Source organism: Manis javanica, chromosome 12 (genome assembly GCF_040802235.1).
Source record: "Manis javanica isolate MJ-LG chromosome 12, MJ_LKY, whole genome shotgun sequence".
NCBI lineage: Eukaryota > Metazoa > Chordata > Mammalia > Pholidota > Manidae > Manis > Manis javanica.
This window is the reverse complement of record NC_133167.1, coordinates 51360965-51505143: the sequence shown is the minus strand read 5'-3', so window position 1 is coordinate 51505143 and position 144179 is coordinate 51360965. Positions and strand designations below refer to the sequence as shown.

At 35.8% G+C, this 144179-nt stretch overlaps 1 protein-coding gene across 2 annotated transcripts; it reads right to left on the bottom strand.

Moving 5' to 3' along the window:
• Positions 1–27881: 27881 nt before the first annotated feature.
• NCKAP1 (NCK associated protein 1) lies at positions 27882–141097 on the bottom strand. Of its 2 annotated transcripts, XM_073218584.1 has the most exons (32): positions 140731–141097; positions 129952–129969; positions 128789–128899; positions 109569–109661; positions 109320–109376; positions 108455–108597; positions 108281–108371; positions 105501–105638; positions 104734–104782; positions 84185–84341; positions 81706–81762; positions 80310–80406; positions 79839–79945; positions 78973–79105; positions 76394–76475; positions 74856–74914; positions 69080–69225; positions 67202–67334; positions 63030–63149; positions 62255–62394; positions 61286–61417; positions 57563–57781; positions 57220–57350; positions 56857–56954; positions 42947–43040; positions 36637–36719; positions 36116–36196; positions 32557–32650; positions 31429–31545; positions 30733–30842; positions 29781–29870; positions 27882–28800 (listed from the first exon to the last, which is right to left on the bottom strand). In XM_073218584.1, the coding sequence occupies exons 1-32, from the start codon at positions 140836–140838 to the stop codon at positions 28684–28686; spliced, it is 3405 nt and encodes a 1134-aa protein (XP_073074685.1). In that variant the 5' UTR covers positions 140839–141097; the 3' UTR covers positions 27882–28683. The 2 variants fall into 2 exon arrangements, with proteins under 2 accessions (XP_073074685.1, XP_073074686.1); XM_073218585.1 differs by lacking the exon at positions 129952–129969 and having other exon boundaries at positions 140731–141096.
• Positions 141098–144179: the final 3082 nt, after the last annotated feature.

Sequence of the window (144179 nt, the reverse complement as noted above, 5' to 3'; positions counted from 1 at the left end):
TCTCCGCCAACACTTAACACCTCTTCTCCCTTTGTGAGAAAGCAAGTGAATTAAACTTTCTATATATCATTTTTAATAATAACTTTCTTCTTTGGAATGAAATATACTCAATATTGTTTAGTCTATTGGCTTCATGGCTGATTTTTTTTCCAAACAAAAGGTCTCATATAGTTATTACTGAACCAATCTATTAGTGCAGAAGCGTAAAGAAAAAAAAAATTTTCCTATTATGTCCAACATGTCTTAATTATGTCCCATTATGTCCATATAGTCCCAATAGAGGCAATTTTTCAACTTGATAGGGTGCAATGTTAGTGACTTTGCTGCAGCATCAACGTGAACCATCAAATGTGGGATTCCTAACCATCAATTAGGGGGAACCTAATTGAGGTTCTTCCCCTCTGTCACCTCTGGGAGCTGTAACTGATTTATTACAAGTTCTCATTTCAGTTCACTGGGGAATGAAATCCTGTTTGTCTCTTGGCCAGAGATCACCTAATCCTGAAAGTCTTATAGGAGACGTGACAAGGAAAGGAGGCAACTGTAGGATGGTGGAGAAAGGGACACAGTCATCAGTTATTTTTTTATTACATCCATCTACATACAAGACTCTGTGTCAAACCGAAATGTATTAGACACAGCCTTGCCATCAAGGAGTGTATACTCTTGTAACAAAGATATAAGAAACACACTATTTGGTCAGTAAGGATATTGGACAGTTAGTAGGTACAGATTATTAAAGACATGAGGATGAATCTGATTTAAATCCAGGATGTATTTTATAATACATTCTTAAATAAATTCACTTCATAAGCTGGAAATATGTAAGTAGGAGGGCAAAATAAACAAGTGAAAAGATTTATCTTAATAGCTGGCAGCAGAATTCTTCTTAGAAAGGAAACCGTCTCTGTGTAGAAAATATTTTCATAAACACCTTGGCTAAATGCCAGAGCTAAAGGTCAGCAGCTGCCAAGACAAGAAACAGGAATGTGGGTGGCAGGAGAGAGAAGGCGCCAAGTCCCATGGTACCAGGCCAGATCACAATAATGTTATAACAGAGGAAAAGTCATGGCTGACCACTTCATGCCAGGCATGGGTTTAAGTGTTTTTCATGGTTTATTTCATTTAACTCTCACAATAACCCTATGATTTAGGTATTATTCATCATTTTACAGAAACTAGACCCCACTTCTCAGAAATAGCCAAGGCACTTTCAAAGTCAAGCAGATTCAACACTTAATCTGTAAATTAATGTATTTGTGATGTAAATCACCTAGCTGAAACTTCAATCAAGTTTTCTACATACAAATAAATACCTTTTGTAATTTTTGCATGTATATGGAAATTAAAATCGCTAGGTGACCTATCAGTGTTGAAGTGACACAGAACATGGACAAATTCATGGGACAGTGAGGTGATCTCTTAAACAATCTGGCAGAAGCAGGAGACTGGAGCCCAAGTGGCCATGACCATGTGCTCCTCAGGAATTCATGGAAATTGGTGGGAAGGCAATGGGTTTTCCCCCATTAATTGAACAGTGTTTGACACTTTTGGGGGCAAACTAACCCCCAGTAACACCTAGTAGAGATGATATGGAGTCCCAAACAGTTGTCTATCCTACCATCTAAAAATTTTTTTTTCAGCATGCCAAGTTCTGTGCTAAACGCTTGAGATACATTTTGATTAATCCCTACCAAGACACTCTGAGTTTTAAGTCAGCCCAATAGCAAAGAGCTAGTAAGTAGTAGAGCTGGATTTGAACCCACGGCTTTCAGACCCCTGACTCAGTCCATTCCATATCACAAACTCCAGGAGTATTCTCCTTTTACCAACTACAGCTGAAGGAGGGTGCTGCAAGCTAAATGGTGCCAAGATTCCCTTCCATTCTATGTTTACCTGTTTTATATTATACACAGTAAGCAATGTTCCATTGGAGATCACTGAGTCGATACAGAGGATCACAATTAGAAGCAGATTCCCTCTTTCTCCTCCACTGGACAAGACCACAGAAGCCTTCATGAAACTAAAATAAAGGGATAGGATAAAATAACAAGAAAAGATTGAAATATATGGAAAGGAGTTAAAAGAAGGAACATAGAGATGAGTGTGAAAGGAGACAAAGTCAATCAAGTGGGCATGCGAGTGTCAGGGGTGAAGACGTTTCTTCTCCCTGAGACTCTTCTGGCTGGTCTAAGACTCAAACTGACATGAGACAGATTAACAGGAGGAAAACATCCAACGTTTAATTGCCATAGACATGGGTTCCAAAGATAGCCAGGGACAATGAGGTATATATGTCATCCTGAACTGGGGTCTGAGATTTCAAAGGAAAAGGGAAGTAATTTACAGGAATACCAAAGAGTGAGTGTTTGATAAACAAGTGTTTGCTGGGCCACACAGAAACAATGAGGAGGCACTGAGAGAAATGTTAACAGACTTAGCCACATCCCTCCCTGTCTACCACACCTAGTTTACATTATAATATAGCTATCTAAGGTGATGCTGTGGCTAAAATTGTAATATTTCCAGAATATCTCACCTGGCTTTAGTACATCTGTATATCAATAGGTGTTCAGAGGTGGAAAGAAATGTGGCTTTAGTGCATTTGCATCATTCCTCAGGGGTGGAGGGAAGTTCATCTCCATATCAATGGTTGATTACCTGGGCAACAGAGGGCTTATCTGTACCTGAAAGGTGAGAGGGAGGGCCGGTTTTGCTTCTGCTGGAGCAGGAAAAAGAGACAGCCTGGGACTGCAGTTTGTAAGCAATTAACAAGTTTTAAACTTTATTTCTCCCTTTGACTGATTTTGGTTTTTAGAGGTATTTTGCCCCTGGATTTCCTCTCCCCAGACTTATACCTGGTGCAGTCAGTAGCATCCCTCTGAACCTGTAATCTGTCATACTGGGTGTGACCTTTGGGAGGACCACCCCTAGAAATGATAGGAACAAGTGGTGCTCGCACGGAGGGATGTGTCTACACTCATGTGGTTGTGGAGACACTACCACCATTGCTGGCCACGCGGACATCAGCCCATGGTCCAAGCCTAAGGCTACTGCTTCTGCCACTGCCGCTGCTTCTGCTGCCAGCTGGAGCCTGGTAACAACTATGGAAAGGAGCAGAGGTCCAGTACATCTTGATAGAGAAGCAACTGGCTGCTGTGTACCACATCTAGTTGGCTATGGAGCCCAAGGCCGGAAAAGCTCTGACCAAGGTAATAACCACCTATCCCATCGCAGAGTGGGTGAGAGACTGGACCCAAAGGCCATGGAGTGGTGTGGCACAGACATCTACCATATATAATGTGACTGACCATTTGCCTTTGGCATCCCCAGGGAATGGTGAAGCAGATGCACTGGCCCAGGTGTGCTGGCTAGAAGGAAAGCCTGCCTCTGATGTAGCCCAATGGTTACATCAGCATTTGTTGCATGCAGGGCAAAAGACAATGTGGGCTGTAGCCTGTTGGTGGGCTTGCCATTGACCTTCTAAGAAGTCAGCCGATCCCAGAAGGAGTGCCCTGCACATTGTGCAGATCAGCAAACATGGCCCATCGCCAGTGATTGAGAGCAATCAAGGCACCCACTTTATTGGACATGTGTTGCAAGGATGGGTGCAGCAATTGGGAATAAAATGGACGTGGCCCTGGACATTTCAACACATGGATCGGTGATGGCTGGCTCTTCTGTCACCTTGGGGAAAAGGCCTGGAAGCTGGCATTCTGTGTATTCCTGGAAAAGCAGCAAAATGCGACCCCAAAATCATGGTTATTTGCTTCTACAGTCCTTGTGTCCTGGATGCACCCTGCTGGCTGCAGCCTCCGTGTGATGGCTGGGATGGACGAGTTTTGGACTTAATCTGCATGGTACTTTGAACCTAGTTGAATCCTCTGGCTTGAAAATTATCATGATTGTGTTGGTGTTGTCAAGAAAAAAAATGCTTAAAGAGAGGCTTGACTTTGTCTAATGTTTGGTAAAAGTTTTGTGAGTAATGTAGCATGGTTGTTAAGAATGAGTAAACAAGTGTAGAAACATATTTTGTGCTTAGTAAGAGATTGTGCTGTAAAGTATATTTACTTAATCTGCATAGAATGAATCCTCTGGCTTGAGGATTAGCACGATTTTATTGCTGTTGCTACTGTATGTCATTAGTTTGGTTGGAAGAGGGGAAACGAGAAAATTGTAAGGCAAGATTTCTGGAGGGGTGACCTGTGGGTAAAACTGTAGTATTTCCAGAATATCTTGCCTTGTTTTAATATATCTGCATAACAATAGCTGTTAAGAGGTAGAAAGAAGTATGGCTTTAGTGCATTTGCATCATCCCTGAGGGGTGGAGAGAAGTTCATCTCTGTATCAGTGGGTAATTGCCTGGGCAACAGAGGGCTTATCTGTACCTGAGAGGTGAGGGGGAGGGCCTGTTTCGCTTCTGCTGGAGCAGGAAAGAGAGACAGCTTAGGACTGCAGTTTGTAAGCAATAAATGGGTTTTAAAACTTTATTTCTCCCTTTGACTGATTTTGGCTTTTAGAGGTATTTTGCCCTGGGATTTCCTCTCCCTGGATTTAGAGATGCTCTCTTTCTGGAGCATGTCCTCCATCTAAATTATTTTTATGCAGTTGTAGGGTCGGAGGTCAAAGTTTATTTCTGAGTCTTTTGGGCCTTTATTGTTTTCAACTCTGAAATAATCTGTGCCCTTGGTTCCTACCCAAGAATGGCAGCCACTACTCAGGGGCAGCAGACCCTTGGGATGCCTACCTCTGCCCAGACCATGTCTGTCTCTATCACTAGCTACTTTCTTTCCATATAGCATTTTCATGTGTTTTGTTGATACTCTACATCACTCCAATGCAGATTATTCCATTTTACAGAAACTCCTGGAGCAAATCTATCCTGAGTGTGCAGCACTGGTGTCATACAGTATACCTACACAGCAGTCTCTTAGTGCAGCTTCCTCTTCATCGCAGGTAGTTTGTGAAGATGCCAATAAATACCACAGGTCATTATTTGAAAATGTAACAAAAATCAGTGTTGAGTAAATTCTGGAATATGGTAGAGTTAGCAGAAACTTCAAACTATTTTTCAAATGTTTTGTGTATAGCAAAGTACATTTTTCAACCAGTACAATTCCCTTAAGTCAATGATTACTGTCAGAAAATTTAATCTATATGTTCTTATTAGTTTTGTTAGGCAGAAAGACAGATATGAGAGGGATGAAAAGAGAGGGGCCCACCAAGAACTCAGGGAGTTAATCAGATAAGGCCAGAGAGTCAGAGATAACTCAGAGGATTAAATGAAGCCACAGTGACTGAGAGTGACGTGAAGGACACAGGCATTTGCCAGATGACAAACATTCCCCAGGTAAAGGTGTCAGTGCACAGCCCATGTCTTCAATCCTCCAACCAGATCAAGCTTCCAAGGCCAAAGAATGTCAGTCAGGGACTTCTCTGCGTGGCCAAAAAATCCCATAAAAAGAACCTCACAGTAAGCATCCTGCCTCTGTCTATCTTGACTCTGGCCCACTCTTCCCTTGCAGTATAATCAAGTAAACCTGCCTTTATCTACCTTGGCTCAAGCCAGCTCCTCCTTTAGAGTGTATTCAAATAAAACTTTCATTCTGCTTCACTACTGTGTCTCTGCTTTTCAATTCATTTTTGCAGTGGGGACAAGACAGAAGAGAACAAACTCTACCCCCAACAGTCTGTACTTGACTCACCAATATATTTAATAGATATTTTGATATCCAGGAATTTTAGTTTCTTTTTACAGGTTCTCTTTAAAACCTATTTTGTCCTGGTGACAGGAAGTTGCCCTTCCCTAAACTCTCATATATTAGAATTTGTTTTGAAACCCTAAACTGAAGAATTTTCTGAATATTACAAAATGAACCATGCAACTCTTAATTAAAATAGCAGCTCTTTTAATTATAGTTAAATGAAATTTTTGCAATATAGCTAAAAGAAACCTAACTGGGAAGTTAACTGGCCAGCAGACTTATTCTTAGTTTTTGCTTAACCTAATCTTAGTTTCCTGTTTTAGCCAAATATTGAATATTCTTCACTAAACCAGGCATAACAATCCTTTTCACTCCCCTGCCTAATGCAGAAGCTATTGTTAAGTGGATGTCTGTGTGGAATGTCGAGCTGTTTAGATAAAGAACAGCCTATGGAAACTTAAAGTAATATTTGGTAATGAGGCAGGGAAGCAGGGCCTCTCAAACCCTCCTGGTGGAAGTGGAAATAGGTACAACACTTGGAAGACTATGTAATTGAATAACAGAAGCCTTACAATTTGGACGCATACTTTCACTTCTGTGAATCTATCCAAATAAACCATGGGGGATTGTAAAAAGTATGCTGTATGAAAACTATTATTAAATCACTAAAAATGATTTTATAGACTACACAGTAGTAGAAGAAAATGACATGGAAAAATGTTCAGATGTTAAGTTTTAAAAAGTTATCAAATGGTACTGCATGATCTCACATAAGTGTACACAGATGTATCAGTAGATCAACAGATCAGTAAATTGATGTCTATAAGTAGATGTAGATATATTTGTAGATGTAAATGTAGACATCAAAAATACACATAACCCTAGAATGCATATATGTATGTGAGCATATCTTTATAACTAGATAAAATGTTAATAAAGATGGGATTTGAGATGATTTAACATTTGTTTTTTCTTCACTATATTTTTCCTTAATAAACATGGAAATTCTTCAATAAATACATGTGTTCCCTTCAATAAACAAGTTTTACTTTATAATATGGAAAAATAAGTGGATGACACTAGGGGAAAAAGACATACAAGCCAATTAATAGACAATACCATACTCACTAAAAAAGAAAAAATTATTGTTCATATTTTTATGTGTTTAGACTTCTCAAGCCGGAATCCTATGAATGTAGTCTCTTGCCCTTTGGCCTTTGTTGCAGGCAGAGCTGTATCTCTGGTGCCATACAGTCCCATGGTCTGGGAATGGAGTTACACCTGCCATCCTAGGCCTCAGGTCGGGAGCAATTGCACTGGCAGCTTCTGATCTCCTTGTACCTCTTGAGGTGTATCTGACTTCCCACACAAATTCTAGCACACTGAGCTACCCATCCTCTGGAACATAATAAAAAGGCATTCAATGGTTTGCTTTAATGTACTCTAAATTCATCTGGGAAACATCTTCAGATTTTTGAAGTGAAGATGAGCCTGATTCCATAAGCAAAATGGCAAGTAAAACGGGAGCCAAGCTGTCAGCCCAATACTCATGCCCAGGTAGCACAGGGAATAGGAAATTTGTTCTGGCATCTGATTCCTTCTTGTTTTATCCATTTAGGACTGCCTCTCCAGTTTAACAACAAAGGAGGAAATGTGGTCACTCCACTAGGGAATATCACCTTAAAGCCATGTATTTCTGATATAATATCCTCTCTGTAGAATGTTAGCTCTCAGGAAGAATGCTTAAAGAAATAAACATGGAAGTGTTCTTTTTCAGTTACAGCAGCATGGGATTCAGCCTGATAATGACAGAAGGCTAAATACTGTGCATGAAAAATATAAGGGCCAATTACTGAATCCATTTTTTTGTGTTATTATTTAGCCTAGAGTATACCCTAAGTTTAGCATAAAGTTCTCATGGAAGGACATTCTTTTTCATTCTTTAATTTTCTTGAATTTGGTTTGTGGGTTTTGTTTCCTACTTTTGAGACTCTCTAACTTAACGCTTGATGCATATAGTCATGAGGCAGCATTTCCTTCTGAACTCAGGAGAAAGCTTAAACCCTTTTGTTAATAGTCCTGCAGTTTCTGATATTTGTTGTCTGTTTACTGTTCACAAACCACCTCACTATGACTGTAGCCACAATCACAACATTCAGAGCATGGAAGACGAATGAAAGTAAATGCAGGCTGTTGAAAGGTTGATTCTGAGTTTCTTCTGCATGTATTTGATACTGAAATCCTGAATTTGTATTTGCACTTCAATTTTTTTTCAGTGTAATGGGCCCCATGATGGAACTAGTCTTCCATTTTTATGAATAAATGTCCCTTTTCCTTCTCAAGAAACAGACTTGTTTGCAGCAAGACTGACGATCACTACTATCACATATCAAAATCTTACACTGGAGATGCACAGAGACCAGGCTTCTCTACAATTTAAAGACATTAAACTGGAATCTTCCATAGTGTCCACATAAGGGATATAGTTTATAAGTCTCATCTTGATAACCATTCACTCTTAATTAGGTCATGGCTCAGCAATGCAAAGGCACAAGTATGAGAGGCAGTACAGGTATCAAGAAACACAACCAAATTTGGCTCTGAGATACATAGACTGACTTAAGCAAAAAGAGTTTGGTTGAAATATACATAGTATGGTGACTCCAATATAGGTTTTTCAAATGAATTGGATTGAAAAATAAATGATTTCTTCTTTCTTTTTTAAATGTTAATTTTCTGGTGGCAATTAAAGAATAATTATAGGGAAGTTCTCTTGAATGGGTAAAAGAAAGATGGTGTGGGCATGATTCAGATCATTCAATATACTTTCCCCTAATGCCCAGATTCAAAAAGACTCCTTGAAAAAAATACTGAGCCAATAAATCATATTCTTGAAGTATTTCCTAGTGTTTAAGTCACCTATTTTCTATTCAAACTAGTAAAATGCAATAAATCATTGATCATTGGTTTAATTTGCTAATGGAAAATCCTATTACGTATGACCTTTTTCACAAACTCAATGTCAAATGCCTCTTTTCTCCTTCTGTCAATATCACAGTTAATCATGTGCTAGCTACAGTGCAGACACAAGCTACTATTACAGAGAGGTGGCAAAGATACAAAGCAGGTTATTATTCAGCAGAGTCTATTTAGTAATACATAACTTACAATGTAATTCACTTGTTTCCCCACAAAGTTACATGACTACTGCAAACACCATAAAACAGGTTCACCTCCAGTCATAAAAGGGAGATTTATTGTATATTTCCTGTTTCAGCTGAGATCTTATTATAGCTCCTACAGGTAGACAAAACAAAGGAGAATTTTAACTTCCTTTAGTAATTGCTCCGACTTGAATGTAGCTACCTGAGAAGGAAATAAGAACAGGCTATGAGTATATTGTACCCACTGGGTGTTCGGGAATCTCTGGTTTGTATTTCTAAGTTGATATTTAATCACTTTGTCTTTTTAAAAAATTATTAATTGTGGGGTTTCTTATCCTAAGAAAAAAATGAACTAACTTACTAAATTTTACATAATACATTGAACTATATCACCAAGGCTAGATTTCCTAAGCCATGTTTTAGGTCCTTTTCTTAGCAATATACACTTGCTTCTTAAACAAATAATAAATAATAATAAGAACCACTTTCCCAAGCACCTCAGTCTAAAATTACAGCTGTATTTGGTTATTTGGATGGGAAATAGGCCGGTTGCTTTTCTTCTAGGCCTCCAAACCTTGCTCCTGAATCCTTTCCATGCACACTACTCATATTTCAAAGAGAAACCCCACTGGGAAGCGGGAAGACCTAACTGTGAGAGAAGGAAGCTATGCTAATTTCCCACCCCCAAAGACACTGGTGAGCATCTGAAATACTTGCAGTTTAGGAGAAAAAAGTCTTCAGTCTAGAGCATTTCAAAGTTCTGTTATTACACTTGGAAGTTTTCAGGCTCTGCTGTCTCACCCCTTCTTTCCCTCTCACCAGTGCCTTGCTTAGCCAAAAAAATAGTGTTGCTGCCTGAGGAGCACAGCCAGGCTGTATGGGACCCACAGTGTCCCTGTGGGAGGCTGGGCGCCTTGTAACTGAGGCGTGGATGGCTGTGGTTCTGGCCGCAGTGCAGCCTGGCCCTCATGTCTGGGGGACCAATGGCCCCTGGAGTGTTCAGGCCACCATTCTGTGTAGTTTTCTGAATTTAGGTCTATTTTACCTCTTGAACTTAAAAGATTACAGAAAAAGGGAGCTGGAAGCTCTGAAAAAAGGAAACAATGTTTTAAATGTTTATACATTTGCTGATGACAAAATAAAAAACTCTTAACCTCTGTTAGTTGAGGAGCTTCTAACGGAGAAGTCTTTCAAGAAGAAAAGGTACATATTAGAAAAAGTCTTTCAAGAAGAAATACAGTACAATGCAACCATCCATTCAACAACTATTTTATGTCATACAGTGCAGTAATTCTTAACCTCTTTACCAGCTTTGAAAATCTGATGAACAATGTGAACTACTTCCCTGGGAAAAACCACACACACATATATATACAAAACTTATGTCACAAACCTCTGCAGTGGCATCCACAGCCCCCGGCTGCTGCTCCTGAGCTGAGAGCCATGGTTTCAATCCCAAGGTGAGAGTTAATGATCTCCCCACTTCACTTACAGCCTTAAGCAGCATGAAAGGACCACCAAGTAAATGCTCACAATCCTGAAGGTACAATTACCAAGTAGCATGATGGAGAAATGTCTTGTTCATCCTTTTGTGCATAACTAGGAACATCAAAGAATAAAGTTTTTGGAAGAAAAATCTTTTATTGGGATGGGGCTCAGGAGTTCTGACAGGTGGGCAATCTTCAAAGAAGGTCACCAATAAGAAGGTATTTGCTAAGTATTTATAAATCCAAGACTTAATCTGCATTCATGTTCTGCAGGCCCAATGTTACTTCCAACATGCCAGGCCAAGGACAACCTATCTGTAGTTTGGTTCAAGCAGGACTCCATCACAAGAATACATTGATGCTGTCACACTGAAAATCACCACTGAATACTTGCATTATAGTCATTCATCTTACAATACTTCTATAAAATAAAATCTGTAGTATTTGTGTATGAGAATTTCACCAAAATGAGTAAATTAAGCAGTATATGAAACCTGACCATTTTCACACTAAGGTAGACCAACATTACCTGATATATTTGTGTAATATTTAACCACGTCCAAAGGAACTGTATATATACTTTTATATTGTGTATTGGAAAGCTCAAATTTGGAGTTCAAATGATTGCCTTTCCTCTAATGAGCCTTGTAACCTCTTCCTGTGGACTCCCGGGCAGCAAGTATACATCTGTTTACATGTAACACTGAAATGGCACAACTTGTATAAATGAATCCAATGTAGTGGAACATAGACCCCCATCCACCATAAATGTGTAGAGAGCTTATTTTACCAATATATGTGTTTATTAGTCACAATCTTAAGGATTGTCACCATCCTCAAGATGGCAAGAAAAAAAGACAACTTTGATTTAGAAAAAGAGGAATTTAGTGAAAGGATATTAATCAGCATATCAATGAATAGCCAGAAGACCAGAAAACCAGACTTGGACAATGGGCTGCCAGAAGCAGTCAAAATCAAGCTATAGAAATGGTCCAGAGAAAAACCCCACTGATACCCTCTAAAACATTAGACAACATGGCTTGCCAGTCCTGGACTCTGGAAACCACAGTTAACAACGCTGCTTTCTCCTGCCCTGGGAAATTGGATGAGTTTAGCCTCTAGCTGACTGTAAGGATTCTTTGGGTCCTTACCTTCTTGCATCACTTAGCTCCCCATTCAAAACCTGGGTTCCATCCGATGGGCCTGAGTTGAGTGCCCCACAAAAAGCTCAAGGGAAAAAAAAAAAAAGCTCAAGGGAAGCTAGGAAAGTAGACTTCTAGAGTAGAAAGTAGCCTTTCATCCACCAAGCCTTAATGGGGAATTCAAATACATAGAAATGGGTTAATTCATAAGACTGCTTAAATTTATAAATAAAACTAAAAAATGGCAGTAAGTTCATGATCATTCACTTACAGTTAATGTTACAACATAATATTTATAAACAGACTAAAAAACTTGATGCCTAACATCTGAAATCATGAAAACATATGTGAAGTCAGTGTTGTGAATTTTTAAGTCACCAATCAATGGCCATCATCCTGATTTGGCAGTACAAAGTCAGATCAATTAGTTTTGTAATTTTCTTTTTTTTCTCTTCCTCAGCTGTTTTAGCTTTTATGCTGAACAACACCTATTTTTTGATTTGGAGAACAGACTGCTTCTGGTAGGGATTTTGTTTTCAAATGGCAGACATGACATCACCAAAATGGCAACATAGGAAGCCCCGAGTCTCCATTACCCCACAAAGATCCACAATTAGCTATTCAAGAACAAAAGCAACTCTGGAGTACACAAGAAACAAGCAACACAGTGGAACAAAAAATCCGAGAATAACCACAGAAAGAGAAGGAAGAACAGCTCATTTTACCTACATCAACCCATACCCAAGCCAGCACTGCTCGCTGCTAAGAGGGAACTCCCCAACAAGAAAGCATTCCCCTCCCGAGGAAAGGAGCTGTGTAGTGAGTGACAAGCTTCCCCAGCCCCGGGGGCACCACAGGAAGGTGTCACTTCAGTTTCACCCCACCTAGAGACTGGCAAAGCTGAGATGTATAGAGATAGATAAGAAGAAGGAAGAAGAGCAAGGGCGGCCAATAGCAGCCATGCAGTGGAAATGATTGACAGTGGTTCACAGTGACCTGCTTTGCAGACACAATCAGTGGATTTCACCACTGAAAAAATTAATGCCAGAATAGCCACTGCAGACCCCCTGCAGATTTCACCAACTTTCAACCCACAGGTATTTGCATTTGCTAACATCAGGTGCCTGAGTCCTTCCTTGTAGACCTCCTCCCTCACCAACTGGGAGCTGAGGAGCCACAGTGACAGCCAGCCCAGGACTCGCAGCTGCATGAGCACAGGATGCCCACCTAGACCCCTATAGCTGACCTCCACCGTCTAGTGTGCACAGGGGCATGCCCCTCCCCAGCTGTGTACTCACACACTGCTAGCCAGAAGCCTGTCACCAGCCTCCAGGGCAGGGCATACACCCAGAGCAGACTATGCAGCCTCAGAGGAGCATAACAACAGCCAGGGCCCCTGCAGATGCTTGTGGGCTCACATTAGACCTTGTCTTCAGGCACTGCCCCACACCGCTGGCACAAACTGCAGCGCACCTCCAGCTGCACACTTGCATGTCCCTGGCCTGGCCCTCATCACTGACCTCCGCTGCTGTACACATACTTCAGAGGAGACTGTGCACCACAGGAAAACACACCAACAGCCAGAGATCCCATGAGGCCATTGTATCTATTCTTGGCCCAGCCCTTGCTGCCTGATCTGGCCCCACCACCACACAGGTGTCCTCATCTGGTCTCATCCACTACACAAGCACCTGCAGCTGGCCCTACAGCCAAGTGTATGCACACAGAGGCCCCAGCCACCATCACTGCCTGCCCTGGTCACTAGCTGCTGGACCTAGAGGTGCCACTAAGGACCCCAAGAGCCCTTACAGCCACTTCAGATGCCCCCCCCCCACTGCTAACCAATGACCATGCAGGTGCTGATACTGTGGGCCCCAGAAGCCTGAGCCAGAGAGGCATCATGCATGCCTGGATCCGGTGCTGTTACACACCCCCACACTTTGTGAATTCTACCAAACATTTAAAGAAAAATTAATGCCAATCCTTCTCTTCTCAAACCCCAGAACACTGAAGAGTAGGGAACACTCCCAAACTCATTTTACAAGGTCAGCATTACATTGATACCAAAGCCAGAAAAGGACAAAAAAACTACAAATCAAATTCCTGATGAATATAGGCACAAGAATTCCCAACAATCAGCAAGCTGAATTCAACAGCACAATAGAAGTTTCATATACTGTGATCAGGAGGGATTTATCTCTAGGATGCAAGGATGGTTCAACATATGCAAACCAAGAAATGTGATACACTCATTTAATAGAATGGAAGGAGACGTAAACCATATGATCATATTAATAGATGCAGAAAAAACATTTTACAAAATATATCCTTTTGTGATAAAAATGCTCAACAAATTGGGTATAGAAGTAACATACCTCAACATAAGAAAGGCTACAGGTAGCATCATACTCAATGGTACAAGGTTGCAAGCTTTTCCTCTAACATCTGGAACAAGACAAGAGTGCCCACTCTTTTGACTCCTATTCAACACAGTAGTTAAACAATCAAGCAGGAAAAAATAAAACTAAAAGGCATACAAATTAGAAAGAAAGAAGTAAAATTGTCTCTGCAGATGTATGATCTTACATACAGAAAATTCTAAACACTTTACTGAGAAACTAGTAGAAATAATCAACAAATCCAATACAGGTGCAGGATACAAAATCAACATACAGAAATCAGTTATGTTTCTATACACTAACAGCAAAAAAATCTGAAGAAAATAAAGAAAATCCCATTATCAGTAGAATCAAAAACAAAAAATACTAGCAATAAATTTAACCAAGGAGACAAAAGATCTATACACTGAGAACTGTAAGTCACTGATGAAAGAAATTGAAGAGAACACAAATAAATGGGAATATGCCCTGTATTCATGGATTGTAAAAATTTGTATTGTTAAAATGTCCATACTACCAAAAGGAATATGTAAATTCAGTGCAATTCCTATCCAATGGCACTTATCCAGTGGCAATCCAAATTCCAATGGCACTTTTCACAGAAATAGAAAAAAACAATCCTAAAATTTGCATGGAACAACCAAAGACCCCAAATAGCCAAACCAATGCTGAGAAAGAACACAGCCAGGTGCATTAAACTTCCTTATTTCAAACTATCCTAGTAAGTTATAGCAATAAAAATAGTATAGTTGGAGCTTAACAATAGACATAAACCAATGGAGCAGAATCAAGATCCCAGAAATAAACTCTCACATATATGGTCAACTAACATTTGACAAGGGAACCAAGAATACTCAATGGGGAATGGATAGTCTCTTCTATTCAGGGTGTTGGGAAAACTGGGTAAGAACATGCAGAATGGAACTGGATGCCTATCCAAATATCATTCAAAATAATTAACTTGAAATGGATTAAAGACTTAAACATAAGACCTGAAACTGTAAAACTCCTAGAAGAAAACAGAGAAAAAGCTCCTTGATGATGGTCTGGGCAATGATTTTTTGCATATGACACCAAGACAAAAAGGAAAAAAAGCAAAAACTAATAGGTGGAACCACATCAAATGAAAAAGCTTCTGCACAGCAAAACAAAAAAATCAACAAAATGAAAGGCAACCTATGGCATGAGAGAAAATATTTGGAAATCTTATTATCTGATAAAGCATTAATATCCAAAATATGTAAAGAAGTCAAACAACTCAATAGTAAAATATATATATATATATATAAATTTAAAAACGGGCAGAGTAACTGAATAGACATCTTTCTAAAGACATACAAATGGCCAACAGGTACATGAAAAGGCTCTCAACTTCACTAATCAGGGAACTGCAAATCAAAACCACAATGAGGTATCACCTCACACCAGTCCAAGTGGCAACTGCCAGAAAGATGAGAGAAGTGTTGGTAAGGATGTAGAGAAAAGGGATATTTTGTGCGTTGTTGGTAGAATGTGAATGGGTACAGCCACTGTGGAAGCTGGTATGAAGAGTCAAAATATGAAAAAAGAACTTCCATATGATCCAGCAATCCTATTTCTGGGCATATAGCTAAAGGAAATTAAAATAGGTTCTTGAAGCAGTCTGTACCCCCACAGTTACTATAGCATTATCCACAATAGCCAAGATAGGGAAACAACCTAAGTGTCTATTAACAGATGAATGGATATGTGGTACATATATACAATGGAATATTATTCAGCCCTGAGAAAGAAATTCTAAGATTTACAACATCAATGAAACTTGCGGGCATTATGTTAAGTGAAATATGTCAAAGAAAGACAAATACTCTATGACTATCACTTATATGTGGAATCTAAAAAAGTCAAAGTCATAGAAACAGAGCAGAAGAGTGGTTTCCAGGAAATGGAGGGAAGGGTGTGAGAGAAATGAGGAGATATTGGTCAAAAGGTACAAAATTCCAGTCATAAGATGAATAAGTTCTGGGGATCTAATGTACAACAGAGTGATTATAGTAAATAACACTGTATTAGATATTTGAAAGTTGCTCAGGGAGTAGATCTTAAGTGTTTTCACCACAAAAATGAAATGGTAATTATGGGACATAATGGATGGAAATATCAGGTAAAGCTATGGTAGTAATCATTTTGCAATATTTAAGTATATCAAACCAATGTGTGTACACCTTAAACTTGTATAATGTTTTATGTCAAATCTCAATAAAACTGTGGTAGGGGGAGACTTTGCTGGGGAAAAGATGTATTTCAGGGAAACCTTTCCTCATGTACTTATAACTGCCTCAACCTATTTGAGATGTTTATACTTTTTTTCAGATAAATTTTTCATGATTTTATTAGAGACCCATAAGTGTATTGGTAGCATTTCTGATAGTCCACTTGAGAATTTTGCATTATTCATGCATTTTTCACAATAGACTCTTCATGTATTTGGGTTATTTTAGTTGGGGTAGGAAATGCAAAGAAATCTGCAAATGGATCTAGCCCTTGAAAGCTTATGTCCAGCTGAGTAGTTATAATATCAATTATATCATGAAAAACCCCCTTTACTCAAAAAAACCACTGCAGCTTGGAAGATTACAGTACTTTTTGCAGCACAGGACAGACTGGAAGAGAAAATGTAGGCCCCTTTAAAATAACTTTGGATGTTGCCAAATTATTTGGGGAGCTCTTTGATATGAAAAAATATGCATTTGCCTTTAAGGCAACATGTTGCCCATTATGTACTAATAAACTGGCTTCAACAAAGACTTTCTTATCCATTGCTAAAAATTGAGCACCACAGTTCTGTTTTTGCCAGTGCCAAAAAGATTTCCAATCCTTTCAGATAAAAAGCCAGCAAAGATCAAAAGTTTTCACATGAACTCTACATGCCAGTGAGATACAAATGCTATCCTTTAGCCCATTACAATAATCCTACTGTGCAATAATATACTCTTTTCCAATGGCCTATAAAAATTATGTATTTAAGAAGGTTTTTTTTCACCCCAGCTCAAGAAAGACAGTATGAATTAGGAAAAGTATATTTAACAAGTTCAATGACCTATAGTCATAAGTTGATACACTTTTTTCTCTTTTCTATAGAGTTCAGAAATGTAAATGCTTGGTTTATTACCCATAATAGAGACAGAACTTAAATGTTACATGCAACTTAACAAAATTACATTACTTCTTAGTAACTGGAATAGAATCCTCTAACATTTACAGCTTTTCACTTATTTTGTTACGCACATTCTGCACCAAATTAAACATGTGCACTAGCACAATACTGTAGCCTGATTTCAAAAGGAAAGAAAGACAGGCACGCGGGCAGGAAGGAGAGGGAGGGAAGAAAAAAAATCCAACCCAAGTTGAATTCTAGTTAAGTTTACTTATTAATTATTTGCCAATCATATCACATTACTTTTCTAGTGCGTTCATATATCCATTGGCCATGACCAATAGCACTGAATGAACTAAATGGCTCACTGGTGCCCGTTTAGTTCTGACACTACAACACTGAACAGTCATTGTTTTACCATCTGCTTCATGTATTAGATGGTGAGTGTCAACACTTGTTCTTTGGTCAAGATTGAATAGGTAAAATCTGTTCCCTCCACCATAATGGTAACTCTGTGATGTCAGGGAGCACATCTCCTTCTTGTACACACCAAGCATTAGGACACAATGCCCTGTGTATCCATTCTTTCAAAAATATTGACTGAGGACCTTCTCTGCACAGGAAAGGTTATAAGAAATATAAATCTATTAATTAAAGTGAAAAAGAGCCTGGATGTTTTATCATCCTCATCCTTTCATGGTTCTTTGCTTTTCTCTGTGCACCCACATATTAAGATCAGAGTGTATGATTAATCACAGAAGGAACCCCCATTAGGAGCATTCCCCTTAGATGAAGCTGTGCATAGGGCAGGTAACCACAGACAAGTCTAAGTACTCTGTTTTAGTTTAGTTATTATTATTTTTTTACTATTCTGTCCCAGGTATCTGACACATAGTAAGTATTAAAAAGATACTTGTTGAACTGATGCTAGGAATATGACAAACTATATTAATGGAGTATATCCAGAGTTTTGGCTTTCTGTGGTTTCAGTCACACAGGGTCAACTGAGGTCTGCAAGCAGATGATCCTTCCTCTGACCTGTCATAAGGTTCAGTAGTAGCCCAATGCTACAATCACAATGCCTATATCATTCACCTCACTTCATCTCATCACACAGGCATATTGCCTTCTCACATCATCACAGGAGAGGTGAGTATTGTACAATATTTTGGAAGAGAGAAAAAAATCACATCACATAACTTTTATTACAGTATGCTTTTAAAATTGTTCTATTTTATTATTAGTTATTATTGTTTATCTATTATTGTACCAATTCATAAATTAAACTTTATCATACTTATGTATAGGACAGAACATAGTATATATAGGGTTTGGTACTACACACAATTTCAGGCATCCACTGAGGGTCTTGGAACCTATCTCCCAAGGATAAGGGAGACTACTGTATTTCTTTTAAGATTTGTAATTATCTGGGGTGAGGAAGGAAAGTAGAGAAAGATGGAGTAACACTTGCTAAAGTTTTTGACTCTGGAAAGATACATAATGCTCCCAAGGATAAGTAGAATTAAAGTTGCAAATTTCTGTTTATCTTTCCTACTCAAATGAAATGAAAACTCTCATCAAATCAATCTTTTAAAAATCAGAACAGAAAATGGAGACTCTAGTATATAAGTTCTCAGAAACTCATTGTCCACTATAACCATCTTTGAGGACACTTCATATTTTAAAAGTGCCACAATGCTGTTTCCTCCTTTTCTGATTCCCTTTAGAATTTAACTTATTTAGAAAACTTGAAAGCTTCTTTATCAATTTCAAGATTAAAAAAGGAAACAAATCCCCTTCTAGTAAATTTCCCACCTTGTGAGATGAAAAGGCTGATGGCTAGACAGATGTTACAGAAATCCGGTACAGAGATGCCCTTTGCTTTATAGTGGAATCAAGTAATTATTTTTCTCTTTGTTCTTAGAGGGGCCCTTCTAGTGCCCAGAAGAGCATGTATTAGTCTTTCCCTCTCTTCCTTTCAAATAAATCAAAATTTTAAAGGGTGATAAAACCACGACCAGATGTGATCACTTGAGCTGAGAATCCAACCCGCCAGTCATCAGAGCATGTTGTGAGCACCTTGCCCAGGGTGCCACCTGCCAGGAATACAGGTATACTGAAGGCCTCCCTCCCACACAGAGGCAGGGGAACTCAATCTGAAGACTCACTCTCTGTGAACACTTTTAGGAACCTCAACATCAAAAAGTACAATGAGGTTGATGTATGAAGCAAAGCAGAATTCCTACTATAGGTTTTACACAGGATGGTTTAGGGGATTCAGAAGCTGTTCTCGATACACATCTATCTTCCAACTGTGGCATTTTGTATAAAACTCAAATGTTCAAACCGCTTTTCTAGAAGGTGGCATGGCTCACAGCTGAGAAGAGTGTAGTTGAGTTGTGTGATCTGTCCGTCAGTCTAGAGTTACGAAACTAGTGTACTCGGCCAGCAATTCTTGGATTGGGATTGGATGCGACAGGAATAGCAGAATTTAACAGAAGCCATCAGCTGCTTGTCTGATCGCTTTCTGGGTGCTGTGACCTCCAGCAGCAAAGGCATTTATTCTCCAGGGATGTTCTGCCATCTTGAAAGTTCATGAGTCTTGCCAGTTCTCCCTGTGTGATCAGCTGCCAAGGGAACTGACAGTGCAGTCTCGAGAACAGATGAGAAGTTATACTGAAAGGATAACATTTCGAGGCCTACTAATCCTTGTGCCCAGTGACACGAGAAGATCACCAGATTGGCTTGAGTATGGGGAGTATTTTTGCAAAGGGATAACATTACGGTTAAGTGTCTCAAAGCTCATGATTTTTTTTTTAATGATATACTGACTCTAGAGGTCAATCACCAGATTGAAAGGATCATTTCTCTATTTCAGGACAGTGACCTGAGCAACCACTTTGTAATTTCTCTAATGGCCCCCTCCTTAGCCCTTGACATTTCACTTACATTTCCAGATTTTTAAAAAATTATTTTCCTGTAACATAGGACATTGATTTTTTAAATCTCCCACCAATGTTCCTACCCTTATGCCTATTTATATTCTTATGCCTATTATATTCTCCTTCAAATACTTCAGATGTGTGAATCATTTTGAGAAATCACAGAAACTACTTCCTGGCACACTGAGCTACCCCCATTCCAGGTGCTGGAAATCCCCATGTCTCTGTACCTCATAATGAATGATCTGTCTGGTCTTTCACAAAAACAAAACAAAAACAAAAACAACCACTTGCTCCCAACATGAAGCAAAGGGCAACTTTATCAATGGAGTTCTGTAGCAATCTGTTTAAGCCATCAGCCTTTTCCACTTTACAGAGTATTTTCTGAGAGCTGCATATGGTTAGGGGTTTGATTAAACAGAAAGATGGAATAAACATGGATCCTGACACCTCAGGGCATTCCCAGAATCAAAGAAGACACAGATATGTAACAATTATACTATGATTCAATTAATACTATAATAAAGACATTGTGGATAATGTGAAGGTTCCTATAGCAAGGAGTCTCACCTGGCCCTGGTAGGCTAGCTCACTACACGTGTGGGCAACAGTCATTGACTATATAAAAGAGCTCCACCCAGTGCTCTGGGCAACATGGTGGCACAGCTGCAAGGCTGCAAGGGAGCAGCACTAAGGACAGAGACTGAGACAGCTGCAGGGACAGAGGCCCAGATGCAGAGACCTGCTTACTACATAAAGACTCACTGTGAGTGGATGGGATTCTAGAGGAATAAAGTTGGGTATAACCATTTCAGAACATCCATTGTTACTCTTTGGTCTTACTGAATCCACAGTGAACTTGCCTGGGGCTGAAATCCATTGGAAAGACAGACATCTACAAGATTGAAGAAGAAACAAAAGATGAAGTATTGTGGTAAAAGGTGATGTTTGAGCCCACTGTTTACAGTATGATCAGGAGTTTGCCAATCAGAATATAAGAGAACATTCCTTTCCAGAGGTAGGTAACATGAGGAAAAGTACAGAGGCTCCCAAAGAGAACAGAAACTTTCTTTTACATCAGTTGTGTATGGCAGACACAGAACAGTATTAAGTATATATAGTACAATCTTAAAATTAACTTTAGCATTTGTGGATAAAATGAGAGCTCCTGTGGCCAGGATTCTCACCTGGCCCTGGTAGACTAGCTCACTGCACACCTGTGGGCAATACATGGCTGTTGACTCTATATAAAGAGCTCCGCCCACTGCTCTGGGTGCGACAAGGTGGCCGGGCTGCAAGGCTGCAGGAGAGCAGAACAGAGGCTGGAGTGGTGGCAGCGCTGAAGACAAAGGCCCAGAGGACAGCTGTGCAGACAGAGGGGCCTGGAGGATGGCTGTGAGGGCAGGCAGAGGGGCCCAGAGGCAGAGATCGCTTGCTGCATGCAGACTTGCTCTGAGTGAATGGGATTCTAGTGACTGACCTGCCACGGTGGAAATAAAGCTGGGTATAACCCTTTCATCCCAAGAACATTTTGCTGTCAATTTCTTTGGTCACATTGAATCCACAGCAAACTTGCCTGGGGCTGAAACCCGTTGGCAAGACAGCATTACTTTATGTTAAAGTTACATGAAGGAAAAAAGAGCAACTGTCAAATCAAGAATGTCATAACGTGAATTAAATCTTAGAATGTTATGACAGCTGGTGATAAAAATCTGCAAAAGTCCATAGAGTTTGAGAAACAGGAGGAAGAAACATGCGGGTATTTGAGGAGACTTTACTGGGTCCAACCACATTCCTTCGATATCATATAAAGCTACCTTTAGGAACAGAAATAGCTGGCATGGGAAGACCAGTTGGGGCTTGTTCTCGCTAAGTGGAGCTTTTATAATATCCATTCCAAAGCCATTTACTTAGTGTGTGTTCACATCACACTCTTACTGCATAGTACACACCTCTGCAAAACGGAGCTGGGAAGTCCCATGTCACACTGTTCTCGGGGCTCATGATGCAGGTCAGAACCGCATGCCCCTCCAAGATGTAGTCAGAGAGACAGCTATACCGGATCTTGTCTCCTATATTGAATCTTGTTCCACGGAGAACTCCCTTCAGTAATTCCCCAGGATTTCCACACATGTGACTAGGTAAAACTATTGGAAACAGAAAAGAAAGGAGAAAGAAAAAAAAGTTAAAGAGAGATATTCTATTAAGATCAATTTATGACACAAAATATGTACCGCATTTGAACTATTAAAATGAGCAAACCTAGCACAAAAATATTTTTTCAGTTTGCCTACAAATTAAACTGAGAAAATGTATTTGGGTTTTCTAATACCTGCAATTTAATATCTTATAAAGATTCTTTGGGATGTATACATAAATGCAGTTTAAGAGGGGAAAATATTGCTCTGCTTAGACTCAGTGTTTAGATGATGTCTAGATTATTTTTCTAATTATGAGCTTCTACAGTCTCATAGATTAAGCAGTCAGATAACAGTAAAATGTAGACACAGGAAAAAGTGGCATAAGAAATACAGCATGAATGTTTGTAGCATATTTATTCTTCATTCCTCTAGGACCAGGCCTGTCTGATACATATCACTGATCAATCCTGGAAGAATAAACAACTGAATTAAAGACTTAAAAAAAAAAAGTTACATGAAGGATAAAAACCTCTTTCCCGTTTAAGATAATGTAAAGACTTTCAGACAAGCTGGAATATAGGCTGACACAAAAATGTCCCATTCTCATGAATGCCAAATTGTGATGTTATACTACTCATACAAATCATGATGGATTTTTGGAAGGCAATTTTATGATGCAAAACCAAAGAGCCTAATAATATCAGAAAAAAACCCATTAACTGAATGCCAACTATGTGGCAGGTCCCAATTTCACCAATTTTTTACATAATCCCATTTAATCCTCACAATAGCCCTTTGAGGTTCATATTTATCCTATTCTACACTTGGAAAAACAAACTCAGAAAAATCAAATAATTCATCCATAAATGATGGGATTGAGAACACAGGTTTTTGATGCCATGGATTCATACCTCACATCCACTCCTAAATCCTACCAGGAACAAGCAAATGTTCATTATGATTAAGAATTTATGACTTCTTAGCTATAAGCACATACATGGCAGCATGGCATAGAATACTATACCAAGAATCAAGAAGACAATATTCTAGTCCCCACATGACTTCTTCTATATGACTTTGACAAATCACTTAACCCTTGAGTAGGTTGAACTCAACTTATTGCTAAAGCTGTATCCACTTGTGTAGAAAATGAAAGTTCCTGTGGCCAGGATTCTTACCTGGCCCTGGTTGGCTTGCTCACTACCCCCGTGTGGGCAATATGCCATTATTGACTCTATATAAAGAGCTCTGCCCAGTGCTCTCAGTGACATGGTGGCATGGCTACAAGGCTGCAGGAGAGCAGAGCAGAGGCTGGAGTGATGGCAGTGCCGAGGACAGAGGCCCAGAGGCAGAGACCGGCTTGCTGCATTCAGACTCACTCTGAGTGAACGAGATTTTAGTGATTGACCTGCCACCGTGCAAATAAGGTTGGGTATAACCCTTTCACCCCAAGAACATTCTACTGTCATTTCTTTGGTCACACTGAATCCAAAGTGAACTTGCCTGGGGGTTAAACCCATTGGCAAGATACCACTACAACTAAAGTGCTACATCATTACAATCATTGCTGCAAAATGGGTTGTCCATTCAAGGAACAGCTATTATTCTGAAAATTAGCTCATCTCTGTCTTGCCAATGGGTTTCAGCCCCAGGCAAGTTCACTACGGATTCAATGTGGCCAAAGAAAATGACAGTAAAACGTACTTGGGGTGAAAGGGTTATAGCCTACTCTATTTCCACGGTGGCAGGTCCATTGCTAAAATCCTGTTCACTCAGAGTGAGTCTGCACATTCTTGGGGTGAGAGTTATAGCCAACTCTATTTCCACAGTGGCAGATCCATCGCTTAAATCCTGTTCACCCAAGATTCTGCATGCAGCAATCAAGTCTCTGCCTCTAGGCCCCTCTGCCCACGGTCTTCCGAACCTCTGTCCTCAGCGCTGCCACCATTTCAGCCTCTGCTCTGCTTGCTGGCAGCCCTATGGCTGTGCCACCATGTCACCCAGAGCACTGGTCGGAGCTCCTTATAGTTAGTCAATGCAACATATTGCCCACACATGTGCAGTGAGCTAGCCAACCAGGGCCAGGTGAGAATCCTGGCCACAGGAACTCTCACTTTATCCACACTCTCATAAAGGCATAATTGTTCAGTCAGTCACATTTGGAGCTCCCTACAGTAAGTCTAATGCTAAGCCAGGCGTTGCATATTTCAAAGTAAGATATTAAACAGCTAGGTTTTTTCCTACTGCATGGGGCATCAGCACCCCTAACCCCTGCATTGTTCAAGGGTCAACCATATAAGCAAGGAACAGATGAAGAATGCAGGCAGACCAGAAAGGTAAAGGGCTACCTAGATGTCTTGCCTGAGGGCTTCAGCCCAGGGGTGATTCACTATGGATTTGGTGAAACTGAGAAATGACAACGGAATGTTCTTGGGGTAAAAGGGTTTATACCCAGCTTTATTCTCATGGCAGTAGGTTGAGCACTAGAATCATGCCTTGTGGGGAAGTTGGGGTTCCTATGACCAGGATCCTCACTGAACAGAAGCCACCTGATGATGTAACTGGCCTGTTGCTAGGCTACTGCTTCTACACCTTTAGGCAATAAGCTACTACTGCACTATAGAGCTCAGCCCAGTGCTCTGGGTGGAGGCAGAGACGCTAGTGCTTGACCTACCGCTGGGAGAACAAGCCAGGTAATAAACCCTTTCACCCCAAAGAACGTTTTGCTGTCAATTTCTTTGGTTACATTGAATCCATAGCAAACTTGCCCGGGGCTGAAAACCTATTTGCAAGGCACGCCTACATCCAGCAGTTTGCAGGTCCATAATCCACCTGACTCTGCCTCCTCCCAGAGCACTGGGTGGAGCTCTTTATAGTGACTCAGTCAGTAAGCTCATTGCCTATAGGTGTGGAAGCATTTGCTGAGCAGTAGGTCAATTATAACACCAAGTAGTTTAGGGTCAGGTGAGGATCCTGGCCCCAGGAACTTCCCTATACTAGCCCAGTGAAGCTTCTAGAGGAGTCTCAAGTGTTCCTGGTGACACAAATGCTAACTAGTACACTTCTACTTCACATACATGCCAAGTTTGTCCTTGCCTCCCAGGCCTTTGTTTTCTGCCCATTTTTGGTTCCTTCTCATTCTTCCCATACCAGCCCAAATGTTTCTCCTATGGAGGCCTTCCCTGATGACACAGTCTAAGGTAGTGACTCTCTCCCCCACTCCCCAGCCCATCAGCTTATATATTTCCCTATCATAGCTATCAGAAGTTTGCTCCTTTACTGTCCACCATCATTAAAATGCAAACATAACTGTAAAAGGGGACCTTCTCTATTTAGCTCACCATTATATCAAGGCATCCAGCAATAATTGCTGAAAATATGAATGGAAAACTGGTAGAAAATGATTAGAAGAGTGCCAATGACTAAGGTAATCCAGAGTGGGAAGTACACATGCCAAGATCCATGATTATCTGTGGAAAAGGGAAGGGAAAATTGTGAGGCAAGTTGGAGAAAAGAGAGAAAAAGAATAAATGAGTCTAACTGAAAAGAAAGGAATCCCTAATTTTAACTGAGGCACTGTTTTACTAACTGGGGAAATAAAAAGACAAGGTAGGCTTATTGCTGGCTTAACTAAATTTACCTTATCCAGCCAGTACTGCTCAACTGCACACACACACATGCTTGCAGGTGTTAAAACTGATACAATCTTATTGGAGGAAAATCTAATAATGTGTACCAAAGTTTAAACATATACATCCTTCCATCATCCAATCTTAATTTTGAGAAATTATCCTAAAGAGATAATAGGACAAGTTCACCAAGGTACAGTTACAACATATTTATGATGAAATATAAATGAAAAAAAGCCTAAATATTCATCCAAATGATATTATTAAAATAGTTAATGGCATATATGGAGGCATTAAAAAGAATACAAAGATACAAAGACCTTTTCTACTACTGAGTGAAATAAGCAAATTACAGGCAAACATACATGATATGATCACATTATTGTAAATACAATAAAACCAGTATGTTAAGTTCAGAAGAAGATAAAATGTTAAAAAGAGTAGTTGTCAATTCACTTTTTACCTTTAATTTTCCAAGCTGGCATTGTCTTTTTTTTTTAGTAGAAAGATTGTAAAGAATAATCAAACAGTACATCAGTCAGTCAGTCTGTATGGTGTGAGAAAAAAATTGGGGCAAGAAAAACTTCACATGACTATGAAAGACTATTCTTTTCTTGGCCTGAATAGGGGTAAATAATGACTTATGTACAACCTGTGCCTTTCTACGTATTACCCAAATCAAAGTGCACATACTCAAATGCCTATCTGACCTCTCAGAGTATCATTATCAACAATTACTACCACTCTAGGATCCCAGTATTTCAAAACAAATAGTTTTTGATCTATTCAGCTGTTCACTGTGTCATCAGGCTATATGAAGTCTAAAACTATCCCATTTAAAAATTCCTTCCCTTTTAAAAAACTGCCACAGAACCCACTGACATTTTTCAATAGATAGTGACAATTATTTCCTGGGGAAATCATACACAAAATAGCAAAATGATGATATTGTGGCACATCAGTTTCATTTCACTCCGTATGTGAACAAGAAAAACATTACTGATTTCACAGCAGCTTTTTCTTAGCGCAAGCTGACAGTGTATACGTAAGAAGCCATGATCAACAGAAGCTCTATATGATATCTAGATACAAAGTTGAGAAACAGTACAATGCAAAAGACCAAAACATTTGATTAGCTTTCAAACCTGCCCTGCCATCCACTAAACAAGAAGCCCTTTACACCTTTCCCTTTCATTACTATTATTGCTCAACACTTTCACTCATTCCATGACCATTCCATTTTTTCCCATTCTTTCAATTAACTGTCAGATACAATAAAACAAGCTGAGGAGAACTTAATAATGTGGGTAACTGTTGAACCATCTTTGTAAACTTGAAACCAATTTAAGATTGTGTATCGACTATACTTCAATTAAAAAAAAAGCAAGCTGATGACATACAAGTTTGCTATAGTTCTTAATTTTTAAAAAATGTTATGTAATAGCATAAAGGATAAAGGGATATGAACTTCCAATTATAAAAAGTAAGTCATAAGGCCAGTGGTTACCAAAGGGAAGCGGTTGGGGAGGTTGGGTGGGGAGGGAGGGTGAAGGGGATTAAGGTGCACTATGATTAGCACTCAATATAGGTAGGTCATGGGGAAGGCAGTATAGCACAGAGAAGACGGGTAATGACTATAGCATCTTACTATGTTCATGGACAGTGATTTGGGGGGGAGACTTGATAATATGGGTGAATGTTGAAACCACAATGTTACTCATGTGAAACCTTCATAAGATTATATATCAATGAAACCTTAATTTAAAAAAAGTCATAAGGATGTAATGTATAGCATCGGGAATATAGTCAGTCATATTGTAGTAACTTTGTATGGTGACGGATGCTAACTACACTTACAGTGGTGAGCATTTTGTAATGCAGGATCACTACGTTGAACACCTGACACTAATATGATATGTCACAACTATATTTCAAAAAACGTTATTTGTAATTTTATTATTTTTTACATGGGAATGTTTTTCAAAATAAATAATCTTGTAATAGCTGAACTGATAGCAAATGCTATACTTAGACATTCCTAAATTAAAGTTTATTTTGAACTAAGCTTAAGCTAAACTTTTCATACTATTGAATAAATTTCTGAGGATCTCAAAGAAATCATTCAAAATGTGATCCAGTCTAGTGTTTATTTTATGTTATGGCAGATACACTTGAATTTCAAAAATTTAAAACATATAAAAAGTGGTTAAGGACTAACATTTGTATCAACAGTTGATAAATGTCTAAGATTGTTTATTATACAGCAGGGTACAATGGTAGTGCTAATGCCAACAGGGCACCATGGAAGTTAGTCTAAAAATTATCACTAGGCTTTATACAAGCAACAGCATATGCTGCTGTTTCAGAATTTTGGAACACAGTCTGCTTCTAATGCTAAGCAGTCCTTTAACATTTTTAATGTTATACAGTGTTATAGTATTTAGTTTGGCAAATGTTTCAAAATAAAGTAGAAATGTATTCATAACATCACAGAAATGCACATCCAGTTTTTGTTTTCAATAAGAACCATAGGTACAGATCAGAACTCTTCCCTATATGAAATAATTTACACACAGATGAATGCTGTAATACCACTATCTAAAATAATCACTAAATACAATTTTTTTCAGAAATAAACAAGCAAAGGGTTTTTTTCATTATCAAATATCAAAAACATAGAGATAACATTTTCCAAACAAATGATACTCTAAAATTATAGGAATAATTTCAGTGAATTCAGTGAATGTGCAACCCAAATCAATCAAGTACTGTAATACAACCATATTACGAAACCAATGATCAGAAAATACAACCGTATGAAAGAAATTTATAATCCACAAAACTGTTTTTCAGGCCTTAAGGTAAAAGAGATCCACAGTTTACAGGTAAAACCTAGGTGACAAAAATGCGTGCTTGTCTTCAATAAGGAGATACTTTATGCAGAAGATGTAACACTTTGCTTGTAGACAGCATGGTATGCATTTCTCAGCAAGACATAAGGAAAACAAGATTCCAAAAGATCCATTGTCAGAAACGGGGATTCTTGCACAATCTGAAAAATGCCAAAAACACAACAGAATTCACTATTTTCAATGGGAACATTTACTGACAACTAGCAAACCATATTTTCTGCACTGTTCTTATTAGAAATAGACACAAGTTATCTTCCTTTTACTTTAAAATCTGAAAAGTAAATATGCCATGTGTATGCTATCAAAATGTTTAAAATCCCTGCTTTTCAATTAAATGAATTAATCAACAGGAATATACTGAACACTTTCATTGCCCTCAACAATATACTAAACATAAAAGACAAGTTTAAATATAATCATGTAAAATATGGTCTGTATCATCAAGTTTAATGTGGGAACCTAGTTCTAATAAGCTAGAAAGTCAAATCAAACATAAGGTCAACTACAATTAAGTGGGAAGCTGTAAGTTGTAGGGAAGTTCAAAGAGGGAGGAAAGATTAATGTAGGCCACAGTAATCAGGAAAGTCTACCTGAACAAAGGTCTGAGCTATGGAGTATGCGGAGTCATCAGGATAGACACAGATCTCTTAAGGTAAATGAAATTATTCTAAGTGATGGAAAAGGCACAGGGTAGAAATAAGCACGGCTGGTTCATGGTGAAAAGGAGGAACTGACTAGGCATCGGGAATTACAGGAAATTATATAAGATGGGCAGAACAGAGTCAGAATATAGGATATTTGGAAAACTTGAAGTTGAAACTGACACACTGGGAAAATATAAGATCAAAGTGTTTCCCAAGAGGTTAAAAAGCTATTCATAAAAGAGTACCCAATAGTAATGCTAACCTTTTATTTTGTTTTTTGATATGATTACCATACAGTAAAATACAACAATTTTGTCAACAATTTTCAGAAAGTGTGCAACTTGGGTGGAATGAACAGAAGGGATCAAAAAAGTACTTCAGCTCTTATTGTTTACTTAATCACTAAAATGCCAAGAAAGACTATCAGGAATGACTGGAACTTTATTGTTGTTAAAAAAAACTAAAATGAGACTTACCATATCTAGCAGTAAATAAACAGATTCTCTATTTCTTGTTGTTGTTTTATCTGTCTCCTGGCCAATTTTCAGTAGACTGGAGGATGCAAGCTTAAAAGCATATATACTTTGGGTAAGTTTTTTTAATGAATGTTTACGAGTTACTTGTTTATTTTCAATATGTTCAACTTGCAATACATTTCAATAATTCAATGGCTATTTATGTTAATGAGCAATTATGAGCTTAGATTCTTTATTTTCAAGTAATAATTTAAAGAGCTATTAAGATATTAAAAAGATAATAATCAAATATTCTTATTAGTCTTTAAAACTGATTTTTTTCATAACAAGTCTTGAAAAATATATTCTTTAGTACTATATTTATTTAAATTAAAAAAATAAAAAAATATACAAAAGCTAACAGGATTTTACCTAAACTTGACAAGAATTATTCAAGTATTCTAGCATTCATTATAGTGTGGTGCATCTTCCTTCAATAAAATATGGAAAAGGTACACTAACAAGGAAAGACTAACAGACTACACTAACAGAGCAACTAAGAGCCATATTTCATGAGGCTAGAGTCAGTACTACTACCTACTTTTGGCAGTGAGCAGTACTCTTATTTATGAGCTTGTCACTGATAACAGCTTTTCTCTAAATAAATGGAAATAAGTAAAATATTATTTTCTCTCTTTGCTTGTTTCATGTTTTTCCCCTCAAACCCTAGGCTAAATTCTAGGGCAGTATAAACATCAGCTTAGAAAAAAGGTCATATTGCAGAGCTCTAGAAATGAGAGACTTCTAAGTCAAAGGGAAAAAATGGTGAACTATGTCCTGATTTTAATGCTCTGCGTTTACCTGTTGTTCCTTCCAAAAAAATTAAGAGAATTTATTCTGTTACATCTCATTGTTAGGATACTAAATTTTCCTTATAAAAGTTTTATGAGCTTTGTTATTTGACTATACATACCGCTAGAAATTCTTTAAGACGGTCTTCAATGCTTCCTTTGTGGATTGTAAACAAAGCTGCAGCGATCTGGTTGATGGCTTTGGCCAAGCAATGTATGTTATTGCAGTGCCCTGAGAAAGTAAAAACAGGGTTTGTGGTTTCTGTGTGACCCCAAAATACCAAATAATACATAGAAGGCAAATCTTCAGTTACGTCACCATCTACATAAGTAGTGGCATGATCATAAACAGAGTTGAGGCACAACCTGCCTTGCTCTCCTTTCACTCTCTTAAGGACTAGTGCTTTTAAAAACAGTGTAGAAGATACTAACAATTATATCTGTGTCACACAAACTATAAAAACCCCTAAAGGAAATCACACGTCAGCTTTACATTGTCTTGAAACTAAAAAGGAAGTTCTTAGCTGCTTTACAAACATCTTTTCATATTCAATCCTTAAAATAATTCCAGGAGTTGGCCTTTCCCTCACTGTCCCCTGCCATGCACACATTCAGGCACCACAGGCTCACATACACACATTTCCTTCATCAAGAAACGGGGGCTCAGAAAATAAAAAATCAACTGTTCAAGGTTAAACAGCTAGTAAGTGGCATAACTTAGCTCACATTTATTATAAATGAACACCAAGTGCTTGAAAACCATGATCATCAAAACTCATGACTTTTCCATTGCCAAAACAATTTTAAACTACTAGTACCTTCTATAGCAGGGCTATACTGAGACATGACATTACTGGCCAGTGTTGGCAAAGAAACTGCCACAAAGACCATGAGGAGGCAGGCAATCTTATATTCTTCTTCTGGACTTATGTTTTCTAAGGGAGAAAAATTAAAAATAAAACCAAGGTATTTCTTCAAGATTAGTTAAGAACAAGCAAATTTTAATTTTTGTATAAAGTATTTTACTGAGCTTCCACAGAACTGACCACAATTTGGTTACATGAAATATAAAATAGAAAAAATGTAATTACTAATGTCTACTACTCAGGCATTATTTCAAGGACCACTAATAAAATAATTAGGCAAAAACAAATTTTTTAAACTGTAAACATCATGGGCAGAAAAGTGATTAGGATAGCTGGAATCCTAAAATTTCCTACTGAAATGGTAACAAATAATTATTAAAAAAATTCTGTTCACAGTTTTGAAAATTTACTATCTCATAAATTATTCTACAAAATCATCAAAAAAATCTTTACTTTTCCTAAAATGGATATGAATGCGATTTGAAATTTATTATTTAAAAGATGCAGATATGGAAAGTGAACTGAATTTCTACCTCTCCATTTTAGAAGCAGAAAGAAACTGTCATAAATGAAAATAACTAACAATGCCCAAAGGCTTTTAAGATATAATTATTTCCAAAGTACTTATAATACATACTGAAATAACTGGTACTTGGGATTCTAGTTATACTCCTATTTACCACAATATTAACTAAGAATTTGAACATAAGAGAAAAACCAGGATATGTTTTGAAAATTTGCTTGATTATGAAAAATACAGCTCAAGAAAATTAATGGTAAGTATCCATGTGACTATAATGTATAATTCAACACACTGTATGAATGATGAAACAAACAGCGATGTTAAGTAAAAAAAAGAACTGATGATTCAGTCAAACACCATGCTACATGCAAGAAGGTAGGGGAGGACATTTTAGTATGAGAAACAGATGAAATGTTATTCCTTTGTAGATAAATCTAGAAATATCTATAGCATTCTGGTGGCATACTACATAGAGCAGACATCTGAATTAATAGATAAGCACCACACCTATATATATATTTCTCTACTAAAAACTAAATATTTATGATGCATTTTACCTGATTTCTGCGAGGAGAGAGCTACCACCAAGGCAGGATCAATCTCACAAGGTAATCCAGCAGCTGAAGATAATTCATACACATTCATTGCAACCTGATTTTAAAAAAAAAAGAATCACGAAGTAAGAAATACTCAAACAAATTTCTGAGAAATCTCACTTTGGGTAAAACTGCAACATTTCCAGAATCTCTCACCTGGACTTAGTGCATCTCTGTATCAATAGGTAATTACACGGGGGAGCGAGGGCTTATCTGGACCTGAGAGGTTGGGTGGGGTCCCCTTTTGCAGCCGGGTGGCAAGGCATGGGTGAGCAGAAGTGGACTGCTTGGAAGCAATAAATGGCTTTCTCCCACTTTATTTCTCCCTTTGACTGATTTTGGTTCAAAGGTGTTTAGCCCCGGGATGGAAAAATATTTTCCCCCCAGCGTTTACACTCACTTTAGTAAGGAGAGATAAAACTGTTTAAGTTAGATTCTGCCTACACAACAACACTCAAGAATCTCAGAAACTGGGCTAAAGCAGGAACTACAGCACAACTAACCTATCTATATTGAACAGCTGAGTTAGTACTTGGTGATGTGCTGATTGTAACTTCCTACTCTTAGACCAAACAAAACTTTTATACTCTCTACAGCAAATTCCCACAGAATCATTCTAAAGGTACTATTTTTCTTGAAGCATAGATGTAAAATATCAAGCCAAAAAAATGAATGATCAAAAGTAAATCAAAATTACTGGACTGATGTTTATATCTGTACTTCCTTAATGAAAAATTTTAAGTGCTTCAATGACTAATCATATCTATGAATATGGTAAATTACTTTTTATAATATATTTTCTAAGGAGTACTCATTTAAAAATCTGATAAATGAATTTCTAATGACCAAATTTTGTCTGGTAGCACAGATTTTAAGTATTTAAGATATTCTGACTGCTGAATACCTCAGTTTGAAAACCACCTAATTTGTAACCTAACTGGTTCCTTGTGATATTGTTACAAAAAAAACCCTCTCAAGGTATAAAATACAGAGTAAAACTGTGTAGCTTAAAGTAAATAGAAATTGGCATAAATTAAGCTCTAGATGAACATTTGTGATCCATTACTCCAAACACAAATATTAACTCAAAATGGATCACAGACTTAAATTTAAGAGCTAAAAAACTGTGAAATTCCCATAAGAAAATATGGGTATAAGTCTTTATGACTTTGGATTAGGCAACTGTTTCTTAGATGACAACAAACGCAGAGGCAACAAAAGAAAAAAACAGATAAATTGGACTTTATTGATACTAAAAATTTCTGTGCTTCAGAGGATACTATGAAGAAAATGAAAAAACAATGCTCAGGAGGAAAGATTTGCAAATCATGTATCTGCTAATGGACTTTTATCTATAATATATAATGAACTCTCAATCTCAAAGTAAAAAGGCAAACAACCCAACTGAGGAATAAGCAAATGATCTGAATAGACACATTTCTCCAAATAGACAAAAACAGCCAATAAGTGCATGAAAAGATGCTCAACATAATTTGCCATAAGGAAAATGCAAATCAAAACAATGAGATGCATTTCACAGACACCAGAATGGCTATAGTTATAACAAATAACAACAAGTACTGATAAGGATATAGAGAAATTGAAACCCTCATACATTGCTGGTGGGAGTAGCCACTTTGAAACCAATCTGGCAGTTTCTCAAAAATTTAAACACTGAGTTTCCGCATGACCCAGCAATTCCAGTCTTGGGATATACCCAAGAGAAATGAAAGTATATGTATACACAAAAAATTTTGAAAAAGTAAAAACAATCCAAATGTCCATCAACTGATGAATGAATAAATAAAATGATATATCCATACAATATTGTTCGGCTATAAAAAAAAAATGAAGTACTGATGCATAAACTTTGAAAAAATGCTAAGTTAAAGAAGCCAGTGTCAGAAGACTATCTATACTATAATGATTGGCATAAAGTGTCAAGAATAGGCAAAACTAAATATAGAGAAAGTAGATTAGTGATTGCTTAGGTCTGGGGACTGGGGGAAAACAGGGAATTGGGGAATGACTGCTAATGGAGACAAGATTTCTTTTGGGGTGATAAAATGTTCTGCAACTAACCATGGTTATAATTGCACAACTCTGTGACTATACTAAGATCCACTGAATTCTATACTTTAAAAGTAAATTTACTGTAGATTAGTTTTATCTCAATAAAGCTATTACAAATATATATCTGATTACAAAAGTAAAATTCTGTTGAAAATTTGCTGAAAACTACAATTATGTCAAGCACTAAGAAAATTGATATAGTTGAGGAATTATAGTATTCTCATAATCTGCACACCAGTGTCTTCTCAAGGACTGATTACTTCTTTAATGTTTTCTTAACTTTTTTTCCTACTATTTCTACTTAATAATTTTGTGCTATTCATACATGGTTTTTAATCATAAAATCATAGGACAATCATTGATCTCAAATATTTATTCTGTGTAAAGCACTCTGAAATAAAAATAAAGAAAACAAGGTCTTGGTCTTAAGAATATTTACAACCTATTTTAAGTGGAAAAATGCAACTATGATATAAGACAGAATGTATTTAATTTCACAATGAAAAAACAAAAAGTTCTCTGATAACACTAAAAAAGAAATACTTTATCATTTGGGGATCAAGGAATATTTCTTAGAAGATGTCAACTGAACCAGGTCTTAAAAGATAGGCAGGATTTCAATGGGCAGGGAGAGAAAAGGGCAGGATTTTCAGGTAGAATAAATTAGAGGACAAAACAGAGAGATGTGAGAATGCACAAAGATATAGTTAGCTCAAAGGGAATATGAAGAGAGTGGTAGTAAGAAAGGGATGGGAGAAGGATGAAACAATGTACAGAAGCTTCAAAAAGTGAGTGGCATCGATCTGAGAAGAGACTTCAGTGTCATACAAACAAGTTTAGACATAACTTTTCTCAGTCAGTGCTTTTCAAAATTTGAGAAAGAAAATAATCTTTCCCAGAAGAATGAAAGCTTAGAAACATAAATATGAGCGTCCCAATATGTCACTTACTAGATATGTAACAACTGGTACATCATTGCTGGGATTTACAAGGCTACCAACTCTGTCTTATTATTTATTAATTAAAAAACAAGATAGTAAAAAATTTTTCAATTATAGCTTACAATTTACATCCTTTTGTAAGACTTTTAACATCAATTTTTAAAAACTGAATTTATTTTTATTTAAAACAAAACAGTTGTTATTTCGCTGGCTTATCTTTCTCATTCTGCGTATGGCCACATATAAACAACTATTAGTTTAAGGTAAAAAAGATCAGTATCAACCCATGTTACATTGCTATAGGTAATCAAGGATGACTGACTTTCAAAATACCTACAAGCATTTTGGTGCTGAGTCCTTAAAGATGCATTTTCAAAGGCAAGTATGTTAACTAATCATTCTAAAATTGAAACTTTAGAGTAGCTTAGGATTTATTAAGTTGTATTTCATATATAACTTAAACATTTCACTTCAGAAACTGTAAAACCCAAGTAGAAGTTTGTTACCTTCATATCCGTTTCCCTTGGAATGTGATCCTTGAAATCTTCAATTGAACTTACAAGAAAAGGAATGTGGTAGGATAAGACCTAAGCAGGACAACAAATAAGAATGTAGAATTATTTTTAAGTGGTGACCCCTAACTTTATGAAATATTACCTTTCAATTTCTTATAGTTTTCATAAAATTTTACTTTTTCTATTTTCACGTGACCTTCTAAAGTATTTGGATATGGAGAAAGGCAATGTATTTGATGCCAAACTGAGTATATAGTCAAAATGTGAAATGCTTTATTTAATGAAAAGTTGAAAAAGTGGTGCAATATGCAGGCAAATTATACCTCCTGGATTTCAATACCAAAGCAAAAATTAGTTTAAATAACTTAATCTCTGTATACTTTATTTTATATAACTATGAAAACTAGACTTAATTATATCACTACCAACTGTAAGTTTAAAGAGTAACTCTTAATTTCCAGGAAAACAAGGATTTTTTGGATATAGTATACGTGCTTATAATGGTTTCTTACATCTCTAAGCGCTTCTTGTGCCAATGATCTGAAGGATAAAATTACACCAATTATTGTCATCCTCTTCAAGACACTGTCAACAGCTGAATTTGAAAGAAGGGGAAGAGAAGAAAGGAATGTGAATTGGATTCTTTCTTAACCTTGGCAAAAACTCTTAGTCATAAAATCCCCACAAAAAAAGGCACAATTAACAGCAATTTGACTATGACAAATAATAAAAGGTACTGAAAGCTGATATATTAAAATTAAGGAAATTATAGTTTTTTCAAATTAAGTACACTCTTTTCTTTAAAATGGTTTAGATCGTTCAGCAGAATCTTGAAATAGTCATGTAAGTAGCCACCTCAGAAATGGCACAGGTAAGGAGGTAGGAGAGAGAGACCAGGGGAGAAAGACGAAGCTTATTAGAATGGATATGAGTTAAATCCTCAAATGCCCTGGAACTTAAAGACATTTAAATTCTTAAGCTGTTGAGGTCTAGGAGTCAAGAAAACAAAAATGACTACTAAGATCACCAACACTGTGTGCAAGACCAGGTTGCTGAAGACTGTGGGTGGATTTGATCACTTACGCTTTGGTTAGGGAACACTGTTCTGAAAGTTATTATATATTCAATATTATATATCCAATATTAAAACTTGGTTTACAAAGTCAAGGAAGATTAGGACTGGAAGGATCAATACCTTTATATTTTGAAAAGCCAACAAACATTTACTGATTTATTCCCCATAAACAAGGCACTGTACTATGTAATAAGAATAAAAATATAAACAGAATAGTGAGCTATACCTTAATAAGTCTAAATGGACGGTCAAAAAAACTAAGAAAATATTATTCTATTTATGTGAGAGAAAAGCTACACACATACATATGTATGTATATTTGTAATATAGAACACATTTCTAGAAACATATATAGAAAATTGTTAAATGCAGTTACCTTTGAGATGTGGAAATGGAGAGAACTGTTTTTGAATTTCTACCTCCTGTGTGGTTTAAACCTTTACCACAAACATCTTTTATTAAAACACATAATAAAACACAATATAAGCCAAAATGTGATGAATTAAAATAGTAGTATTACAAAATGATGTAAGGAACAAATAGGGTTATAAATTCCGCAAGAGCAGGAACATAAGGTAATTTATAATTAATCTTTTTATCTATCTCTAGCACTCAGTAGAACATCTCCTACTTACTAGTAGAAGACCAGAAGATACTCAATAGACTGGTTATTCAAGAAATAAGACCAGGAAATTGTTACTGTCCAGAAAAGGAGAGAAGAAATAAAAGTGAAAAGAAAGATTTCCCTGAGAAAATGTCATCCAAGAAGGGCACAGAGGAGTAAAGAGAAGGGTATTCCAGCTCAGAAAACAAAATTACAAACAGAAAAGGAATAGCAGGGAATATGGTGAATAATCAGAAAATAAGTAGTGTGATATAATCATGTATTATCCAAAGGATGATACCCAGAATTTAATCAAAAAGTTTGCAAAAATTATATCCTTTAACCCTCCTCTTGAATATGTATGTACAACAACGATGATACATTAAAATTTCTGAGAAATTTCAAAGTAAGAAATCTTACTTTTCTTATTGTTTAATAGATTATTTGCCAAACCTATTTGACCACCAGCACCTCCTCGCATCTCCCATGATTTCGATTAACATTGTGCTAAGGTCTGAATGTTTGTGTCCCTACAAAATTCCTATATTGGAATCCTAAGCCCTCTACAGCTGATGGTATTAGGAGATAGGGCCTTTGCAAGGCACTCAAGCACCTTAAGGATGGAATTCTCATGAATTCAGTTAGTGTCTTAGGGAGGCTCCAGTGAGATCTCTGGTCTTTGGGTCATGTAAGAATACAACGAGACGCCAGCTGCCCCTAACCTGAAAAAGGCCCTCATGATGAAGCTGGCACTATCAGCTCAGATTTCTACCCTCCAGAACCGTAAGAGATAAATTTCTGTTGTTTATAAACACCCAACTGTGGTATTTTGTTGTAGCAGCCCAGACTAAGATACATCTCAAGGAACTAATAATATTCAAGCAGTGGCTATGTGGGTTTCAGACCTGGCAAGGAGAAGGCAGTGGGGGAAAGAATGGCTGGGTATGAGATTAACCCAAATAATGGTTTTTCAATGCCATGCTCACAAGTTTAAGCAATGAGGGAGTTGCTCTGGGTTTTTGAAATATGAGGAATGATACATAAAGAAATCATTATAAATATGACCCTCTATGTGGGAGATAGGTTAGAAAGGGAAAAACGGACATACATTAGGAAGCCATGACTGTAGTTCATGAAACAGTGAAAAAGCCTTAAAGAGAACCACAGGAATAGAAAGGAATAGATTTTGGGGCATTACACTTAGAAGGTAAGATCTGTAGTAGGAGTTACAAGCTCACATACCAACAGCAGATAACATAAAATATTGAAGTATACTAGGTATAAAACTAATGAGTGGGAGAGAATGAAGAAAAAATTTCTGAAGGGTACAAATGCTACTTAGCTCCAGCCTATCACTGTCATGTAGGGAGATGCTCAGTATTTGGGGGGAAGCCAGAAGTTCGGATTTTTATGTGAAATCTCCCATTTTAAAAATAATAGGCAAAAAACATTATTTTAATTTAATGTAGTATAGGGTCAAAGAAAGTCTTGGGTCAAATGTGACCCATCAATTTGTAAACTCTCATCTGTAAGATACATCTATTGGATGTGGAATGTGATTGTAGGAAAAATCAGGGACAATACCCAAGTTTCCTTGTGCAACTCACTGAGTGGATGGCATGGGAGGTAATAAAATGGTTAATAAAGAAAGAATATCAGGCTTTTTTTCTCCTCCCTACCCACTTGCACCACTCATGAGGGGATGATCCTTCCCATTCTAGAAATGTTGTGAAATATCTGTGGGTTATATATACCTGAAGATTTCTAACAGTGTTTCTCAAACTTTAGTTTGATTCAGTTGGTCTGGGGTGGGACCCAATAATTTATATTCTTAACAGACTCCAATGTGGTGTTGTTGCTTGTTGTTTCTAGTCCACAGACCACAGTTTGAGAAGCCCTGGGTCAAACGAATACTTGGTATTAAACTCCTGGAGCTCATAAGGAGAAGTCGAGGCTGGAATGAATATTTAAGACTCACTGATAAATAAGACTGGATAAGTTTTCCCAGTAGCATTACAGAACAATACTAAAAAAAACGTAGTGATAAAAACCAACAAATGAAGAGAATAAAGTTTCAATGAAAAGCAGGATAAAAGAGATAAACACTACAGAGAAATTAAGTAAAATAAAAGTAGGGAAAGAGGACCAGATTTTGCAAATGGGTAGTCACTATGACTTGTTTCCGAGAGGTTTCAGGAAAGTAGCCATATTACATTGTACTGAGAGTAGAGAATTGAGACGATGAAACAGTGAATGTAAGCTAGTCAAAAAGCTTAGCAATGTGAAGAGGGTGGGATGAGCAAGAGGTAAGTTATAGACTTAAGAAGTGTTATTTCACAAGCAGTGCCTGGCTTCAAGGAGCAAGAGGCTTTTCCAGAATCAGGGAAATTGTGTGGGATGATGAATGTAGCAGAAAGTCAAGGATGTAACAGCAAAGAGAAAAATGCAACTAAAGTTACTAACAAAATTTTACTTAGTTCAGAATGGCTAAGGAAGTAAAACCAAGAAGAAACTGATTGGAAAATTAGAGACATCAAAGTTTCTATGAGCAAAAATTAACAGGAGCAACGAAATGGGAGAGCTGGATGCCATGCCTATAGTCTGAGAGTTTGAGTGTCAAATTCAAGATTTTACTAGCACAACAGTTTTAGGTAATAATAATATCCAAAGTACTGCTGAAGTAAAGGTCTTTGGAGGCAACTTGTAGGTTTATAGACAGTGGCACGGTCAGGGTAAAAGTGAATGGAATGAGTTTTAAAAAGGAAAAATTACTACAGGGAAACTAAAAAAGAAAATTTGGAATAAGGAAGCCAGTGAAGTGATAAACTTAACCCTAAAACAGGGTCAGAGAACAGAAAGTAAGGAATAGGGACATTATTAGATTTCCTCAGTCATATAGTTAAGCATAAACTGAAAATTAATTCCAGATTGCCTCCTGATTTAGAGCCACTTTTAATAAATCATATTGCTTTTTCTTTGTAAGAGTATTTAAAAGAATGTGTCTGTTGACTGAAAATCATACTACTACAAAAGTACAACAACTTCTGGATATAGGGTTAAGGAAGCACAATGGCATGAATCAGAGACCAAAAAGAGTATTCTGGAAAACAGTTCAACTGAAAGAGCAGCTTTCTCTATTCCCCTAAATAAGCCACTCTCAAGCAGATCTTTTCCTAAATCACAAAAAAAGATTTAATAAATTCTCTTTAAAGACAAATTTGATATATACAGATCATTGTGACTGAACAATTCAATTTTTATTTTGGCCAATTCTACAATTTCATGAATGACAATTATATACAATGTTCAAGTAAACAGAATCTAGATAAAGAACTTATGGTTTTATTTTGAAAACTTGCAAATCATGTTAGGAATTTTAACATTTTGCTTCAATTCCACAAATAGGAGAGCTGAAGTAAACAGGCATTGAACACTGAAGTGGATTAGCTGCTTCTAACCAGATGATACAGTCAAAACATTACTTATTAGTAGGAGGGCAAGTTGGGTTATGGATAGGTGGTCAGTCAAGTGAGTATTAAAAATGGCAGAAGCATGAAAAAACAATAAAAGTAAAGAAAAAAGGACCAGAAAACATAAGTATATAGTAAAATAATACAATCCAGTAGAGACTTAAAAAATGATTTCCTACTAAGTATTTATTCACACTCTTCCTCCCTACAATGCTACCAAGCCAATCTTTCATTTTTCATTTTTTTACCTTCATTTTTAAAGCACCATATAGTAAACTTGGCCTTTTTTTCCTTGTTGGTATGCAGCTGTAGGAAAACAAGTTTAACACGTGCAGATTCATGTTATCACTATCACCATACATGTGCAGATTCATGTTATCACCATCACTATGCTAATGAACAGTTTCATCACCCCAAAGGACTCCCTCATTGCTTTCCCTTTATGATGCTGGCAATGCCATTGAGCTGTTCTATAAAGCAATCTGTACTGTAGTTTACTTTCATACTAATTTTTTGAAATAAATTTGTATTTTTAAAGCTGGATAAGACAGACTAATAAATTGATTCTCTAAATTATTTTAGTTTTCTAAAATTTGATATAGCTACAAAGAGAAAACACCAAAGGGAAAATATGTAAAATATATGCATGGCTTTAATTTTCTTCAGGATTATTTATTTGGGAAAATAAACTCTCTGGTTTTCCCAAATACGAAGACTGCTTTATTTGGGATTTTAATGTTAGGAAGGATTTAAATGAATCAATAAAAAGTATAACTTTAAAATAATTTTTAATTATAAATTTGAGTTCAAGTACAAAAAGCAAATGAAAATAAAATTAATTCAAGTGCATCTAAAATATGTACCTGGCTAAAAATACTTTAATAAATATTTAAGACTCACTCTAATTTCAGAATATACCTTCTACAAAAAAAATCAGTGTCAAGACATTAAAAAATGTTTTTAAGTTGTAGCCTCAGGCATGCAACGAATACTAGCTGGCAATAAAAAGGAACAAATTACTGATTCACTTAACACATATGGGTCAATCTTAAAAGCATGCTAACTGATAGAAGTCAGACACAAAAGAGTACACACCATGATTCCATTTATATAAAGTTCTAGAACAGGCAAATTCTGCAGTGATAGACATCAGATTAGTTATCTAGCTTTGGGGACTTGGGGTGAGAAACTGACACAGGGACACAAGAGAACTTTCTGAGGTGATGAAATTGGTCTTTATCTTGATTGTGGTAATGGTTACATGGATATACATATTTCTCAAAACCCATCACACTGTTCACTTAAATGTGTGCATCTCATAAGTAAATAATACCTAAAATTGATTTTTATTAAGTTACAGACTCAAAAGTTAATTCTCCTTTAATCTAATAGCATTTATTGTACTAAATTTAATGTGTTCATGAACTAACTGATAATGATAATAGTCGTGAAATAGTTGACAGATGGTACTAAGAATATGCTTTTTAAAAAGCGTGAAACAGATAAGCCATATATTTATGTTTACAAGATCCTTTGTATGCAAAAATTTTCTAGTCCTTTTCCTAAACTACTTTTCACAGCTTACTATTTATTTTTACAAAATTTGAGCAAAAGCTAACTACTGAATATCAAAGTCTTCTTAAGGCTTATAAAAAGTATCAGGAGCTACCCACATGATAATCTCTTAAAGAGTGCAGCCATCTGGTCTGGTTTGTCAAAGCTGGTCCTCATTTGTGTGAGCACATCAACATTTTCCACCACAAGTTTCTAAAAAAGAGAAAGATCCTAAATCAGGCAAAGACATCCTTGTGTTAATGAGATAAGAGCATGCTTGAAAATTACAATCTGTCAAGTAGGAAACAACTCATAAAATCCAGATGCTCTATGCTACATATTTTTGTTATTTTAATTGAAGAATCTTAAAATTATTTACATAGGATTAGTGCCTATTTCAGTTTACAAACTCAGAAGGGAGGAATTCAGGAAAAAGCAATAAAGATAAATAGTAAGATAAAGGATTACCTTATACGAGATACAGACAGCATCGATAATAAAAAACAGACACTGAAGTGGATATAGAAAGCAATAAATTCCAACAAAAACCAAAAGAACTTGCTAAAGCTGAAGTTGGCCAAAGACAGCTTAGAGTTCATCACTGGATATATGCAATTGGAAGGGGAATACTTGTCCAGATATGATAGCACTTCATGAGAATTATAATACAGCCATGTTTCCCAGCAAAAATTTATAAAATGGAAGTAACAACTATCTACTTTTTCAGGGACCACTGAGAAAAATGAAGAGAAAAGAAGGAAGGGATATAAGTAAGGGTAGGGAATGAAGGGTATACTCAAGAAAGCATAACTCATTAAAGAATGTTTTTCTTAAGAAGAATATTAGAAAAGTAATTTAGTTTAAAAATTGTAACTAAAATAAATACAATTAATTTGAGTCTGGCAGAGATAATGACTATATGTATTTAAAATACCCAGGGCAACATATATCCAGGCTTCATCCCTGAGTATTTCAATTCAGTAGGCCTGTGTGAAGATGTGGCAAGCATATTGTTAAAAATGCCATAATGGATTTGTTACAAGCCCAAGGCTGATGACAACTGATTTAAGGGGGGCATGAAACACTCTGCAGAAAATCTGTAAACATCATTTTTCCTGTACTAGTATGAATTTTGTTTAGGTTACCTGATATGACAGGCATACCCTGGAGATACTGCAGGTTCAGTTCCAGACCACCACAATAAAGCAAGTACCACAATAGAGCAAGCCAAATGAATTTTTTGGTTTCCCAGTGCATATAAAAGTTATGTTTACACTATACTGCAGTCTACTAAGAGTGCAAATAATATTATATAAAAAAAGTACACATACCTTAATTTAAAAATATTTTATTGCTAAAGATGCTAACCATCATCTGAACTTTCAGTAACCCATAATTACTGATCACACTTCACCATAAGAAATATAATAATAAAAACGTCTGAAATGTTGTAAAAATTACCAAAACATGACAAGGACACAAAGTGAGCAAATGCTGTTGGAGAAAGGGTGCCAACAAGACTTGCTTGACGCCACAAACCTTCAGTTGTAAAAAGCTCACTATCTGTGAAGTACAATAAAGTGAAGCACAATAAAACAAGATATGCCTGTACTTCAGATTATTTCTTTTTGTTCCTATCAGATGTTCAGCTCCAGTTACTTTATTCACTAAATTCAACTTCTATAGTCTCTGATTAAGCTGCTCCTCTCTCTGGGGCTAATATACTACTTGTCTAAATCTAAAACAGAATTCAAACAATGTATACTCAAACTATATGCCAAACCCTGACAGTATCCTGTACCTTGAATATAATGTCACATATCAGTGAATTAGATACCAATGAATATTTAATGCACCGTTATCTTATATGCCATTAAGAAAAAACTACCAATTAAACTGACACAGTATTTTCTAATCATTTAACTTTGACACATACAATTTCTGAAATATAGAACAACTATGTTTTAGAATCAATAAATTAGAGTTTATATTTAATAGTAAGAATATGGAAATCACTTTCAAACTCCTATACTAGGCAATTTACAAACAATCCCATTACCCTGATCCAAATGAGGTGATATTCCAGTTTTACAATTGAGAAAACTAAGGTTTAGAGCGGTTAGATAACTTGCCTAAAGTTAAAAAGATATGAAATAGTGGAATATGAATTCAGGTATGTCTGATTTAAAAATTCATGCTCTGAACCCCTAAGGAAATGGTTTCCGACCTTCAGTATCTATCAGAATGACCTGGAGGGCTTACTACTGAAAACACACACTGCTGGGTCCTAGACCCTCAAGTTCTCATTTAGCAAGTCTGAGGTAGGACTGAAAACTGTTCATTTCAAACAAGTTCCAAGTGCTGTTGGTGCTGAAGGCCACACTTCAGGAGCTGTGACACTAAAGCAGGTGTTTGTACATTACTCTTTGAAAAAAAAAAGTTAACAATGTCTCCTTTTGAAAGTAAGTTTATATATTAAAATTTTTCCTTTTCTTCTTCAACTGCATCCTGAAACAAAGAGCCCTCTACATATATAAAGCAGTGATTAGTATCATTGGTGAATGGAATGAAAAGTGGAAATAACAGGAATTACTGATTAAATGATTCAGAATAAGCTAAAAACATTAAGTAAAAACATCAAGTACTAAAAAGCTTGGTTTTCTGTTAAAAAGAAACTGTTGAATTCTTAGCATAATTGGTATTTAAATTTCCTATTTCACTTGAAAAAAACCTAATAGGACCCTGTGAAGAAGTAGAAGAACTGATATGTAAAATACCAAAACAATTCTTTTGGCAATATTGGAAAGAGAAATTGATGCAATGGGCACAACTCCAAATGAAACACCTCAAGAATCCGATAAGGACAGAAGACTGGTTGTTTTCTTCCTCAGAAAGTAATGTACCACCTTTTACCGTGAGAACACTGCAGAAATGTTGACTATGTCTGACACACAATTTTATTCACAACCATTAAATACAATGAAGCACTTCTTTCTGTCTTGGCACACTAATTTACTCTTTGAAACAAAAAAGTTCTCAAGGTAAAACAAGAATTAAAACAATTAAAGGCTTCTTTAAGATAAAAAGATGCAGCCACATAATAACTAGTTTATGTTAATTTTAGATTAAATATAAAAAATGAAATAGAGAAAAATAAAACCTAAGAAGTTATAGAATGATCTTAAAAATACATAATTACACACACAAAATTTTATGCCCTAATTTCAAAAAGACTAAAATGCTATTAGAGGCATCATTACACTCTAATGCATGGAGTATGAGCTACAATCTCTTCAGAGATATTTGGCAGTATCAGAAGGAATCTGATCCACTTAAAAAAATCATTCCTATAGAAATGCTCAAGTAAGTATATAAACTATGTTGAAGTTCTAGTTAAATGTAGAGAATTCTATACATATGTCTAAAACTCTGCTTCCAGAAACCCACTAACTTTTGAGAAAAGAAAAGAAAGGCATAAACCTACAATAACTAAGAAAATAGTTGAAACAAGATCAAATGAGAGATGTGAAGAAACTTTTAGAAGATGTAAAGCAGAGCAAAGAATAAGTAGAGATGGGAAATTATCAGCAAGCTCCTGTAGGAGAGATATAATGTAGTAGGCAAGTTAATGCATGCCTCAAGATCCAAGCAGGGCTCAGAAACTGTAGCAGTGTAATGGAAACGAAAGACTAAGATTGAAAACAGAAGAGTTTTTACATGTCTGTAGGGCTGGGGAGTTGTCAGGTGTTGTTACACATCTAACTTCACACCATCTTAAGAAGACCAACAAGGAGGACTAAATTCAGGAACACCAAAACAGAAGGTGGCAGAAGAGAGAAGGGGATAGAAGGGCCTAAGACAGCCAACTAGATGTATTGACCTACCTCCACCCTCCACTGATTTCCAATAGACTTCCCTATATAGCTGGAGGTCAGTGTTAGACAAATTATTTGAAGGATTCACTTGAAGCCTAGAATGAAGACACCTTTCTCCAGAGAGGATTTTTGTTAGCTTCTGCCACACACCTTGGGACCCTACTAATAATCTAGGACCCCTTAATCAGGTTCAAGACGATAGACTCCTTGGAGCACCAACAGGGCTACAAATCCTGGGGAAGGGTGAATCATTTCTACTTCACTGATACCATGGTGATACAAGAACCCTTTGGGGTGTCTATGTAAAGGTGGAGAGGAATGTAGGCAGACTTCCCACTCCCCACTTTGGGCAAGCTTTGGGTTTTTATTATTGACCCCTTTGCTCAATAAGGCCACAAAAACTTACACCTTAATTTCATAAATGTTATTGCTGGAACAGCTAATGTCCTCAGGTCAAAAGGGGCTTCCAGTTAGGCTTATGTGTCTGAGTTCCCACACTCTCCTTGCTTTTAGCTTAGAAAACCTATCTTTTTAGCTCATCTTTAAAAGATTCTGTTTCTTCATATGTCTCTCCAGTTTTTCAAGTTTTCATTAAGAGAAAAGGTGCTCTAAATAACCTAGTCTAATACTGGAAGCAAAAATCTATGTTATTTTGACTCTGTAATTTCATAAATTAGGTTATTCTAAGGAAAGCAATTTTATGGGACACAAACTACAAAAAAAAGTTAGAATCATCTCCAACAGACTGAGTACTTTTGGAGATTTATCTCAATGACATAGAATAATATGCAACACACTGAACTTGTTTATATGAAACATTATATTATGATGATTTCTTATGTAATAAAATACAAGAATACACATTAAACTATGTCTCAGTGCACAGAGGCTGAGAATACAAAATCATGAATAACACCTTCTCCAGTTGTTAATAATACACAAGTAGCTGAATCCAGAGAAACCTAGATTACATCTTGGGGTTGTTAAGAAGCATCTCTAAGAAAATTGTTGTCAAGCACTGTGGAAACCCAGAAAACTGAATCCTTAGGACTAGCTTTGTTTTGAAGAAACCTAAATGACGAAGGCTCAATGCTACAAATGTAAAGCTTTCATATTTATGGTTGACCACATGAAGAAGACTTTTGAAAAATGTTTAATCAAATTGGGATTTACTACTTGAGAAGCAAAAAGTGAAAACAGAAAGCCCCTAAATACTAAAACATAATCATATGGTTTTTATAAAGTGTTCCTACAACTAACAATAAATCATTAATAAAATATCCAAGTTTTTATAATGCTAAAATGAAAAGTCACATCAAGTAAGAAGAATCATGTAAGATTTCTAAAATAATAAAATCAAAAGTTTCAGAGAAAAAAGTTTTAGTATCCTGAACCATCTTGGTTTTAGAGCACAATAACATATAATAAGAAACCCAAGCTAATTCATATCCATGTATTCATAAGAGACAATGAATCTAAGCTCTTACACAAAAAGTTTCTTATCTAGGCTTTTGATGCAGTTTTGATATTATCAAATATTTGAAAAAGAATTCAACCAAGAAACAATACTCTAGAGTCAGAAAATTCAACAGCATTAAAAAAGAAGTCAACATCATTTATTCTTATCACATCACTTTTAAATTGCTCAAGATATCAGAAAGAAAATACAGTCACTACAAGATATAAGAGAGTTAATGTTAAAACATAAGCTCCTTCCATTTCTTTTCAAGACCAAGAATGTATCTGATTAACATTAATACTTAAGGACAGTTAAGTATTAACAGCTAAGACAGTTAAGTGTACAAAACAATTACTAAAAGATTATGACAAAATTGGAACTAAAAAAAAATCAGGAAAAGATGCACAGTATCTAATGAGATAAATTCTTAAAAGCAACACTTGAGTCTGAAAAAAAAAAACTGTACAAAATAAAGATTTGGAGAGCTAAGGTTCAAGGTCAGTGTAAGTGGGGAAAAAAAAAACTTATCTGATTGTACGTTGACTCTGAATAGTATGGTACAGATACCAAAAAAGCTAATGCTATCTAAACTATATTAGCAAGTATAACATATCAGGAGTAGGCAAGTATATGCTCACTAATCAAATCTCTAGATAAAGTTTATCCTCAGATGAGTACTGTAAAGGACTCATAGACAGACATCAATACAGAGAAATCCAAATAGACCAATATTTATTACTACATCAAAATACTCAACACCCACATTAAATGGCAAAGAAGCACTAAAAACACTAACAATTCTTTAAATACCTATGTATTTAGTCTGAAATAAAAAACAGTTGGAGAAGGGCAGAGAAAAGATGGCAGTGTACGTAGTGTGGTGGTAATCTCCTCACAAAACTAAACATATTTTGAAAATACAGCAAATACAACTATTCCTAAAAGAGCAACCAGAAGTAATGGTACACCAGCCAGTCTACATTTGGGAGAAATCAACATCTCACGGAAAAGGGTAAAGTAAAAAGCCGCGATCCCAGCACTCCCCCAACCCCATCTTACCAGTGGGAGGGAAAGAATCAGAGTGGGGAGGAAGTGGAAACACAGGACTGCTAAATACCCAGCCCTAGAAATCTGCCCCAGGAGCACAGACCCACATTGCATGGTGCTCTGGAGATTAGAGGGGCTGAAAACCAAAGTCAGAGACTAAGAGACTGTGAACAGGTTCCCACAGCCTGCTGACCTGGGAAAAAAGAAGAGCAGGCACTTTGAAACACTTCTCAAGAGTCAGAAGGCTGCTAACGGGGCAACGGTTTAGAAGGAACAGGTGGACATAATCGTCCTGGCATACTCAGCCCAGGAGCTTCACGCGCCTTATCCCCCTGGTTGGCAATGCAGCCCCGAGGCCCCTCACTGCAATAGGCAGCCGCCTCCCACTCCTTCCTCCCGGCCGGCACCTGCACAGACACCGGCTGTCTCCACCATGGCTACAGACCAGCTGGGGGAAGCCCAGCCTACAGCAACTACACAGCTTAATGCACAGTCTTCTTCCTGCATGTGCCTAACTGGGCCAGACCCAAAGGCTTCTCCCTGCATGCAGTTAGCTGGCACAGACAGTGGAGACAGGCGCTGAGACCAAAGGCACGAAAGGGCTTTGTTCTCACAGCAGAAACTGCGCCATTCTCCAGCAACCCCTGCCATCACCCTAGGCCATCCCGACGGCCACCCTACCATGGCAGTTTAGGGGATTAACCCAGAGGCCACTCCCTACATGGGGTAAACCAGCACAGACAGCGGAGACAGGCATGGTGTCCGGCAAGCAGGAAGACTTTCTCTTCGCAGCTAACACCTGTGACACTAGCCAGCAACCACTCCCATCACTCCAGGAAAAGGAAGAAGAACCCTGTTCAATCCCCAAATCCCTCAAATACCAGAGAGAGGGCTCGGTGGGACTGGAATCACCAATCTTCCTGAAAAAGAATTCAAAATAAAAGTCATAAGCATACTAATGGAGCTACAGGAAAATATTCAAGAGCAAAGGGATGAATTCAGGAGGGAGATAACTGAAATAGAACAATTAAGGGATTTAAAAGCAGGTTAGGTGAGATAGAGGAGACAGTTAATGGAATAGAAATCAGGTAACAGGACTACAGAGAAGCTGAGGCAGAGAGAGAAAAAAGGATCCCTGGGAATGAAAAAATATTAAGACAACTGAGTGACCAATCCAAAAGGAACAATATTGACATTACAGGGGCACCAGAAGGAGAGAAAAAGGGATAAAAGTGTCTTTGAAGAAATAATTGCTGAAAATTTCCCCAATATGGGGAAGGAAATAAGTCTCACAGGCCATAGAAGTCCACAGATCTCCCAACACAAGGGACCCAAGGAGGACAACACCAAGACATATAATAATTAAAATGGCAAAGATCAAAGACAAGGACAGAGTATTAAAAGCAGCCAGATAGAGAAAAAAGATAACCTACAAAGGAAAACCCATCAGGCTATCATCAGACTTAACAAAAACCTTACAGGCCAGAAGGGAATGTCATGATATATTTAATGTAATGAAATAGAAGGGCCTTGAAGCAAGAAAACTCTACCCACCAAGTTTATCATTTAAATTTGAAGGAGAGATTAAACAATTCCCAGATAAGCAAAAATTGAGGGAATTTACCTCCCACAAACCATCTCTACAGTGTATTTTAAAGGGACTGCTCTAGATGGAAGTGTGGCTAATACTAAATAGCTGTCACCAGACAAAATAAAACAACAGCAAAGGAAGTAGACAAACTAAATAGTAACCAAATGCAAAATTAAATCAGCTATCCACAAACTCAGTCAAAGGATACACAAACAGAACAAAATATGATACATAACATATAAAGAGTGGAGGAAGAAGAAAAAGAAGGGAGCGAAAAAGAATCATCAGACTGTGTTTTTAATACTGTAATAAGTGAGTTAAGACCGCTAGATAGTAAAGAAGCTGCCCTTAAACCTTTGATAGCCATGAATCTAAAGCCTGCAGTGGTAATAAGTACATGCGTATCGATAATCACCCTAAATGTAAATGGACTGAATGCACCAAACAAAAGACACAGAGTTAGAATGAATAACAAAGCAAGACTCATCTACATGTTTGCCTACAAGAGACCCACTTCAAACCCAAAGACATACACAGATTAAAAGTGAAGGGATGGAAAAAGATACTTTGTGCAAACAATAGGGAGAAAAAAGCAAGTGTTACAGTACTTGTATCAGATAAAAACTTCAAAACAAAGAAAGTAACAAGAAACAAAGAAAGGTATTACATAATGATAAAGGGGTCAGTCCAATAAGGGGATATAACCATTATAAATATTTATGCACCCAATACAGGAGCACCTATATATGTGAAACAAATACTAACACAATTAAAGGGGGAAACAAAATGAAATGCTTTCATTTTAGGAGACTTCAACACACCACTCACTCCAAAGCACAGATCAACCAGACAGAAAGTAGGTGAACAACTTATTAGAGCAGCACTGAACAACACATTAGAGCAGATGGACCTAACAGACATCTACAGAACACTCCACTGAAAAGCAGCTGAATACACAATCTTCTAAAGTGCACATGGAACATTTTCAAGAATAGACTAAATACTAGACCACAAAAAGAGCCTCAGTAAATTCAAAAAGATTGAAATTGTACCAACCAACTTCTCAGATCACAAAGGTATGAAACTAGAAAAAACTGTACAAAGAAAACAAAAAGGCTCACAAACACATGGAGGCTTAACAACATGCTCCTAAATAATTAATAAATCAATGACCAAATTAAAACAGATCAAGCAATATATGAAGACAAATGAAAACTACAGCACAACACCCCAACTTCTGTGGGACACAGCAAAGGCAGTTCTAAGAGGAAAGTATATAGCAATCCAGGCCTATTTAAAGAGGGAAGAACAATCCCAAATGAGCAGTCTAAATTTACAATTATTGGAACTCGAAAAACAAATGAGGGCCAAAGTCAGTAGAAGGAGGGACATAATAAAGATCAGAGGAGAAATAAATAAAAGTTAGAAGAATAAAACAATAGAAAAAAATCAATGAAATGAAGAGCTGGTTCTTTGAGAAAATGGACAAAATATATAAACCTCTAGCCAGATTTACCAAGAAAAAAAGAGAATCTACACACATAAACAGAATCAGAAATGAGAAAGGAAAAATCACTATGGACACCACAGAAATACAATTAATTATTAGAGAATACTATGAAAACTTATATGCTAACAAACTGGATAACCTAGAAGAAATGGACAGCTTTCTAGAAAAATACAACCTTCCAAGATTGACCCAGGAAGAAACAGAAAATTTGAACAGACCAATTATCAGCATGGAAATCGGATTGGTAATGAAAAAATACCCAAGAACAAAACTCCTGGACCAGATGGCTTCACTGCTGCATTTTATCAGACATTTAGAGAAGACACAGTACCCATTCTGCTTAAAGTTTTCCAAAAAAAGAAAAGGAGGAACTAATTCCAAAGTCATTCTATGAAGCCAACATCACTCTAATACCAAAACCAGGCAAAGACATCACAAAAAAAGACTACAGACCAATATCCCTGATGAACATAGATGCAAAAATACTCAACAAAATATTAGCAAACTGAATTCAAAAATACATCAAGAGGATCATACATCATGATCAAGTGGGATTCATCCCGGGATGCAAGGACGGCCCAACATTAAAAAATCCATCAATATCATCCACTAGATCAATAAAAAGGACAAAAATCACATGACCATCTCCATAGATGCTGAAAAAGCATTTGACAAAATTCAACATCCATTCATGATAAAAACTCTCCAACAAAATGGGTATAGATGGCAAGAACCTCAACATAATAAAGCCCAATATGACAAACCCACAGCCAACATCATAGTTAACAGGGAAAAGCTGAGAGCTTTTCCTCTAAGATCAGGAAGAAGACAAGGACGCCCACTCTCCCTGCTTTTATTCAACATAGTACTGGAGGTCCTAGCCACGGCAATCAGACAAAACAAAGTAATAAAAGGCATCCTGATTGGTAAGGAAGAAGTTAAACTGTCACAGTTTGCAGATGACATGATATTGTACATAAAAAACCTGAAAGAATCCACTCCAAAATTACTAGAACGAATATCTGAATTCAGCAAAGTTGCAGGATACAAAATTAATACACAGAAATCAGCTGAATTCCTATACACTAACAATGAACTAGTGGAAAGAGAAATCAGGAAAACAATTCCATTCACAATTGCATCAAAAAGAATAAAATACTTATGAATAAACCTAACCAAAGAAATGAAAGACCTTTATCCTGAGAAGTAGAAGACAACTTGAGAGAAATTAAAGAGGACACTAACAAATGGAAACTCATCCCATGCTCTTGGCTAGCAAGAATTAATATTGTCAAAACAGCCATCCTGCCTAAAGCAATCTACAGATTCAATGCAATCCCGATCAAAATACTGGCAGCATTCTTCAATGAACTTGAACAAATAGTTCTAAAATTCATATGGAACCAAAAAAGACCCTGAACAGCCAAAGCAATCCTGAGAAGGAAGAATAAAATGGGGGAGATCTCACTCCCCAACTTCAAGCTCTACTACAAGGCCACAGTAATCAGGACACTTTGGTACTGGCACAAGAACAGACCCATAGACCTATGGAACAGACTAGAGAGTCCAGATATATACCCAAGCATATATGGTTAATTACTATACTATAAAGGAGCCATGGATATACAATGGGGAAATGACAGCCTCTTCAACAACTGGTGTTGGCAAAACTGGGCAGCTACATGTAAGAGAATGAAATTGGATTACTGTCTAACTCTATACACAAAAGTAAACTCAAAATGGATCAAAGACCTGAATATAAGTCATGAAACCATAAAACTCTTAGAAGAAAACATAGGCAAAACTCTCTTGAATATAAACATGAGCAACTTTTTCATTAGCATATCTCCCCAGACAAGGTAAACAAAAGCAAAAATGAACACAAAGAACCATATCAAAGTAAAAAGCTTCTGTACAGCAAAGGACACCATCAGCAGAACAAAAGGGCATCCTACAGTATGGGAGAATATATTCATAAATGATATACCCGATAAAGGGTTGACATCCACAATACATAAAGAACTCATGCACCTTAACAACGAAAAAGCAAATAATCCAATTAAAGAATGGGCAGAGGATCTGAACAGATACTTCTCCAAAGAAAAAATTCAGATGGCCAACAGACACATGAAAAGATGCTCCACATCACTAAGCATCAGAGAAATGCAAATTAAAACCACAATGAGATAGCACCTCACACCAGTTAGGATGGCCAACATCCAAAAGACAAATAACAACAAATGCTGGTGAGGATGTGGAGAAAGGGGAACCGTCCTACACTGCTGGTGGGAATGTAAATTAGTTCAACCATTGTGGAAAGCAGTATGGAGGTTCCTCAAAAAACTAAAAACAGAAATACCATTTGACCCAGGAATTCCACTCCTAGGAATTTACCCTAAGAAAACAGGATTACAGATTCAAAAAGATATATGCATCCCTATGTTTATCGTAGCACTATTTACAATAGCCAACGTATGGAAGCAACCTAAGTGTCCATCAGTAGATGACTGGATAAAAAAGAAGAGGTGGGACATACACACAATGGAATATTATTCAGCCATAAGAAGAAAACAAATCCTACCATTTTCAACAACATGGATGGAGCTAGAGGGTATGCTCAGTGAAATAAGCCAAGTGGAGACAGACAAGTACCAAATGATTTCACTCATATGTGGAGTATAACAACAAAGCAAAAACTGAAGGAACAGAACAGCAGCTGACTCACAGAACCCAAGAATGGACTAACAGTTACCAAAGGGAAAGGGACTGGGAAGGGTGGGTTAGAAGGGAGGGAGAAGAGGAATAAGGGTCATTAGGATTATCACACATAATGTGGGGGGCATGGGAACAGCGGTACAGCACAGAGAAGACAAGTAGTGACTCTATAGCATCTTAGTGTGCTGATGGACAGGGACTGTAATGGGGTATGTGGTGGGGACTTGATAATGGGGGAATGTAGCAACTACAATGTTGCGCGTGTGACTGTGTATCAATGATATCTTAATAAAAAATAAATAAATAAAAATAAAAAATAGTTGGCAAAAACACAATTACTGGGCCATAATTCTTTTATTATCTCAGTCTCAAAGGAACACAAGAAAGTAAACTTTCAATGAAATATTTGTTACTTGAGAACAGTAGTATAGAAAAGAGATCATGTATTTACAGGGGAATGAGTCTAATAATAAGAATGACTTTGGTTATAAAGAACCAAAACTAACTTTCAACATGCGTGTTTTTAAAACTATATAAAGTGTGTATTTAAAACCTTCATTTATAGAGTATCTAAAACTTGACTTTTATATAAGACTTACAGAACATTCTTTTTAAAAAGAACAATGAGAGAATAAAGACATTATGAACAGCAAATAATATTTACTCAGAACTTATTGTTTGTCAGGCATGGTGCTGAGTACTAAGCATCTGACATGGATTGCCTCATATACTTCTCTCAAAGTAAAAGCTTAGTGAGCTTAAACTTTGCCCAAAGCCAAAGCTCATAAATGACAGGACTGAAATTCAGGACAACCTGACTTGTGTTCTTAAAGTAACTTAAGTTTACTTAAAAGTAAACTTGAGTTCTTAATCACTGAGTAATAATGCTTTTCCTTTCAGTCATGCTGACTCCTGTCATCTGGTACTCACACAACAAAATATTATTTGCCTTGCAGACATTGGCTTATCCAAATATTTGTTCAATTTTCAGTAAATCAAGATTATTACATTTAGACCTCTTGGTGCTACATCAGAAATGCCATGTTCTTTATCAGTGCTACGTACCATATTCTTAACAAATTTAAAATGCAAAGTCAAATTTATTTGATAAATTAAAAATACAAGTAACCACCAAAAAATTTCACAAATTGAGAAAGGCGTGTTTCAAAACATGTTTTTTCTATTCTGTTCATAAGTTCAAAAGTTTTAGTGGCCCAAATTCAAATTCTTTCAAAAAGTAGATAGCTATTAAATACACAGATTTATTCAATATAAATCACTTTAGCACTGGGATATTTCTAAAAGGCTTTAAATAAAAGGTAATTTAAAATGTGTTGCTTCAGCTTTTACACCTTTATTTAAAATGCTAAGTATTCTAAAGACATTTTTAATCCCGTTTAAAGAGCATAATGTAAAGGATGTTTCATAAGAAAATACATTAAGCCTAATATTTGTATTATAATCTCTGTAAAGTCACAAATTCAAACTACAAATTTAAAAAAATGACTGGCTAGAATTTTGAATGTGGTCATTCAAAACAAAGCATCATGGTACAATGGAATGAAGACTTGTCCAAAAGTCAAAACTGAATTTCAGACCCCTTTAAGCAAGTGAACTTACCTCTGTAGGCTTTTTTAGTTTTTTCATCTCTAAATCAGAACTATACAAAGATGCTACTGAAAAGGCCATGCTAGCTCACTAATTTTATTTACATCTGAGAACTTTCATGTCAACATAAAGTAATTAACACTCTAGACTTGCTGCTCATATTCTTGAATTGTTCTTCAGAAATTATTTAAGAGTTAAAATTGATTTAAAATAAACTGTATTACCTTAAGTTCAGCAACTTGTGAAGAAATATGCCACATAAGGCTTTCACTTAGGAACTTCATACCATATGGGCCTAGCAGTTCTGATAATGACCTCATTTCTGAAAGGAAATGTTATTCATTTTATACTCTGAGCAAATACATGAGAAAATGAACTTAACATATTGGAACATTCCATTACAGAAGCAAATTATTAATGCAAAAACCTGAGGAAAGTCTCTAAAATAAAAAAGGTAACACAAATGCAAAGGTTACGTCTAAGATACAATGTATGTTTATGCATAACTGAATGAGAATAGTCATAACAGAATTAAAAGCCAAAGAAGAATGAAATCTTCATACTCCAAACCATAAATTATTGTTCACCTGATATGTCAGAATATTCCTCTGCATTGAATGTTAATTCATTTTCTGTAGGTAAGTTCACAAATGCTTTCATCGCAGGGAAATAAGCTATATGACCATTGCTGACTTGTCTTAACAAAGTTTCCAAGTACCTAAGGAGAAAAGTAAATTTATAACCAAGAGAAATTAATTGCTTAATTCAAAATTTATTAGGGTATACATTCCTGTATATACTTTTAAGGTGACAGGTAACTTAACATACATGATATTTATCCTTAAAAAAAAACTTTCCTAAGTAGTTCATTTTATAGTTAATAATAAGGAAATTTTGTTATTAATTCAAATTTCTAAACGTATTCCTTACCAATTTGTGTATAGACTTGTAATAGTTGGCTCTCCATGACTGTCTAAGTGTTGTGTTTGTTGAAGAAGAACATTATTAAATACTCTTGTAATATCAATTTGCACATAGTTTTCTATGGACTGGAGTACAGTCATGTAAGCTCTTACACTTGTTAGAAGCTCTGATGGTTTTGCAATTTCCTGTGTGGCTTGGTTATACATAGTCATTCCAACAATCGACCTGGGGGTGGTGGGAAGAAGAAAAGAGTTATGAGTTTTGCAGTTCTGTAAATATGCCACTCAACCTAGGACCTCTAATAGTAAATAAATAAATGATAAAGTTAATTTTAAATAGAATTTTTAACAAAGCCATGAAATTGCTACTATAGTTATCTTATGAAGAAACAACACAACAAAAGAATGAACACCTAAAAGCTACAATGAAATGGGAATACAAGTGCCTAAAAAATTCTAAGGACATCAGTAATAAAAATGACTTAAGGATACAGAGTTTAAAAAAATGTTTTAATATGATGTCTGTAACAACTACAATAAAATATTTAGTCTATAGATTGAGTTCATCTGGCACTGCAATATACTACCAGTTTTTATTTTTTTTAGGCTTTACATATATTACCTATAATCCTCGTATTTAATAATCATACTATGTAGCTGTTATTGTCCCATTTCACAGATGTAAAAAACTAAGGCGCAGAACTAGTAAACTGATCATGATCACTTTATTTGCAAGTGGCAGATCTACGGTTTGACTCCACATCTGCCTGCCTTAGTGATGCCTCTCAACAAAATGCATGAGAGTCAAAACAACTGAACAAATAGGAAAACTTTATTGTCCTTTAATCACTCACAGCACATAACACAGTTCTGCTTGGTTTATATCCCAAGAAACTGTACAAGCCTAAAAGGAAACACAAATTTATGAAATATTTTTCTGTGACCTTTTCTTATATTTGCCACCCTTATTTTCCCTCCTTAAAATTCCCTGAGCATTACTGTAAAGATCTTAGACTTGTATTTGTAAGGATGAATCTGAAGAAAACAGACCAGTAGAAAACCCACCAGTAAAACAGTCCCAGAAGAACTCAAGACAAAATTTGCTATCCTTGTATACAACTCCCCAGTCCTAAGATTGTGCTCAAGTGATCAGCAAAAATCAACCAACTAATATAAGCTCTTTGTCCTGTCATAAACATCTTCCCCAAGTAAACAACTTCACAGCCTTGCCACGATCCTGATCACAAAGTAATGTTTGTCAAAAGAACATTTGTTTCTCTGTAGATTAACAGACCAGACTATTTAAAAAAGGAAAAAAAGGGAGTTGTAAATTGAACCCAACTTTCCACGCTCCACTCTACCACCCCCCCACAGTTGAGAATAATAAATACCAGAGGGCATAATATCCCCTTGGTCTAAATATTAGAGCATTCTGGGCTTCCCTGTCAGGATACCTGCCTAACTAAAGGAGGGCAAAAACCAGTCTATGTTCAACACCACACTCTTCTCTAATCAAGTGAATACTTAACACTCAATTTAGTGCCCACTTACACACTCTCCTATTTTGTTCTCTAATTATTGTAATCTTCTCACCAACTAAAGCTCTAAGCTTTATCTCTTTCATTACTATTCATAGTACTTAACACAATGTTAAGCATATAGTACAAATACCACACTACAGATATAGTAACAAATACTTGCTAATGACTACAAAACTTTGAAAAATCTTTGGCAATTTATAAATTGCTTAAAAGCCTTCAAGAACAATTCATCAAATCAGTATTTTCTTTAATAATGTGTGACTTCAGAAAAAAGTTGAAGCAACATTTATAAAACTAAAGTTTCTAACATCACATGCAATATTATTCCAAGAAATACATACATATGCAGCTTATAAAACCCTAATTAGAATTGAGTGCTTCAGGAGTTTAGAATTCCACTGGCATAACAGGATACATTCAAATTCAGAAACAGTTCACCTAGTCCTGAGGCTTTCAAACATTTGACTGTGACCCACTTTAAGATATGAATAACTTAGTACATATATATATATATATACATAACTGAAAAGTTTTCATGAAGCAATATTTGTAATATACGCAATACACTGATTTTTTTTCCTTTCCTTCCCTCCCACTTCTTTCTTTCCTTAAATGTTGATTATAACCTTCTAAATGTGATTTCAACCAAAAGGGTTGCCAACTGACAGCTGAAATACACTAATTTGCTTCAATCTTCTCATTTGGCTTACAATTAAAGCTCAAAGAAATTAACTGGCTTATCTAGTGTTACAACTAATTAATAACAATTATGAGACAAAAATCTGGGTAATTTAAGTAATTCCCAGTTCACTATTCTTCATACTTCCTGAGGTAAAGCAGGGACATGAGACAAGTGTCATGATTCAATTTTTCCTGCTTTTGACTAAAAAAGCCAAGATATAAATAGTATACTAAGAACAGGAAGGACTCCATCTTAAGGCTAAGATTCTATATTAAAAATTAGGGAGTCAGGAGGCAATATTCCTAACATACTTTATGGTAATTAGCCAACAACTGACCCTATCTTAAGGCAGTGCAAGCAGTCCTAAATGACATGTTTCCACTGCTTGAGGGTAACCACTATCTTGGAGAAGAACAGGTTTGATGAACTCCTTAAGTTTTATCTTACAGAATATGTAGATGACTGACTATGGATGATGACATAGTGTCCCTCACCAGGGATGGACATCAGGAGACCACATATCAAGCCTATGTCTCCCCCATCCCCACCCCCTTTTACCCCATTCTGAAATCCTTAGAAGACATAAATCCTAAGCCTTTAAGCACGCCTCCTCTCTGAGGCTGCCCGCAGTCCCCTTTCTTTGAGTGTGTACTTTGCCTTAAATAAAGTCTTCTGGATGCTCAACTTACTACGTTTTTGTCTCTGTGCTCTTCCAAACCTCTTGGGAGATTAGTAAGAAACCCCTTTTCCCAGTGGTAAGTGTCTTTGTTACTTCGCTATTTCATTCAATTTTCTAGACTTGAGCACAAGTCTTCACTCTCTCTGTCCTACTTCAGGTAAGTAGGGAGGGGCTACTGAGATCTCTGATGTGGGCTGGCAACTTCCCATCACCTGAGTGACCCAGATGGGTCTGCAGCTTTACAATCATGTTCTTTTAGCAGCCTGCCTGAAAATCTCCTTTCTTTGCTTTGGGGAAGTTCTCAGAACATAAATGCACTCGACCCAGTGCTCAGTGGCTGCTCCAAATCTGGGGTGTTAGGGGCTTAGTTCCCAGGCTGTGAAGACTCAAGTGGACACTGGATGCCTGGTGACCCTGGCTTCAGGAGTTGGCAAGGCATCTGCCCTATACCAAGCAAGAGTTCAGTGAGCTCTGAACTCCCTCTGTTCTTCCTTGCTCTCTGCTGCCTGAATGGTTGCTGCTGTTCATTACTACTCTCACTTTCATGTATTTCTTCCTTACCTATCCTCAACCAACCGGTCCTGAATTCTTTCTCGATCAGAGTCAAGAATACACCCCTGTCCAGGCTGAGGTTTCACCTACTGCGCATGGAGACACCTCCCCAGAAGAGGCTGCCCAGGAACATTCCTGGTTCATTATTTTTTTATACTACATCAGTTTTACTAATATTTTTCTTCATAAAAGGAGACACTGTACAGATATGAAGAACATATATAATAAGCTCATTAACTGAACCAACAAACAAAAACAGTTTATATTCTTTCTTACTTAGTAAAGCGGATTTCCAGATGAGAAGTTAAATATTCTCTTGGGGTAAAGGTATGTTCCCAAACCACCATGTTTGGTACATAATTTATAGAGAAACACAACTCAGAAAGTGCAGTGTGCAATTTGTCAAGGCTGAAAAAAATTAAGCAGTAAATAAAAGTTTCAACATTTCATCATAATACAAAATTAATTTTATAAACAGACCATATCCCCATAAACATATTTAGGAACAATAAGTTGCAAAATTCAGTTTTTTTCTCTCCTAATCTAACAAAGTTCAAAACGTTTATGGATATCATTAACATAGAGCATTTCCTAAAGAACATCACTCATTTGTTTCTACATTCAGATGGTAATGACTATGTTGACAATACACAAGGAAGAGCTTATTTCACTCATAAAGACAATCATCTCCAAATTCTGCTGTACTTTTGTTGTAGAGGAACAAAGTTGTGTACAGAAAAGCAAATAGCTTGCTCAACATAGGAGGCAAGGAAGTAGGATATCTATTTTAAACCAAAAAAAATTCACCTATTATTGCCCACCTATGCCTCCCATCCAAACAGTCAGTCCTGAATGTATCTGTATTTTGATATGTTAATTTTAAAATAATGATATCAGGCATGTTCTAATATATGACAGCCTGCCAAAATAGTCTCTGATTATCTGATTTTAAATAAATAAGAAATTATAGATTGCTTACAGTGCACTCCCAATTTTTTTAGACAAATTCTTGGCTTTCAGTATTCAGTATATGAAGACAAATATAATCTACTACATGTATTTACTTAAAACATCCAGCATCTGTATTTTGCGATGAAATGCACACTAACTGGCTAATTAAGTTCACAAAGGTTAAAAAAAAAAAAGAGACTGGGAAATGAAAAGTTTACAATTACTAGCATTTCCTCAGCTCTAGAAAAAACTTCTACCCATAACAAAAGAATGTAACAGAAGTGGATGGCTTACTTGGTCACTACCAGTCTGTTTTTCCTCATGCTCTCAACTCCTGGTTTTTCCCTTTCAGGTTCCCCTTTCTTACCAGTCTGTTTTTTTGACTTCTTATTCACTGCTTGACTAATGGTTTTGGCACAATGCTTGGGCAGCAACTAAATTTAAAAAGATATGAAATCTTAAATTACACTGATTACTTTGAAAACACATTAATTTTTAAGCAGACCTTATGTGAATCCAGACTATGTAGCAAGTATCATGCCAGCACTAAGAACAGAGGTAGAAGTAGGAAGCAGAGATTACCTAGCTAGTTTGGGGAGCCCACATAGCTTGATGTAAAACAGAAATGGGCAAATCCTGTGTGAAGAAACACTTCACAGGAAATTATATCAAGGCTGTAGTTTAATGGATAAGTAAAAACAGAGTAGATAAGCAAAGAATGAGAATGAGTATTTGATTGGCAAAAAGACTGCCTATGAAGAACAAACTATATTAGGACACAATGTGTTCAGAATCTAGTGAAAACTACTACATGATGAGGCATAAAGAGCAAAGTAGAGTAGAGTGGTTTGAACTATCAGGAAGGGACTTGAATGCCAGGTTGGTATTTAAACTAAGTAATCCTAAAACTAGTGGCAATTGTCGAAAACCCTAAGGAGCTTTACAAGAAATAATGAGATTTACTGAATTTGAGAATAAAGAAATGAAAAAATAAATAACTGGCTAACAGTTAATTCTCTGGCCTTCACACATAAATTTCCCATCTGTATGGAAACATTTAAATTATTACCTGATCACTAAGAGTACACTGTTCTGTGCAAATATCAGTGATGAGATTTCGAGCTTGTTTGGCCATTTCATCCAGGAACATATTACATAAGGAAAGACTGCGATCTCCAATATGATGTCGCTGTTAAAGCAGAATAAAGATGATAATAAAAGTTGTATATTTTCTCAATACAATGGGATAAAAAAAGACAATCACATTTACATATATATATGTATATGTAGAAACACACACTCAAATCCATCCATCTCTATCTACAGGATTCTATATCTTTTTAATTTTGGTGGGTGTTGCAATAGTTTAATAGGTTTTTCTTGTCAGTGGTAACAGGAATATTGAGTATATAATGCTGTAAAATTTTGTACTACACATTTGTAATACTTTACAAAGAGAGAAATTTTTTAAAGTTTTCCTTCCCGGACCTTTCACAATTATATAACATATATAGAGATTATATACACTATTTCTATGTGGTTAAAATATAATATATATAAATTTTACATATAAAAGATAATATAAAAGAATATAACTGTTCCTAGATCTAACCATGACACCTTAATGTTTTATTTAAAATGTCCTTTAAAACTTAGAGCCAAACCAAAAGGGACCTATAGGCCAGATACAATAAAAAACTGGTTCACTTTACCTAAGTGAAAATTTCAAATTATAAACAGTGTTTTATTTAACCAAATTCCAACTCCTGAAAGATAAAACATATTCCTTGTTATTATCACTTCTTCCTGAAAAACAGAATACTGAACTAGCCTTGTTTCCAATTTACTACTTACTTGAAATAAAGATCTTATTTCTCTACTCCGCTTCAGTGACTCAGAAATGGTAACACTGGAAAACAAAAGAACTAAAGCTTCCTAATGTGACACAAGTCTCTCCATGATCTGCTGAGAACAGACTTTAGAAGAACGGCAGAAGCAGAGAGATCATTTAGGAGACTATTGACAATAATCTGGGAAAAAGATAATGTGGCTTGGAGAAGACATAGGAGTCTGGATTATATAAATGTCGAACCAAAGATAGAAAAGGTTCCAAGGATGGGGGTGGAGAAATATGTGAAGAATCTATAGTTCTTTCTTGAACATGTTACATTTCAGATAAAAAAATACCTAATGCAGCAAGACACAGAGGAAATCTAGATTTGAGGGAAAGAACTGGACTAGAGATAAATAAATGAGAGACATCAGTATAGGGAAGATTTTTAAACAATGAGACTGGAAAAGATGAATAAACTACTATAATGGATGGTACAGACAGAACAACACAATTACTAGTTTGCCATTATCCAGGGATCCTATTGACATAGCAGGGTGTGAACTGCAACTCTAGTTCAAAAGCACTGTCTTTTTGCAAATTTATTAAGTACTCTAGCTCAAACTGAGGCCTTAGCATTAATAAGTCATTCTAGAAGCTTTTCTATATTGTCTCTTATCTAAATGAGCTGAAACTAAAATTACAAAGTCAGACTGCACTAAGAACTATGCACACCAATTTACTCTATTCTCACTCTTAGGTGAACTCCCTTAATGCTCCCAAAGTGCTTCACATATTTATTTCTACAACAGCACAGATTATCAAATCAGGGACTTATCAAGGAAAGAGACCATGTCTTCACATTTCTTATCACAGGATTTAGTGAAGCATCTAGAAACTAACAGGCCTTAACAAATTAGCTAAATGAAAAACAGAACAGTGCCACTTACTAGTTAACATGACTATAAGGACAGAAAAAAAAATTCACCAGAGACTTTCTTCATCTGTAAATTAAGGATAACTATCAGCAGTACTACACTGTCACTTTGTTGTAACAATCAAATGCCAAAAAAAAAGCTATATAAAAATTTTGTACTTATATAAAGACATTATTAACTACTTGTAAATTATTATATTTAATAAGAATTAAAGTCTTATCCTATTCATGACCTGTAACTTAACCAACTAAGTGGGGCAGAAACATTATAATAAGTGGTACAAGGTAGATAAAGACAAATAATGATAAAGTGCTATGGCAATATGGTAAAGGAGGGACAAATTCTAACTGGAGAAATGCTAAAAACCTTTTTGGAGGAGGTGGGATTTAAGATGAGCACCGAAGAGGAGGTAAGGCTACAATAGGTGGAAGTGCAGCAGAATGAATTTTATATATGAGGAAAAGCCATTAGGAGGCCAAAAAGTAAATAAATAAGCATGGTTTGCATAAGATGGGCTACTTATAGTTAGTAGGGAGTAGAAAGTAGAAGATAAGAATGAGAGCAGAATCCATCAACAGGTAAGTGAATAAACAAAATGTGGTAGATACATACAATGGATTATTATTCCACCATAAAAAGGAACTTCTGATACATGCTGTAACATGGCTGAGCCTTGAAACATTATGCTAAGTGAAATAAGCCAGACACAAAAGGACAAATACTGTGTGATTCCATCTGCACAAACTATCTAGAATAGGCAAATTCATTGAGACCAAAAGCAGACTAAAAAATACCACAAGTTGGAAGGACGGGAAGTTACCACTTATTACAGTTTCTGCTTGGAGTAATGAAAGTTTTGGAAATGGACAATGGCGATCGTGGCACAACACTGTAAAGGTAATTAATGACACTGAACTGTACATTTAAAAATAACTAAAAAGACACATTATATATATATATATATACATATATATATTAAATTTGAAGTTTTCAGAAGACCAAAAAGAACAAAATAAAACGAAAGAATGAGGGTAGAATCAAATTGTAAGAAATTTTACTTTCTGCATATACAGTGGAGAGCCACTGATGATTCTTTAAGAAAGAGGCACTCTGGTGGCATTGTATGAGTCTTAAAGGCAGAAATATTGGAGGTAGTACATATGAATATTGAAAATCTGAGCTACAACAGTGACTATAGGAATGGAAAGTAGAGTATGGATTTAAGAAAAGGTAACAAATAAAACGAAGATTTAATGGGTGATTTAACAAGAAAGATGATGGTGATGAAAAATAATATAGTATTATCTTAGGTGTAAAGCTTGGGGAAGGACTCTGTTAAATTTTAAAACTCAAAAATCTATTAAAATTGGTGTTATTAACATCCTCACATATATTAATTCCAAAAGCATTCCCTAATAAACTTCCTGCACATTAATCTCTACCTCAGTCTGCTTCCAATGGAATGTACTACCTGCAAGTTGTTATCCAATGTTTAAAGATATTTAATAGCACTACTGCTACTTGTAAGTTTCTTTTCTACCAGTTCTGCTAGACTCAACACTAAATTAAATTAAAAAGAGGTACAGTATTTACTTTTAATATAGATTTTTAACACACAAAGCAGTATTTCTTCTTTAAAGACTGTAAGAAAGATTGAATACATTTGTGATAGATACTTGGTCCCAATAAAATAGTGAGTAGTTTGATTATTCAGTAACTTGTGTGCCTGCATGCTTGTGCATGTTTGTCTTATAAATACCAGAAAATCTGGATTTTGCTTACTACATCTACTACATTAACAACTTGGTGAAATTCCTTTTTGATGTTGTTTATGTTATTCAGTTATCTGTACATTCATTTTGTAAGTCCTTTCAGTAATAATTTCAGAGGAAAACTAAGCATGCAGAATCAATTACTGTATATAACTATACCATAAATATAAATATCAAGTGACTTTTTATGTTCTTATAAAATGTATGTATATTTACCACCCATCCAAACTAACAGTGTATCTATATCATATATCCATTCAAGCATTCTACTGATTCTGCATAGAGATAAACTAGGTGGGAAGCTAGATTAGGTAATTATAGTTAATACTTGAACAATGTGGGTTTGAACTTAAATGCAGATTTTTTTCAACAAATACATTGGAAAACTTTTTGGAATTTGAAAAAACATCTTTTCTCAGTTTATTGTAAGAATACACTATATAATATATGTAACACAAAATATGTGTCAACTGACTCTTTAATATTATCAGTATGGTTTCTAGTTAACAGCAGGCTATTAGGGGTTAAGTTGTTGGGAGTCAAAAATTACATATGGTTTCTCGACTGAGCTGGGGGCTGGTACCTTTAAGCCCTGTGTTGTTCAAGGGCCAACTGTATGACTGTGAAAATCTGGAAGTCTACTTGTTTAACCTAGTTAATTCTGCATACCGTATAAATCACAGTACTACTCTTAAATTACCTCTTCTGGACACAGTTCATGTGTGCAACTCATAAAATGAGTGCAAAGCAATGGAAACGCAATTGAGTATCTTGACTGAGAGGGTAACTCCAAACATTGTTGAAACATCTTCTCAAAAGCACGACTATAAAAACTATACAAGGAAACAAATTAAAAATTAAGTCACAATTTTTATAGTTAAAATAAAACTTTCATGCTGTAATACCTTATAGTTAAATTAATTTGGTTCAAATGAAGGAAAGTTAATGACTGATAGCATTTATTTCTTTAGGAATAGTTATTTACCAAAGATTATCTCTTACACAGCAATAATGATTCCACAGTAATAAAAATGTTATTTGTGTAACATTTACAAATTAAAAAAAAACTTTAAATGAAAACAAACCATATCTATGGCATATGAATATATGACATTCAATCTCCTATCACCAAATTTCATCAAAGCTAAGTCATCAACTGTAGAAAGACCATTATTTTAGGTATCACTAAGAACGGTAAACATTATCAATTAATGAATGACATACCATCAATTTTAAATTACTTCTGGTTTTAAGAGATGTTCATTATGAAAAAATATGAATTGGTAAGATACAGTAATCTCAGACTAAGACAAACAGAAGCAATAAACATGCATTTATTTTGGATGTGGCAGACAAAATGTGATTATGAGAAAAAAGGAAAAAAAATTAATATAACTAAAATTTACAAATTTAAAAATTAAGTACTTTTACTTCTAAGAAAGGGAAGAGGACTTTCTAACTGCAGTATCCTTTTTAACAACAGGATCCTTTCTGTAGCTCAAAAATACATAAACATAAAATGTTCCATTTTCTTTCCAAGGTGGCCTTTGGGTCAGACAATAGTGTATGGTTCCAAAAAATCATAAAGATTCTTGCAAATCTGATGTGATATAGTTCTTGAATTCCTATAAAAGACCCCTTATGCTTTCCCTGCCTGCCAGACTTGGATTTCTTGTATATGTTAATTAAAGCCATCCTAACAAATTGCCAAGATGAGGGTGAACTGGGTCACTTTCCAAAATAAAAGCAATGAAAAACTTTTCATAATGACAGTTACTCAATACATGGAAACTACTACCATTACCCACTAGATTATCTCAGCATTTTAGAAAAAAAAGGGGCATACGAGATTATTTCACTCAGCTTCTCTAAGGGAAAAAAAAGGCCAAGGAGCAGAAATAGAGTTAATACTGTACCGCTTTGGAATCAGAAACTTGAGTTTGAATCTTGGCCCCACTGTTTATTAATTTAATCACAATCAAGTCACTTACTCATTTGTATTTATTATATACCTACTATGTTAGACACTAAGGAAACAAAGACACAACCTTCCTTCAAGGACCTTGTTTGTGGGGGGGAAAAAGAGGGAAGAAAAGTTGTGAACTACTGTAACTAAAGAGGGCATGATAGAAGCAAAAGAGAGTGGAGCACTATGGTGGGAGTAGTCACCACATCATCCTAATAATAGTGTCTAATTTAATACTGTAGAGTGAAATTATTTGGTATTTCATTTCCAACCTTTGTTCTATTTGGCTCTGATCCACAACTTTTTCTCCTTAATCTAATGATGCAAAAAGAGGTCCTTTAAAAGCAATTTGAAGTAAATGTCTTTCTATCTTCTCCTCAAAGAAAGTGTAAAACATAAATTCACATCAGCAAGAGTTGTTCTGCAGAGAATTAAAGACATAAAACCCCAACCTGACTAAGTTATTTTTGTTATAACAGCAAATTGTCCACTATTTCTTCTTAAGAGTCTGTTACTGAACTGTCTTAAAGACTGTAACATAAAAATAATCACGAAAAATCTCTTTGGATAATAAATATTTCAAATTCTGATTTACAGAAAATGACAACATACCAAAATATGGAGAGATCTGATGTTTCCACCAACATTTCCACCAAGGAGTCTACCATTTTTGTATGAAAAATTATCGTATTCATCATCTTTCCAAGTTCTCTGTGATCTGCAAGGCTAAGTGAAGCCTTAGAGACACTAGTATATGCCTGTAAAAATACAGCAAAAACAGAAGTAGTTTAACTATAAACCAGTAACTTTAGCCTTGTCATTCTACAGGGAAAAAAAACACCGCTATTGCCCTCTTACAGCACTAAATTATGTTTTCTGCCTTTATCTTGCATCTACCTACCACTTAAGCATTTTATTTAAAAATAATACTACTACTACTAATAATAATAATAATAAGGGAGAAATGTGGGATTCACATATAAATCAAGTATAAAAATCAAACGAATAATCATATCTGACTTGATTGTTTATAGTTCATGATGCGTGATCAAAAACGAAAGTTTCTGTGATATGACTGCCCTTGCACTGTTCACCATGTAAGAACTTATTCACTATGTAAGAACTGGTTCACCATGTAAGAACTTGTTCGTTATGCTTCAGAAGATTGGAGACTGTTGAGATTAGGCTTGGGGTTGATCAATGACTGTGCATTGAGTCCCCTATACAGAATTTTATTGTTGTTAACAACCATTTGATCAATAAATATGAGAGATGCCCTCTCAAAAAAACAACAACAACCCTTAAATAGAATTCGTGGCTCATATCGAATTTACCGTGTATCATAATTCCTCCAGGGGTAAAGATACCTTGAGACAAGTGCTGGGCATAGAAGCCACAAGGCATAAATCTGCAAAGAAGTAAAAAGCTAACCTTTGCAAACAATATGGCTTCTCTCTCACTTACCAACTTTACATTTCCCTGTATGGCCCTGGAAGATGACTGGTTAGCCAGAGACGGGTAAGATTCCTCAAGGGAGGAACAACCTAAGACAGGCACAGTCGCAGGGGGGCCATCAGGTGAGAATTTGGGGATCAACAGAGGTGAGGCTCAGAACCTCACCCCCCCTGCTTTGAGAGAAATCTTCTGCATCCGTGGATGTCTTGCTGCCCTTGTCTAGCCTGGATTAATACTTAGTCCATAGGCACACACCTGATCATCTGATCATCTACATTTGCCTTCTTACAGCACTAAACTATGTTTTCTACCTTTATCTTGCATCTACCTACCACTTCAGCATTTTATTAAAAATAAAAATAATAATAATAATAGGAGAAATGTGGGATCAACATATAAATCAAGTACAAAAATCAAACGAATATTCATATTTGACCTGATTGTTTATAGGTCATATTGCATGATCAAAACCGAAAGTTTCTGTGATGAATGCCCTTGTACTGTTCACCATGTAAGAATTTATTCACTGTGTAAGAATTCGTTCACCATGTAAGAACTTGTTCATTATGCTTCAGAAGATTGGAGACTGACGAGAATTAGGCTTGAGATGGATTAATGATTGTACATTGAGCGTTGACCTCCCTATACTGAATTTTATTGTTGTTAACAACCATTTGATCAATAAATATGAGAGATGCCCTCTCAAAAAAAAAAAAAAACAAAAAAAAAAAAACACCACTATTGAAAAACAAAGTTTAGAGACACTGTAACAGTAACATTACCTTTTAAAATTGTCTAAAGTGATCCAAACTTGAAATTCCTATCAAGAATTCGTCTATGTAAACAAACTACTTATACTACTGCCCATAAAACAGAATCGAATAATTATTCATCTTGAACCCCAAAGGAACTGAAGTTACAATATCAAAAGTATAAACAGTGAATTGTCATGATAATCCTACCCGAAGAAATTTTCATTCTAGTTTAAGAGAAGCATACGCAGGGAACAGTCAGATGATAGTATTACACACATTGATTCAGTGAGGTTTCAGATTATACTGAATCACTCAAAACTGGATAGTATAATACACTGTACTAATTGATAAGATTCTAGAAAAGCATTGAAGATAGTAAAAATTAGTGCAGATTGGCCAAAAATGTGATAGGACTTAACCAAAACCATCAGGATATGTTACAGGGAAAGATATTCCACTATAGGGGTACCAACCACAAAGAGCAGAATTCTGTCCAACAGTGGGCATAAAGGGCAGAGAACAAAAATAAGAGGGGTGTCTATAGCTTAAGCACTCTTCACTATGTCTACAATTTGAGTGGAAAAAAAAAAAAAAAGAAGGGAAATGGTGAAAGAAGCGATTTAACCAGATCATGCAGACCTTTGTATACTATTTCAAAACAACTGAAAGTTTTTGGAGAACCACTGAAGTTTCTTGTATAGCCAACTGCTGTTTTAGAAAGACTTGTTTGTAGAGAATGTAATGGGAAAGGATGGATAGAAAGCAAACAGGAAGCAGAGATCTGTTAGAAGGTAGTGGTGGCAACAATCCAGATATGATTATGATGGTCTGGTTTAGGGCGTTGGCAGTTTTTGAAAAGAGTTTAATCTGGGAAATGATCAGATGTGGTGGGTATCATCCATTATGGATGATGGCCAAGGTTCTGGATTCTGGGAGAAACTACTCCATGGAGGAAACTCCTCGTGTGCACCTACACATCTTGGATATGCCAAGATTAGAAGGGCAAGACCACACATTACTCAGACCATTTCTCAGGATTGTATTAGCAGCCACCAAACTTCAGGAATGAGGTAATGCCTCCCTCTGGAACAAAGAAAGTATGCTTACTGTTGATGATACAACAGAGGATTCATCCAACTTTGTGTTCCTTAGATGCAACATAAACTCACTGCATACATAAAGCATTCATCTTGGTCCCTCTGCATCACTCCATGGGACAAGGAAGCAAGGGAAAATGATGCATGTATGCTGATGCTCATGCTGCTTCCTGTGCAGCGCCTAAGTCCTTTGTCTCTGGTCCAGATGCCCCATGTCTCTTGCCAATTTCCATAAAACAGTATGAGACGAGATAATTACCACCTTATAAGTAGGATAAAAATCAAATTTCAGCCCCTAAAATGGCAAGAGGCCACTACATGGATAAAGTTACCACTCAATGAGATACAGGCTCCACAAAGAAAGCAGGGTCTCATATTTTGTTATTTTATCAGCCAGAAAGGGGAGAGTATGAGGAATAATGATGGCAATATTCTGATGGCAAGATATACTGTAGACATTTATGACAGTCTAATTGAAGTTTAATTTACTTTAATTAGCTTTAGAGTATAAAGAGGAACCATTTGTGGCCATGAGTTCAATGAAGACTTTCATTACTTGAACTTCATTTTAAAAGTTCTGAATTAAAATATTCCTATGAAAATAAATTCAGATGAAATGGATGGTGACATAGTGAGATTTAATTTAAAACTTATCTGAAATGTTTCATTAAGAATGGAAGTAGAAACATGTTACTAAAAAAGGAGGGGGGGCAATGAGATGCCTTAGGAAGTACAAAAAAATTACAAAGAATACGTATGGAGAGAAACTCTTCTTTTAAGATTAGAAAAAAAAGATCAAGGGGATCGATAAAAGGCCAATGACATGATGATCAAGATTGGAGAGGACTCCAGTGAAGGCACAAAACATACTATAGAATTCTCCCAAAGGCTTGTATTTCTGGCCCTGCTCTACTCAAGAACTACTGATATCTAAACAATTTTACACCTCTCTCTGGCCAGCCATGCATTTATACCTAGTAACTGTTGTCCTCATACCACTGATCAAAGTCAGATCATTTACATCTCTTGTGAAAACGTGTTCCTTCTTGTAGTTAATATTTTATGCTTAAAAAGTCTCTTTACTTGCCCTTTCCTCACTTTGCCATTTCCTGTGCAAGCTATTTTCCTGTTCAAATGCTACCAATCCTTTCAAATGCTCCCTGGCCAAATGCTGCTTTCTCTATAAAGCCATTACTAGCAATTCCAAATTGAAAAAAGCTTTCTCCCTTCTGAAGAAACTGTAGTTAATTTATCATCATACTTGTGGCCTCATTTATAAAATCATCTTTAAAAATATACTGCTATGGAACACAGAACAGAGAGAAAAAGTGCCTGTATATTTTGAGGTTAGAAGGAAAGAACCTAAGAAAAGCAAAAGCACCTCAGTGAACTAAGCAGACTGCCAAAAATGTACGCTCTGCCTAAGAGTCCTTCCTGACACTGTACCCATCTAAAAATCTCTTCTGCAAACATGTTCTGCTTACATTTTCACTTTCTAATTAAGCAAATAAAGATTTTATTTTTTTAAGTTGCAGAAGAGTATATAGCAGAACCCCACTTATATCTCTGAACACCTAACAGGATATAGACCAGTTTTAGAAGTATTTTCAGAGAATGAGACTGTGAAAGTGTTAACTGTTATTCTTCACTTCACCTGTGGATACTTTAACTTTTTATAGTGAAAACAAACTATTATTATTTTAAGTATACATATTTTGAAAACATGAAGTTATTAAAAATACTGAGCCACAGTTTTCCCATAATTCCTAGAAATATTTAAGGGACAATTAAATTCTATCATTAAATTTACAGTACATACACAGATTTTAGGCTTGACTTTTAAAAGTCCTTAAAAACTATTTATGGGAGAATTATATATTAAATGAAAACTTTTAAAGTCTAATACCACTTATTTCTGCATTTCAGAAAATGGAGTTTTTGGCATTAGACTAGGAAATGGTCACTATGGCCTGTGAGCTTACTGCTGGCTACTCTTCTTTTCCAAAGATACACAGATGGCCTACATACATGAAAAGGTGTTCAACATCACTAATTATGAGATAAATAAAAATCAAAACTACAGTGAGACATCCACCCCACACCTGTCAGACAAGGATCCCTCATGTGCTGTTGGTGGGACTGTAAATGAATGTAGCCACTACAGAAAACATATGGACGTTCCTCAAGAAACTAAAAATAAAAATACCACATGATCCAACAATTCCACTTATAGGTATCTAAAAACTACTACTACTCAGGAAGATATTTGCACCCCCATGTTCATGGCAGCATTATCTACAACAGAGAAGACATGGAAACAATCTAAGTGTCCATCGATGGATGAATAGATAAAAAAGTTGTGTGTATACATACACAAAGACACACAAACACACAGATGCACATGGAATACTATTCAGCCAAAAAAGGGGGGAAATCTTGCCATTTGCAACCTTGGATGGACCTTGAAGGTGCTTATACTAGGTGACACAAGCCAGACAGAAAAAGACAAAGAACTTACGATCTCACTTACATGTAGAATCTAAAAAAAATTAGAAAAAAACTAAACTGAACTCATAGATTTAGACAAAGGATTGGTGGTTGCCATAGGTGGGAAACTGGATGGGCAAAATGGGTAAAGGTGGTTAAAAAGGTGTAAACTTCCAATTATAAAATAAGTCTTTGGGATGTAACATATAGCATGGTGACTATAGTTAATAATACCATACTGTATATTTGAAAGTTGCTAAGAGAATAGATCTTAGAAGTTCTCATCACACACACACAAAATTTGTAATATGTGTGATGACAAATGTTAACTAGACTTATTGTAGTGATTATTTCACAGTATGTACACATACTGAATCATCATGTTGTAAACCTGAAACTAATGTAATATATATTAATTGTATCTCAATAAAAAGCTTTTTTCTATGAATTAAAGACTATGGTTAGTTGTGCAAAAAAACTCTTTCCAATAGGTAGACAATGAGTACTTTTTCAAGTTAAATAATGTTCTCATGTTAACTAAGGTATTCAATTAAAAAAAAAGAATGACAGTAGAGAGCATTAAATTAATCTTACCTGTAATCTAAACCAATCTAATCTCATTCCTCTGAAATCAAATACTTCCCCATCTTCAACTACAAAGAAAAAAAGAAAAGAAAATTAATGTTTTCACAAATCTATAATTGCATTTTAAAATTTAAGAGCTAAAACACTTTCACTTCTGGCCATATATGCACAATAATTAAAAGTAGGGTCTTGAAGAGGCATTTGTTACAACCATGTTCACAGCAATATTATTCACAAAATGTGGAAGTAACCCAAATGCCCATCAACAGATGAATGGATAAAAATGTGATTCCTCCCTTAAAAAGGGAGGAAATTCTGACATACACTACAACATAGCTGAGAACATTAGCTAGTGAAATTAGTGACTACATGATTCCATTTATGTGAGGTATCTAGAATAGTTGAAATCATAGAAATACAAAGTAGAATTGTGGATGCCAGTAGCTGGGAAGAAAGAAAATTGGGAGTTGTTATTTACTAGCTGTAGAGTTTCAGTTTTGCAAGATGAAAAAGTTCTGGAGATTGGTTGCACAACCATATGAGTACACTTAACACTAGTGAACTATACACTTAAAAATAGTAAGAGTTATTTTGTTTTATGTGTATTTTAGTACAAGTTAAAAAGAATTAAAAGCTAAGAGAGCAAAATAACTCTCAAGTCCTATAAAGATGATGATAAAGGAGCCAGTTAGAAGTGCAAAGTACAGACTGCTCCAAAATGCTATGATTCTCAGTGTGCTTATATGTCATTTGAAGGAGCTTAACAGAGCTTAAAGAATCTTACAAATAGCAACTTTGGATAGCACGCTGAAGCCCCTCAAAATAACTATATATACACCAAATTATCACCAGGCAAGTTTACAATACTTTCATTACTTAAGTATGATAACTATAACAACTGATTAAACTAAAATAAATGTATTTATTACTCAGAAATTTTCAAGATTTCTGATACCTTCTACTTAAAGATTACAAAAGCAAAACATCATATCAATCTATTGAAATGGAGTAGTCAAATAATGGAGAGGCAGGTCTATTATACAACATCAGCTATTGAGATTGACAGACCTGAACTTAAAATTTCGATTATAATCTTTAATACTTGTTAGAGCATGGGCAAATCATGTTAAATAACTGACAGATTAACTCTCAAACCTTGAGTTTCTGAATCTGTCAAATAAAAGTAGTAACAGCTTTTTAAAACTGATGTGGATTAACCAGAATAATATATATAAATGCCTGGCAGAGATTAAACATTTTATCAGTGGTATCCATTTTTTTTTAAATTACAAAATGCCTTTTTTCCCTCCTGAATAGTAAGAAATTCCAAGCTATAATTCTTATGATTTTTATAAATGTCATCACATAACTGTTTTGCAAAGTTTTTCTTCAGGGAGAACAAAATTAATTTAATAAAATAAAACAGATTAAATACGTCCAAAAATAAGACAGATGATTATGTAAAAATTACTTGTTAAATCCTCTCTTTAATGATCAAATCTGAAACTTAATCAGAAGAAAATATGCTTTTTCTTAAGACTTATTACCTTGTTTTACACTTAGGGAAGTCATAGTATTAACAAAAGAGGACATGATAATTGATTCATCTTCAGGGCAAACAGAAAGATTCTGGAAAAGGAAGAAAAATAATGTCATGTTAAGAACATCTAATTGGGAAGCAATTCCTATGTGTATCAACTGGTGGATGGATAAAACTGGTCTATCCATACTATGGAATATTTTTTATTTAGCAATAAACAGAAATGAAACGTTGCTACACATAATGACACGGATGAATCTCAAAAATACTATGCTAATTCAAAGAAATAAAAAACAAGTCAATATGATTCCATTTTATATGAATTTTTACTTCTTTTTAAAGGCAAAAGGTGACATAAAGCAACAAGTATTTGTTAGAGGTCTTTAGAGGGAATCAACTACAAAGTTGCACATGAAAACTTAACATCTTGACTGTAGTGGTGGACACATGAATGTGTATAGTTGCCAAAATTTAAACCTACACTAAAAATGAGGTGATTTTTGTAAACTATATCTCAACAAAATTAGGATTAAAAAAAAAATCTCTCTCAAACTGGCTAAAAAATGAATACTTGATAAGCTACTTCAGAAGTCGATGTCAAATAATAAATTTTTTTAAGTGGATGCTTAGCTCACTAACAGCATAAACTTTCAAAACATTAAGACCTATACAACAACATGAATATACATCATGTCACTATACTCTGCATACTTAAAATGGTTAAGTATGATAAATTTTATGTTATGTATTTTGCCACAATAGAAGAATTTAACAAGTATTACAATGGACTACAATTGGCAGGTTAATCTTATTATTCCTAAATTTAAATCCTAGAAAATGGTTAAAAACACCATGTCTAAACTTCACAACAGAAGGGGGTGGTAAAAAATTCAGGTGTTGGAGTTAAACCCGGGTTCAAATACTGGCTCTATTATTTATGAACTGTATGATACTGACCAAGTTTCATAGTCTTTTCTCTTAAACAGCTAAATGTATAACTACACCTACCCTCACAGAATTGTACAGATATAATAAAATATACTATCAATAAGTCTTATAATTATTAATACTAGTATTATTGTTGCTACTACTATTACTATAATCCAGAAAAAATAATAAATTTTCTCAGTATTGTTAAAATAGTTTATTTATAAAAAAGACACAGTGACTTAAAAATGTTAAAGCTATAAAATAAACCTGTAATTTATTAACAAATATCCAACCAGCCACAAGTTTCAAAGTGACATGAAACTAGGAGTCAGGTTTACTTTTTAGATTGTGATATAGAGTACACACAATGCAGGGATAAAGAATCATTCCCTGCATTGTATCCACTCTGAGCTTTGTACACACTTACAGCATAATGCCTTTCACACTGGACTACAACTAAATGTTATCTCCCCCTAGGTGATAACTGGTTTATCTGAGAAGTAATAACTAGTCAAATAAAATTGCAGCCAAGCAATACCTTCTAGGGATAAAAACAGATTTTCTTCTATTCGCTATTTAAATTGACACACTAAAAGGAAGCATATGAGCCCCACCTAGTGGATGAAAGAAGAAATGCACTAGGACAGTAGTGAATGAAAGAGGAAATACACTAGGACAGTTATATAAATCAAGGTCAGCTATTACATAAACAATTTTTCTTTTTTGCATTTTTAGGTCGGTTTGAAAAAAATTAGCATTTCATAGTATTACTATTCCTCTGGAAAAGCAGTGGTTTTAGAATAGTCTTAATGCAAGACAATTCATCCTGTTCTTCCTTTATACTATGTTAATGGTAGTTTTTAGGTATCTGTGATTCTGTAAAATGAGGCAAAATAAGAAATACTACCTTCCTTACAGTCAATTTATTTGGAACAAAAATAAATTTGTATCAGGATAAAAAAGACTTAATAAAGAAATTAAAGCAAATAACAAAACAAAAGCCCTAAGACTAAAAATTGAGAAAAACCCAGATTGAATAAAAATTGGGACACTTAATTAAATTAGACTATCTAGATTTTTTTCTTTTTTTAATGGCCATAATCTAGTACACTATGCAAAAAGATTTATCTTCTACCTTTCCTCTACTATTTTGTTAATTATAATGTCTCCATCATCTTTTTATTTCCATAGCCGTTGTCCAAGTTTAGGCTCTCATAAACTCTTACCTAACCTACTGCAGTTATTTTTTCTTCTAATCTCTCTGACTCCTCTCTTGGCCCCAGTAATCCATCATCCACACTGAACTAGGGTGATCTTTCTAAGTAATGTGTCTGATTTATGATTAATTTCCTCTTCTGCAAGGCCCACTAGAATGTGGTTACTGTACACCTCCACCCCCAGGATGAAGAATCACTCCCTGCACTGTGATCACTCTGAGCTTTGTACACACTTAAGCATAATGCCTTTCACAGTGGCCTACAACTAAATGTTATCTCCCCCTAGATGACTCTGACAAGATATGGCCGTGACTTATTTACATTTGTATATCTACCAACTTGGCACAAGATTTTATTTTGTAACTGTTTGTTCAGGAAACAAATCAGTTACTGGAAAGGAGGAAAGGAAGGAAAAAGAGAGAATAATATGAGTTTTTACCTGTACAAGTTCATTGAGGACAACAGCATCAAAACCAGAAAGGTACTGTACATAATACCTCTGCATTACAGGTCCATATTTTCTTACATGTGCTCTGAGCTCTTCCATGTAAAATATTAATTCAGCAATGTGCCTTTTTAAAAAACCCAAGAAAAATATTTCAAAACCTAAATTGTTATTAAGGAAAATACAAAATGCCTTTAATACTGTAGGAAGTTTTTTTCTTAGAAAAAAATTGTGAAATGCTTACTGTCAATTACTAAAGCATTTCATATGACTGAAGAAATTGTGAAAAGCAAAAAAAAAGCTAAAACTAAAAATTTGACAGAGGAAAATCCAAAATAAAAATAACGTTAGGACATTTCATAAATACAACACTAAAAAATCAAAAATGAAAGAGGATAGAGGATTAGGAATAAGATTTTTCTGTATGCTCTCATTTCTCTGCTTCATTTATGTAATTCCTACGGAGAGACTGTGGACTAAAATGAAAAACATTTCAAATGACACACTTGGTTGCAACACTACTCAGTATGAGTTCCTGTTTAAATTTTTGTGTAGTAAATCATTTAAAAAATGAGTTCCATAGGAAACAGTACTGTATATAGCAAGAAAACAAACAGGAACTTTATGGCAACTTAGAGCTCTAGAGAGAAGAGATGTTAAGAGCCCTAATTGTAAGCTAATGTTGCCTTGCATTTTAACTCATATCATTTAATGATATATTACAAATAGTCCTCTATTACGACAAATATTAAAAGCCCTAAAAAAAGACTTTTCAAAATAATTTTACTTCAAAGTCCCCAAATTCCATAGCCCATAAAATCAAAATATTCAAAAAAAATTTTTTAATGTTCATAACTTACTTATCTATAAAGTCATCTGCACTCTTCTTTGGCATGTTATCTGCATGACGAAGTAGCCAGATAATTTCATCACGGGCAAAGGATAATGCCATAAAAACAAAAAGTGCCTAATTAAAAAAAAAATAACATTGCTCACTCTTATGCAAAGATTAAAAATATAACCCATTCATAATCTTTCTCTAAGTGAAAAGTCCTTGGCAGGAACTCATTAATAATCAAGTTCAAAACAGAAATGAAAGGAAAGAGGAGAACTTGGAAATATGTATCAGGGAGAGCATGCATATAAGCAAGATGAGAGGAAAACACAGGAAGGTGTGACATATGAGGGTCAACTCTGAAAATTCATTCTCAGTTAAGTATAAAATCCTTTTATGTAGTCCCTGACTCAAATTTTGGTAAAATTCACAAAGAATTTTTTTTTATTTTAATATGAAATACTTGCAGTTGAAATAAGAATTAAATCAATATTACCTTGGGACCCAGCAAGCCAGGTTGATCAGAAAGGACAGTAGCCAACTCTTTCAGTGCAGACCTTAAAAACTTGCGTCTTTCTCTGTGCATTGAACCACTACAGGGAAAAAAAACGCTACTATAATTTACCTGTTTCCACAATTAAGTAACATCATTTCAGGGTCAACTTTCAAAGATTTTTCAGGAGGCAGAAGCTCCTACAAATACCTTCTTTGTGTCATTAAATGGCTTTCCCATCTTTTATTTATCCTTGCCTTTACTGTGCTATTTTTATAACCATGTTTATTATTACTTTCCATCTGTCAAACTCCTACCCAAATTTCAAGACCAATTCTTTTAGAAGAATTTCCCAATACCCAGCTGTCCATTTCTGAATAATTTCTGCAATTTTAGTACCATATATCCTAGCTTTATAAACTAGACTGTGCAATTCCTGAAAGCAAGCACTGTCCTACTGTATATATTTTTGTCCCCCCCACACAGAAATCCATAAATATAACAATGAATATCTGATTATACATATCCCTGTTTATTAAGTATATTCCTATTAAATATATAAAACTGATTAAATAAGAGCTATAACTATAATAAAGATATTGGCATAAGATCTACTTGGCACTCTTATTCAAAAACTGAAAGATAAGGAAAGAATCATAAATATTCATGCAATAGGAATTTAAAAAATAAAATGTAAATTAGAAAAAATTTACTCACACACATTAACATGAAAAAAACCCAGAAAATTCTAGGTATTCCAAATCCTCATACAAAATATATACGGCTCCAAGAACATTTTAAAGTTTAGATACATACAAAAATAAAAGGACACACACATGATGAATATGCCAAAAAAACAAGTATAAGGGGTATACAATGCCAGAAATTTAGTTATCACACAATAGATTAGTTTTAGAAGATGCACTTAAAATCCAACCTTTGTTATATGAACTTAGGTTTCCACCTAAGTTTCAGTCTCTCATCTATAAAACAGGGATGATGACACCTGCCTCAAAAGATACATCTTACATGACGTCTGATGATACAGAACTTTTAGAATGTTACTTTAATTCCAATGATGGGCTCTTTTTTATCTAACAATGAAGTCATCTAGTATAATTTCTAATAAGAAAGTGTAAGTAAAAAGACTTGAATGATACCAAAAAAGAAAGTCCTCTGTATAGTACTTCCTTAGCGCATTTGTATCAATACTTCAAAAATACCTAAAACCTATCTGTACAAACTCCAAGTCTGTTAATATACTGTTATATTATTTCTCATTGATTGAAAGTCCCCCACTTCTACCACATTTTGCACACAATTAACTCACACACATTTCAACAAAATAATATTTTAAGAAAGGAATTCTTGATTAAAAGCAGAAAAAAGAGCTACTTACGCATGTGACACAGCTGCCTCTTTGCATTCTCTTATGTCATTAATGCGCTTATTATAGCTATGTGCAAAAAAAATAGAACCATGTTAATCTTAATTTGATCAATAGTAGTCAAGATTATTCAAATACTGAAGTCAATAAAAAATGACTTATTATCAACAAGAAAAACTAGTTCTCAAACTGGAAATGCATGGAAAAAGTCTACTCACATCTTTTCCTAGCACCTTACAGATATCATCATCTTAGGTAGCCTTAGTACAGTTATTCTCCTAGAAAAGTTAACTCTCATATTAAATATAACAACAACATTAAACTTCACAATGTAGATCTTTTAAATATTTTGATATGTAAATATTTTAATATTTAATATATTAAACATTTTCACAAAGCCTGAATAGAGACATTAAAATTGTATTACCAATGTAATTAACAGGGATTTCTAAAAATCTAAAGTACTGACAAAGTTATTAGTTCTGACTTTTTATGCTACCTCATACATATAAAAATAATTCAGGCAGAAAACAGAACAGTGATCAGCACTAGCCAATGTTCGGGGATAGGATTTTTCCAGTAGAGAAAACTGGCAGGAAATTATTTGACTACTTTAAATTAAAAGAAACAGAACACACCAACATCAAACACTTAAAGGTACCACCTGAAAAATAAACGCTAATAAATGTATATTAACTTAATAAATGTTACATAAAAAAACTGAAAATTCCTAAAATGTTCAAGAAAACTATCTTCCTGACAATCAGGCTAAAACCACTTACACCATGAACTCCAACTTCTAAATTAAGTACTCTAAGATTTACATGATCTTTGAGTAAATGTCCAAAATATACTAAATCTGCAGTCATTGTATTCTATCATGAGTAAACTCTTATATTTATGGTCTGACTAGTAACTACTATAATTCACATTTTAAATTGGATTGATCACTCACAATTTAATAAAAAATTAAAACTTCTCAACTTTAGATACAAAGACTCTTAAATGGAAAATATATCATAAAAAAATCATAATAAAAAGACAACTGCTTCCATGTCATTACATTTACTCATACTGTATGTAACATAAGCTCACTCAATTACATAGGCTACCTGGTTCTAAATGTTTACATATATTTAGAAGAGGGTTATCAATATACTAAGATATCATACAAATTTCATAACTTTCTATCTGAAATAACTAGAAAATGACAAAGCCTATATGACACAGGATATTTCCAGGTACTGCACTACCTAAAATAAAAGCCAAATTAGGAGTTGAAAAGTACATAGGGCACTGTTTCTCCTATTATGACTGAAAAACCACTTTCATGATGTCAGAATCAGCTATGGTAACAGATATCAGAACAATGGTCATGAAAAAGGGGCAGGGGGGAGGGAGACCAGGGGAAGCAGGACTAAACAAAAAAAGGCACAAGAGAATTTTCTTTGGACAATATTCTGTATCTTGATCTAGGTGGTGATCTAGAGGATTGATATGCAAAGTCACTGAACTATACACCTAAAACTTATGTATTTTTGTGTCTGTAAATTTTAGCTTAATCAATTACTAGGAAGAAAAAATGCAGATTCCTTTAACTGTCTAAGATACACATATAAGAGATACAGATTAGGGATGATGCCCAGGAACCTCAACTTTAATTTGAGGTTATAATTCTTATGCACACTAAAATCTGAAACATACTGCCTTAAATTATGGTAGATGTATCTTTACTTATAAATAATAGATGCCTTATTTTATTATTACATTACTTATTTATAATTTCATTACTAAATTGTATATGAAATAAATGTAGGTAAATTTCATTTCTATCTGAAGCTAACAAGCCCAACACAATTATTCAACACTTTCAGGTACAGGGGGTCACAGGGTACTTTAGATTCTCCTAATTCCAAAAGATTTCATATTGCTACCAAGTCTTACCTCAACTTCTGTTTTATATAGACCCTCATGTGGAAAGAAATGCAGGCACTAAAAATTTTAAGAATTACTGAAATTTCTAAAAATGATTTGCTTTATAGGGAATAAATGTTAATGAATCAGTTGTAACACCTTCCTATTAAAAGGTAACAAGGTTTCTTTTATGCAGCAATCTGATTCTATAATTGCTATAATCAATTTAATAAAGTATTTTTTATCAACTCATATACTGGTACATATGCACTGTATTCTAAAATACCACTTCTAAAAATTTCAAATTCTAAAATCTAAATGGTTTTCTTAGTAATATTTGTTTAAAAGCATATTATGATTTGCAAAGGCAGATACATTTTCTCTTCCTAGAATACAAGTTTTCAAAAGAGAGAAACACTAGATATTTTAATTTGTGATGTTATTTGTAAAAACATAAATACTACCATAACAGGATGACAGTTAAAAACAACTGATATGACACTTCTCTCTTCTCCAAACTTAATCCACTCACTACCCTTCTCCAAAAAAAAAGACAAAATAACTGAAAATGCCTTACCCTCTTATATTTACAAATAAGTCTTCTGCAGCTTTATGAATATGGAAAACTTCATCTCGAAAGAGTGAGAGGCAAGAGCTACTTTGAAGAGCTAGCTTCCAAAGGTTCAGTGCTGTCGCATCAGTATTTAGGATCCCATGACATAAAATAAAGCCAACTTTAAATAAAAAGAAAATAAACGTAAATATAAAAGTATTCCAAAGTTAAGTTCTTTCAGTTAAAGGGTAGCTTTACAAAAATACAGAAATGTAAACATAGACACTAAACAGAGGCTCTTAAGTGACAGGTAGCAGTTCATATACATATAAAGTGGCAACAATATTTCTTTCAGTAATATTCTGTATTCTGCAAAATCAGTTCATGAATCTATACCGATGAAAATATGTCACTGATGGATTGTAAAAGAAGTCATTTTAAAGAGTAAAAGACATTTTCAAAAATATTTACAAAATGTTTTAAGAGATGGCAATCTCTTAAATCTAATATTTCAGAGATGGTAAATTAGCAATTAACATATTTTTAATCATGACAATTGTTAAAATAAAGCTAATCTACTTTTCTAAATCACCAGATGAAACATCTTACATTTTCATAGCAATAGTTTATTAAGTCAGTCTTTTTACATATATTAATTCACATGATCTTGTGAAGTAGAATGAACAGGTGGTATCCTTAGAGCTAAAGAAGGTTTAATGACTTGCCTAAATTTATACTATTAAAGTATTAGAGCTAGACTTAGCCTCAAGTATTTACCTTTAAAGTCTAATATTCTCTCACTATATTCTTCTGTTCTCTATAATATGAATTCAAGTATCTATTTCACCTTTTCTTATTTAACTTGGAAATCCCACACAAAAGTATAATTCTATACAAACTTGATGTTCTGTTTAACCATCTATACTAGGCCATAAATATTCATGTTTCATTCATTCATCATTTACCAATGCCTACTATATACAAGTTACTGTGCTGGGCTGGTTACAAACCAATCCTATTTTCTTTGAGATTTCCCTTCAATTCTCAAAAGTCACTCTCATCTTTAAGCCATAATTATCATTTCAGACAATCTGCCATTTATCTTTTTATTCTTAGATTGACCATCCTATAAAAGGGCCACTACAGAGAGAGGAGCCAAAATGGTGGGGTGAGTAGGGCAGCGGAAATCTCCTCCCAAAACCATATATATTTTTGAAAATACAACAAATACAACTACTCCTAAAAGAGAGACCATCGGATACAGTACAACAGCCAGGACACATCTACATCTGTGAGAATTCAGCACCTCACGAAGTGGGTAAGATACAAGTCACAGCCTGGCGGGACCCAAGTGCTCTTCCCACCCCAGCTCTGGGTGGGAGGAAAGCAGTCAGAGCAGGGAGGGAGTGGAAATCCAGGACTGCTAAATAACCAGCTCCAGTAATCCGCACCGGGAGCGCAGACACACATTGCACGGTGTGCTGGATATTAGGGGAACGGAAAAGTACTATCTGAGAGTGGAAACCTGCAGCTGGCTCCTGGGACAAAAGAAAAGTGAGTGCTTTTTTAAAGTCTTAAAGGGACAGAGGCTCACACCTGGACAGAACCGTCCTGGCACACTCAACAGAGCAGGGTGGGAATTCTGAGGAACTTGAGGTGACCCAGCCACCTGGGTGGCAACTCACCCCTGGAGCCCCTCACGGCAGTAGGCAGCCTGCCAGTTGTTCCCCCAGCCAGCAAGGCCCCGACAGAGTGGCCGAGCAGCAGGAGGGTGGGGGTGCGCACCCGCGGGGGCCGTGCACCCGGAGAGTAGCAGCGTGCACCAGCGGTGGATTAACAGCCTGAGAGTGGACACGCGTGCAGGTGGCGGCTGAGCAGCCAGAGAGTGGTGCGCATGCCCATAGCGGCCACATGTACCTGCATAGGTGGAGCAGCTGGAGAGGGGCTGTGCACACAGCGACTGTGCCCACAGCAACCGCCCAGAATCTCCTCCCGGCGCGCAGCTGCCCGGGCCAGACCTGAGGCCACCACCAGCATGCAGCTGCCCGACATGGGCAGAGGAAACCAGGGCAAGGCACAAAGGGGTGCCGTTCTCGCAGGAGAGCACACCCAGCATGCCTGCCATGACCCCGCCCACAGCAGCTTAGGGGATTAATATGGAGGCTGCTCCAGCTGTGCAGGTAACTGACACAGGCAGCAGAGAAGGGCAAGCAGGAAAGGGCTTTGTTCTCCCAGCTGACACACATGGCAGAAGAATTTGGTCCAGTCCAGAATTACCCAGACAACCCCCAAGAGAGGGCCTGGGGAGACAGATTTAACCAATCTTCCTGAAAAAGAATTCAAAATAAAGGTCATAACCATGCTGATGGACCTGCAGGGAAATATGCAAGAGCTAAAGGATAAAGTTGGGGGGGAGACTACAGAAATAACACAATCTCTGGAAGGACTTAAGAGCAGACTGTATGAGGAGGAAGAGGTCATTAATGGAATAGAAATCACAGAACAAGAACACAGAGAAGCTGAAGCAGAGAGAGATAAAAGGATCTCCAGGAATGAAAGAATTTTAAGAGAACTGTGTGACCAATCCAAACAGACAATATTCACATAATAGGAGTACCAAAAGAAGACGAAGAGAGAAAAAGAGATAGAAAGTATCTCTGAAGAAATAATTGCTGAACACTTCCCCAATCTGGGGGAGGAAATAGTCTCTCAGACCATGGAAGCCCACGTATCTCCCAACACAAGGGACCCAAGGAGGACAACAACAAGACATATAATATTTAAAATGACAAAGATCAAAGACAAGGAAAGAGTATTAAAGGCAGCAAGAGAAAAAAGGTCACCTACAAAGGAAAACCTATCAAGTTATCATCAGACTTCTCAACAGAAACCTTACAGGTCAGAAGAAAATGGCATGATATATTTAATGCAATGAAACAGAAGGGCCTTGAACCAAGAATACTATATCCAGCACGATTATCATTCAAATATGAAGGAGGGATTAAACAATTACCAGACAAATAAAAGTTGAGGGAATTTTCCTCCCACAAACCACCTCTACAGGATATTATAAAGGGACTGCTCTAGATAGAAGCACGACTAAGGCTAAACAGATGTCAACCGAGAAAATAAAATCAAAACAAAGAAAGCAGACCAACCAAATACTAACTAAAGGCAAAAAATAAAATCTACTGCTCACAAAAGCAGTCAAAGGAGGAGGCGGAGCCAACATGGCGGCGTGAGCAGAGCAGTGGAAATTTCCTCCCAAAAACACATAGAGCTATGAAAATATAACAAAGAAAAATCTTCCTAAAATAGAGCCCACAGGACACAGGACAACATCCAGACCACATCTACACCTGCAAGAACCCAGCGCCTTGCGAAGGGGATAAGATACAAGCCCCGGCCCAGTGGAACCCGAGCGCCCCTCCCTCCGGCTCCCGGCAGGTGGAAGGAAACCAGAGTGGTTTTTTGTTTTTTTTTTTGGCGAGTGCTTTTTGGAAGCCTTAAAGAGACAGGGACCCCGTTGCTAGGGAGGCAGGGTGGCAGGACCAGTGAGCGGGTGCCTGGGACTGGCACTTCAGGACGGAGGAAATCGCACATTTTTCCCCTTTTTTTTCTCTTTTTGGCGAGTGCTTTTTGGAAGCCTTAAAGGGACAGGGACCCCGGTGCTAGGTAGGCAGGGCGGCGGGACTGGTGAGCGGGTGCCTGGGACCGCTGTCTGAGGACAAAGAATATCCCGCGTTTTTCCCTGCGGGACTGGTGGGCGGGTGCCTGAGACTGGCACTTGAGGACGGAGGAAATCGCGCGTTTTTCCCTTTTTTTCCTCTTTTTGGCGAGTGCTTTTTGGAAGCCTTAAAGGGACAGGGACCCCGGTGCTAGGGAGGCAGGGCGGTGGGACTGGTGAGAGGGTGCCAGGGAACAGTGCCTGAGGACAAAGAATATCACGCGTTTTTCCCTGCGGGACCAGTGGGCGGGTGCCTGAGACCGGCACCTGAGAACGGAGGAAATGGCGCGTTTTTCGCCTTTTTTTCCCTCTTTTTGGCGAGTGCTTTTTGGAAGCCTTAAAGGGACAGGGACCCTGGTGCTAGGGAGACAGGGAGGCGGGACTGGTGAGCGGGTGCCTGGGACCGGCACTTGAGGACAAAGAATATCGCGTGTTTTTCCCTGCAGGACCAGTGGGCGGGTGCTTTTTGGAAGCCTTGAAGGGACAGGGACCCTGGGGCTAGGGAGGCAGGGCAGCAGGAACAGTGAGCGGGTGCCTGGGACCGGCGCCTGAAGACAAAAAAAAAATCAAGTGTTTTTTCCTTTTTTTTTTTTTCTGGTCCCTCTCTAATTGTTGCTGTTGTTGTTTTGGTTTGGAGAGTGCTTCTTGGAAGTCTAAAAGGGGCAGGACAGGTCACTTAGACCAGAGGCAGGGAATCTGGGGATCTCTGGGCACTCTAACCCCCTGGGCAGCAGGGAGCACAGAGGCCCATTACAGAGATAAATAGCCTCCCAGCCGCTCCCCCTCCAACGGGGCTTCACCATTTTGGAGGAGCAGCCCCAGCCAGGCCACGCCCACAGCAACAGCGGAGATAAACCCCATAGCAACCAGGCAGGAAGCAGAAGCCCTGTCTGCACACAGATGCCCAGCACAAGCCACTAGAGGTTGCTATTCTCCCAGGAGAAGGCCACAAACCAACAAGAAGGGAAGCTCTTCCAGCGGTCACTTGTACAAGCTCTGCACACTATCTCTATCACCATGAAAAGACAAAACTACAGGTAGACAAAGATCACAGAGACAACACCTGAGAAGGAGATAGACCTAACCAGTCCTCCTGAAAAAGAATTCAAAATAAAAATCATGAACATGCTGACAGAGATGTAGAGAAAAATGCAAAAGCAATGGGATGAGATGCAGAGAAAAATGCAAGAGCAGTGGGATGAAGTCCAAAGGGGGATCACAGATGTCAGGAAGGAGATCACAGAACTGAAACACTCCCTGGAAGGATTGATAAGCAGAATGGATAAGATGCAAGAGGCCATTGAAGGAATAGAAGCCAGAGAACAGGAACGTATAGAAGCTGACATAGATAGAGATAAAAGGATCTCCAGGAATGAAACAACACTAAGAGAACTATGTGACCAAGCCAAAAGGAATAATATTTGTATTATAGGGATACCAGAAGAAGAAGAAAGAGGAAAAGGGATAGAAAGTCTCTTTGAAGAAATAATTGCTAAAAATTCCCCAAACTAGGGGAGGAAATAATCGAACAGACCATGGAATTACACAGAACCCCCAACAGAAAGGATCCAAGGAGAACAACACCAAGACACATAGTAATTAAAATGGCAAGGATCAAGAACAAGGAAAGAGTTTTAAAGGCAGTTAGAGAGAAAAAGATCACCTATAAAGGAAAACCCATCAGGCTAACATCAGACTTCTCAACAGAAACCCTACAGGCCAGAAGAGAATGGCATGATATAATTAATGCAATGAAACAGAAGGGCCTTGAACCAAGGATACTGTATCCAGCACGAATATCATTTAAATATTATGGCAGGATTAAACAATTCCCAGACAAGCAAAAGCTGAGGGAATTTGCTTCCCACAAACCACCTCTACAGGGCATCTTACAGGGACTGCTCTAGATGGGAGCACTCCTAAAAAGAGCACAGAACAAAACACACAACATATGAAGAATGGAGGAGGAGGAATAAGAAGGGAGAGAAGAAAAGAATCTCCAGACAGTGTATATAACAGCTCAATAAGCGAGCTAATTTAGGCAGTAAGATACAAAAGAGGCTAACCTTGAACCTTTGGTAACCACGAATCTAAAGCCTGCAATGGCAATAAGTACATATCTCTCAATAGTCACCCTAAATGTAAATGGACTTAATGCACCAATCAAACGACACAGAGTAATAGAATGGATAAAAAAGCAAGACCCATCTATATGCTGCTTACAAGAAACTCACCTTAAACCCAAAGATAAGCATAGACTAAAATTCAAGGGATGGAAAAACATATTTCAGGCAAACAACAGTGAGAAGAAAGCAGGGGTTGCAGTACTAATATCAGACAAAATAGACTTCAAAACAAAGAAAGTAACAAGAGATAAAGAAGGCCACTACATAATGATAAAGGGCTCAGTCCAACAAGAGGATATAACCATTCTAAATATATATGCACCCAATACAGGAGCACCAGCATATGTGAAGCAAATACTAACAGAACTAAAGAGGGAAATAGACTGCAATGCATTCATTGTAGGAGACTTCAACACACCACTCACCCCAAAGGATAGATCCACCGGGCAGAAAATAAGTAAAGACACACAGGCACTGAACAACACACTAGAACAGATGGACCTAATAGACATCTATAGAACTCTACATCCAAAAGCAACAGGATATACATTCTTCTCAAGTGCACATGGAACATTCTCCAGAATAGACCACACACTAGCTCACAAAAAGAGCCTCAGTAAACTCCAAAATATTGAAATTCTACCAACCAATTTTTCAGACCACAAAGGTATAAATGTAGAAATAAATTCTACAAAGAAAACAAAAAGGCTCACAAACACATGGAGGCTTAACAACATGCTACTAAATAATCAATGGATCAATGAACAAATCAAAATAGAGATCAAGGAATATATAGAAACAAATGACAACAACAACAACTAAGCCCCAACTTCTGTGGGATGCAGCGAAAGCAGTCTTAAGAGGAAAGTATATAGCAATCCAGGCACACTTGAAGAAGGAAGAACAATCCCAAATGAACAGTCTAACATCACAATTATCGAAACTGGAAAAAGAAGAACAAATGAGGCCTAAAGTCAGCAGAAGGAGGGACATAATAAAGATCAGAGAAGAAATAAACAAAATTGAGAAGAATAAAACAATAGCAAAAATCAACGAAACCAAGAGCTGGTTCTTTGAGAAAATAAACAAAATAGATAAGCCTCTAGCCCAACTTATTAAGAGAAAAAGAGAATCAACACAAATCAACATAATCAGAAATGAGAATGGAAAAATCACGACAGACTCCACAGAAATACAAAGAATTATTAAAAACTACTATGAAAACCTATATGCCAACAAGCTGGAAAACCTAAAAGAAATGGACAACTTCCTAGAAAAATACAACCTCCCAAGACTGACCAAGGAAGAAACACAAAAGTTAAACAAACCAATTATGAGCAAAGAAATTGAAACGGTAATCAAAAAACTACCCAAGAACAAAACCCCAGGGCCAGACGGATTTACCTCGGAATTTTATCAGACACACAGAGAAGACATAATACCCATTCTCCTTAAAGTTTTCCAAAAAATAGAAGAAGAGGGAATACTCCCAAACTCATTCTATGAAGCCAACATTACCCTAATACCAAAACCAGGCAAAGAACCCACCAAAAAAGAAAATTACAGACCAATATCCCTGATGAATGTAGATGCAAAAATACTCAATAAAATATTAGCAAACAGAATTCAACAGTATATCAAAAGGATCATACAACATGACCAAGTGGGATTCATCCCAGGGATGCAAGGATGGTACAACATTCGAAAATCCATCAACATCATCCACATCAACAAAAAGAAAGACAAAAACCACATGATCATCTCCATAGATGCTGAAAAAGCATCTGACAAAATTCAACATCCATTCATGATAAAAACTCTCAGCAAAATGGGAATAGAGGGCACGTACCTCAACATAATAAAGGCCATATATGATAAACCCACAGCCAGCATTATACTGAACAGCGAGAAGCTGAAAGCATTTCCTCTGAGATCGGGAACCAGACAGGGATGCCCACTCTTCCCACTGTTATTTAACATAGTACTGGAGGTCCTAGCCACGGCAATCAGACAAAACAAAGAAATACAAGGAATCCAGATTGGTAAAGAAGAAGTTAAACTGTCACTATTTGCAGATGATATGATACTGTACATAAAAAACCCTAAAGACTCCACTCCAAAACTACTAGAACTGATATCGGAATACAGCAAAGTTGCAGGATACAAAATTAACACACAGAAATCTGTAGCTTTCCTATACACTAACAATGAATCAATAGAAAGAGAAATCAGGAAAACAATTCCATTCACCATTGCATCAAAAAGAATAAAATACCTAGGAATAAACCTAACCAAAGAAGTGAAAGACTTATACTCTGAAAACTACAAGTCACTCTTAAGAGAAATTAAAGGGGACACTAATAAATGGAAACTCATCCCATGCTCATGGCTAGGAAGAATTAATATCGTCAAAATGGCCATCCTGCCCAAAGCAATATACAGATTTGATGCAATCCCTCTCAAATTACCAGCAACATTCTTCAATGAATTGGAACAAATAATTCAAAAATTCATATGGAAACACCAAAGACTCCGAATAGCCAAAGCAATCCTGAAAAAGAAGAATAAAGTAGGGGGGATCTCACTCCCCAACTTCAAGCTCTACTACAAAGCCATAGTAATCAAGACAATTTGGTACTGGCACAAGAACAGAGCCACAGACCAGTGGAACAGATTAGAGACTCCAGACATTAACCCAAACATATATGGTCAATTAATATTTGATAAAGGAGCCATGGACATACAATGGCAAAATGACAGTCTCTTCAACAGATGGTGCTGGCAAAACTGGACAGCTACATGTAGGAGAATGAAACTGGACCATTGTCTAACCCCATATACAAAGGTAAACTCAAAATGGATCAAAGACCTAAATGTAAGTCATGAAACCATTAAACTCTTGGAAAAAAACATAGGCAAAAACCTCTTAGACATAAACATGAGTGACCTCTTCTTGAACATATCTCCCCGGGCAAGGAAAACAACAGCAAAAATGAGCAAGTGGGACTACATTAAGCTGAAAAGCTTCTGTACAGCGAAAGACACCATCAATAGAACAAAAAGGAACCCTACAGTATGGGAGAATATATTTGAAAATGACACATCGATAAAGGCTTGACGTCCAGAATATATAAAGAGCTCACACGTCTCAACAAACAAAATACAAATAACCCAATTAAAAAATGGGCAGAGGAACTGAACAGACAGTTCTCCAACAAAGAAATACAGATGGCCAAAAGACACATGAAAAGATGCTCCACATCGCTAATTATCAGAGAAATGCAAATTAAACCTACAATGAGGTATCACCTCACACCAGTAAGGATAGCTGCCATCCAAAAGACAAACAACAACAAATGTTGGCGAGGCTGTGGAGAAAGGGGAACCCTCCTACACTGCTGGTGGGAATGTAAATTAGTTCAACCGTTGTGGAAAGCAGTATGGAGGTTCATCAAAATGCTCAAAACAGACCTACCATTTGAACCAGGAATTCCACTTCTAGGAATTTACCCTAAGTATGCAGCAATCAAGTTTGAGAAAGACAGATAAACCCCTATGTTTATCGCAGCACTATTTACAATAGCCAAGAATTAGAAGCAACCTAAATGTCCATCGGTAGGTGAATGGATAAAGAAAATGTGGTACATATACACAATGGAATACTACTCAACCATAAGAAGTAGAAAAATCCAACCATTTGCAGCAACATGGATGGAGCTGGAGAGTATTATGCTCAGTGAAATAAGCCAAGCGGAGAAAGAGAAATACCAAATGATTTCACTCATCTGAGGAGAATAGGAACAAAGGAAAAACTGAAGGAACAAAACAGCAGCAGAATTACAGAACCCAAAAATGGACTAACAGGTACCAAAGGGAAAGGAACTGGGGAGGATGGGTGGGCAGGGAGGGATAAGGGGGGGAGAAGAAGAAGAGGGGTATTAAGATTAGCATGCATGGGGGAGAGGGAGAAAGGGGAGGGTGGGCTGCACAACACAGAGAGGACAAGTAGTGACTCTACAACATTTTGGTAAGCTGATGGACAGTAATCGTAATGTGGTTGTTAGGGGGGACCTGATATAGGGGAGAGCATAGAAAACATAGTATTCTTCATGTAGGTATAGATTAAAAATTAAAAAAAAAAAGAAAGAAAGAAAGAAAGAAAGAAAGAAAGAAAGAAAGAAAGAAAAGGGGGATTACTCCTTGATAGGATAAAACTATTGGTAAGTCAAAGATCAATGCATGCTTTAAATATCCTTAATGTTGATCACTTAAAGGGTGTCAGAGGATCAGCTATGGAGGTACTCTTTTCTGATAATATTCCTTTCTCTTAATAAAAAAAAAAAAAAAAAAAGCAGTTACTGTGTGCTGACCTCCAATGAGTTCTGCACAGTGGTATAGAGGGCATGTCAAAGTGTGGGCAAAGGGTCTGTTTGTTTCTATGCAGAAGATCAAGGCCTAGCTTGGATACCCAGAAAATGAACTAAGATACGATATGAGGAGGAGCTTCTGGCATCAGCACTCTCTGGAGGACTTGTGCCGGGGGATGATCATCAAAAAGCCTCCACAGGGATCCGGACGATGCTGCAGTTGTGGCTGCATCCAGCCCACCGTCTCCTGGACTTGCCATAGGAATGAGGAGGGAGATGTCTAGGCTGGCATGTGCATACAGTGAGACAACGAATTTGACCGGATCTGTACTGTTGGAACTCAACCAGGAGTTGGGAGGGGTGCAAGGTGTAGCACTCCAAAATCTTATGAGTATAGACTATCTACGGTTAAAAGAACATATGGGATGTGAACAGATCCCAGAAATGGGCTGCTTTAATTTGTCTGATTTCTCTCAGACGGTTCAAGTACAGTTGGACAATATCCATCATATCATAGACAAATTTTCACAAATGCCTAGGGTGCCTAAATGGTTTTCTTGGCTTCACTGGAGATGGATGGTAATTATAGATTTGCTTTGTTTATGTCACCGTATTCCTATTATGTTAATATGTGTGTGCAAATTAGTTAGTAGTTTAAAACCTATACATACTTAAGGTACTCTACAAGAAGATATGTCAAAGAAATAATCAATCCTCCCATGTTTCCTTCCATATGCTACATCTGTAGCTTTTCTTCTTCCTTCCTAATTACAACCCTTAAATAGAATTCGTGCCTCATATCGAATTTACCGAGTATCATAATTCCTCCAGGTGGTAAAGATACCTCGAGACAAGTGCTGGGCATAGAAGCCACGGGGCATAAATCTGCAAAGAAGTAAAAAGCTAACCTTTTCAAACAATATGGCTTCTCTCTCACTTACCAACTTTACATTTCCCTGTATGGCCCCAGAAGATGACTGGTTAGCCAGAGACGGGTAAGATTCCTCAAGGAAGGAACAACCTAAGACAGGCACAGTTGCAGGGGGTGCCCATCAGGTGAGAAATCAGGGAACAAGTGGTGAAGCTAGAACCTCACCCCCCCGTTTTGAGAGAAAGCTTCTGCATCCATGGATGTTTTATTGCCCTTGTCTAGCTCGGATTAGCACATAGTCTACAGGCACACACCTGATCGTCTACAATTGCTCTCTTACAACACTAAACTATGTTTTCTAACTTTATCTTGCATCTACCTACCACTTCAGCATTTTATTAAAAATAAAAATAATAATAATAATAAAGGGAGAAATGTGGGATCAACATATAAATCAAGTACAAAAATCAAACGAATATTCATATTTGACCTGATTGTTTATAGGTCATAATGCGTGATCAAAACCGAAAGTTTCTGTGATGAATGCCCTTGTACTGTTCACCATGTAAGAATTTATTCACTATGTAAGAATTCGTTCACCATGTAAGAACTTGTTCGTTATGCTTCAGAAGATTGGAGACTGACAAGAATTAGACTTGAGATGGATTAATGATTGTACATTGAGCACTGACCCCTCTATACTGAATTTTATTGTTGTTAACAACCATTTGATCAATAAATATGAGATGCCCTCTCAAAAAAAAAAAAAAAAGCCGTCAAAGGAAACAGAAAAGAGTACAGAATAAAACACCTAACATATAAAGAATGGAGGAGGAGGAATAAGAAGGGAGAGAAATAAAAAATCATCAGACTGTGTTTATAATAACTTAATAAGAGAGTTAAGTTACACAGTTAGATACTAAAGAAGCTACCCTTGAACCTGTGGTAACCACGAATCTAAAGCCAGCAATGGCAATAAGTACATATCTTTCAATAATCACCCTAAAACGGCGAATACATAGGCAAGCTCTTTAAGTTGCCATATATTGTGCAGTCACACATACAGTAGTATATTTAACTTCCTTGAATTTACTGAAATATACAAAAATATTTGTTATAAAACAGGGCCTTTAATTTCACTCCAATTATTTGCTCTGGTACATAACCAAAGAAGAATGCATCTTTGGAAATTTAAAGAATCCTGAAGTAAAAGTTTATTTATATAAGATTTTTGCTTTATGTACTTTTTACTCTAATCTTCAGGAAAATTAGAATAAAATGAGGTTTCAGTGTCTAATACCTCACTGAATACTAAGATTCACAAATCTGCTGCTGATAATAAAAGGCTGAATAAGGTGTTACATTATGGGTTACTATGCATTTCATTTTTTTAAGATATGGGTTATTTTATAAATGAACTATATTCATTTGTTTATTAGAGGTTAAAAAAACATAAATTTAAAATAGACTGTCCAGGATAAGAGTTTGGTTAATCAATCAAACCACATATTAGCCTCTTTTTCTACCACAGTTCAATGAAAGAACAGAGAGAAATGTTTTTAATTTTTTTTAAGTCTTAAAAATGTTGAAGAACAAGATAGAAAACAAATGGAGAAAATCTTTAAACACAGAAAATAGATAAAACTGCACTATCAATTTCGAGATAGGAATTCATAATTCAAAACTCCAGAGATGAAAAGAGATCTTTTCCGAGAAGTCCTCTGAGCCCAATCAGTACAGCAAGAATAGACCATGAAAAGCACATCCCGGTAAGTTATGTTATACTCGCATTCCAAATAGCTGGATCCTCAACACTCCAGACCCTCAGTAACTCTTGGCTGTAGGCTTTCATTAGACGGTGATCCTCAAACTTCAATTGGCATCATAATCACTGAGAAGGCTTATTAACTCACAGATTGCTAGGATCCATCCACAGAGTTGCTGATTCAGTAAGACTAGGAAGGAGATCAAGATTTTGCATATCTAAGAATTCCTAGTTGATGCTGCTGGTCCAGGGACCACACTTTGAACTAAAGAGCTAAGGAAAGTAGAATATCTTCCTACAGAAAATTCCTAGTGTGGATATTGGGGTCAAAAAGATTACTGTGGAGGGGAGGAGCCAAGATGGTGGGATGAGTAGGGCAGCGGAATTCTCCTCCGAAAAGCATATGTATTTTTGAAAATATAACAAATACAACTATTCCTAAAAGAGAGACCAGAAGATACAGTACAACAGCCAGGCTACATCTATATCTGCAAGAACTCAGTGACTCAAGAAGGGGATAATATACAAGCCGCAGCCTGACGGGACCTGAGAGCCCACCCACCCCAACTCCCCAGCGGGAGAAAAGGAGTCAGAGCGGGGAGGCAGAGGGAGCACAGGACTGCTAAATACCAAGCCCATGTCACCTGCACCGGAAGCGCAGACACACAGTGCATGGTGTACTGAATACTAGGGGAACGGAACAATAAAACCTGCGGAGTAGTACCTGCAGCTGGTGCCCCTGGAACAAAAGAAAAGCAAGTGCTTTTTGAAAGTTTTAAAGGGACAGGGGCCTCACAGCTGGATGGAAGCATCCCAGCACACTCAGCTCAGCAGCTGGGAATCCCAGGGAACTCCGGGCGCCCTAAACCTTTGGGAGGCAGATCAGCTCTGAGGCCCCTCACGGTGATAAACAGCCTCCCATCCATTCCCCCTCTGGTGTGGCCCCTCCATAGCAGGGGAGCAGCCTAAGAGTGGCCATGTCCACAGCAATTGCCCAGAGCGTCTTCCACAGCTGTGCGGGCCAGACTTAAGAGGCCCCATCGGCAGGCACTTGCCTGGCACAAGCCGCTAGGGGGTTGCCATTCTCGCAGGAGAGGAAGGCGACCATCAAGCAGGAAGGGACTCTGTTCTCCCACCTGACACATGTGCCAACTGCCCACAACTACCTCTATCACCATGAAAAGGCAGAAGAATTTCATCCAGACAAGAATAACCCAGACAAACCCTGAGAAGGAGCCTGGGGAGATAGATTTAACCAATCTGCCTGAAAAAGAATTCAAAGTAAAGGTCATAACCATGCTGACGGACTTGCAGAGAAATATGCAAGAGCTAACAGATAAATGTGGGAGGGAGAACACAGAAATAGAACAATCTCTGGAAGGACTTAAGAGCAGACTGGATGAGGTGCAAGAGGCTGTTAATGGAACAGAAATCAGAGAACAGGAACACAGAGAAGCTGAGGCAGAAAGAGACAAAAAGGATCTCAGGAATGAAACAATATTAAGAGAACCGTGTGACCAATCCAAAAGAAACAATATCCGCATTATAGGGGTACCAGAAGAAGAAGAGAGAAAAAGAAATAGAAAATGTATTTGAAGAAATAATTGCTGAAAACTTCCCCAAACTGTCAGACGACAGAAGCCCACAGAACTCCCAGCAGACAGGACTCAAAGAGGACAACGCCAAGACACATAATAATTAAAATGGCAAAGATCAAGGACAAGGACAGAGTATTAAAGGCAGCAAGAGAAAGAGAAAAGGTCACCTACAAAGGAAAACCCATCAGGCTTTCATCAGACATCTCAAGACATCTCAAGAGAAACCTTACAGGCCAGAAGAGAATGGCATGATATATTTAATGCAACGAAACAGAAGGGCCTTAAACCAAGGATACTGTATCCAGCACGATTATCATTTAAATATGAAGGAGGGATTAAACAATTCTCAGACATAAAAATTAAGGGAATTTGCCTCCCACAAACCACCTCAAAAGGGTATTTTAGAAGGACTGCTCTAGATGGGAGCACTCCTAAGGCTAAATAGATGTCACCAGAAAAAATAAAATCACAACAAAGAAAGCAGAACAACCAAATAATAACTAAATGCAAAAAATAAAAGCAACTACTCACAAAAGCAGTCAAAGGAAACATAAAAGAGCATAAAATAAAACACCTAACATATAAAGAATGGAGGAAGAGGAATAAGAAGGGAGAGAAATAATCATCAGACTGTGTTTATAAAAGCTCAATAAGTAAGTTAAGTTAGACAGTAAGATAGTAAAGAAGCTACCCTTGAACCAGTGGTAACCACGAAACCAAGCATGCAATGGCAATAAGTACATATCTTTCAATAATCACCCTAAATGTAAATGGACTGAATGTACCAATCAAAAGACACAGAGGAATAGAATGGATAAAAAAGCAAGACCCATCTATATGCTGCTTAGAAGAGACGCACCTCAAACCCAAAGACATGCACAGACTAAAAGTCAAGGGATGGAAAAAGATATTTCATGCAAATAACAGGGAGAAAAAAGCAGGTGTTGTAGTACTAGTATCAGACAAAATAGATTTCAAAACAAAGAAAGTCACAAAAGATAAAGAAGGACATTACATAATGATAAAGGGGTCAGTCCCACAAGAGGATATAACCATTATAAATATCTATGCACCCAATACAGGAGCATCAACATAAGTGACACAAATACGAACAGAATTAAAGGAGGAAACAGAGTGCAATGTATTCATTTTAGGAGACTTCAACACACCATTCACTCCAAAGGACAGATCAACCAGACAGAAAATAAGTAAGGACACAGAGGCACTGAGCAACACACTAGGACAGATGGACCTAATAGACATCTATAGAACTCTACATACAAAAGCAGCAGGATACACATTCTTCTCACGTGCAAAAGGAACGTTTTCCAGAATAGACCACATACTAGGCCACAAAAACAGCCTCAGTAAATTCAAAGAGACTGAAATTCTACCAACCAACTTCTTGGACCACAAAAGGATAAAACAAGAAATAAATTGTACAAAGAAAGCAAAAAGGTTCACAAACACATGGAGGCTTAACAACATGCTCCTAAATAATCATGGATCAATGACCAAATTAAAACAGAGATCAAGCAATATATGGAGACAAATGACAACAACAACACTAAGCCCCAATTTCTGTGGGAAGCAGCAAAAGCAGTTCTAAGAAGAAAGTATATAGCAATCCAGGCATATTTAAAGAAGGAAGAACAATTCAAATTAATAATCTAAAGTCATAATTACTGAACTTGGACAAAGAAGAACAAATGAGGCTAAAGTCAGCAGAAGGAGGGACATAATAAAGATCAGAGAAGAAATAAATAAAATTGAGAAGAGTAAAACAATAGAAAAAATCAATGAAACCAAGAGCTGGTTCTCTGAGAAAATAAACAAAATAGATAAGCCTCTAGCCAGACTTATTAAGAGAAAAAGAGAATCAACACACATCAACAGAATCAGAAACAAGAAAGGAAAACTCACGACGGACCCCACAGAAATACAAAGAATTATTAGAGAATACCATGAAAACCTAGATGCTAACAAGCTGGAAAACCTAGAAGAAATGGACAACTTCCTAGAAAAATACAACCTTCCAAGACTGACCAAGGAAGAAACGCAAAATCTAAGCAGACCAATTACTGGCAACAAAATTGAATTGGTAATCAAAAAACTACCCAAGAACAAAACCCCTGGGCCAGATGGATTTACCACAGAATTTTATCAGACATAATACCCATTCTCCTTAAAGTTTTCCAAAAAATAGAAGAGGAGGGAATACTCCCAAACTCATTCTATGAAGCCAACATCACCCTAATACCAAAACCAGGCAAAGACCCCACCAAAAAAGAAAATTACAGACCAATATCCCTGATAAGCATAGATGCAAAAATACTCAATAAAATAGTACCAAACCAAATTCAAAAATACATCAAGAGGATCATACACCATGACCAAGTGGGATTCATCTCAGGGATGCAACAATGGTACAACATTTGAAAATCCATTAACATCAGCTACCACATAACCAAAAAGAACAAAAACCACACGATCATCTCCATAGACACTGAAAAAGCATTCAACAAAATTCAACATCCATTCATGATAAAAACTCTCAACAAAATGGATATAGAGGGCAAGTACCTCAACATAATAAAGCCCATATATGATAAACCCACAGCCAACATCATACTGAGCAGGGAGCTGAAAGCTTTTCCTCTAAGATCAGGAACAAGACAGGGATGCCCACGCTCTCCACTGTTACTCAACATAGTACGGGAGGTCCTAGCCACGGCAGTTAGACAAAAGAAAGAAATACAAGGAATCCAGATTGGTAAAGAAGAAGTTATACTGTCACTATTTGCAGATGACATGATATTGTACATAAAAAACCCTACTGACTCCACTCTGAAACTACTAGAATAACAGAATTCAGCAAAGTTGCAGGATACAAAATTAATACACAGAAATCTGTGGCTTTTCTATACACTAACAATGAACTAACAGAAAGAGAAATCAGGAAAACAATTCCATTCACAATTGCATCAAAAAGAACAAAATACCTAGGAAGAAACATAACCAAGGAAGTGAAAGACCTATACCCTGAAAACTACAAGACACTCATAAGAGAAATTAAAGAGGACACTAACAAATGGAAACTTATCCCATGCTCTTGGCTAGGAAGAATTAATATCATCAAAATGGCCATCCTGCCCAAAACAATCTACACATTCAATGCAATCCCTATCAAATTACCAATAGCATTCTTCAATGAACTGGAACAAATAGTTCTAAAATTCATATGGAAGCACCAAGGATCCCGAATAGCCAAAGCAATCCTGAGAAGGAAGAATAAAATGGGGGGGATCTCACTCACCAACTTCAAGCTCTACTACAAAGCCACAGTAATCAAGACAATGTGGTACTGGCACAAGAACAGAGCCACAGACCAGTGGAACAGAATAGAGACTCCAGACATTAACCCAAACATATATGGTCAATTAATATATGATAAAGTAGCCAAGGACATACAATGGGGAAATGAAAGCCTCTTTAACAGTTGATGTTGGCAAAACTGGACAACTACATGTAAGAGAATGAAACTGGATTATTGTCTAAACCCATATACAAAAATAAATTCGAAATAGATCAAAGACCTGAATGTAAGTCATGAAACCATAAAATTCTTAGAAAAAAACATAGGCAAAAATCTCTTGGGCATAAACATGAGTGACTTCTTCATGAACATACCTCCCCGGGCAAGGGAAACAAAAGCAAAAATGAACAAAGGGCACTATGTCAATCTAAAAAGCTTCTGTACAGCAAAGGACACCATCAATTGAACAGAAAGGCATCCTACAGTATGGAAGAATATATTCATAAATGACAGATCTGATAAAGGCTTGACATGCAAAATATATAAAGATCTCATGCACCTCAACAAACAAAAATCAAATAATCCAATTAAAAAATGGGCAGAGGAACTGAACAGACAGTTCTCCAAAGAAGAATTTCAGATGGCCAACAGACACATGAGAAGATGCTCCACATCGCTAGTCGTCAGAGAAATGCAAGTTAAAAGCACAATGAGATATCACCTCACACCAGCAAGAACCGCCACCATCCAGAAGACAAACAACAAATGTTGGCGATGTTGCGGAGAAAGGGGAACCCTCCTACACTGCTGGTGGGAATGTAAATTAGTTCAACCATTGTGGAAAGCAGTACGGAGGTTCCTCAAAAAGCTCAAAATAGAAATATCATTTGACCCAGGAATTCCACTTCTAGGAATTTACCCTAAGAATACAGCAGCCCAGTTTGAAAAAGACAGATGCACCCCTATGTTTATCGCAGCACTATTTACAATAGCCAAGAAATGGAAGCAACCTAAGTGTCCATCAGTAGATGAATGGATAAAGAAGATGTGGTACATATACACAATGGAATATTATTCAGCCATAAGAAGAAAACAAATCCTACCATTTGCAACAACATGGATGGAGCTAGAGGGTATTATGCTCAGTGAAATAAGCAAGGCGGAGAAAGACAAGTACCAAATGATTTCACTCATATGTGGAGTATAAGAACAAAGAAAAAACTGAAGGAACAAAAGAGCAGCCAAATCACAGAACCCAAGAATGGACTAACAGTTACCAAAGGGAAAGGGACTGGGGAGCATGGGTGGGGGGGAGGGATAACGGGGGCTTGGGGGGGAAGAAAGGGGCCATTAAGATAAGCATGTATAATGTGGGCGGAGGCATGGGGAGGGCTGTGCAACACAGAGAAGACAAGTAGTGATTCTACAGCATCTTACTACACTGATGCACAGTGACTGTAATGGGGTTTGTTGGGGGGACTTGGTGAAGGGGGTAGTCTAGTAAACATAATGTTCCTCATGTAATTGTAGATTAATGATATCAAAAAAAAAGATTAGTGTGGAGTTTGAGGTCACTCAACCTCTCTATCATTAACACTACTCAAGAGTCAAATACATGAAAGCAACAAAACAGAGTAAACAAAACTTCCTCACTTTGACAACTGTGGTTATTCCAAATTTGTCTGCTTTCCCATGTCCACACACTCTCCACTGGGATAGCCTGCCTTCTGACCTACCTCCCTGCCTATTATACAAATCCCTGAAATCAGCATTCCCACTTTAAAGTAAAGACTAGGGGAAAATAGTGCTACGTAATTCTAGAGAGGTCACCCATGACAACTAGCTTTACTAATCACCCCAGTTGTATAGCCATACATCCATAAACATAGAATACAAACATCACTACATGTTTGAGCAAAATCAATTCTCTGAAAGCTGTGTTTTTTAAATCAGCCATCAAAGCATTAAACTCTTAACTAGCATTACAGAAAAAAACAAATATCACAAATTTGATCAATGTAAAAAATATAATTAACAGAAGTAACTAAGGGCAAGGAGTATGTGGTAAATTCTTCCTCATTCATACTAATACCAGTGTCACTAAAAGTTCATGTGCATAATGGGATTAAGCAGAAAGTATTTAGAAACTTTTAAAAAAATTTGACAGTGATTTTATGAGTAAAAACCTAATAATCTACTTGCTGGAAAGTCAACAAATCCTACCTCAAGGTCAATAAATCAAGAAACAAGAACTGTAAGAACTAAAAAACAAATTGGTCAAAATTATTCCCCTCAGTCAGGACCTGGGGGTTCCAGAAGGAATTATATTACAGTGGTTCTCATTCAGTATTATGTCTGTGTGTTTCTATTTTCCCTACAGTTTGTGAACTTCTTAGGAGCAGAAATTAATAATTTTACCCCCCATGCATATGAGTCATTTATTATATGTAGTAAATTAAAATAAAAAATCTTAATTGAATAAATGCAATACTTAAAAAAAGTCATTAAAAACAAAAACAATTTAGTTTTGACAGCTATGTTAAGAGGAAATTCTATGCAGATGATGAGCTTTGGAGTTAGCCTGGATTCTTTGTCACTGACTAGCTGTGTAGACTAAGTTTTAGATTCCTTATCTTAAGACACACTACCTACACTGACAGAGTTAGTATGAGAAATGAATGAACTAACTGCACATAGAAGGCTCAGCACAGTGCTTGACATAGACGTAATACATGTTACCTGTCATTTTTCTCTAAAACTTAAAACCTGAAGAATAATCACAAACCCAACCAATTTTACTTACATATAATCCACTTTTCCATTGCATCCAAAGAGAGGTATTCACAAGGCATCTTAAAAAGACAAAACATAAATTTATGGTTCAAAGATATTTTTTAAAAATCCATATTTAGTCACTTTCCTTGTCTTTCACCTGAAAATTCTATTTCAATTTTTAGCTCAAATACCACGCAATGAGAGTTGTGCCCCTTCACATTTACACGACCCTGAAACTTCTCTTCAAAAAATACTATTGCTAAATTGTTTTCAATATTCTAAGTGAAAAATTCCAAATTTCCCAAATCTACTCAGTTTGCATATTCCAAAGGACAGTATTTTAACCAAGTTAAAAAAAGATTTATGTACACAGATGCTATCTCACCCAAATCGGTAATTACATTTGTGTATGTTCTCCATATGCATACCATCTATATTAATATACACAGAGAAAAGATTGAGGAAAAATAGAATAACAATTTTATGTAGTTAAATAAGATCTGGATGATTTTTGTTTCCCTGTAATTTTCTGCATCTTTCAAATTTTCTACAATAGAACAAAACAAACACTTAAACTTAAAAGAAAGTACTCTTACAACTAATGGTATTTAGTTAACATCAGAATCTAAGAATAAAAAAACCTAAATAATACTTAACTACTGAGCATTTTGTAATGCTTTACTGATAGGTTAATACTAATTAGAAGAAAAACTCTAAGAGCATTGCTTAACTGCTATGTTTTTGTAAAAATCAACTTTATTATTTTTATTCAAAAAGGGAAATATGGACCCATACAGTGTCAGACTGTGCAGGATTGAGCATTGTACTGGGTGCACTGATGAGACTCAGTAATTGGGCATTTCTCCACTGGTCAGCTGACAGATTCCTTCGAGGATACACCATCTGAAGAGAAATTAGTGCATCTGAAAGAGACTAATTAAAACAGGAGAAAAGAAAGTTGAGGAATAAAACGTTTTTTTTCTTTTTCAATTAAATTCAAGCTACAAACTGTTGTGCGTTTCTAACTGTACCATCCTAAGACAAAGAACCTATTTACAACTATGCTCCATATAACAACTGAGGTGGGTCCTGGCTACCCACTTCTAGATCTTTTTTTTTTATTATTTCATAAAGCTGGAAAGGAACTTAGCTCAGGAAATCACGTTACTTTCTTAAAAGTTAAAATGTTTGGCTTGGGATCTTTATTTCAAAAGGGGTGGAGAGTCTAGTGTCATCCTTCTCTGTATCATTTTCTACTCTGATGGCTCTCAGTGAAAGAAAAAGCTAGTAGGGTTATATTACTAAATTAACAGAGTTCAGCATGTTTCCTGGTTCTCCAAAGAATGCCTTATAAAAATAATTCACTGTATTCTCTTAATTACTTCTATTTGCCATTTAGTCTATTAATTACAGCTTTATCATCAAGGTATTTAATGTTTCACCTCATCTACTCTTTGCTTGTTTTTATCTGTTGTTTGATATTCATCCTGCTTCCTAAAAATTCTGTACAGTGATTCTTCCATCCAGCTGCACATAAACTGCCAGAGTTGTTTGTTCAGAATAGAGATTCCAGGGCTGTATCTGAAACTTAGTGAACCAGAACCTCTAGGAGCAGAACCCAAGAATCTATGTTTTTATTACATTCTACCAGTGATTCTGAGTATGTTTCAGAATTAAATTAATTTTAACAAATCCTAGCAAATACCTGGCTGCCTTTCTATCAAAACTGTGAGATACCACAGAACAGGGTAAAAATCAAGATGGGATATAACTGGTCTAATCCAAATGGATAACTCTCCTCAAGAAATTATAAATAGTCACACTCAGTGAAATAAGTCAGGCAGAGAAAGACAAATACCAAATGATTTCCCTCATTTGTGGAGTATAACAATGAAGCAAAACTGAAGGAACAAAACAGAAGACTCACAGACTCCAAGGAGGGACTAGTGGTTACCAAAGGGGAGGGGTAGGAGAGGGGTGGGGGAGGGAGAAGGGGATTATGGGGTATCATGATTGGTGCACATGGTATGTGTGGCATCATGGGGGAGACAGTGTAGCACAGAGAAGATAAGTAGGGACTCTGTGACATCTTACTACACTGATGGACAGTGACTGCAATGGGGTATGGGGGGGATTGATAATAAGAGTGAATGTAGTAACCAGATTGTTTTTCTTGTGAAACCTTCATAAGAATGTATATCAATGATACCTTAATAAAAAAAAAAGAACTTAATAGTCTAGTGCATGCTAATAACTATGGAGAACTTAAAAAGAGATCCCACATCCTTTAAGGAAATTTTAATCACCTAAGTGGGTAAAGAACCAAATCTGAAGTGGCTAAATAAACACAAGGCCATATCTGACTGGCAAAAAGTAAGTAATAGATCCAGAAAGAAAACAGGAATAGGGAGACACTCCTAGGTAAGAACACAACACTACCAAAATCAGAGACAGATAAGTGTGATACGCTCAGCACTCTGAGGAATCCTTATACTTCCATCTATAATGATGATTTTTTACTTCAAAACTGGTTATCATCCACCAGGTTCTTCAAACTAATGATTCAACTAACTCTAAGACATTAAACCTATATAAATTTGTGGGTATAATCAGCATCTAAAGAAGTTAAACTGGAAAACCCATCCTCAGAATGTTCATGGGAGTAAGACAATTGACAAAAAATTCATGTTAGCCCCCACAGACTCAAATAAAATAGTTACTATTATAAAAAAAAACCCCACAGACTCATATAAAATAGTTACTATTAAAAAGTCTGTCATCAAAGTGTACAAAGAACCACAGTTCTTGTATCCTGAGTTTTAGCTCTGATTTTGCCACTATTGTTGCCAAATGCTCACCTTGTCATGTCACTTCTCCATGCTTCGATTTCCTTATCTATAAATACTGAGGCTGTATGAGATCCCTACAAACTTCCTTGATGTGCTTAGAAACTATGGCTTGAATCAGTCCTATTGCAGACAAGTCATAACGGCAAGATCCCTTAGAACCAAAATTATTTCATTAAGAACTATCTTTTTATATATTGTAAAAAATATGCTTCAAATTATTTCCATAAAACTCACACAATTTTTTGTAAGAGCCTATATTAAATGTAACTAAAATGTATCAAATACTATGTATCTAAATACTTTTTATGAAACAGCTCATTTAATCCTTGTAACAACCATATGAGATAGGTACTACTATTAATCCATTTTTATAGATATCAAAACTGAGGTATAGTGAAGTTGGTTAACTTACTTGCCCAATATTACACAGTTAGTAACTGGCAGAGTTGGTATTGCACTCAAGAAGTCTCGTATGAAAGTAGACATTCTCAAATACTAAACTTCACTACCTCTACACCCTATACTGAAGCTAAAACTATAATGGATCAATATATCTCTAGCTTTCTGTGTACTATTTGGAACCTAACTGATTAGTTCTTTGTTTACAATTAGATAAAACCATGAACAACTATTATTCACACCTCATTATAATTATTTTCCTGAAAGAAGTTCATCTTTATACTACCCCCTATACTTATTAAAACATGTCTAAAAACCAGCTCTTACCTTGCTATGGGGTACAAATTCTTCCATCATCTTCTTTAAAGGGTTTTCATAATCCACGATCATCTGACCAAGACGTGGGTATTCTCGGTCACTTAAAACAGACATACCAAATTTCACTGAGTTATAAGCCATCAAATTGAAAATTTCACAAACTGTTTTAAAATGTATGTATACCTTGCTCCGTGGGTCATTTCATGCGCATAGTTGTATAATCCAATGATTGCCTTCCTTTCTTCAATTCGAGACAGCAGGATCATTAGTGTTGTATAGGTTATGATCAAATCTAAGTAGTTTTTTGTTAAATCAAAGTTTACAGTCTAGAAAAAAAAAACCAAGTTTAATTCCTTCTATTCTGCAAACTTTTCAACACACATACACACACACAACTTCATGGCAACTACTCAAAGCTAGTAATTTCTACAGTTATTTATTTTATCTTTATTTCTGAAATTCTAATTCCTTTCACCAAAAATATGCCAAATATTTGGGAGTTACAGATAACAACTATGTTTGTGACACAATTTTATGGATGAAATAGAGAATCACCCTATTTTAAATTGGTAACTGTTTACAAGGGTAACCAAAGCCAGAATAAAAAGAAACACTAGAGCCAATCTCGGTAAGCAAGAACAAGGAATATTAAATATGTAAATAAAAAGGCTCGTCATGAAGTCAATGGAGACATTTTTCACTTTAACTTCTTGCACCTAGCAATTGTCTTACTAAGGAAGTCTATCAAATTTGCCTTCTACAAAGAAAAATTACTATTTACTTAACTTTAAAATTGGGCCTACTAAAATAAAACACTGAAATTAACAATATATGCAATGTTTACTATATTTAGTGGTAATCAAACAAGTAAAAATAGAGAATGCTAGAATTCCTTACCTTAAAAAAAACTAGCTACAAAACAAGCCAAATAAGCAGTGCTAAAATTTTATACACTAGTCTTATAAGTTTTCTCTTAAAAAAAAGTTCAGTTCCCTTAGTTCTACTAGGAAGAGAAGAATTGGAATTCTTTTCTGAAAATAATACTTACAATATCAAAGAAGACTTGGCAAACATCAATAGTATTCAGCAATTCACAAACATGGTCCTGAAAATAAAATCTTCTTTTAATTTTTTACCTATATAAATATACTAAATTCAGAAAACACAAATAAAATGTATTTTAAATTTTAGTTCTAGAATAATTCTAATTTTATTATCTATAAGTTACAAAGCAATCTATACAATTAATATCAATCTACCTTGAAAAGTTATATTTTTGTATTAAAATACAACACACCTTAAATTCCATAACATCTACAAATGTGAAGTAGTATAATGCCAAATTTTTCAGAATCTCAGATTTTTCTTTCTGAAGTTGTGCAAGCTGTTGCTGTAAAAACAAAATTAAAATGAATTGCTCATTGAGAACACAAATATTTAATTTTACTACAAACTATCTTCTTTTATGATTGCTATATGGAAGCACAAGCTTTTAGAACAATATTTCTAGATGACTAAGGCTTTTTTAAAAAAACCAAAATACTTGAGACAGCAACTGCTAACAGTGGTCAGCAACTGACAGTGTGAGGCTATAAAACGAATCAAAGCAGATTAGTACCAACTGCACTACTATTAAGGAAAATAGGAAATGTTAGGAAAAAAATAATTTTCAAATGAACTCTTTAAAAAAATTAAAACAATTGATGAGCATGATCACATTACTAGCAGTGGGAGAAAAGAAGGTGAAAAACATTATAACTTACACTACAAAAACAATGTGCTTTATAAGTTTGGAACTTACCAAAAAGAACATCCAGGCAAAGCCACGTTACGCATGCAAAATAAAATGTAGATACAAACATAAAATACAGTAACGGTTCCCTGACCAGATCACAAAACACAATAACACACTAAACAAAAGCAAAAACCACAACAAAAAATAAATGAGAAAGTAGCAAAAGTAGAGTTAAGACACTGGTAAACATATGGAAGAGGGCAATGAGAATACAAAAGATAAATATTATCTAAATCAACTTATTATTGAATTTATAAAAGTCCCATGTTTTCTTTTTAAAACAACTGTTAATATAATTTCTAAAAGAATCCAGCCACATTTAATGCCCTACATCATAAGACTGCCAGAATTCCAGTAAGTCTCTAGAATCTTGATACTTTGAGTGTAGTCTACAGAATAGGAACTTTCACATCATCTAGGAGCTTGTTAGAAAAGCAGAATCTCAGGCCCACCTCAGACGTACTGAATCAAAATCTGCCTTTTAACAAGATTCCCAGTTGACCTGAATGCACATTAAAGTCCAAGAAGAATTAGTTATCTAGAACATGAGAAAACTAGAAAATGAGAAAGTGGTTCAAAATATCAAACTTACTATCAAAGTCTACACAATTTTGAGGCTCTCATGCAGTTCTTACTTATAAAGGACGGTTAGGGATATAAAGTATATATAATTATACATTATAAATGTATAATACAGTTATGTATAATTGTACTGAACCATTATTAAAAGCCAGAAAATTTATGGCAGTGAGTATGACATCAAGGGATAATAAAAAAAAAAACTATTGAAGACTATAAAACAGCAAGCATAGCAGTCTGGTAGACCCAGCTATTGAGGGAAAACTATTTAGGATAAACTGCCCTAAGTACTGCAGTCCCTGAAGACATTTAAAAAATGACTGTTTGGAGTACCAAACTATGTTTTCTACCTTTATCTTGCATCTACCTACCACTTCAGCATTTTATTAAAAATAAAAATAATAATAATAATAGGAGAAATGTGGGATCAACATATAAATCAAGTACAAAAATCAAACAAATATTCATATTTGACCTGATTGTTTATAGGTCATATTGCATGATCAAAACCGAAAGTTTCTGTGATGACTGCCCTTGTACTGTTCACCATGTAAGAATTTATTCACTATGTAAGAATTCGTTCACCATGTAAGAACTTGTTCGTTATGCTTCAGAAGATTGGAGACTGACGAGAATTAGGCTTGAGATGGATTAATGATTGTACATTGAGCGTTGACCCCCCTATACTGAATTTTATTGTTGTTAACAACCATTTGATCAATAAATATGAGAGATGCCCTCTCAAAAAAAAAAAAATGACTGTTTGGAAAATATGCATAAATGAAGTACTCATTACTTCCTCAAATGCCAGACAAATTAAGGTATATACTTACAGTGATATATAACTATTTCTAGCTTTATCTATGAAAGTAGCTGACTTTATTTTGAACAATATGTTATAAAATAATTCTGCTTATATGCACATTTTTTTATCATCACCACTCATATCAAGCAGATAAATATTTATTTTAAAATGACTGTTTCCTCAGATCATATTATCTCAACCTTGTTCAACATTAAACATTTATGACTGTATCTTAGTCCTCTTTCCTGCTTTTAAATACTTTAAATTTGAGTTTTGAAATATAACAGGTGACAGAGTCATAATAATAGGAAAAGAAGTAAAGAGTATATATTCAGTTGCTACTGGGCTTAATTATTAATAGTGCCTCTTTTCAATTTCAGTATCCTAGTTTGGACAAAAAAATGACACAGAAACCATCTCATTATGGACCTTAGCGATCTTTTACATAAACCTTCATTTTACATATTAAAAAGAACCTACAGAACTTAAAAGAACCTTCCCAAAGTTATATAACTATATAAGGATAGGGCTAGGATTGGAATTTTCATTTCCTTAGTCCTAACAGTGTTCTTTCTACCATTCTACATGCCCACTCCCTTTTCAATAAAATCTGTTTATATGCACATTTTTTTATCATCACCACTCACATCAAGCAGATAAATATTTATTTAAAAATGATTGTTTTCTCAGATTATACTACCTCAACCTTGTTCAACATTAAACATTTATGATTCTTGGTCCTTTTTCCTGCTTTTCAATACTTTAAATTTGAGTTTTGAAATATAACAGGTGACAGTAGAGTCATAATAATGACTTTTATTTTCAACTTTATTTCCTCACATACCATATTTAAGAAGCCTCCACAATGGCTAAAAAAAATTTACTGAGCTAATGGATGTCTGAATTCAAAATAGTGAAGTTTTCAAGGCCTTACACAATTTGGCTGTAAATTACTTTTCCAATCTAAATTTCCCCTGTACTCTTTCACACACTATACAGAAGTCAAAATCTATTCACTATTTTCTAAACACATGTTTTCTTTACTGTTTTTCCTCTATTGAGATGTCCAAATTCCACCACTCATGTATGTCCAAACCCTACTACTTCTAAATCACTCAGTTTAAATGTTAATCCCATTTTCAAGAAATTATCCCTGATTCAACTTCCCTGAATGCAAAGAACATCTCCCTCCTCTATATATATGCTATTTCTAATAGTATCATATTCTTCTTTGTATCATAGCTATCCCCAATACTCTTAGACAAGGTATCAAACTCAATTTTTTAATCTTTACAGCCCTTATCATACAACTATGAACATAAAGAAGTATCTAGTATAAACATCAGATGACTGATTAGGACAAATTTAAATGACGTTTTTATGTCAGTGGCAGATAATCTGTTTCAGTTGATGCTATAAAGTTTATCCCTTATTGTGCGACCATGACTAAATGACTTTTCAGAACCTAATACCCTCAACATCAAAATGGGAGCTGATGTAGACAGTTAGACAAGATAACATGCATGAGAACATCTAACAATGTGCCTGGCACTCAGAAGTTTCTCATTTGGTGAGTAACAAAGGAGATTCACAGACCACTTGTTCAAATTAAACAAAAATAACAGTATTTTAAATAATTTCAATACTAGTCATAGTATTTCTAATAAGAGTTGATATAGAGCATGCACTCTTGCACTCTTTGCCAGCTGTTATTCCAAATATTCTACAAGTATCTCATAATCCTCTCAATATCTCAATGAGATAGTTACAATTATGTTCCCTAATTAATGAAAATAAATTCCATGAAGCTTCTGCATGAAAAAATCCAAGTGCAACACAAAGAACCCAAGTGTCCACAGCTCTTAGGCTTCAATTTCCAAAAAATGTGACATTTTTGTTCTTAAAGTGAAGGAAAGTAGATATGACCAAAAGTATTCAATTTTAGGTTCAACATCCAGAATAAGGTTTTCTCTCTTTGTCATCTCCTCATTTTATACTAAACAAAAAGCAGGAAATGATTTAAGAACATAGATCAGCAATAAATTATTTGATGTTACAGAATAAACATTAGAAATGTACAATTTTGAGAACAATTGATTCTATTCACTAATTTTTAAAACCGTATCATGGATACATAGATTAACTATATATATAAGCAAAATATTTTTAACAATGCTTTCATTAAAATCTCTAATTATGGATCATTATTCTTAACATCCAAGTAAATGTGTAAAAATTGAAAGTAAACAGGACATTTAGCCATGCAAAATAATGCAAAATAAGATTATATCTTTGCACTGAAAAATCTTAGTAATCTTTGTATAATTAAGAATCATTTTCCACACAAAAATAAGTATCTAAAAAATTGACTGGAACCTAACCAAGGAAGTGAAAGGCCTATACCTTGAAAACTACAAGACACTCTTAAAAGAAATTAAAGAGGACACTATTAAATGGAAATTCATCCCATGCTCATAATTAATATTGTCAAAATGGCCAACCTGCCTAAAGCAATCTACAGATTCAATGCAATCCCGATCAAAATACCAACAGCATTCTTCAAAGAACTGGAACAAGTAGTTGTAAAATTCCTATGGAATCACAAAAGACCCCGAAGAGCCAAAGCAATCCTGAGAAGGAAGAATAAAGCAGGGGGATCATGCTTCCCAACTTCAAGTTCTTTGATGCAAGTGGGACTGTATCAAAGTAAAAAGTTTCTGTATAGCAAAGGACACCATCAATAGAACAAAAAGGCAGCCTACAGTACGGGAGAATATATTCATAAATGACATATCCAATAAAGGGTTGACATCCAAAATACACAAAGAGCTTATGCACCTCAACAAACAAAAAGCAAGTAAGCCAATTAAAAAATGGGCAGAGGATCTGAACAGACACTTCTCCAAAGAACAAATTCAGATGGCCAACAGGCACATGAAAAGATGCTCCACATCACTAATCATCAGAGAAATGCAAATTAAAACCACAATGAGATATCACCTCACACCAGTTAGGATGGCCAACATCCAAAAGACAAACAACAACAAATGTTGGCGAGGATGTGGAGAAAGGGGAACCATCTTACACTGCTGGTAGGAATGTAAATTAGTTTCACCATTGTGGAAAGCAGTTATGGAGGTTCCTCAAAAAACTCAAAATAGAAATACCATTTGACCCAGGAATTCCACTCCTAGGAATTTACCCCAAGTATGTAGGATCCCAGTTTCAAAAAGATATATGCAACCATGTTTATTGCAGCACTGCAATAGCCAAGAAATGGAAGCAACTAAACAGTCCATCAGTAGATGAATGGATAAAGATGTGGTATATATACACAGTGGAATATTATTCAGCCATAAGAAGAAAACAAATTCTGCCATTTGCAACAACATGGATGGAGCTAGAGGGTATTATGCTCAGTGACATAAGCCAGGCAGAGAAAGACAAGTACCAAATGATTTCACTCTTCAGTAGAGCATAAGAACAAAGAAAAAAACAGAAGAACAAAACAGCAGCAGACACACAGAACCCAAGAATAGACTAACAGTTACCAAGGGGAAAGGGACTGGAGATGATGCGTGGGAAGGGAGGGATAAGGGAATTAAGGAGTATTATGATTAGCACACATGATATATGGGGGCGGGGGGTACGGGGAAGGAAGTATAGCACAGAGAAGACAAGTGGTGACTATATAGCATCTTACTACGCTGATGGACAGTGACTCTAATGGGGTATGTGTTGGGGAGTTGATAATGGGGGGAAACTAGCAACCACGACGTTGCTCATGTAATTGTGTATTAATGATACCAAATTTTTAAAAATCTAAAAAAAAATTGACTGAAATTTAGTGTTTACTGGTTTTCATTCAAAGAAAAAGTATTAGCAAATTACAATAAGGAACAAATGTCTAAGAGAGCTAACTCACTGATGATCAGTGCAACGGAAGGTGGCTACAGTTCTTTATTCCACCCATCTCAATTATTGCCTTCTTTCATGATCGAAACTACTTACTCATAATAAATCATTTCTCTTGATCTTTATTATGCCCATACTTTGCTCCTTTTAAAAAACAACCTAATACAGAAGTTTAGTTTCAGGGAAACCTTTGTACAATTTCTTAATACTTTCTGAACCAGGCTTTTTAAAATAAGCATTCTGAAAGGCTATTTGGGTAAACTTCTTTTAAGGAACTGTCCAGCTACAACCCTAGTCATCAGCTCCCACCTAGACTACTACAGGAGCCTCCTAACTCTTCTCTACTTCTGCTCCTCTCTCTTCAGCAGCAGCAGAAGAGCATCATACTACTCTGAAAAGACAATTTCCAATGATGGTTAGGAAAGATGTGTTATTAACACTGGATGAAATAGTATAATGGCAACTCTGTACTATTTTTTGCTAATTTTAAGTCTCATATTTATTCAAAATAAAATATTTTTTTAAATCCAGTGATTTTCTCTCACATTTAGGATAAAATACAAAGTCCCCACCAGTGCCTCAGAACAAAATCTAAATAGGACCCCTGCCAATCTCTAAGACCTCATCTCCTTTTCATGCTCCTCTAGGGCAACTCACTAGCTGTCATACTGGGCCTTCCTACTATGTCCATCAAATTCACCAAGCTTGGTTCCACCTCAGAGCCCTTGCACTTGCTTTTTCTTATGCTGGGAAGCTCTTTGCCACTTTGCATAGCTCACTCCTCATTTCACATCTCTTTAGAGAAGCCATTGTTGAGCGCTCTCATCTAAAATAGTTTCACCCTCGCTACTCTAACTCTGTACCCTGCTATTTCTCCCTACCACTCATCTCCAAATAAAACCATTTATTCACTGTAGCTATTTTTTTTGTCTAACATCCCAACTTGCATTTAAATCCCATGAGCGCAAGGAAGTTTGTGTTATTTTCTGCTGTAGTTCCAATATCTAGAATACTGGTACACAGTAGATACATTATAAATGAACAAATGAATAAATGATGCTCAAGTTTCTCAAAATAAATCAATCTCAAAATAAATCAAAATAAGTCAATTTTTCAACTACACTGCTGATTATAAATGAATCCAATACCAGGTATATTAATTCATACCTCAAAAGAGTTTCTGTATCCTAACACAGATACAATGGTATTCAAATTTCTTGAATGAATTCCCTTAGTTGGGCAAAATATTTCATTTTGTCCTTCCAAGATAGAAAAGCATAAGAGAAGGAAATGAGAACTATCTGAAGAGAATGACTTTAATATCAAATTATCAACAAATCACCTCAGATTACCTAAAAATCCAAATTAACTCAAATACTACTTATCTTTAAAAAGGTTCACAGGAGTTTGTAGGACTTTCTTTTTATCATGTGTAAAATGTTTCTATTGGGAGTCAGCTGTATTTCATAAGTGCACTTTTCTGAGCAAAGGGTAGCAAATAAATTTTAGGGGAAGTTATCCTAACAGTAGCCTAGTAAATAAGCAGTACAGATTATTTAAGATTTCTTACTAAATTTAATCCTTGTAACTACTTTTCAAGGTACATTTTTTATTGTGCTAAATACACATAACATAAAACCTATCATTTTAACCATTTTAAGTGTGCATTTACACTTAAAAATGTACCCACATTGTTGTACAACCATAACCCCCATCTATTTCCAGAACTTTTTTCATCTTCCCCATCCAGACATATTTTTATCCTCATTTTCCAGATACAAACGCACTAGAAGAGAATCAGATTCCAAAGCTTGAAATGCCTCTTCAGCACATTTCAACAATCAAGTTGCTATACAATGACAAAAAAGTAGCATAGGGACAAGCAAAGCTAGAGCTGTTTTCTTTTAAGAAAATACTATTTAATTGTAGCCTCATCAATATCACATATTGAAGCTTCTAAGAACTCCTCTAATTCAACTTCATTTTATAAATCAAAGTGATCTTTCCCAAGTTTATATTGCTAGTCACCACCTGTTGAATTCTAAAAAGCAAAGAACAGAAGGGTTTTACATTTTTAAGAACAGAATGGGGAAAAAAAAAAGATTGTAGCCATGCCTCCTTGCAATAGGATTTTATTGTCCTCCCATCAAGAGTTGCGTTGTTTTCCCATCCTTCCTTTCTCTATCTGGCCTTGTTATGTGCTTTGAGCAATAGAAAGCAGCAAAAGTGACAGTCTTAACTTAGGCCTTACAGCTTCAGATTTTGCTTCTTTTGCAACACTACCCTAAAGTGCCATGTAGGAAGAAGCCTGCGATACCATATCACATGGAAAGAGAGGTTCAGGATCTTTTTCTATCCCAGCTGGGCCCACCCCGCTAGCCAACCCACCAGCAGAATGTGGCCGTGACCTAATGCTAGTGAGAACAGCAGAGGAACTGCCCAGTCAACCCACAGAATGAATGGTAAGTATTAAGCTGTTATTTTCAGCCCACTAAGATATAGGATGATCTGTTATGTAGCACCATGTAACTGAAACAAAGATTAATATAAACATCAGTAATACAAATTAAACCATCTTTATTTCACCACCTGAGTGCATTAACTTGCATCAGAAAAAATCCTGGAAGTTTAAGATTTCTGTCATAAGACAATCAAAACACAAAGTGAGGAAACTAACTTTATCATCAGTACTAGAAAATCACTAATTATATGTTGCATGGTTAGTGAAGTATAACATTTGTATAAAATATATCACACTGTGTTAAAGCTAACACAATTTACACATACAATGGCATCATTTTCCATTATAAATGGATATATAAATGAAGCCAGTCATTTTACACTCAGTTTTATTAATTTAAAAAGGATCTAACATATAACTACCTTGCTTTCATAACCTGGATACACAGAAATAAATAAAAATAAAAATAAACTTCTAATTGCCATCATGGTAATGGATAATTATAATGACTATTTATGTCAAGATGGCCTGAGGTGCTACTAACACATGCAAGGTAATTGGCCAACATTAAAGCAGTTATTGGGGGCTATTTCTCTTACTTTCTAAAGATTTTGTTTATCTTCCTGCCAACTATCTTTTGCTCCTGATTAGTACCTTTTAATGTACAATAGGTTAGAAACAGCCATTTCAATTTTGCCTAAGTAAACTCGACAAACTTGGGCATAATGAGAACTAAACAGTTTATTTCTGAATAAACCTCAGTTTTTCTAAAATAACCATTTCTGGTTGCTCAAAATTGCTTTTTACAGCTTTATGGAGGTACAGTTTGCATACCATAAAATTCATCCATTGTAAGTGAACACTTACATAATTTTAGTATATTTAGAGTTGTGCAACCACCAACCCAATCCAGTTTTAGAACATTTCAATCATCACCAACAGTTCCCTTGGGCCTATACAGTTAATCGACTCTTAACCCCAGCCCTAAGCAACTACAGATCTGCTTTCTATCTCAATAAATTTTCTTTTTCTAGACATTTTCTATAAAATGGAATTACACAGTATGTAGCTGTTTCCATCTGGCTTCTTTCACTAGCCTAACGTTTTTGGAAGTTCATCCATGCTGTAACATTTATCGGTATTTTGTTTTTTTTAATTGCTGAACAGAATTCCATTAAATGGATATATCACTATTCATCAGTTGATGGGAATTTGAACTGTTTGCTGGTTTAAGCTATTAAGGATTATGATGAACAATGAATAAAGATATTATAAACATATCTTTATATGAACAGGTATTTTCATTTTCTTGTGAAGATTCCTAAGAGTGAAATTGCTTCCTTTCTAGTTTTCAAATGTGGTTCAGAGGCAGTGATATGAAAAGTGACCTGTAGGTAAGTGAGGAGTTACTCTAGTAATACATTATTCATTAGTCAACAAACATATAACCTATTATATCATCAGGCACTGTACAAGGAGCTGGGAGTAAAACTATAACCCTAACCCTCAAGTGAGCAGTCTAGCAAGGAATGTACATGTAGATATTCACATAACTCACTTTTTTTAAGGTAAATATCCAGTTTTAGAACCTGGTTACACCACAACTAACTTCTAGGTGCCAGGTTCTAAGATGACAAAAAACTACAATACTTAATTTCCCACATGCCCTTCAAGACAAAGCCTCTCTCACCAACTGGTAATAACATGAAAGAGGTTTAAAATACACACACACACAAAGTATGAAAAAGACCATAAGAAAGATCAGAGCTTCAAAGGATGATGAGGTAGATGGGGGAAGTTAGAGGAGGGCCTAGAACTGAGAGGGCAGGCACCCAGGGATTATTTTTGCCACATGATTACATATTGAGAGTGTGATGGCTTTTGTTAAATTTCCTCAAAATGCAGACCTGTAAACAAGAATAAAGTTTATACTTAAGCCGTCTTAGCTTCCATCTGGCCTTTCTGGACATCTGCTATTCTTTGGAGATTTGGAGACAGGAGAAAAATTCCCACTTAACAACTCTAATACTCTCAAGACACTATTCCCTCATCAATTCTTTGAACCCAGAGGGACCTCCTATCTACTCACCCTGCCATCTTTTTACTGTCACTCACTCTACTGTGGCCTGTTTCTTTTTTTATCCATCTTAAAATTAAATGGTCCATCATTACTCCCTTGTCCCTCTCTCTATCATAACTACTTGAAAAAGCCCACAATGGAAGAAAGCATATACCCATGCTCACTCAATCTCAACCTGAATTCATGATCATTAACCATAACTGAGTAGTAACATTACTCCATTTTTGTTGTCAATTCACTCTCCCACTCTTCTCAATTATTATTCCACTCCTCCTCTCTCTTACAATATCCAATAGTTCCTCTTCAACTTGATTCTCAGCTTAATGCTAGCCTGAATTCTAGACATACATACAATTAACTACTCAACATCTCCACTCAGATTTTTAAGTAGGTCTCTCAAACTTAATGCATCAAATATTGAGCTGTTGAATATTATTCCTTTTATATCCCACCCCAAACCTGTTCCTCTTGCATCCTCACCCCAGTAAATCTTGATTATCTGTTCAAACCAAAAACCTTGGGGCTTTATTTTTCATTGTCTCACCCCACAACCAATGCATCAGCAAATACTGTAGACTCTCAAAATATGTGCTCAGATCTGAACATTTCTCACCTCTACCAGCCCATCCAAGGTACTATTAGTGCTCATCTCAATGACTGCAAATTTCCTAGTTTCCCTTGCAGACTATTTTTAACTCAGAAGCCATAATGATCATAGGTATATCACTTCATTCCCCTGCTACTCCCTATAAAGACATCTCAACACACTCAGGGTGATCAGCCAGTCCTTACTCTGCCCTAAAAAGCCCTATGTGATATGCCTACCCCTTACAATCATCACTGTTCTCATCTCCTACCACTCTCTCTTCCCAACCCCCAATCACTTTGTTCTACTCTTAATGGCCTACCTCCTGTCCCCTGAACATGCCAGGCATGCTCCCACCTTGCCTTTGCAGCTGATGCTCCCTCAGCACAGACAGCTCCTCCCTCAACTCACAATTTCCCTCCTATCTTCAAATCTCTTCCCTAATGTTTTCTCCTCAGAATAAGGTCTTCCTTGGTCACCTTAAGTAAATTAGCATCCCCCCACTATCACAATTATTCATTTACCCTTCTTTGTTTGTCCTCTTAGAACTCATCTCTACCTGGTACTATGTTCCTATTCTTTTTTTGGTTTATCTCTGTCCAGAAGAATGAAAACTTTACAAGAGCAGTGACTTGAATTGTTTATTCACTGCTGAATCCCCTCGCCCAGAACAGGATTTAGCTCATAGAAGGCACTCAATAAATGTTGTAAATAAATAAATGAATGATAACTGGAGGGGAATATGGAAACACATGCATGCAGCACTTAATTTGAAAGGGCTGAAGAAAGCTTCTCAGGATAAGACCTGAAAGACAAGTAGAAGTCTCATAAAATATGGGAGGGAAGGATTGTTCTGGATAGTAAATACAGTATAAAAAAAGGTACAGAGGCAAGGAAAAGCATGGCCATTTGTGACATGCAAGTGTACACATACTCTTCCAAAAGAAAATACTCCTCAAAAATAAAGCAATGAAATATACTTCCTCGTGTCCCATATTCTATCCTACACTAGACAGTGAGGACTAATCCAGCATACTGTTCTATATGTTTCTTGGCCAAAGTCCATTGGTATACACATTTAAAATATTTTTAGCCAAGATGGCTGCTAAGAAGAAAAACAAAGGAAAGTATTTTACAACATTTGTTATTTACTCCACTGTAGTTTCTTTTGTTGTCTTTTATTTTAGACCTTGGCAAATAATCTTGATCTGGCAAAAGGTTAAGACTAGACCTGCCATGAAAAATAATAATGAGATACCATGCTAAAGGGTACCAGATTAAAAGTGACTAAAGGACTCTTCAAAGAATGACCAAGAAAACACAAATTAAGGATCAACAGGTGATTAGATATTGGTAACATCCTTTGCTATTATGAAGGGCATCATAATCACCATTGCAGCCAAAGGGCTGTCTAAACAAATGTTTGAAGGATAGCTGAAAACTATCACTAAAGGTAAGATATAACAGTAGAAATTTGAAGAAAATGGAAAGATGACTGCAAATGCTGGGAATGCATCTTTGTGGACTATGCTACGAAACCCCAGTTTAATGTTCATTGGAAGTCTCATTTCCAGGAAGACACGAGGCATCCTTGAGCTGAAGAGGTTATGATTGTAGTTTAGTATGATTAGAATATATAGTGATTCACAAGATGATGTTATTATAAACATTATTATTTATTATTATTAATTATAATATATATTATTTAAACATCTGGGATCATAGGAACTACCCTTGAGAAAGACAAAAACTGAAAAATACATTCATACACAAACTCTATAAGCAATTTCAGGTTATTTCCAAACTCTATAAACACTCAGTGTGAAAGCCCAGTTGAAAACCATTACACTTAGGACAACAGAGAGAGAGATGGTCTCAGGATGAATGCTATGCAACAGGCTTATGCAAACTGCCCAGAGGGGAGTTGGAAGACACAGAGTTATAGAATAGTGGGCTTCAGAAAAAAAACAAGGAGGGTTTATACAAAAATGGTGTGATTATCTGATTAGATAAATTTAAGAATTCTATAAAGGTACATAACTGTAATTTCAGAAAGTAATGATATACCTACAAATATAATTGTAAAATAATTCTGGAAGAAATGATCTACTTCACTTTAATACTTTATGTATATACAAATATAAATAAACAAACTTATAAAGTCCAAAGTGTGACAATGGAGTGAAGCAACACAAACCAAGCAATCAGGTCTTTAACATTTTTCATTTTTAAGAGTCAACATATAATTCAATCTCAGACTGATTTATGATTACAGAACCAAAAGAAAGCAATAATAATTTGACAACATAAGAGTACAAATGACCAAGGGTAAGGGTGTAAAAATAGAGAACTGTATTATTTAAAGTTTAAAAAGGAAGTAACCAGACATTCAAATATATTAACAAAAAAACTCCAACATAAGGAAGAAGGGAAAGGCTAAGAAAGGGGTAGGAAATTTAATGAGCTAAATCCTCAAATTTTGTTGCAAAAAATTAACAGACATTGTCTAAAGTTGGTAAATGAATATAAAAAGGAATAAGCATATTCCTTATAGTTCTGGAAGTAACCTCTAGTAGATGTATGTAAAATAGAAATTTCCTCTGAGTAGTATAATTTGGATGGGAAAGAATCCTTTAAGATATATATTTGCTTTTCATCCTAAATTCTTCTGGACAACTTGATTCATTACCATGTATTTGTACTATCTGGGTAAAAATTAAAAATAAAAGAAAATTTGAACCAGTTTACATAGGTCATCAGTGCTGAAGTAATTCTCTGCCAGCATTTAACCTATTTCAAATACTTGTCAAGTATATCAAAAAAGCAAAGCTTACTTGTATTTTCTAATGAGGGGTTCATTCTTTTATTTATTCTGTTCATTCAAGCTAGAATTAAAGACTATTACATGTGGAAGGTATATTAACTAAATACTGATGGTATCTTTTTAAAAGAACATTGACATTTTAGTTCTCATTGTATTAAAATTCTTTGAATCTTGACAAAGTTTACTTGGTCAAAATCAATTATTTATTTAAGTTTCCATTAGGGTCTACACATACGTATAGAGATATTTACTCCCAACAGAGTACATCTCAAAACTCTTGTTACATTTTCTATATGATTCCTTTTCAAGACAAAGTAGTTCAAGCCTACTACATCCTAATCAACAGGGATTCAAAGATGAGTGCATGCCCCAGGAAAACAGAAATGTGAGTTACCATAGGTAATAAATTAGTTTTGCTTTGTTCTGCCACCCCTAGTAGAGGCTGTAGAGAGGAAGGGGTGGGAGTGGGGGGACAACAGGAGAAGGAACTGGGCATCATGAAAAGCAGTTTGGACTATCATGGCATTTGACCCAGTAGGAGATACAGACCTGAAGGGAACAAATGCAGAAGACATTATAGCATTAAATTAACAAGCCCTAAATGACCAGTTTGACATTTCATACAAGTCAAAGGGGTTTCCAAAGGTTCTAGTTTAGGTAACCAAGAAAATGGTGATGGCTCAAGGAAGAGAACACAGAAAATAAACAAAATGGAGGATAATCCTGTTCAATATTTGATACAATTTGGCTGTTTAGTTTGTGAACCTGTCCAAAAGGTAGTTGTAAGTTAGATCTAGAACACAGAAGATAATAGCCTATTACTTAGCTGAAGCCATGGAGTACATGTTTTTATATATATGGAAAAAAATAGGGTCACTTAGAAATATCCACATTTATAGAGTAGCTAGAAGGAAAGCCAGCGAAGCAGACCAAAAGTCAGAGAGGTAATATAAATAATGGCTTCCATCTTTCAAAAGCAATTTGTCATACATATCTGCTAAATGCTTTAGGAAATATTAGACTGCTTCTTAAAATTGGTGTTATCACCATTTCAGAGATAAGAACAATGAGGCCTTAAGATGCAATATGATTTGCCCCAAATCATTCAGCTAGTAAGTGGAAAGACCAAAACTCAAATTTCGATTTATTAACTCCAAAGTCCATACCTTTTAACCAGTAAACTATCACATCATAATGGAAGCCTGACAAGGCAAGGAATGCCCTCTTGGAGATTAACCAGGAACGAGAAAGTTTCCCTTCCTTCTAACTCCTAACTAAACCACAATGCATGTGTCAAGGCCTCTCCACACCCATTCCCCAAAACTGCCACCCCACCCCCAAAATACATTTATGCTTTTAAGAAGCTGACACTCTTCTTTTATTCAGGTTACTTTCAGTAATATAATTATCGAGATGTATTTGTGTAGCTCTACCAAAAAGCACAGAGTTTTGTGGGGTTTTTTATTAATAACATAATGAAGTTTTATAAAAGTGTTGGTAAATTTTGGGCCTGACATAAAACTATGACAATGTTTGAATAAATGAAGGCTAGCTAAGTTAAAACATACTAATTAGGTTCATTAACTCATCAAACACATATTCTGTGTCTTATATACCACACACTAAGGATAAATGGTGTTTAAAAACAGACTTCAATGCTGTATCTCTGAACCAACTTTACTGGCAATTATGACACTCTGAAAATTGCTTTATTTTGCCTTTTCTTAGGTGCTAGTTAAAAAATATGACATCATATAGTATCTTATAATACTGTGTTCCTTAAGAGATGGGATAAGTAATATCTATAGCACAAAATATACCTCTAAGTTTGAAAATTTAATTTTCAAGAGATTTCAATAATGGCCTGTATCTCAGTCCAGAATCCACATATTAATCTTGTGGCACTCTACTCACTAACAACGTCTTCATTCTTATGGAGTCAAGATCAAATTTAATATATAAAGGGCAGTAATTTATATCATTTTCCCATTAATTTGGTAATCAAATCCAAAATGTTATACTAAAATGTACAACATGCAAATTCCATAATGACACTTTTGGGCTCGATATTTTTAGTGTTTTCAAAAAACACAAAGTAGCTTTTAGATATAAATACCACATAGGAGGAACAAAGGTGGAAAAATTAAGTCTAAAACATTTTAGAGAAAAATTTCATCAAGTTTTAACATACAGCTAAACATCTGCTTTAAAATGCCTTTTAGAATTTCTTGGGCAAAACAATTTTTACCTGCTAATAAAATAAGGAATTTCCTTTATCCAGGGAAATAACACATTTCCCTCTATTTATTCATGAGAAACATCTGGAAAACAAACTATAAACCCATTTGACAGTCATATAATCATATTTTCAAAATAACAGGAGGTATCATGTTATATAAATTAGGGAACAAATGCAGGTACAGCCCCGTCCTGGCCCCCCAACCCCACCCAGCTTAATGCGCCAGGACTGACACTGTGTGTGTGCTCCGGGCTGGAGCTGGGCCCTCTGGCGCTGGCACCGCTCTAAATAAATTAGACAATGAGATAATTACCTAAGAAATGCTTTCCTTAATCTAAAATTAAGTAAGAAAACTTAGTAATTCTATTAAAATACATAGTCTAGCACATATAAGATACTCAATAAGTGGCTATAATTACAAAACTGGTATGGTTTTTATTCATTTGAATTTTACTTAATCAGCCTGCTTTGAAGAATATGTGCATTTAGTTCTACATATTTACCCACAAAAAAAGAAATTGTTGGTTACCCAAAAATAAAAATAAAAAAAGTTCCCCTAAATCCAGAACTAGGGGTAGGGTGAGTGGAGGTATAAAAGTTTACAACTGGTAAAAAAAAAGGGTCTGATCAAGACAATAAAAGCGACTCAACCTCATGGTTGAAGCCATGTTAGGCAACAATGCTGCTGTTGGCAAAGCCCTCCTTTACCGTAAACCAGGTATCTACGTGCTCACAGCTTTTACTGGGATTTAAAAGCATGGCAACAGGAATGCAGCGTATCAAGCAAAGAATCAGTTAAGTTTTTGGCTGCAAAAGAATGTTAGCCTTTAAGAAGATCAAAAAAAATTTTGCTGAATTTTTCACTGAACCAATTCTTTTTATGACTTCCTTTTCTGAAACTGGGGACAAGTGGTACTTACATGAATGACATGAATGAAAACAGAAATAGTGCTGAGCAGTAATTCTCCCTGACCCCTGAGATAAAGTAAGCTCTGTGACACATATTTATACAATGACCCAAAGCCCAGGATAAAGGAGGATAAAAAACCTGCTATATCAATACCATTTCTTCAGTGCACATAGTAGCCAGAAATCCGCAGGCTCCTATAAACCTCAGATGCTACTGTCATTCCCAGTCCTTAACCCTCCACTAACTACTTTTATGGAATTAAAAACTAATAATAAAACTGAATTCATTTCTCATTTCTTAACCCAAGCTGGCTAGGAACTTGTCACAAGGATTTTAGCAGGCCCATATCAAAAATGAGATCACAACTTCAGTTACCCAGGTACATGGTACTTCAGTAAGTAAAAAACAACAGAACAGCATTACACTGTATAGTTGTAAAGTCCATCTGACAAAATTCAGAGTTTGCAAACAAAACAGAGTAAATTTTACATATAACGTTCAACAACATTGTACATTGATTTTATAGGTTAAACAGAATTACCACATGACCCAACAATTCTACTAGGTATATATATCCAAGAGAAATAAAAACACATGTTCACACAACTTTTACACAATGTTCATAGCAGTATCAATAATAGTAAAAAAAGTAGAAACAACTAAAATGTTCATCAACTTATGATGGATAAATACAATGTGAAATATGCACACAATGGAGTATTTTTTGGCAATAAAAAGAAATTAAGTACTAATACATGCTACAACTTGGAAAAACCTTGAAAATATAATGCTAAGTGTAAGAAAGCAGTCTCAAAAGGCCACATGTCACATGATCTTATTTATGTGAAATATCCAGAGTAAGCATACAGATAGAAAGTAGATGAGTGTTTGCCTAGGCCTGGAGGTGGGCAAGAGAAACTGCTGATAGGTTCAGGGTTTTCTTTTTGGGGTGATGAAAATGTTCTAAAATTGACAGTGGTAGTGTATGCACAGTTCTGCAGATATACTAAAAAACACCGAATTGTACACTTCAAATAGGTGAATTGTATACATATGAACAGTATCTCAATAAAGTTCTTATTAACAATCAATTCTGTACTAACAAAGTTGAGAATGAAAAAAAACAAAAACAATAGCATTATAATAAAGTTTGCCCAGCAAATCAAGAAGAGCTAAGATTCTTAATAATTTACTAACAAAAAATTTGACTGTTATGAAATAGGAGATATATATGTAATCTTATCTGCTAATAAGAGACCACCTAATTTTCAGGAACTTTGCTTGTTCTTACATGAAAATTTATACAGACATACAATTATAAATTAAACTTCAAAGATTCTCTGAAGCATTCATATCACAGAAACTGTACAATCCATGAAAATGGGAAATCTGTATGAAATTAAATGTTAGATTTTCATTATAAAATCTCTTTCCTTCAGAGTGAGTATATAATCTCTCAGACAAGTTAACTAATTAATGTCAGTAACTACAAAAGTGTTAGCCAAACAGTGTTCTTAAAAAGTATGTGCTTTGAATCACCCATTTGTAAACAGGGACTAATTGTGATACCTCACATACTAGTTACAAAACACAATCTTCTATGAAACAAAGAAAGACCTCTCTTAACCTGTACTCAAAAATTACTTAAAAAAACATTCTTTAGAAAGCAGTTTACCAGACTTTATTAATTCTGACTGGTACTGGTATTTTCACTCTACATTAAAATATTTTTAAGAGAAAGTAGTATCAACAGGTTAAATACAACTCTTCCATGAATATACACTATTTGAGGGAACCAAAAAGAGACACAACACTTCCAAAACAGAATTTCTTAAAGGTAGGGAGACCATATGTAATAGGAAAGTTCTAGACTGACTGAGTTTGTACATTAAGAAAAAGGGATAGCACAGATAATAACATTAGACTAATTTTCTAAAATTATTCACCAAGTTATTATAAGGAACCACCAAAAAATATGAAACACATTAAGAAGATTCTGAGCATAAGTGTATAAGAAAAAACTCTCCAAGTAGTCATATAAATATTTGGAATATATACATATCTATTGCCTTCCTGTCTATTGCAACTTGAAAGAAAGTGTATAAGAAATTATGATCTTGTGTTTTCCACAATCAAATGGCAATGTAGCAGAATCACTTTTTCTAGTTTCAGAGATAAGAATATTGTCTATAAAAGCCCTTAATCAATGTGTGTAATCTACATGTCAAAATATAGAAAAACAAGAGCAATTTCAAGAATTATACTAACCATTACTTTCCTTACAGATGGCTAAAATAAGTAACACAAAATTTAAATGACTTACATTGTTGTTGCGGGTTTCTACAGCAGGGAACTTTCTGACTATGAACTTCACAGCAGATTCCAGGTTTTTGTCAATAAGGTAGGATGGTTTTGCCTTAGGGTCTCCACATGCCTATAAAACAATAGTAATAAAAAAGAGTGAAATGCACCCTTCTTCTAAAACTAAGAAGTAATAGCAAATCTGTAAACAGAAATTAGAAAGGTATTTATTGTTTTTGGTGAGCAGGTGATAAAATGAATAGGCAAAGTGCAGGGATTGTCACAGCTGAAATATGCAATGGGAGACAGTACAGAGATGTTCTTCTACTGAAAAAAAAATGCATGGAAAGTTTCAAAGCAGTTAACGCAGAACAGCAGTGAAGAAAAAAGCTCAAACCTAAAAGAAAAAAAAAAAGAAAAAAAAATTCTTGGTTTGAGGTAGGATTGTATTCATCTGAAGCTAATAAAATATTTCAAAATTAAATATTCAGTAGGGTACTGGAAATGTTTGTGTTATAATATAAAAGTTTATGTTTAAATGTCTTTTCCAAAATGTTTTCCTCATTCACTTTAAACATTTTATAATACAAGAGGCTAGTTCAAAAGAACTGGAAGCTGCTAAAATTGTCTTTATAATACTAAAGTGTGTTTCTGTTCTGAATATTTTGAGTTACAACAACAGTGTTTTCCATCATACCAGCAGCACTTCAAACAATGAATCTACATCTGTTCTATATCTCATAAGCACAGAACAAATGGAAATGTTTACATTTTGACATCAGCAGTACAGCACTCTCTGTAGCAAACTGTAAAGCATTATACAAATGTAAGATAATACTACTAGGAAGAACTTTTTATCTGAACTATTAGCAGTACAGAATACAATCTTCAATTCTGTTCACTGTTTCATTATGTGACATTCAACTCATTTGTGAGATGTTATTTCTTAGGGAATTACTAAAATTTTAACATTCCTATTTAACTTTTTATTCAATTTTAGAAAGGATGATGTGTCCTTTGAAAAGTTTTTCTCTATTATGTATGAGGAAATAAAGTATTGCAATTTGATGTTTTATCATTGCTTACTATGGCTATGTTGTGAATTGCAGAAAGAGAAGTTATGAAACATGAAACTGATCTGAAAGCGGGCAAGCGGGCAGAGGGAAGGTGAAAAGCTTTGCAAACCTTCCAAACTTGTCCTTGCTGGGAAGCATTGTAATAAAAAGAGAGAAAATTACGTGTAAACAATGACTGTCAAACTATGACATACGTTTCAGTAGAAAACTTATGCACTGCAGACTATGAGTAATAAAACAAGATTAGAACTCTATGGTGCCACAATTTTAAAGGTATTCTAAGTAGCGAGTTTTAGTATACAATAGATTTATAGAGTTTATAGTATTCATATATATTTGAATACTACTGTGTAAGTGTACAACCATGTTCGTTCTTGGGGCTCCTTCTAAATCAATTCAAAATAATACTAGAAGGAAAAAATAAAGACTACATGCAACTATAAAAATAGGAGCAAAACCATCAGTGAAATTTTACATACCTTAAAAATAAACGGTAGCCAAGAATAAAGGTAAATCGTTATTGGAAGACTTTTGCACTTCAACACCAATTGAAACTACTTTTCAAGTCTCACCTAATTTCCAAGCCAAAGTATGAAAATCAATGTAAACATTCCTATTGCTATCCAAATGGAAAAAGGAATGCAGTAAGAATCCACTTAATTCTCAAATACACTTAGATAAAACAAAATTAACTTTAAGAAATTTAGAACTACATAATCCGTAAACAGACTGACACAAGTCCACTATGTAAATTCCATTTCAACTTTATAAATATTAAAAATATCTGACTTTTCCTCCGAGTAAGCCATTATTTAAGGTATTATTTCTCATAAGTTAGTCTTCCAATTAATTCACTTCCCCAAAAATATACTACAAAAATAACCAAGAACCACATAACTAACAATTCGTCCAAACACAAATAGCTACAGATAGCATTTCCTTACATCAATGATATAACAAAAATCAAGTTTCATAAACATGTCTGAGGTAGAAGCATAAAGTAATTCCAAATTATGTTCAATTTTTTAATATGTATTACTTTCATATTCTAATTATTAAAAAATTTAGCTAACAGAACATTCTAATATAAATGACTATCGAATAATTTAAATATCAATTACCATACCCATTTTTCATGATCACAAATTTTACTGTGTAAGAATTTAATTAAGTAACTAAAGATATATAGATATATGAGCAGCTCTTCGTTCTTACACTGAAAACAAAGAGAACGGAATTTCATTGCAATGAAAAAATAAATGGTTGTATAATCTTTCTTTGGAAGTGTTTACTTTTTCCACACTGCTCAGTGAGCCATATCTAAACATGTTACAGTAAGAATGGGTATGCCATAAAAATTAACAATATTGACTCTGGAATAAGACTGACTGGGTTTCAATCTTTACTACTTAACTAGCCATGAGACCTTGAATGTATTATATAAGATCTCTTAGTCTCGGTTTCTTCATGTGTAAATGTGGAAATTAGTACTTACCTCATAGGGTCATTATGAGGATTAGAAAAGAGATAGATAAACCACATACAGTATTTAGTAAAATGACTGGCACTTAAGTGCTCTAAAAATGTTAGCTGTTATTAATAATAGCTATAATAATTATAATTAATGAAGTAAAAGCCTCATATGGATTGTAATCACAGATAACCTTTATCACAGTATAGAACCAGCAATTATGACAATTCCCTCTCCCAATCACATATTTCCTTCATTTACCCCAAGTCTAAATATAACAAATTTGTTGTATTTTTATGAAGAGGTTAGCCTGGTAGTTAAGAACATGAGTTCTCAGGTAGGCTGTCCAAGTTCAAATCCTGACTCTATCACTTCCTAGCATGTAACTATAAGCAAGTGATTTTACTTCTCTGTGCCTCAGTTTCTTCATCTGTTAAGTAGGTGATAACAATAATTACCACCTACCGTAAAAAGTTTTTAGGCCCATTACATGACTGTCTGTGTGTGCATGCAGAATTCACAAGGCTATTTAGCATACCATGAACACTCAAAAATGCCAACAAAAAAATACAAGGTTTATAAACACTATACAAAAATACCAGACCCCATTTTTTTCCTGAAATCAACCTCCTTGATTTATTAATACCAAAAGAGATACTTGTGTGGGATATATTCAGGCAAAAAGGAAAAGGCACAAGAAAAAAAACTATGACTTGACTAAAAGTAACATCTAGGTAAATTCATCCTGGCAAAAAGCCATACTTAATTCAGTTAAAAAGGGGTATACCAAAAAAATTCCAACTAACCAGATGCCTCAATTTATAAAGATCAATCTTCTTCCCCATCCTAACTCAAAAAATTTCCTTTCAAAGACACTGAGGACAAGGAAATCTTTAACAACTTGTATTTTAAGAACACAGCCTGCAGTTGATACACCTGAAACCCTATCTCATCCTACTACAGTTACAATAATACAAAAAATTAATCTTTCACTCTTAAAAGTATCGTCCTTTGAAATACATTTAAGAAAATGAAATATACTACCAAGTTATCAATATATTTAGACTAATACATTTAAAAAAAGGCTTACCATGAAATCATGTTTAACAAATTACCAAGTCAACTAGATAAAAACTTTTGAATATTTCTATTCCCTGCCCCAAAAAATGGAAAAGCAAAAAGTTAAGTACAAGGCAAAACTGTGTATAAATCCCTGACATCTTAACAGTTCTACCAAAATGTTTTCCCCCAATTGGTTAAAAGGGATAATTCACCAGACAAAAAAAGAAATTATACCTGAATAACAGAATTAAAAAACAAAAACAAAAACACCCCCACCAAAATCTTGTTTTACTTAATCTTGACTCATCATGCTTTCATAATGCATGAAACACTATAATTAAAATTCCAGAAGCTCCAGAACAAATTTAAATATTTTTATACTTAAATTTCCAGTTCTCAGAATTGGAACTTTATTTCCATGAATATTCTAATTATCTTTAAATAATCCGAATTTGGTTCAATTTAATGTGGCAGATAAAATTACACTAGTGTTAAAGGAAAAACTTAAATATAATAATTCAGAACTCTATTTCTTAGTCGAGTAGATCACAAACCATTTGGCTTTAGGCAAGTTGCTTAACCTCTGAGCATCAATTCTCTGATCCATAAATTAAGGATACTATCACTACCTACTTCATAGGGTAGACTATTGAAATTTTTATAAGACAAAATGCACATAAAGTACTTATTCCAGTGCCTGACACGTAAGTATTTATAAGTAAATTCTAAATGATTATCTTTCTTTTTTTTTAATAAAACTTTTCAAATCACATGGATATCTATAGTGAGTTCCCAATTATCAAAATAAATTTTCCATTTAACCAATTCTAGATTAGTATTGTCATTTCAATATCTTCAAGTTCATTTTTTCATAAAACACAAATATAGCATTATTCAAAAATAAAGAACAAAGATATTTCAGAAAAAATAGTATTTTATTTAAGCCACAAAATGTCTTTGACTAGAAACCAAGACCAGATTTTGTATGATTTTTTAAGTACAACTTTAAAACAATTCTTTCTGTCAAAGTGCCACCAAAACCGCTTCCCAATTTCTTTCCTCAGGCTGTCACAACATAGATTTACATACCACAGCTTACTTTTACATGGTTAATGTTACTATTTTTTTACGAACTTACCATACTGTAAAAATCAAACATAGATGGAAATAGTCATCTATCTATTCCTAAGAGATTAATAAAGCAAGAACCAAGAAAAAAAGAAAACTATTACAGACACAAGAGTGAGAAGCAAAAAGAACGTTTACTGGGTATCTGCTGTGTGTAAAACACCTATGCTCTTATCTAAAGTATCACTCAAAAGAAGGGAAAGGAGATTGAGAGAAATTAAGTAACTTGCTCAAGGTTGTACAACTTTAAGTATCCAAAGCACTAAAAATAAATGGTCATGTAAAAGCATATGCTCCCCCCCCCCCAAAAAAATGTAGAGGAACATGGTTCACTCTTTTAATACCTCAGCTGCTTCACTGGAGTTACTACTTATCAAAGGAAAAATCTGATTAGTTCAATCAATTTTATTTTGTAAATATTTTTTAAGTCTAGTCTATCTAACTCAGCAATAAAACACATTCCTTTGCCAAAATACTGAGATTGAAATGATTTTTTAAATAACATAACTGAAAAAAGAGAACACTACAAATAGGGAAAATGATATGGAAGTTTATAGAGGCCAGCAAGGACATCAGACATTAGTACAGTATTTTATGACCTTATATATATTTTGTATCTTTATATATTCTACTGTACAAAAGTTATGGGATCTTAAATAATGACTGGTTACTCCTTGGCATTGCCTGATTGAAGCTTCTATTCAGACTTCAAAACTAACCACAAAAGTCACCATCTCTTCTTCCTATCCCCTGCACACTGGATCTTTACCTCCTTTCTTAAGACTCCCACAACCACACTTAAACCACACTGCATTTTAGTTAAGTATCTACATATTTCTCTCATCCACTAAAATTTGAATTTCTTGGCACTGGAGGCTATCATAGTTTCTGTTGTCCCCCAGTCCAGGAAGACATTCAATAAATGAAGACTGAATGAATGAACAAAAAGGAAACCCACAATATTACAGACTGAAAGAATAGCTTATATGACTTAGAAAACAATTTTAAAGAAGCAGTTTTAATGCTGTCAGCTAACTAAAGTAATGAACTATTCAATTACAAAGTATTTTCCACTATAGGCTTTTTTACTTAAAAGATTCCTTTGAAATTGGCATTATGTACAACCCTACTTACAAACTAATGATTCAAGAGCTTATGAAGTTTCTTAACTGATGTAAAACATCTCAGTACAGTATTATTTGAAGAAATGACTAACTAGGAGATTGTCTCATCACTGTCAGATTATGTAAACAATTTACCAAAGTGTAACTGCAGTACTGCAGTTCCTAACAGAATTACCAAAAAAAGATTTTATTGCATTTACTAATAAAGACAATATTAAAACAGTCACAACAACAACAAAAAAAAACACATCTTGGGAACAGAAAGAGTACTACTAATTTTGTAAAAGTCCAAGAGAGACAAAAACACACTTACTGATCTTACTTTTCAACTGCATTTCATGTTACAGGGCTTTTCTATATAAAAATGTTACCATTTGACTTTAGAAACAAAAAAATGTATTTGAAATTTCAATTATAAAACATATCTGCAAGTGAGGAAATGATTGTATATGTCCTTAAAATTAAGGAAGATAAATGCTATTTCGCTGTTTCTTTTACGCCTCCCTTGCTGCTTTATATATACTCTTCCCTGAGTTTAAGCAAATTTTGTTTATTTTCTTTAGTATTACTTGTATGGTTAGTATTTCCAGTTTGTATGTTTTAATATGGGACTAAATTTCATTCAGGCACTACGGTTTAGATAATCACAAAGGGGAAGTGCATGTAACATGAAAAGTAAATACAAAATATATTTCGCCAAAATTTCTTGAACTGAATTTTAAAATTCCTAATTCTAAACAATTTCTCATTTTAATAAATTATTAAGCTAAACAGAAGTATCCATTAATAATCACTCTGGTACACTATGTGATTTCAATGGTCTATTCATACAAATCCACACAAACTTCACACAACAGTAGACAAGACGATTATCTCTATAATATAATTGCATTATTTCTTTAAGGTTATCGTGGGTTCAAAATCTACATCGACAAAAATTTCACTAATAACTATAAATCTAGTGGCAAAAACAGTTTTATTAAGAGCCCAGACTTAGGGGTCAAGAAAAAAAAATGCCTCTCCAAATTCTATTGCCTTATTTATAAAACAGGTACCTATCTACATCACCGATCTAAGGACAATTAAAAGAAAAAATACACACAGCACAGTGAAATCTCAAATAAATGTCAGCCAGCATTACTTTCATTACATATTATGTTTATTACACTATAAAGATATCAACTATTTAGTCCTAGTAACATGTACACCTATTGAACCTGACCCAAAATTATTGTTGGAATTTTACTTAATGTTAACATAGCTAGTAAATTATCAACAACATGAATTTAAGATTTTCAATCATCCTAACCAGTAAGAACAAGAACTTTCAACACAGACACATTTTTTTCATCTGGACTCCTCATTTTTAACATACTGGATATAGCTATGTCCATTTATATAGCTAAATCCATTCCTTTCAATTTTCTTAAACTGTAAGTATACAAGCAATAGATTAAGGGCCCTAATTCCATTTATGTATAAACTGCACCATGTTGCTGCAAATTTATTTTTACAAAGAATCTAATTTAGTCATATAATAGAATATGTACGCACATATGTTGGTATTTGTACAAAAACAATTTAAGTATACAAAGCTTATTTTTAAACATGGGAGATGGGCAGGCAGATTTTTTAAATCACACATCGATGTTTAAGTTTTTGACAATAAACATGTATTCTTTTTGTAATCATAAAAAATTAATATTTAAGCTGTTTAACAACTCCACAAGAGAAACACAAGACGGATAAATGTATCCGTACCACTTAAAAAAAATGTTTTTCTTAAGTATTTTTCAGGGATATTTATCTCCTCAGCCTAACATCTAGTATGAGAAAAACTATTATGAAATGCTCAATTTACAAGCAGCTTCCTTGAAAAATAAAGTTACAGACATAGTAAGATTTGTTTAAATAAATAATATATATATTATTTAAATTCAGATTTATGGAAAGATAATGTTTTCTTCTAAACATATTTAAGGGCTGTCACTAGTGAAATCCCACTGGGAGAAAAAAACTACCTCATACTACTAATACCTATTAGTCTAGAAGCTGCCACGGACAATCTTTGAACATGCTTCTGATTGACCAACAGAGAAAATAACATCCTAAATGAAGAGAAATTTTAGCACTTACAGAGAAGACTGAAGTTTGTTCCTCTCCTTTACCTTGCACAGCACCCTCCGCATATATCTTCCTGCCCCACACCACCCATTAGAGAAGCAGATACAGCTAAGAACTTTCTATTTTACAATACAATTCTACTAATTTTTTTCTTCATGAAATAAAAGTAGCATTGGCAAAGGACTGTGAAAAAAAAATTCCTCTAATTAAAAAACAAAAAGGAAGTGAAGTATGATGAAATCTGCAAAAATACTCCATTAAAAAAAGTTTGTAATATTTGGGTGGGTCATATCTCCTTTCTGTCCTGTAGAATTGAGGCAATAATTTAATAACTGGAAAAATATGCAATTATTAACTGAGACCTTTTGGTACAGAATTATCAAGTTCCTGCTGGTGACAGTATAGGAAAAGAAAGGAGACAGAAAAAACAAGTAGTAAACAACAAAAATAAATATTTTAAATTTAGCAAAAATGTTTTCTTTGGGCTTTGGGAATGTGTTTGCTTAACAGGAGTAAAATTTCATAAAAACAGATGTTGCCCAAAAAAGTTGTTGTGATTCCTAAATAAATACTATCTTACATTCATAGAAGTTTTAAACTATTTTCATAATGTTACTTTTACCTTAAACATTTCTGTGAAGTAGGCAGAGGAGGTATTACTATCCCTGTATTATGGAAAACTAAAGTGAGCTCAGTTAGTTTTTTAAATGGGCCATAACTTCCACTTGTAAAGATAACATAATCAGAGCTAGAATAGACTTTAGCCTTCCTATACAGTTAATTTTCCCCAATTTTACAGAGGAGGAAAAAATGAAGCTCAGGAAAGTCAAGACACCTATCCACTGTTACAGAACTCTCAATGAAGGGCTGAAATTGGAACGCAGGTCTCTTAACTTCTACCCCTGTATGCTCTACTTCCACTACCAAATGGTCTGCCATGCCACAGCAACAGATATGAAAGTAGCCTGAAAAATGTTAAAAATTACTCTATACATGAGTATCATTATTAGGTCTGGTAAAGGGAAGACATTTTCAATAAAAAATAAAAATGTTAAGGAATTAAAAAAACAAACAAAATGTAAGACTACCTACCTACTACTACCTTCAGCTCTTTCCCCTAAAATCCTCCTTTGTGTGTTCTTACACCCCTGATTAGACTACAAGGGCCTTAAAATTTCCATGAGCTGTACATATTACGTTCTAAAAAATTTTTCAACTTATGAAATTTTCTTTAAAAAGCAAAACATTTTTCAGCAACCATGTTACATTTCCCAAGTATTAAAGCATGTTATTCTTGATTATAGTAACTTATTTTACTTAGGTCACTGATGTATTTTTCATTTCATCATGTACGTTCACTAAAATATTTCCATTGCAGACTTCCAATAAAAACAGAGTAATAAGATCTGACTGATAATCTAATGCATACCTGTATTAATAAAAATGTGGTAATTGGGCAGACATGTATGATGCAGTCAGTGGAAGTGTTTCCTTGAGGACTATAAGAAACTGAGATTGAAAAGATCATGTGGTTTATACTGTCATCAAAATGCAGACAGTATGAACCTTATACACACATGGTGAACAGATCTTACTCACTTTGTGGCAAGTTATTTGAACAAATGTTTCAATCCCTAACCAGTCAGCTTCCTTATATGCCAGTCTTATAAGACAACAGTCTTATACTGATAGGCTGAAAGAATCAAAATCTGATGCATTTGTATGCAAAATTAGAAGGAGAGCAAACCAAAAGCTATTATTATTAAAACTGGAGCAAGATTATATACACACTCATATATATGTTAAATATGCATATATATATGTATTATGTATATATTATAAACATAATATACATATTACATTCATCCATTTGAACAAGGCTTAACTGAAGGCCTCATGGACCAGATGTACTAATTTAAAAATGAGTAACTTGTCCCTGCCCAGAGCAACTCACAAATCGAGCAAGGTAGACAAAATATTTCTCAACAAACTATAAATTTGCGTTCAGTGCTGGAATATAACATCTCCATAACTCAAAATATTTGATGTTTGGAAATAATGATCATTCAATTCATTTGAAATTTTACTAGTTCAGTAATACAAGAGCCTTAAGTTTCTCAAAACAGGAAATGAAAAAAATATGCTTTCGAAAAGGCAGTGAAGTAGAATTGTAAGTCCAAATACTTAACATTTAATCTTACGTAATTTACTAAGGTAAAATATGTAAAGTTTGATTGTATTTCTACCATAAAGACGTTTAATAAATGCTTACAAAAAAATACTTTGCCCAAATACCCAAATCACTTTTGATGTTACTCTCACTTCCTCTTCTGGAAACCAGCATAACCATTTCCTTTAACCACAATACCACAGGTCTAGTAACTTTTAGTAATGTTTGACTTGCTCATCTTTTGGACAAAGTTCACAGAGGAACCAACTTCCAAGTCTGTTAAGGAGCATAATCTCACAAGAAAAGTTCATGTCAAAACAATCTGTCAGTAATACTGTCTAAAATTTAATTACTTCTAACCTACATAAATTTACAACCAAGGCTCTTTCCTAAATGCAAAGGGCTTCTCTATGACAGTAAACTCCAGCCACGTCAAATGCAACAAACTGAACGGGCATGTGGCAGTTACTCTCCAGACTGCACCGAGTTTAAGAGTCAAATCCTTGCATCTACTTGAGCAACTGCAACATAGCTATCCTTGTATAAAATTTATCACTATTAAGGTAGGAGAGCCTTCTCCTTTAGAAATTAGTGTTTCTATCAAACTGTTGAAATAAATCACTTTTACACTTGAACCTTATGATACGAATTTCAAAAAAGTATTTCTTCAGCAGCCCCCTGTGAACAAGCATTATAATTCTACTGTTATGACTAAACCAAAAGGAAATATTGGTGATTATGTCAACACAACAAAAATAGATATGACTTTAAACTGGAAATTCTAAAGATCTAGATTGTACCAAAAAAAAATCTCTCAAAAATTTTTTCTTTATTAAATTCTTTGAAACTTACTAATCTTGTCTTAAAAAGAAAAGTTGTTTTCTCCGAAGATAAATTAATGTATTTGTTCTATCTTTACATCTGTTTTTAACTCCAACTCAGCCTTCCACTCAATCTGCTGACTGAATGGGCCTACTGGCTATAGTTACTCAAATTATAAGAATATGTTTTCAGTCATCAGTAGTAGCCACGTATGTACAGTTTTTATTTTGCACCGACACCGAACTTTATGAAACAGCGTCTTGCTATCAGACAAGACTGAGAAAACTAAGATGAGGAGGAGTGAAGAGTGAAGGGAGAGAAGGTTGTTATTCCTGTTCTAGTGACTCACAGCCCAGAAGTATCTCACAAGAAAATTCGTTCCACCCTCACTTGCCCTACTCCCCACCTTCAAAATGAAGTAATTCCAAATCGTCAACACGCTCTCCACCGGCTTTTATTTAGCAATCTAAAATAAAGTGGCAAAGTGCGGGGGTGGGGGTTCACCCTGATTAGCCATTCCCTTCCCACTTTCCCACACTTAACAATAAAAAACTTGAGGAGAAACTGCTCCCGCTTCCGCCAGATTCCTCCCATTCAACCGCCGTTGCGGATCGCCCAAGTTTTCCTAGCTCCCCGCAGACCTCGCCCACCCCCCACCCCCAGCCCCCTTTCCTGCGGACCCCGTCCCAGGGCCAGGATCCGGGGAGCAGCGGCGGCGGCGCCCCTCGCCCAGCGTGGAGCCGGGCCGGACCGCGCCGCGGGAAATGGCTTCTCTCTGCCTGCGGCCCGCCCGCGAGCCGCCGGGGAAGGCGCCCGGGGCTCCGCATTAGGCCGCGGCGCATCCCGGCGACCCCGGGCAGGCCCCGACGCGGCGACGCCGTGAGGTCGGCCCTGGGCACCGCCTGCTGACCCATCCCCGGTTCCCCCCAGGCCTCCAACCTTCTTCAGCCCGCCGCCCCCGCCGCGGCCTCGCCGGCCCGTGCGCACCTTCTTGATGTTGTAGAGGCGGGTGAGCATGCCGACGCCCCGGTCATTGAGGATGGTGAGCTTCTCCGCCAGCTTCTGCTGACTGGGCTGCAGCACCGAGCGCGACATGGTGGTGGTGGTGGTGGTGGTGGTGGTGGTGCCGCCGCCGCCGCCTGGCGCCCAGTCACGGGCCCGCGGCTTCCGCAGCAGCCTCTCGCGGGCCTCCTACCCTCCTGCCCGCGACCTCCGCCTCAGGGGAGCGGGCCCATGGTCCTGGCGCCCCAGTCCGCGCGGGTGACAGACGAGCCGCGGAGGACACCTTGGGGTTCCTTCCCCAGCGGCAGCCCGCGCGCGGCCCAGCAGCCTCCTGCCTTCCTCCCGCCGCCCTTCCGTCCCCACCCCCGGCGCTCTCCGCCCCAGCCCCCACCGAGCCGCCTTCCCGAGCTCCTCCAGTAGGTGTGGCGGCGGCAGCGGCGTCTCCGGCGGCTGAGAACGAGGCCGCTTCCCGCAGCCCGGGAGGAGCGCTCGGTCACCTGATCGGCCGCGCCGGCGCCCCCGCAAGGCCGGACAGGGAACTGCGCCGGGGGACCGTAGCCCGCCGCGCCTGGCCTCGCCGCCGCCGCCGCCGCCGCCAACGCTGAGGATGCGGCTCAGGCCCCAGACTCGCCCCGTCCTGCCCGCCCAGTGCGCGCGATCCCGGCCTGGGAGTCAAGTAGTTTTACTTCAGTTAAGAGATTTCTGCTCTTGGCCCCCATACTTAAAGATCATTAAAATTATTATAAGCCTTCAGACAGATGTAGAAAGTAGATGATAGCTTCATATTTATAATAATCTTAGAAAATTAACTAGTAAAGTTAACTAGTATAGACCAGTATGCCTAAAAAAGTGTGAATTATACTGTATGCAAATTATATCTCAGTCAATCTGACTTTTAAAAAGTTATATATCTATGTTTGAAAAATTATTTATTAAGATAGGTACAACAATGGGACCCACTCTAAGGACAGTAAGCATTTAAAAATCTAAACTGGAAAATAATTGGAGATGGGGTGAGGTTGGCTCTAGAGAAAAATTTATAATAGAATTACATTTTGTGGCCCCCAGATATATTTTACAATGATTCAATTATGAAATTCCATTCATAAAATTTCCAAAATAAATCTATGACATGCAGCTTTTTATATATATATTAGAAAACTTTCAGTCACTTATAGTAACAATCCTCTGTGGATTTAAAGAATATTTTTCAATTCTATATAATACATTAAACAACCAAATACTTAAAATGTGCAAAGTACTGTTGTTCTAGGAGATATGATACTGTAAAAGGTGCAGATTTTGATCTCCTCATATTGACATCCTGGGGAGAACAGATATATACCTAAGGAAATCTAATATAAGACAGCCTGAGATACAGGGCTAAAAAGAGGACCTAGAAAGAGCAGTCTCAACCTAAAGTTTCTAAGGGTCCTTTTGGAATAACTTACATTTGAGCTTTGAATGAGCAGTAAGTCTTGGACTTACAAACTTGTAGAAAGGTTCAACTTTAGTAAATGCAAAACAGTGTGAAAGTGCGGAAAAATATTAGGAATGTTAATTACATACATGAAAGAAACAAAGGGGAATAAAGCCAGGAAGAGAAGTGGAACAGAAAATACATAGGCTCATGAATGCTAAGGCAAGAAAAAAACTCTATGGAGAAGAAAAAAATACAGAAAAAAATGGGAGAACTAAAGGTGACTTTAGGATATAACGATAATTTGGAACAGCTGTTGACTATGACAAGGCTTATCCTTCAATATTTATTGCCTCTTTCTCCCTTAGAAATAGGATAAAAACTAAATCTTCAAACCTCCCCGTAGCCTGCTGTGGCCACATAACTAATGTCCTTGGCAACAAGATGTCAGCTCTCAAGACCCTTTCCTAAGACTGCTGCTGCTCTCCTTTCAGTTCTGCCATGTGACACAAGGATGCAACGACCACCATCCTGGGCCATGAAGACAATGGCCACTCACTGAGGATGGCAGAACATAGAAATGGAAGATGTATGTGCGCTTAGAGCAGAACTGCCATACCAAACCTGGCCCTGTCTAGATCTGAATTTTGTGTGAAAGAGAAAATTTGATTTAAGCTTCTTTTGTTTTTTTTTTAAATTATTCACAGCCAAACCTAATCATAAATAATAACAGTTTTTGTGGCCAATATTATAATATCTCTAACAAAAAACAAATAAGGAATAATAATTAAATTTAACATTCAAGTGTTTTTACACAATGTGTCAGGTGCTATCTGAGTTACATTTTCTCCTCTACCTCTCTCAACAATCCTCTGAGATAGTATCTTCGTTTCACAAGTGAGGATACTGAAATGCAGATAGGTTTTTTAAATTGCCAAAGGTCATACCCATAGAAAGTGGTAAAGCTGGTAATGGATCCTTTCTCAGTCTTGACTCCACGGTTCATACATATTCTTAATTATTGCAGTGTCATTGAAGATCAGTTGAATTACACAAATCTGTCATGGGTCCAGTGAACATGATTCTATAGTTTCTTCTAGAGCCTCTGAACTCTGCCCAAACCTTCATTGATAGTCCTTTCATTAAACTTTCTTCAATTAACATTTAGACTCTCCATATTTTCCACCAACTGATACATCAGGTCTTTCAAGCAGCTTTCTTTACCAGAAACTAGGATGAGAATTATTTTTGTAGTGTTTTTTGCTAAACATGAAGAATATTTCTATTTGCTTTTTAAAATCATTTAGCTGACCCAGCCCTCTGTTGCTTCCCTACTAAAGGCAAGAAGAGAGAAAAAATAATAAAAGGCAGCTTCTTGGTTTCTTAGGATAAAGCCCTTCGATTAGGATATCTCTTGTTATAGGTAATGTTTCACTTACTTTCAATGGCAAATACAATGTTTTTCTTCCCATCAGACTTCAGAAATATATGACCGAATTCCTCCTAGAAACAGCCCGGGAATAGTGAAGCAGACATATATTGATTTGTTTGTCCTCCATACCTTCCTTTAGGAAACTGCTACATTCTAAAAAAAATTGAGTACAGAAAGAGAAAGGTGGGTCAGGCTGTAGGAGGGTCAGGCATATTAAATAAGAAATTAATGGAGTCTTGCCAGGAATTGCTATTTTTAAAATTGCTGTAAACACTGCATATTGTTAGACCAATGTAAACAGAGAAATCAACTTTGGGTGAAGAACTGTGGAAGATGATGATAGAAGATTTCACCATTATTTAACAGTGATCATAGAAAGGACTGACATTAACATATATGCTACATCAATACTTCAAGTTCTGTTCTACATCCAAAGACCACCAGGTACGATAACTAACTCCACTAAAAGATGATTCAGAAAGACAAAAGGGAAAAGATAGAGCAACAGTAGCCCCGTATCTGTAGTAAATGAAGTAAGGAGTTAAGACTTAGCCAAAGATTGCAACTTGGTATTCCAAAGGA

Excerpts from the sequence above, each read along its gene's own strand:
- NCKAP1 (XM_073218584.1), bottom strand. The coding sequence starts at position 140,838 with ATGTCGCGCTCGGTGCTGCAGCCCAGTCAGCAGAAGCTGGCGGAGAAG. Across the intron at positions 108,598-109,319 it reads GCCAAGTCTTCTTTGATATT|ACTGTAAACTTTGATTTAAC; the intron begins GTAAGTATTATT and ends TTTTTTTTCTAG. Across the intron at positions 105,639-108,280 it reads AATTTGTACCCCATAGCAAG|TCTCTTTCAGATGCACTAAT; the intron begins GTAAGAGCTGGT and ends TGTTTTAATTAG.